The sequence below is a fragment of the Podarcis melisellensis genome (genome assembly GCF_964234715.1).
Source record: "Podarcis melisellensis genome assembly, chromosome: 6".
Lineage (NCBI taxonomy): Eukaryota > Metazoa > Chordata > Lepidosauria > Squamata > Lacertidae > Podarcis > Podarcis melisellensis.
Genome location: NC_138538.1, coordinates 57097654 through 57241832, shown reverse-complemented (window position 1 = coordinate 57241832; position 144179 = coordinate 57097654). Strand labels below are relative to the sequence as shown.

Sequence of the window (144179 nt, the reverse complement as noted above, 5' to 3'; positions counted from 1 at the left end):
CTGAGAATAAGAATACAACCATAATAAATTAAATAACTAAGCATTTGCTGCCTATGACACCCAAACTCAGCTGCCTGGGGCACCCGCTTCACTCTGCCTCATAGTAGGACTAGCCCTGCTATTATTATTATTACAGTATTAAAGCCTGGAGCATCCAGTCATTTAACATTCTGCATGGTGATCTTCCAAGTTAACTGATGACACTTGTTATGTCATAAATGCTGAAATCTGATCTTTAAACTGTTGGCCGTATTTTGCTTTTAGCACATGCCTGGAAATGAATTTTCTGAATAGCAGTCTTCAAAATATCTGTGAAGCATTTTTATTTTTATTTTTTTAAATAAAAAAGGCAAAGGAGACGTTGTGTGTCTTCTGTTTCCAGTTAGACTAAGCCAGCTTTCTTAATGAGGTAATGTTCTTCTGCTCCAAGTTTATCTGCTGGCAGATGGGTCAGCAGGTGATCTAAAGGGGATAGAGGCTTGAAAAACATCACCTACAAAGCTGTTTAAAGTTAACACTATCATTCATCTTACAGAACCTTTGGGTAAATTGACAGGCACAGTAGTGCTTTCTCCTTCTGGGGGCCTCACCAAACCCTTGACCCTACTGTCTAGCACGTGCTCTCTCTCTCTCTCAGGCCAAATGAGATTTCACTCTACAAAGGAAGTTTATAGCAGACTGTTTAAAGTCCAATGAAATACTTTCCATACCCTCCAACATTTCTCCGATGAAAATAAGAACATCCCATTCCATAATGATAATTTTACTATTTATACCCCAAACATCTTACTGGGTTGCCCCAGCCACTCTGGACAACTTGCAACATATATAAAAACATAATAAGACATTTAATATTTTTAAAAACTTCCCTAAACAGGAATGCCTTCAGACGGCTCGGGGGTCAGATAACGTCATACCCTCCAACATTCAGCCAATGAAAATAGGGACATCCTAAGGAAAAGTGGGACATTCTGGGATCAAATCAGAAACCGGGACATCTTCTCTAAATCAGGGATGCCCCTGGAAAATAGGGACACTTGGAGGGTCTGGCTTTCATGCATCTGACTATGAAAGCCAGAGGCTCATGGCTTTCAGAATCACAGAATTGTCAGACTCCAAGGCATCTTAAGAGCCCATCTAGTCCATAGCCACACGAAGGCAGAGGTTAATTAGTCTAACAGATGTTTATCTGTTATGTTTCCAAGCAAAATTCAAAGTGTTGGGGCTGACCTTTAAAGCCCCAAACAAGCTCAACCCTGTATACCTGAAAGAGTATCTCCATCCTCATCGTTCAGCCCAGACACTGAGGTCCAGCTCCAAGGGCCTTCTGGAGGTTCCCTCACTGCGAGAAGTGGGGTTACAGAGAACCAGGCAGAGGGCCTTCTCAGTAGTGGTGCCTGCCCTGTGGAACACCTGCCAATCAGATGTCAAGAGAATAAACAATTTTTTGACTTTTAAAAGACATCTGAAGGCAGCTCAATATAGGGATTTTTTTTTAATGTTTGATGTTTTATTATGCTTTTATATTTGTTGGAAGCCACCCAGAGTGGCTGGGGCAACCCAGTCACATGATTGTGCATGATTGCAAAGCCTTTGCACATGTACATCCAGTTTGCACCAAACTTTCTTTATCAATTTCTTGCTCAGCATATATCAGCCTGAACAACCTGGTACCCTCCAGGTGTGGTGGACACCAGCTCCCATAAGCCCCAGCTGGCATGGACAATGGGCAAGAAAGGTGTGGCTTGAAACCCAGAACATCTGGAGGGCCTTTCTAATCTGGGGAAATAGCCATCCATTCCTAGTAGTGTGTTTGGTTGTGCTTCAGTCCAGTGTACCTGAAGGAGTGTCTCGGCCCCTGTTGTTCAGCCTGGACACTTGTTCAGCCAATGAGAGAAGTGAGGTTATAGGGAACCAGGCAAAGGGCCTTCTCAGTAGTGGTGCCTGTGGAACATCCCTGTGGAACGCCAGCACATCAGGTATCATGGAAATAAACAACTATCTAACTTTTAGAAGACATCTGAAGGCAGCCATGTTTAGGGAAGTTTTAAAGGTTTGATGTTTTACTATGTTTGATGTTTAAATTGGTCAGATGGACAGCATATATATTATTATTATTCCTTTTCCTGTTGCCCACTGCGAGACCTTACCTGTACCTGTGGATTTGTTGGTCCTTTCTGTAAAGGGCATATTTATCACGTGCAAGAGGCACTCCTAGCCGTGTTGAGTAATGGAAGGTTGCTCAGGCATTAGACAGCTTCCACATATTTTGATGAGAGAGACACTATCCAGACATAGATGTTAACATTGCTGTGCATGCTCAGCTCTTTTCTTGGGAAGGCAGAGATGAAAGATGTGTAGGAATGCTGTTTTGAGGTATGGCGTCTCACTCCTTGCTGAGGTACCCCCCCCCCCCCGTTACTTGTGGGGAGTTTTTCCAGCTCCAACTGCAGCAGTGGAATTCAGATTCCTGTTACAAGTTTGCTTCTGGAGGCAGTGTACCTGTTAGAGTTTTGCCAACACTTACGCCCCTTGCTGGTTGTTGGGTGTTTGTAGCTAGTGCACAGTGCCCGTTCCACAACTCCACATCTGTGTACATAACTCTAAAGACCTGGCAACAGTGTGATGTGACTCCACTTTCATGGCTTGAAAGCTGAGGTGTGTGTTCTCTGGCCAAGGATATATGGTGGTGTGCCGTGATAGATTGCCTTTTTTAGACATACCAACACAGAAGCAGAAAAAACAGGGGTGAACAGAGTGAGATTTGTGCTCCATCCCTGTCCCCTCCAAACTGGAGACTGAATATCTGAAGCAGGGAGCCTCCTCCCGGCCTCTTCAAGGCTTGCCATGCTATTGGTTCTAGATCACATGGGGAGCATCCACAAGTAAAGGAGACTCCCTGCATCAGAGGTTTGTCCTCCTATTCATAGAGGGTGATAGGAACAGTGATGGGGTGGAGCTCAGAATGCCCATTCCCACTTGCATGAATTTGTGCATGAATAAAATGCCTGCAGATGTCTTTAGGGATGCATATGTCCATTTTGGTTCTCTCTATTTCTCCCTTTTCCAATCCTAAATTCCATTTCCCAATTTGCATTTTTTTTAAAAAATAAAATTTCATCAGCATTTCTTCTAATAAACACATTTCTCTATATAGATTTGACAAACATACATGTTTTTGCCAGCAATTGCCCCTAACATAATGCATTTTTGTATGTCATTTTCACCAATATATTAATTTTTATAAGTGTGCATTTTTTGCAAACATTGTTTGGAGAACTGCAGTGCAAAATTCAGATCTGTGTGAATTTCAAGGTGTGGCTGTTTTTCGGTTGTCATGCTGTTTCTGAAACTGCGACTTGGATAGATTCACCTTTACATATGAGCGGGGTTTATTTTCTCCCCCACCCCTTGGCAAAATCCCACCCTCCCTTTGCAAAAGAGTGGGGCAAGTGGGAGGACCTCTTCATTTACTCCCGAGATTATGTTTCAGCATGACACTGCCTGTTTTGTCATCATAACATTATGCCATCATAAGGCACAGGAGCAAGCCTGGGGGAAGCATAGGATTCTTCCTAAGCTCCGGTCATCCCTCTGCCACACCTCCGCTCCACCCATTGTCCCTTGTACAGTGGTACCTCGGGATGCAAATGGGATCCATTCTAGAGCCCCATTCACATCCTGAACGGAACGCAAGATGCGACGGCGCGTCTGCGCGTGCACAGCTCGCGTTTTGCCGCTTCCACGCATGCGCGTGACGTCATTTTGAGCGCCTGTGCTTGCGCGAGCGGCAAAACCCAAAAGTAACGCGCTCCTTTACTTCCGGATTGCCATGGAGTGCAACTCGAACGTGCTCAACCCGAAGCACATTCAACTCGAGGTATGACTGTACTAATAATGTCCTTCTGGCAGTAGAAGAGAGAAGAGTTTTGGATTTGATATCCTGCCTTTCACTCCCCTTCAGGAGTCTCAAAGCAGCTAACATTCTCCTTTCTCTTCCTCCCCCACAACAAACACTCTGTGAGGTGAGTGGGGCTGAGAGACTTCAAAGAAGTGTGACTGGCCCAAGGTCACCCAGCAGCTGCATGTGGAGGAGCGGAGACGCGAACCCGGTTCCCCAGATTACAAGACTACCGCTCTTAACCACTACACCACACTGGCCCTCGCTGCTGCACTGGCCTAGGTTCACATCAGCTTCCACTTCCACAAGGGAGGTGGACTCCCCAAGCACAGAAGGCTCTAGGAGTGCTGTCAGCACCACTGGTTGTAATTCAGGATCAATGTAATGGATTTCTTTTGAATTTCTTTTGAAAAGGTTCTCAGAGTAACGCCAGTTCCAGAGTAGCTGAGTACTATATCTGCAAGCAGCTGCTGATTAGCTTGGCTTATACTGTCTTGTGAGCAGGAAGATTTAAATTATCTATGGGTTTAAGCTCATAATGCATATATACATACCCCACAATTATTTTCCAAAGTTCCCAGTCTTCTGGGGGAGTGCTAAGAACTTCCTAGCCTGATTTCCATATGGATGAGCACTTTGAAGGGTGTCTCTTCCAAAGATTACTGGACGAGGTCCTAATTGTATGCAGCTCTGGTTGTGTGGAAGCAGCCAGTCAGTTCATGTTTCAAAAACAAGCACAGCACAATACACCAGTGCGGACATCGATGGGAAGACGATATTCAGGCCAGAACACTAAACACCACCTGCTTGTGAAAGAGCTGTTGGGAAGTTGCCATGGGAAACTCGCAAGGCTGTTCAGTCAGGCCTGAGAAGGGACCAGAAGCTTGTTCCTTTCCATGTTTTCCCCCATCTGAACATGGAGACTTAATTACTCAGAGCTTCTCACAGCCTACCAGTTGGACGCTGTGCAGAAAAACTGCAGCTCAATTCTACCGAGAGCACAATTTCCACCTGAGCAAATTGATTCTGTCCAGACAGCTGTATTTTCAGTGTCATGACAAAAAAAGAAATTATCGAAGTATCTGAGGCTTTGCAGTGTGTTAAAGAAAGGAAGAAATCAGTCCAGCATCTATAATCTAATGGAGGCTCTCTCTAAAACTACATTTCATGTTTTAAAATGGCAGAGCAGCTTCAGTGGCTACAGAAGGAACCCTTCCATGCAGAAAGTTCTAGTTTTGGTTCTTGGGGTCTCCAGGTAAGCATCAGGTAAAAATGGCCACTCAGCCCTTTCTCAGGTGGGTGATGGTTGCAGCCCCTCACCCTCAGCTGTGGTTCCCCAACAGCCAGATTACACATGGTTGGCCAGCCACTTGGGAATTCCCCGGCCAGCAGGGTCACAGGGTGGGATTTCCTGCCCAAAACTAAGTTCACATTGGACTAATCAGAGCCCCGCTAATGGGCAGTGCCTTGCTGGCCATGCCCAGTCAGGCAGCAACTCATAAAAGCCAGCTGTGTGTTTTTTCAGCAGCGCAGTCAGCAGAATAGGGGAACCGGAAAAGGGCTCATGAGAGGGTCATCATATTCCCCAGGCAGGTTCATATGGGAGAAGAAGGTCCTTGATCCCAAGGCCTTTAAGGAACCTGTGGCCCTCCAGATGTTATCCAACATCAGCTGTAGCCATTATGGTGAATGGACAGTGATGGTGGGAGTTGAGAGTCCAACAACATCTGGAGGGCCACAACCCCTGATTTAGGGTTTAAAATGTTTATAAAGTTTCCTTACATTTTATATATTTGCATGTGCGTTTAAAATATTTTCTATGCTTCTACACACTTATGTACTTTATAAAATTGTGTCTCTAATGTACTATTCTGGCCATTTTGCCTGATATATACTTGAAGAGAAGACAGAAGTGCCTGGCGTGCTCTGGTCCATGGAGTCACGAAGAGTCGGACACGACTAAACGACTAAGCAACAGCAACAACATACTTGAAGAACCCTGCAGCAGAAAATGTAAAAGTTCAGGGCTTGAACGTATGCATTAAGTCATGGCCTGTTGTCTCTTAAAACAGGAGATTTCAAAATGGTTTGTCGTATAATCTTAGCATGATTGAAGTCTCCTGCTACCCATACCAGTAAAGTGTATCTTGCAGTAATGCTTCAAACTGAGCTCTTTTGCAAGTGAAAAACTCCAAAGAGAATACATAGAAAATTCCAGTCCTTCGCCCCACCCCATCTCACCCCTTGCTGGTGTGGATTACTGCAGACCCATTGGAACCAATGGATTTTATGTCAGCTGATGATTTGTTCTTAGGAGTGGTACACGAAAGAGTGAAATTAGCTCCATACTTTCCTTTCGGTATCCAAGGAAAATACACCACCCCAGAGCCATGAATTGACTCAGAATGGAGAAGGACATTGTGATTGAGCTAATTACCCCTCTTCTAAATTATGCAGCACAGTTCCAGAGGGGAGGGGAGGATCATGTGTTGCACTGACAATGTGTTTCAACTAAACAAATGTTTTCCCTTTTAATGGTGCCTGTGGGCAAGGGAGGGAAGGGGGAGGGAGGGAGGGAGGGAGGGAGGGAGGGAGGGGAAAGAAAGAAAGAAAGAAAGAAAGAAAGAAAGAAAGAAAGAAAGAAAGAAAGAAAGAAAGAAAGAAAGAAAGAAAGAAAGAAAGAAAGATTTTATTGTGTTTGTGAAGAGCACAATGTTTTGATGGGGATACAATATAGTTAGTATATGTAACTGAATCCTCTTGTCTAGGGGCTTGCCTATACTACTGGTTTAACACGGGTCAGTGCTGAGCTGAAAATGATTTAGTTAGCAGCTGACCAGCAAATTTGTTATTGAAAACATCTGGGAACCAGTTTAATTGCCACTGGAAGTTGTATTTGTGCAGGTCATATAGTATACTTTGATGTAGCAGAGGCAGAACAGTAGGATTCTGTGACTGGTTAACCATGTCTAAGGTCTGGCGTATGTTTTGATATCTTAGAAGGGTAATTTGGCCAAGATTGAGCCTAACCAGAATTTGAGGGAAATGTGCTGGGTGAAAAATCCAAGGTGGTCAGTACCAAACAGTAATTTTACATATTTCCCTTAGAGAAGTAACAGCAAAGGTGTATTTGGTGTCTAAGCAGGGATATTTTGGGTCAAGGAGTTCATTTCTGCCAACGTAAAGCAGCTATTGAAACATGTTTGCCTCCCAAATGGTTTAAGTCTTTTTAAAGTGTGGGGGCACAAATCACCATGGACCTTATACAACCGGGCATCACAGTTGTAATATGAAATGTCCTGAAGATTAGCCCTTGCCAGCTTCAGCCATTGGCATACAAATATTCTGTCTATGGTAATGAGGAACCCTCCAGTCTGACCATTAGTAACCTTCCTTAAAGATTACTGCCCAATTACCATGTCACCGATTACCATGCCCAAGCTGACGGTTTAAAAAATAGCTATTTCACCATATCTTTTCATCAGTAGTAGAAGACAATATTATATGCAATTTAATGTGGGTCTCCTGCTGCATCACTTCTCATGAGCCTTTCACTGCACATTCCAAAAGAAGAGGCAGAAGAATGCTTGCAATCATTTTTTTATGCCAGGAGATTCTGTTTTTTATTTGGTGGTAATCTCGATCAATAACAGTCAGATCATTTGCGTGAGGAAAAATGAATGTGAGCAGCACTGCAAGTTTATATTCCAGCTGTGCAGTGGAATCTTGGTTTACTTTCCATGTCCTTGCCCACAACCCCCATTCCCAGTTTGTCAGCAGGAGAAATTTAGGCTAATAAATGCCACATTGGGTTCCAGTGCAGGTGTGATAGACATTTCTCCCTGATTACCTCCATCTGCAATACATCTTATAATTACAAGTCAGGTAATTGTCCTAAATAGACACTGGGGGGAGGGAGAGACTGGGGGAATTCACAAGAGTGAATACATTTTTTTTTAATTCTGCATTTGCAGTTTTGTGATAATATTCAGGCAGGCCTCCTTAGAAGGCTACAGACCTCTACCTGACACTTCACAGATTAAAGCAGGAGACTCTTGTCACCCACCAAAGAACACTTGCTCGTTCCACACAACTACAAACCCCTGACATGTTTTTTTGCCTGCTCTGCATAGTGATGCCAGCTTTCTAACCAGCCCTTGAAGTTGTGCTTGTAAATGTGGCCAGTTCGTGGCATGGAGCTAAATGCTATTGCTTGCTGATTGCTGCAGATCACTGTTAAAAGCACTGCTATGGGACCTTCTTGAAAGGTTGGCAACCATAGCTGTAGGCATTCATTTCTTGTGCAATAGCCTCCTGTCATACATTGGGTCATGAAACTCGGTGTGCTCATAAGAGTGTGCATGCACATGAAAGCTCATACCAATAACAAACTTAGTTGGTCTCTAAGGTGCTACTGAGGGACGCGGGTGGCACTGTGGGTTAAATCACAGAGCCTAGCACTTGCCGATCAGAAGGTCGGCAGTTCAAATCCCCACGACGGCGTGAGCTCCCGTTGCTCGGTCCCTGCTCCTGCCAACCTAGCAGTTCGAAAGCATGTCAAAGTGCAAGTAGATAAATAGGTACCGCTCCAGCGGGAAGGTAAATGGCGTTTCTGTGCGCTGCTCTGGTTCACCAGAAGCGGCTTAGTCATGGTGGCCACATGACCCAGAAGCTGTACGCTGGCTCCCTCGGCCAATAAAGCGAGATGAGCTCTGCAACCCCAGAGTCGGCCATGACTGGACCTAATGGTCAGGGGTCCCTTTACCTTTAAGGTGCTACTGGAAGGATTTTTTAAATTTTGTCCTTATGGTCAGTTTGCATACACAATTGAAGGAAAACTAGGGCATCCAGAACTTTTTAAGATGGTGGGGGGACTATTTCCAATAAGCAAAACAGGGGCAATGATTTAGCAAAGAATGGTACCAGAAAATGAGAAAAAATAGGGTACAATTGGAGGTATGAAGACAGCTTTGGAGATAGTGTGTTTGTCAGTAAGATCTCATAAAGCTTGACAGGGAGAAAGAATGTGGATGCAATTACAGAGTGTTGAAATGCTGTTTGCAATGACTAGATTGCATGATTGAATTAGCATTTAGACCTTAGTCAAAGACTTGCCATGGGACAGGCTTCCCTTTGATTCAGTCAGTCATCTGCCTCATTAACCAAATTTCTAAAGAAATGTAAAAAAATATGCAATCATGTAAAAAAAATTCTTTATTTCCCTTAAAGACAGCATAAAGTATTTTTAAATCATCATCATCACCACTTATTAGTGTTCTTATTGCATAAAACCCATGCATTCCGTATTGCTGGTCTTTTAGGGGAAAGGAAGTATAGAGCTGAAAGGTGGGAAGGTGACATCCAGACCACAGAGCTGAGAGCTCCTCCAGATGATCTATCCACTATGCAATCATCCTGATTTGCTTGCACTAGGTTTACATGGAGTATTTGATCATATTTGAGCATTCAGTCGATTTGTTTGCAAGGAGATTGAACTACAATGAGTATTAGACCTGCATTCATCCTGATTTGTATTCCCCTGAGTTATTTGTTCATTCTACACATTTCAACCTATTTTCCCATCACTTTCTGAACCAGTGTGTGTGTGTGTTTTAAATGGATCAGTTGCACTAGGATAACAGAGTGTTATGATTCACTTTAATTGTGCAATCTTAAATTCCCTCTTAGGCACTTGAATCCCTCCCAGTACATTCTGGAGACTCACTGTCAACATTCTATAGCACAAAGATAAGAATATGGACTGTATAGTTGTTGTTGTTGTATTATTTATATGCTACCCATCTGAACTGATAAAGGTCAGCGAAAAGAGGCATGTATTTAGTATACGGCAAAAAGCAATATGGCGAAGATGGTGGTCACACTGCTGTGGCAGGGGAGTTCCATAATTTAAAGGAGTCCTTCGCCCAGGCCACCATTCCCTGCTCTTCTGGGGATTAATCTCTTTGGGCATGTGCACGGCCTTACAACATAGTGGTTGTAATATTGTTGTTGTGAAACTCTCATTGTGGGTTCTGTCAAAGGAAAGGTAGGCTAGAAACCCACTGAATATATGAAATAATCCATTTCACATGGAGAAAGGGAAGCTCACTGGCTTGTCATCTGAAATTCTGATGTCAGGAAGGAAATGGCAATGTGGAGCCAAAGGGTGTTAGATAATACCAGGCTAACCCATTTTGATGATGTCAGCTAGGTTTGTACAAGCAAGACTTGCCAACAGAGCATCCTAAGCTAAGCAAACATTATTACTTACTACAGTGAGCCTGCAAAGGTTACGTTCCGGGGGCAGTGCATAAAGCCAAAATCACATCTAGTCGAAACACGTTGGGTGTAATGGCAGGTGGGTTTGCCATAGTCCCCCCCCCACCAAGATGCCAGCCCTCTTTTTATTTTATTTTTTAAGTTGCCAAACACGTAAAGCTGAATATGCACAAGCCAGATGTGCATAAGTTGTGAGTGTACACTTTTGAGGCATTGTCTAGCCCTGGAAGGTGGTGGTGGTGGAGGAGGAGGCAGAGGAGGACAGGAAGAAATCTGCACCTTGATTGTTGGAGGTACTAGAGTATCTTATTGACAGCAGAATCCTCAGGCCTGGATTTTAGCCTGAATTTTTGATCCAAGAAGACCCTCCATTGTTTGAAAATGTATAGGGAGCAGACTAAAACTAAACCAGGTGTTGTTCCAGTTTTGCCAAGAACAGGCTTGACACACGCTAGCATGTAAATTGATGGCTTTGCAAGATCAAACAATGCTATATTATGTTGGCCGTTCCAGCCGTCCCAGAGAAAAGCAATTTTCCTGTAGTGTTTTTTAAAAAAAACATTTTTTATTTATCTATGGGTATAATTGGATATCATCAGGCTGGCTGGTACTGTTGTAAACCAATGAAAAACAGAAATGCTTGAGAAAAAAAGCTGATGAGATAAAAAAAATCAGTGATAGCTCTATAAGACTAAACTTTCCTTCAATTTTCCTTTTGAAGGCATCATTAAAAAGTCAATTAGATACAGTAAATGTCAATTGCCTTCACCATTTGAAACCAAATTATGGTCCACGATCAAGACTGGGTCATCTTATATCCCCAAATATCCAAATTCCATGCCAAAGAAGTCCAAATGTGCAGCTCAAAATTTGGGATGCTTGAAGAATTTGATTTTTTGCAAATTCTGGTACAAACTGACCAGATCTGTGCCTCCCACTCTTTAGCGCTCCATCAGAGCAAACAGCAAACAGGTTTTCGTGGTTTGTCGTTTGTTCCGATTGAAAGCTAAGGAGCAGGTTTTCCCTGGGGAAAGAAGCAGGGCAAGAGGAAAACTGCTTGGACCTGTGTTTTCTAGGCATAGGACAAGCAGAAGGATCTATGAACCCTAAAAGCAAAATGCCTTGAGGAAAAAGGATTTTCTCTTTTTTGTGAAAAGTGGGGGGGGGGGAGATCAGCTGGATATTCAATGGCAAACCAGAGTCTGGGTGCCCTGACTGAGAAAGTGCTCCCACCATTACCCACAAAGCTCACTTCTGATTGGGGTGGGTACTTAAGGAAATCAGCCCTGAGTGCTCACTGGAAGGACAGATCGTGAAGCTGAGGCTCCAATACTTTGGTCACCTCATGAGAAGAGAAGACTCCCTGGAAAAGACCCTGATGTTGGGAAAGATGGAGGGCACAAGGAGAAGGGGACGACAGAGGACGAGATGGTTGGATAGTGTTCTCGAAGCTACCAGCATGAGTTTGACCAAACTGCGGGAGGCAGTGGAAGACAGGAGTGCCTGGCGTGCTCTGGTCCATGGGGTCATGAAGAGTCGGACACGACTAAATGACTAAACGACAATAACATGAAAGACTGTGTTCCTAAAACATGTAAGGCTTTCAAGACTAGTACCAATGCTTTGAACTGGGCCCATAAACTCCCAGAAGCCAAAGAATGTGATGCAGCCAACTAGCAGCCTAGCTGTCATATTCTGCACAAACTGGTGTCCAGACACTATTCAAAAGTAGTGCTATGTGAAGCATGCTATGGTAGTCCAATCTACATGTAAACAAGGAACATGTATGGGTACCGTCATTATATAATTAGGTGCCCACAGGATTTATCAATACTTTCCTGAAGCTTGACACAAAATAAAAGCTTCAGATCAGACTGACATTTCAAACAATCTGAATATCTCTGGGTTTTGAAATAAACAGTAAACAAAAGTGCTTTTCAATCCCTGGGCTTCATTGAGGTTTTCTCTCTCTTTTTTTTACAACGGCAAGTGCGCTTGCCCATAACCCCCTGAAAACTGCAAATGGTTCTTTCTGGAATTCCTCTTTCGCTTATTAAACAAGGATCTGGCATCATCTTCCCCCTTAAAATAGCTGGCTATTCTTCCTCTCCCCTATTTTTAAATGTCTTCCAGCCATAAAAATGTCAACTGCTCGACTGAAAAATGTTGTGTAACATTATGGCTCGCATGTTGCCTGTCTCCGCTTGCCACGTTTTGGTGTGTTGGGGGGTGGGGTGGGGAGCACAGCAGTGAAAACCAGAAAGAGAGAGACATGGAAATGAAGCCTCACTTTGCTACACAATGTGTGTGGGCTTCTAGCCAAACAATTCTGTATAACAAGCTAGTCACAAAGCCACCTCTCATGTCGGAACATATGGGGAAAGTGGATTAAAACGTATATTTTAAATAAAATAATAATTCTTGGCCATTTTATTTTCATTTCATTTATTTTTTGCTCTTCTTAATTTTAATTAAAAACACTCCCCACCCCACCCCAAGCTCGCCTGGACTGAGTTAGCTGGATCAAAGAGAAGCTATTCTGTACAAGAATAATTCATGTTAAGTTGCTAGATCTTTCATGAAGCATCCTCCTTCATTCAGAAAGCCACACTATACATCCATGTGTTTAACAAACACTTGCTTGCCTGTTTGGCTATGGAGCAGGAATTGGGAGGGAGGTAATTTTCATAGAGCATATTGCGGGTTGTGGGGGGGGGGGAGAGATCTGATTTTTTTGCATTTTAATAAGGAACTTCCCAGTGCACACTTTTGGAACCAATGTGCAAATCCAAATGCTTTTTTTTTTTTTTTTTGAAGTTTACACTTCTTCAATTTATGTGGGAGAGCTCTGCAACCAAACAATCTGTAGGAGGGAAAAGGCATATATTGTGGGGAAATTCACACTTCCCCCAATTTTGTGATGCAGTTATATAATCATAATCATAATATGGCTGGGTTTTCCCAGCCCCTCTGGGTGGCTGCCACAATAAAACATTAAAAACTTCCCTAAACAGGGCTGCCTTCAGATGTCTTCTAAAAGTCAGATAGTTGTCTATTTCCTTGACTTTTGATGGGCGGGCGTTCCACGGGGCAGGCACCGCTACTGAGAAGACCTTCTGCAAGTACAGAAATGAACACACTAAGGTAAAGTGTGTGTTAAAATGCATATATTCATGAAAACAGCATACAAAAATGTGTTGTGTTCACTCTACATCAGAACTGACTTCCAGTTGTTTTGGATTTCTACAAATGCCACCATTTGCCAGCCTGGAAGGGACTTTGTTTCCATGCCCTCTGCAGCCCACCATTTCTATATACAACCAATGAGGGGACGTAGGTGAGACTAGCTAACCACCATGACACCCCACATTTAACCTGTCTCTTGTCTCTTACCCCATCTTCCCACTTTGGTAATAGGTTTTCCATCAGTGTTCTCTAGCTTCTGCCAAAGAGCAGAACCAGCTTATGAAGGAAACAAGACTCTTTATTTTTGGATGTATCTTAACTGTAACACAAGTAGCCTCTAACCCAACTGTCATCTGAGCAGCCAGCGCCTGTTCAGTTCCTGTAAATATTAACACTCAGCTCACCAACATTGCTGTTTGCATATTCTCTACCACGTTCCCATGATGACTCACTTTGGTTACTTCTTGCGCTAGATACCATTTTTCTCCCAATAGGTTTCTTCCACGCCTAGCATTTGACAGTTCAGCTTCTCCACTTCATACTAGCTCGGTGCCTTGGTCAAACATGCACCCTCTTGACAGCTGGAGAGGCAGGTCAATGGTTTATTTCTTACCATAGGCCGTAACAAAGTAGCAAAATATAGTGACATTTGCAATTAAACAATAATCAATTATTAAAGCCCATGTCTCGAAAACAGCCTTTCAGCATACAGATTCATTTGTCAAAGCAGTAATCCGTCACGTGGCTCTCAAAATGCACCACGCGCCCTTTGACTTTTTCGCTACAGCCTTTGCAAAAGCAAGTATTTGTTGCACCACTGTCAGCTTGTAAGGGACCACAGTCAGAAATCTAGTAGTGTGCTAAAAATTTGTAGAGACTTTTCTAAGTGCCCCAGGGAGGAAATATGATGAAGACCATTAACGCAATTTCTCTTTTTACCTGAGGCAGCTCGTGAACTCTGACTTTCAAAGGTTGGAAATCTCCCTTTCCCTTTTAACCGTGCAACGAAGTCCAAGCAACATTCAGAGTTTCCACTCCAAAGTTGAAACGTGACTGTGATTAATGTGTAGCTTTGAGTTTCATGTATTTCTGAACTGTGTACATTGCTCAGGGCTTGAAAGGTTTCCCTTTTTAATGTGCAGTACAAATGTAGGTTTAAACTGGAGGGGCTTGAGAAGGGAATGCAAAGTCAAAAGTATTTCCATATGTATTTTGAGAATGTTGAGCCTGAAGTAGAAGAGTACCTGGGGATTTATACTGTGTTCCACCAAACTCTGAGAAGTGTGCTAATGAAGACGCTCTGAATTCAATTGCTGCAGTGCTTTGGATTACTACACAGCAGCCAAGAATGCCGAGAATCCAGCATTCTGAAAGTTGCCAACATTCATTCAGACAACATCTGCAATGTGCTTTGTGCTGCTGTGCTTCAAAACAAGCCAACTCATCCTTATGCTGATTAGGTCGAAACCTTCTGAGTTTAGGAGTCCCTGAATCTTGGATGGGATTTCATCACCGAAGCTTCACCAGTGCTGGTGCAGAAGCTGTTTTTGATACCTAAATAGAACACTAATTATTTCTTCTGTTAATTTAACACCTCATAAGGCTCTATCTTCACTATACGTTTAAAGAAGAATCATACCAAATCGTGGCTTTCCACACAGAATCCTGGGAACTGTTTTTAAGGCTTCTGGTACCATATCTTATTATGCTGATACAAATAGTTGTGAGGAGACCTCTATTCTCCTCACAGAACTACCATTTCCAGAGTGGTTTAACAATCCCACTTCCCAGGGAACTCTGGGAATTGTAGCTCCATGAAGGGAATAAAGGCCTCCTCCCAACTGGAGGACTATGTTTCACGCAACACGCCAGCGATTCCTTCAACCCTGGGTTAGAGATTCAAAGGATAAAGCCAGTTTTGTTCAACAAACATGACTTGCTGGCTCTCACATTTTCTCTGTTCAAAAGTTCAGAAAAGGGCAAACAAAATGATGAAGGGGATAGAGCAACTCCCCTATGTGGAAAGGTTGAAGTATTTGGGCCTTTTGAGTTTATAGAAAAAGCAAGTAAGAGGTGACATGATAGAAATGTGTAAAATTACACATGGCATGGGAAAAGTGGATAAAGAAATTTTTTTTCTCCCTCTCTCACAACACTAGAGCTTCGAAAGAGGATTAAACAAATATTGCAGGTCTGAATGTATAGCAGCAGAATGCAGATATGACTTGTTTGGTAAGATGGCTGGTTGAAAGAATAATATATATATATTAAGGTTTATTACCCTTGGGAAACAAAGCTATTCTGAGTACCAACATAGATGTAGCCTAACTGAACAAGAAGGAGAAAGGAAGGAAAACCTGGGATAAACATTCTACATATCAACATATAGTTAACTTAGGAAAGTACAGTGGTACCTTGGGTTACAGACGCTTTGGGTTACAGAAGCTTCAGGTTACAGACTCTGATAACCCAGAAATAGTACCTCTGGTTAAGAACTTTGCTTCAGGATGAGAATAGAAATTGCACGGCAACGGCGCAGCAGCAGCAGGAGGCCCCATTAGCTAAAGTGGTACCTCAGGTTAAGAACAGTTTCCGGTTAAGAACGGACCTCCAGAAGGAATTAAGTTCTTAACCTGAGGCACAAGTGCATTGGGAAAGGAAAAATAGATTGTCTTTCTGTCTATCACCCCTCCCCCTCCAAGTGATTGAGGGAACTTGTAACAAGCAATGATGCTTTACTCTCAACTGCAAAATTCGTGGAGAAGAAGACTGTAAGTGGCTTCTAATCCCAGTGGATATCTTCCATCTCCACTGTTGGGGACAGTACGCTTCTGAAGACAAGTTGCTGGAAACCACAGGAGGGAAGTGTGTGTGTGTTTGTGCACTTCCCAAAGGCATCTGACTGGCCACTGTGAGAAGAGGATTATGGACTAGATAGGCCTCTAGCCTGGTCCAGCACAGCTCTTTTTATATTCTTATGTTCTCTTTGCTGAGATGTAAAGCAACTTTGCAGAATATGAATGCCAACTTTCCTTGTTTAGTTCTCTTGGATCATTAGAAAACCTCACCACTACCCCCGCTACCCTTGCTTTCTTTTGTGATATTTCAGATTCCCATACTTTGCACCTAGAGATAGGAAGCAGAAGGGCACTCCTCAGTCTAGTGACAATTCCACTCTCCCAACTTCTATGACACTTTAATTAAAATAAGTGCCAAAGTCCAAAAGGAGTGCTGACTAATCCTAAACTAACCTATTCTTTATAACACACCAACGTCCCGAATTATTGGCGTGGCATCCTGTCTAAGCAGGGTCGAAAAGACCATCCTATAAAGATGTGATTTGACATCTCCCATATTCTTCCGTTTAGCTTGACTAAATTAAAGCAGAAAGCACACATGCACTAGAAATGCTGTTCATTTCTGAAATGCATAGTATTTGGATGGGTTACTGATGCATGAGCTCATCACATTTGGTGTGTTAATCAGTTCTGAGCACCCAGCAAATCCAGAAGCCCGCTTTTACAATGCCAACCTTGTCCTGTTTGAAGTGACCTCCTCCCCCAAATTTTAATTTCACATGGCAGACCTCCTCTCGTTTCTTAATTAAGCCTAAGGGAAAGGAGAGGGAGTCTTGCAAGCCCCGCAGAGTGGCCCCCCTCCACTAATTGACATGTCTGTAGGCTCACTCATGTGGTTACATTTTCATAGCCTGACCCTGAGCAGCCATTCTTCTCTACCTAGGCTTCCCTCAACCCCCCCACCCCCCCCACCCCGCTTTCCTCTCTTTCTCTCTCTTGAAGCAATTTTGCATACGTTGATTTGGGTCGAAAAATTCAAATTATCAAAACTGTCATGGGTGATTTGCTGGATATAGAGATACCCAGGGTCGGATCAGCTTGGGTGTCAGAAACAATTATGTATCCCAAAGTGATTCCAGTTAGCAAGCCCTCCACTAATGGGCCACCACCCTAAGGATGCTGATTGCTTCTGACGTTGTTTTTCATACTGTTTGCTAGGAATCGGAAACCCGGGCATTTGCGGCTTAGCATTTTAGAAAACGCTCTCATAAATGAAATCTGCACATATACAAAAACATACTGGAAGTTCTTCAGCCTCTCCTCTTCAGTTCCCTCCTCCCTCCACCTCCACCTTAAAACTCATTTCTTGAAAAAGCTGTAATGGGAGGACTGAGCCTTTCTGTCTTCGCATACCCTAATGATAAGTGTGCACTTGGTATCTGCTGTTTGCGCCCTCTTTTGAATAAGTCATGGTTTGTCGCAGAAAGTGGGCCATAATACACCAAATCATTCTGCTTAACCCTGCCTTAACCTTCATAAATATTTTCTCTGCTGTTCGCTGTGTGGCCCTACAAGGATTCTGGCTGCAGTGCAATTGGTTGCAAAGCATCATGGTACGTCCAGATACAGGTGCATATCTGGAAATATCTCAGCTGGTAGACAATTCAATCCTTGGCACTGATGTGGCAACATAAAGGTACAATGTGCATTCTAGATCTGGGAAATTATAAAGGTTTCCAGGAAGAACTTGCTTTCTCAGACTAGCGGCAACCTCAAATGTTTTACTACTGTGACCATATAGATACACACACACACACACACACACACACAAGATACAACTGGCTGGAATGATGTCATTTCCTGGCTCAAAGCCAACAAGAGCTTCCTGACTTGGACATGTTTTGGGACTCATGTACAGTGAGAAGCATGTGAGAAGCAACCAGTTCATTTATCTATTCACACACTTGAGCTTTTTCCTTACCGCACAAAGTACAATAAATACAGAAATGCTACCAAGCACTTCTTAAATCAGATTTCAGAAGCTGTAAGCTAAATCCAAAAGCACCCCTGGGGCATTCCAACAGAGCCTGTCTTATCCAATGCACTGACATGGGCTTTGCCCTGGGTACTCTAAAACAAAAGACCAAGATTACGAGGCTCTCTTGAAGCTAGGCTTCTAAAGGATTTGTGCTTATCTGCTCCCCCATCGATAAAAATCACTAAACTTTTAACACAATTGATAGTTCTGTGTTTTCTTGGTAATTTAATGGTGAAATTCTGAACATTTCCCAAGACATTGCTCAGAGATGCTTTGCAACTGAAAACACAGTAATATTTTTTTTTAATCTGGAGGAAGATATATGGCATTTGGTAAACTTCATAGGAATTTCTGTGAACCATGAAAAATAAAATAAAGCCTAAAAAAACCCCAAAGACTGGCGTCAGAGTTTCAGAATTTAAAGGGGGGGAATACTAGCCTGTGATTTGTAAATTCAGGGATATTTTTTCTAAAGTTCTCTACATCTTAACACCTCAATCCTCAATACTTTGTCCTGTCAAAATTGGCCACGTCCCCTGTGGCACCCACAAAGCTCTGCACCCACTATGACTGAATGTGCTCCCTTAAATCCCCCTCTGCCTGACCTGTTGGGTTCCAAAAGTTTGAGACTTTTGATGCCTGAAACACCAGTCATCTACATCCACCTCCTTGTTTCTTAAATACGTTGAAGTCGATTCAGGAGAGTAAGAAGAAGAAGAAGAAGAAGAGTTTGGATTTGATATCCCGCTTTATCACTACCCTAAGGAGTCTCAAAGCGGCTAACATTCTCCTTTCCCTTCCTCCCCCACAACAAACACTCTGTGAGGTGAGTGGGGCTGAGAGACTTCAGAGAAGCGTGACTAGCCCAAGGTCACCCAGCAGTTGCATGTGGAGGAGCGGGGAAGCTAACCAGGTTCACCAGATTACGAGTCCACTGCTCTTAACCACTACACCACACTGGTGTAGTAACCTAAATACATCCTCACAAGATGTAAGATTTGCTGCTACAAATGTTGTAAAATTTTACCACAGTGTGAAGCTTTACTATGAAATTCTTGCTACAGCTGATTTCAAAAATGATGCTGCATTGGGTTCATTTTCTGCTGGTGCTCTCCAAAGCCTCTCCCCTCCAAGTAACTTTTCACAGAATGTTTTGGTTCCTTTTATCAGTTCACAAGAGTTAAGTGTTCAAGTCCTGCTTGATCCATTCCAAGTCAAAATGAAATGCCTGCTGGTAGAGACTATGCCAGATCGGATTATACAATATTCTACCTCAGCTGTGGCACTGTTCAGAATATAGGACATGGTGGCTTCTTGTTATCAAAAGCATGGCGTAGAGTTCAGCTGTTAACTATGCCCTCAAACCCTTTATACTGAAAAGAGACAACAGCAGGCTCAAATGTGATTTCCATGTGATAGGCAGTCAGCTTCATTGACTAATTTACTCTTGCCCACATAAAAAGGATGCTTTAGGATTATCTAGGTTACATATGAAGTGTGGAAGATAGGGATGCAATTGCTGTAGTCAGTTGCTTTGAGGACCAAAAACTTACAGCAATGACAACTCTCACATGCCTGTAATATAATAGAATTAACTTATTGTATATTAGGGACGTGGGTGGCACTGTGGGATAAACCACAGAGCCTAGGGCTTGCAGATCAGAAGGTCAGTGGTTCGAATCCCCATGACGGGGTGAGCTCCCGTTGCTCGGTCCCATCTCCTGCCAACCTAGCAGTTCGAAAGCACATCAAAGTGCAAGTAGATAAATAGGTACCGCTCCGGCAGAAAGGTAAACGGCATTTCCATGCGCTGCTCTGGTTTGCCAGAAGCGGCTTAGTCATGCTGGCCACATGACCCGGAAGCTGTCTGCAGACAAACGCCAGCTCCCTCGGCCTACAGAACGAGATGAACGCGCAACCCCAGAGCCGTCCACGATTGGACCTAACTGTCAGGGGTACCTTTACCTTTATATATCTATTATGACGGTCCCAAATTCTCAATGGGCACCACAGTTCAAGAAGGACACTGACAAACTGGAACGTGTCCAGAGAAGGGAAACCAAAATGGTCAAAGGCATGGAAACGATGCCTTATGAGGAACGGCTAAGGGAGCTGGGCATGTTTAGCCTGGAGAAGAGGAGGTTAAGGGGTGATATGATAGCCCTGTTCAAATATATAAAAGGATGTCACATAGAGGAGGGAGAAAGGTTGTTTTCTGCTGCTCCCGAGAAGCGGACACGGAGCAATGGATCCAAACTACAAGAAAGAAGATTCCACCTAAACATTAGGAAGAACTTCCTGACAGTAAGAGCTGTTCGACAGTGGAATTTGCTGCCAAGGAGTGTGGTGGAGTCTCCTTCTTTGGAGGTCTTTAAGCAGAGGCTTGACAACCATATGTCAGGAGTGCTCTGATGGTGTTTCCTGCTTGGCAGGGGGTTGGACTCGATGGGCCTTGTGGTCTCTTCCAACTCTATGATTCTATGATTCAATACCTCTTAATGTGCAGTAAATGGACACCTGGCTCATGGGGCACAATGCTATGTATATTCATTCAAAAGTTCCACTGTGCTCAAAATGTAATCTTCAATGGTGCTTTTAGTATTGCATCCTTAGTCATAGAATCAGGAACCTTAGCTAAAGAATCCATGGCAGGTGGCCATCCAACCTCTGCTTTAAAACCTGTAAGGAAGGAGAGTCCACCACCTCTCGTGGAAGTCTGTTCCACTGCCTAACAGCTCTTATTGTTAGAAAGCTCTTCCTGCCTGCTGTTTAGTTTAACTTGAATCCATTGGTTTGAGTCCTACTCTCCAGAGCAGGAGAAAACAAGCTTGCTCCCTCTTCCATGTGACAGCCCTTCAGATATTTGAAGATGGTTTTCATATCTCCTCTCAGTCTCCACTTTTCCAGGCTAAACATACCCTTCCCTCTCAAGCGCTCCTTGTAAGGCTTGGTTTCCAGCCATTAATTCTCAGCCATTAATTTAGATGCAAACCCATTCCATCGCATGTTGAAATATAACACTGAGATCTTTGATGTGCCCAAGGTGGATGTGCTACATATAGAGTACCGTATGTTCCCTCCAGCAAAAGAAGAGAACAGAGTGAGCTTTAAGCATGTTGCCTTCGGTGATACATGACCTACAAAATAGAATGGTCAGCAATTCAGGGGATAGCTTCAGATTTGAAAAAAAATAATGGTATCACAATAGAGAGTATCAAGGACATCAAATCTGTTTAAGCCAAGAAGGTAAAGGATAAATAGTATGTGGCAGAACAAAAGAAAGATTTGAGTTGTTCTAATTTGGGGTTAAATCTGTTTGTATGTTATCCATTAGTGCCATCTGGTGGAACTCAGTAAGAATTAAGAAGGCAAAGCATTTGTTCCTTGAAGGCCAGCATGTGACCTTGCATTTTAGAATTAATAAATAGCCTTGATTCAGATTAAGTGGATGATCATAGCTAGGCATCTGAGTTAATGACATCTTTAAATTTGTTTCCAAAGTTGAAAGTTGGACACTGGCAATTGCATCAGTTTAATAGTGTAAAGTTAAGTACATGCACTTTGGACAGAGCAATCTTATACTCACTTTATGCCAGAACTGGAGATGTGCCAGCACTAGGCAATTGTATCCAGCATGTGCTCAGGCCAGGAGGGGAGGGGGAGATAATTTACAAACAGAAAATACAAAAATAGAGTGAAAATGATCGACAGCGTGCCTGAACTTTCACTTACACCAGCCAATCAGGGATTGTGCTGGCAATTACGCCCACATGTGGATGGAGCCAGTGAACTCATTCCAAGAGGGACACCCCTCCAGCACTTAGCAGGCTGCCTACAGAGAACACACACAGCCGCCTTGGGACATGGATTCGAGACATGCCCAGTGAAGGGAGTATGCTTCTGCCAAGCTGGTAAGGGGAAGGGTCAATAAATTATATTTATTTCTGTATGTATTTATCTAAGTTGCATACCGTCCTTCAACCATAGATCTCAGGGCAATTAACAGCATGAAATAAGGAGAACCACACAGCCAGACAGACAGACACACAAACACTGACAACAACAGCCCTCAGTGGCCCACTGCATAGGGCACAGGGTTGGGAAGACTGAAGGAGTTCACTTTGCCCTGCAGGCATGAGGAGATGAGAATAATCCACCTTTAGACCACCCAAATTTTGCAGCTGTATCTTGCTGTGGTGTTTGTTTGTTTTTAAAGCATAAAAAGGCCTGGCACAAGAAATTACACCGCCTGAGATGGGCAGAGGACACCGCTTCCTTCTGCCCTCTCCTCCCCACTCACAGTCTCCTCCTCCTCCCTCACTGACCTGCTAACAGAATGAGGTGGGAAGATGGGGCTGATCCGCTGGCTTCCCGGTTTGAGAGTCACGGGAATTGTCTTCAATTCATTTTCAGACTGGTAGCCATGTTAGTTTCAGCAAAAAGGACAGAGAGTCCTGCAGCACCTTGAAGACTAAACAGACGTATTGTGACAAAAGCTTTTGTGAACAAGAGCCTATTTCATCCAATGCATAGCATTGTCCTAACTGGGCAGAGAAATAAAATGGGAGGCTGGAGATGGAGAAGGGTGAGGTCGTAATAGTGCGACCTGGTGGAAAAGAGGGCAGGCCTCGTGTACCTTTACCCCACCTTGGACAGAGAGTAAGAATAGTTCAGGGATTTTTTTTGTGAACTATTTTTTCATGTGGTCCCAACACTCCCCAGCAGAGATCCCGCCACCCTGCTTAAAGTGTGTATTTTCACTCTACTGGAGTTCTTCCCGCCAACTGAACAAAGCAGTTCAGACAGATCAGACAGGTTCAAATGATTTTAAAGTTTTATGGCCTCAGTCCAGTATATCTGAAGGAGCGTCTCCACCCCCCATCGATTCTACCTGGACACTGAGGTCCAGCGCCAAGGGCCTTCTGGGGGTTCCCTTACTGCGAAAAGCAAAGCAACAGGCAACCAGGTAGTGGCACCCGCCCTGTGGAACACCCTCCCACCAGATGTCAAAGTGAACAACAACTACCAGACTTTTAGAAGACATCTGAAGGCAGCCCTGTTTAGGGAAGTTTTTAATGTTTGATGCATTACTGAATTTTAATATTTTTTTGAAAGCTGCCCAGAGTGGCTGGGAAGGCCCAGCCAGATGGGCGGGGTATAAATAATAAATTATTATTATTATTATTATTATTATTACAACTACTACTACTACTGGATACAGTCTGTTCGACTTCCGAAAACTTTCAAAAACCAAGGCACGACTTCCGATTGGCTGCAGGGGCTTCCTGCACTCAATCAGAAACCACAGAAGCCGCGTTGGATGTTCAGGTTCCAAAGAACATTTGCAAATCGGAACACTCACTTCTGAGTTTGTGGCATTCGGAAGCCAAAACGTTTGAGTCCCAAGGCATTTGACAACCAAGGTACGACTGTACTCCTTTAACATACAAAAGAATAAGAAATGACACACAAAGGAATAAACAGCACAACATCTGCTCAGGGGTAGGGGATGCTGGAGGTGACAGGAGAGAGAGAGAGAGAGAGAGAGAGAGAGAGAGAGAGAGAGAGAGAGAGAGAGAGAGAGAGGGGGGAAGCTCTGATGCGTTTGCAAAAGTCAATTGCACCCATAGAGCTGAAACATTGGATATGACCCTTTGATTGTCCTGTATCTAGCAGCACCACATAAACCTTTGTTCTTGATGGCGTTCTCATCATTTGCCTAGGTAGTTGGATTTTCATCCCTATTATGTACTGAAGTTCTCACCCTGGGCCAGCAGGGGGATACTGTAGATAGTTTTCACTCAGGTCCACATATGCAAATAAGGGATTGAAAGTGACGTTCAGTGATTGGATAGTTACAGAAATTTGTTACAGTTGTGTTGTAGTGGAGCTCTATATAAGCAGGCTGGCTGAACCCTTCAGTTCAGTTCTGTTCTGGCCTGTGAATAAACAAGAACTGTTTGAAGAATCGCTGTGTCATCTGATACGTTCACCCACAACTTAACAATCCCCTTTTTGCGATCCCCAGAAACAGCTGGCTGGGTTGGGCAGAGCTGCTATGCTATTTTCCCTCTTTCGAAATAAGATTCATAACTACTACTACTACTACCACTACTACTACTACTACTACTTTTTATTTATCCCCAGCCACTCTGGGTGGCTCCCAACAGAATAATAATAATTAAGCGATAAAACATCAAACATTACAAACTTCCCTCAGCAGGTGGGTGTGTGGGAGAGAGAGAGAGAGAGAGGACATGCATGTGTTATTCTAGTTCTATGACAGTCACAACTGCATAAAAGCAAACTAGTTACATGACCATTGAAGAGGCCATGTTAGTGACAAGGAGCACAAACACACTGGCCTTGGTAAATGTATCTTAACTTTGGAGCAGACATATGTTAGGCTGCATTGGAAAATGCCTTGCTAATAGTCCTTTGGGGAGAAAAATGCAAGTATAGATGATTTTCTTGAATACACACACAAACACACACGACTCATTGTAGCTTGGGAGAGCAAGGGGATTCAGAATGGAAAATAGATCCATGAAAAGGGTTAATGTGTCCACTTCCAGTGCTCCAATCAACTTCAGAGACCCCTGCATCTGTTTTAAGGTAAAAGAAGGAAAGGAAACAAAAAAGTTCAGAGAGCCAATCATGGATTTCCCGCATCGTGTGTGGTTTGTCCCTCATCTAGCTTACTAGTCAAGGTTGTGTATTTATTTTGTTATCTAAAGACATACACCAGTTTCAGCAAGAAATCTCAAGAAGGTTGCAATTATGTTCAATCCAATGGCTCATCCGAAAGATCTGCCAACATCCAGAAGAGGGCAGTAATGTACCTGCAGGAAAATACATCTATCCAGTGCTTTTTTTCCTAAAAAATAATAATAATGTTTAGGGGTACTCTCTTTTTGACTCAAGAAAATCACCATTTTATAGTTCAAATCAGGGGGAAATAAATACAGTAAATGGACAAAAGTACAAAGAATCACAAAATGTTTAGGGATATGCATACCCCTGCGTACCCCCAGGGGAAAAAAGCACTGTATCTATCCATTTTCACTCTCCTTAGCTCTATGGAGAAATTATTGATTTCTCCCTTTTTGTTGGAGAAACTGCATCTCTGTTTCAAAATGTTGCTGCTTTCCACCTAGTTGATGAGGGTATGGATAGATGAAACAAAACTATTGGTTGCCATTAGCATCAAAGGGGGGGTGCGTCTTTAGCACATCATCTCAGTGTTCTGTCAATGGATCTATACCAGGGTTGGGGAACTGGATCTGGACAGAGGACTGGAACCAGAAACGACCAACCCTCAATGGACCACTGTGATTACAAAATGGCATTTGAGAATCATGTTGAGTATTACAGTGTTATGTACTGAGTTGAATAGGATCCAAAATGCAGCACTCTGATTGGTCCTAGAACAATAGGATTCAGAACGCAGCAGCCTGATTGGTCCTAGAACAATAGGCTCCAGAATGCAGCAGTCTGATTGGTCCACAGGAGCCACCCAATCCAGCTCCAGGTGGAAGTGAATCCGCGACCTGATTGGCCTTCAGGATAATTCCGGAATTAGCCAATCACGTGGGGCTCATTGTGTAAATAATGTATGTAAGTCAAACATTCTGGGGGAACTTCCATTCCTCCTCATCACTATGAGCTGAATAAAGAGCATGAAATCCACTCTCGACTCCGACTATATTTCATATAGTAAAGGGAGGAGGTTTTGCTAGGAGTTGGGGAAGTGGGGCTGGCAAAGGGGCTGCCAGTGTTGGAGAGCAGCAGCAGCTCCTAGTATATAATATAAATGATCCTGATTTCTTTAAAACATGGAATTAAGTGCTCTATACTAATTTTAAAAAATGCTAGTGCAAAACCACCTATTTATCTTCTATGTTGCTGATCCAAGAGGAATATGTTGATGGCATTTTACCATTGTACTTTTGAGAGTGTATTAGCTTATGGTCTATGTGTGTGCTTTGGAAGCTGCATGGTCAGAGGAAAACAATGTTGTCCAGAGTTGTAAAGACTGTGGAGAGAATAATTGGGTGCACTCTCCCTACCTTGGATCAAATCTATGCTTCCAGGTGCCATAAGAAAGCTGCAGAGGTAGTGTAGGATAGTGCGCACCCCGGAAATGATCTCTTTCAGCTTCTGCCTTCTGGAAGAAGGTACAGGTTTATAAAGTCTAGGGCTAGCCGCCTGAGAAACAGTTTCTACTCAAATGCGATTTTGGTTTTAAACGCAGTGTAAGGTAGTCTCTATGGGAGTATATTGTATTTAATTATGGGGTATCAGAGTAGAGAATGCTGAAAGGACCCTTAGCCATAGCAAATTTGATAGCTGTGGCCTTTAGTTGATGTTGCATAGTAAGCTAGATAGACAGACAGACAGACAGACAGACAGATATACATATCTCTCTCTCTGTGTAGACGCATGTTTTTACAGGTTTTTCAAAAGAAACATGACCTTACTTATCAAACATTTTCCCTTACCCACACAAAACACAAATTCTTATGGGGAAATGATGCATAGTGTTGAAGGTTTGAAGGCAAATGTGTTTTAGTGGTAATGCTCTGGATAGTGTTTGATATTAACCGCCTTTTCTCTCACCTTATGCATTTCCATAGTTTTTGAACGCTGAAATAAAATGTGGAAAATAAAAAGCAGTACTGTATCATAGGTTTTTATTTCATTCCCCCTTCCCTCTTTTTTTTCTTTTCTTTTTTTACTAGTAGGTGGAAAATTTTCATTAAACAGATACAGTGGTACCTCGGGTTAAGTCCTTAATTCGTTCCGGAGGTCAGTTCTTAACCTAAAACTGTTCTTAACCTGAATCACCACTTTAGCTAATGGGGCCTCCCGCTGCCACCGCCACGTAGTTTCTGTTCTTATCCTGAAGCAAAGTTCTTAACCCAAGGTACTATTCTGGGTTAGCAGAGTCTGTAACCTGAAGCGTATATAACCTGAAGCTTATGTAACCCGAGGTACCACTGTAATATAATCTTACTGCATCATTTGCCCTTAATAACATTACCATGCTGGTACTAATTTAAATATCTGGAAGTTGGCCACTTGCTCTGAACACCCTCATTTAATAATAATAATAATAATTTTTTATTTATACCCCGCCCTCCCCAGCCAAGGCCGGGCTCACAACAATCCAGTCCTATATACATATCTATTCAGAAGCAAGTGTCATTGAGTTCAATGGGACTTACTCCCAGGTAAGTGAATACAGAATTGCAGCCTATGATGCCTTAATAACATTGAACCTCTAGCAACAGTTGGTTAAAATATGTTAGTTATTTCAATGAAAGAAGCAGAAATGTATCGATAATTAAGAAAAATTCTGGAAAGGGCAGGATTTATTAAAGCTTTTCATACTGTACCCTGTGCAAATGGGTATCTGAGGGTTGGTTTGGGCTTTACAATTAAGTGATTTATACTTTTTCCTAAATAAATGAATAAAATATGCCAGATTTTTTTATTTTATTTATTTATTTATTTACAGTTTCAAAATCCTACCTTCAGGTAGATAGATCATGTTTGGCTAAAACATGTAGTGCAAATATAACCATTCACATAGCATTCAAAAATACCTAGTCTAGCAAAAGCCAGTATATTTGATTCAGTCACAGCTTATTTTTAGGCTGGCTAGCTATCAAACTCCCACAAGTTCTTGCAGTCTTTCCAAAGAGAGACTGAAAGGTCACAGGTCTCTGGAAGATCCAAAAACATTCATATCCGTTGCAGCTTGGGTCAGCCTTTATTTCATTACAGGGATCCTGCTCTTTTAATAGTTCCATTGCAGGCAGAAGTTTAATACATGCAGCACTCTCAGCACAGAAAGGAAGAAGACCCTGTTGAATTTCTATATGCCTTGTATTATGAAACAAGTGGTGTTTTCCAGCACCTCTGCAATGTAAGCATGTGCAAAACAACTGTTATGTACTGAAGTTCTCACCCTGGGCCAGCAGGGGGATACTGTAGATAGTTTTCACTCAGGTCTACATATGCAAATAAGGGATTGAAAGTGACATTCAATGATTGGATAGTTACAGAAAATGGTTACTGTTGCGTTCTAGTGGAGCTCTATACAGTGGTAGCTCAGGTTAAGTACTTAATTCGATCCGGAGGTCCATACTTAACCTGAAACTGTTCTTAACCTGAAGCACCACTTTAGCTAATGAGGCCTCCCGCTGCCACCGCCACACAATTTATGTTCTTATCCTGAAGCACTATTTCTGGGTTAGCGGAGTCTGTAACCTGAAGCATATGTAACCTGAAACGTATGTAACCCAAGGTACCACTGTATAAGCAGGCTGGCTGAATCCTTCAGTTCAGTTCTGTTCTGTTCTGGCCTGTGAATAAACAAGAGCTGTTTGAAGAATCGCTGTGTCATCTGATATGTTCACCCACAACTTAACAACAACAATGCAACAAATGACGCAGTTAGCATCTTACCAGATGAGCCCAAGGCTTTCTTCATTGTTGCACACGCAACCCAAAAAATTTGCTTTGCCTTTCAAGTTAAGGCAACTCTCCAATATTATTCTAAGGAGTTCAAATTTAGGGCCTGCCCCAGAATTAGAGGTTCGGTGCTTTGCACCCATGCATTTTCCCTGCCTCTTATATATCCTCCATAACCCATCTAATCTCTATTATTGCTGCTCCAGCTCCTATTATATATTAGGTTCAGAGAAAGAAAAAAATAGAAGGCTTCCACCCTCTCCTTTTAGACGTCCAAGATCAGGAGTTTACAAGAGGAAGTGGGAAGACTTGCAAAGCTGTGTATTTGACAGTCATATGACATAATAATTAAGTCATGTATGATTGTGCTTCCAAAAGTTATGGGTCCATGTCCTGCCCACTGCAAGACTGGCTAGAGATGGAGGCAAGCAATAGGCCATTTTCTGACAAGGCATGCAGCATGGCTCAGGTTATTTCACGCTGTCATCTGTACTGCAAGCGGCTAATTTGAGGTTTCACTACTGCAACAATGTTGTGAAGAGCTTTGGGAAAATAGAAATCCGTATGCATAAGCCTTAGTAATGTGCATTCCCACCATTCCTTTTTTGCACCTCACTTTGCTCATATCTCAATGTTTCATTGCTGTGTCTGTTTGTATGCAGAAGTGTGAGTTTTCCCCCATATGGTTTGCGGTTATGCTTTGGCCTGTGTCAACAGGAATTATGTTGACATCAGGGAAACATATTTCATGTTCAGCGTTCATTTTATTTTAAGATCCTTGCGTTACTTGCACATTCCAGAACGACATTGTTCACGTGAAATGCTATTCTTGTGCAAAAACACCCAGAACGTTTAAGGAAAAAATTGAGGCGATGCTGACTTGAACAATGACCTATGGGGAGGAACCGTAGAGACGCAGAAGAGGAAACAAGAAGTGGAGGGAATGTAGGAGGGAGAAAAACAGAGATAATGATAGGGCACTGTGTGTGTGTGTGTGTGTGTGTGTGTGTGTGTGTTCAAATAGGGTGGACAAGACCACAGAGAACTTAAATCCAGAGCCTGCATAAATATGGCAGATAGCATAGACAGGCAACTATGAGCAGGCTATAACTGATTGTACACAAATTCCATGCTTCAGAGTCACAGCAGGATATATAAACCCCTGGTGACAGTGTATATAAGCACCACTATAGATAATATGATTAACTAATCCATCAAACATGTTAAACAGATCCAGATCCACACTTCAGTGTTGGAATTTGGCTTAAGGTCTGGATTTTTTTGAGGTTCAATAAATTACGGCTTTTAAGGTCTACAGGAATTTTGAAAGCTGCAGCAGCTTCTGAAAGCAGAAATCAAAGACTGCCTGCTAGTTGCATACACAATTAAGCAGCAGGATCTCAATTTAGAGATCTGATTCTGCATGAGGATTGTTGTGTGTATGCCTCCAACAGCAGCACTTTAAGCAGAATTTGAGCAGGTGCAGGTTTTTTCATGGAGTGGTGAAGAAGTGATGGGGAATCTGCACTAGTAGCAGAGGATGAAATACCTGATAGAAACCAATATTTGATTATAAATTTAAAAAATTGTCCAGTAGCACCTTAGAGACGAAGAATATGAAGAAGTGTGCGTGCACACGAAAGCTTATACTCAGAACAAACTTAGTCGGTCTCTAAGGTGCTACTGGACAATTTTTTAAAATTTATTTCGACTGTGTCAGACCAACATGGCTAACTACCTGAATCCAATATTTCATTTTCTGCCTTTAGAAATGTCACATGGACCAAAGAAATATGGAAAAGCAAAATATGTCCAAAGCTTCTCATGACCAGGGAGGTAATTTATGCCTCTTTAGGAGAGGAGACTGGTCCCTACATGCCTTAAAGGCATCTCCAAACAAGTTCACGACCTGCACTGTCTTTCCAGGTACTGATGGAACAAAGCTTGGTGTAGTTTTTTGAGACTTTGGCTCATGGGGATTTATTTATTTAAATATATTTACTACCTGACCTTCCCAAAAAGGTATGGCATACATATAAATGAAAAAACCCAGCCACAAAGTCACCGAACCCAAAAGCAATATTTTATTTATTTATTCGGGGAGCTTTTCTCCAAAACAGAGAGGTCAAGGTCTGGAAAATAAAAACACCAGCGAGTAGTAAATAAGCACGTGGTGGCAGATCCACCCATGGGCGTAGCCAGGATTTTTGTGGGGGGGCGCTGAGGTGGGCGGGCAGCCAAAGTGGTTGAGCTTCTTTTAGGAAATCAAAGTTGAGCTTTTCTTGGTAAAAATGTTCCGTAAATAGGACATTGCGGGGGGGGCTTCTTGGGGGGGTGAAGAACCTCAGATAAATGAATACTTTCCATGCTTTTCAAGCTTGGCGGGGTGAGCGGGGCTCAGTATAACAGCCGCTTCTTCGCCCGAAGCGGCATTTGCGGGATTCCACCGCCTGTTGCCTCTGACGTTTCCAAGACAACCACACCCCTCCTCCCCTCCATTCACGTTCGGGCATTGGCCTCGCCTCGCCTCCCTCCGCACGTGATCGCGGCGGCGCTCTCCCCCCCCCTTTCCCCACGCTCATCCGGGCTTCAGCAGGCCGCTTCCGGGTGGGTGTGGGGCTCGGCGTTGTCCTGCCCTGAGGCGGCGGCGGGAGGCGGGCCAAAGGAGGAGGCGGAGGAGGTTCCCGTCAACATGGCGGCGCGCAGAGCGGGCGGCGGCGGTGGCCGCCGGAGCGGGAGCAGCAGCAGCGCCTGAGGCGTCGCGGAGCGAGGCGCCATGGAGAGCGAGGAGGAGCAGCACATGACCACGCTGCTCTGCATGGGCTTCTCGGACGCGGCCGCCATCCGCAGGGCCCTCCGCCTGGCCAAGAACGACATCAACGAGGCCGTGGCGCTGCTCACCAACGAGCGGCCCGGCCTGCACTATGAGCCCATGGACAGCGGAGGGGGCGGCGGCGGACAGGGAGGCCCCCAGCAAGGCGGCGGCGGCGGAGTCTCCCGCGGCGGAGGGGACGGCGAAGGCACCGGTGGTGGAGGAGGAGGAGGCCAAGGAGGAGGCGGCAGCGGCGGCACTACCGGCTTCGACCCGCCCCCTGCCTACCATGAGGTGGTGGAGAACGAGGTAACGGTCTCTGGGCGGAGGATGGGAGCGGGCGAGGCTCGCCTGTGCTTTGCGCCGCCGTTAAGCGGGATCACAGCCTGACCCTTGGCCCCACCGGCCCTTTGGAAACGCATCGGAAGGGGGACGGGATCGCCTTAAAATACCGCTTTGGTCTTGAGAATGAGAGGACTGGGGGTACCAAGAGCTTGCACGGATAGGAACCGCGCAGACCTGAATCCTCACCTCGATTCCTTCTCAAGGGGCCCCTTCCTCCAGTTTCCACGAGTTTATAGGGACCCCGCTCCCCCCCCCCCCCAAAAAGCAGGCGGGTATTCCCGGGCGTCTTGTGCATGAACTGTCAGGTGCATAACCCAAGCTTCAAGTGCGATCTGCGTTTGGGTGCCCTGGTTTGTCACCGGAAAAGGAATTGTAGCCTGGAGCCTAGGAAAAGAGATTGCCGTGTTATGCCTAGGCTGCAGTGGTGGAGGGTTTGGAAGCTGGTCACTTGTGTGGATGCAGACTCATTCTTTCATTATGAGGTGCCCATACTAATACTTTACATATCTAATCCGATGTAGGCCATATTGCTTTCAGTTGAGTTTGCTCCCATGTGTGTATAGTTTTGCAGCTTTTGTTAACCAAGGAGTTCTTTGAGCACCCATGCAATTCTTTATAGCAACACTGTCCTGATTGTCTTACTTGAAAGAGTCTGAGTGGCTTACAAGCAACAAAATCAGTAAAATGATCCAAAACCATGAGTTAGGTAGGAGGCTTTAAAACTATTGCATCATTAGTGGTTGAGGTAGAACTGGATTTGATGCTTATCTAAAAGTGATATTGATAGGCCCAGGTGCACTTCTTTTGGGCAGCTGTTCCAAATCTTAGGCACAACATCTGAAAATACTATATCTCTGGCACTATCCTGCTATACTGCTGATGGTAGAGAGACTCAGCAAAGAGTCTCATTAAGCAAACAAAGTTCTCAGTTATGTTCATCTGAGAGAAGGAGATTTTTGAAATATTCTTGTCCCAGATTGCTTAGAGCTATAAAGCTCAACAATTTTGTGCACTATATCACATAGGTAGCCATGTTGCATGAGCAGCAAGTCATAACATATTCAGACATGGGCAAAAAATAAATAGAGGTATAAAATACGCATTCTGACAAAACCTCATAAAAAGCATATTGTGTCAGGAACTTAAGAGTTGTAGTCAGTTAACTTTTACTCAAGAGTGGATCCATTGAAATGAATGGCCGTTTAGGTCTGTTGATTCCAGTGGATCTTTGCTGAATGCAATAATTAATGTTTGGATCGTGTAAGCTGATCCAGACATTCAGTAGCAACTTGCCTGGTGAGCAGTGTGGCGGTTGGGGCTGGCTGGGCACATCCAGTCCTGCCAGTACACCTGCACAGTCTCTGCCACCTTGCCCCTCTTCCTCTTGGTAGTGATGCGACTCTCCCCACTGAGTGAGCTGCTTCTGACTATGTTGCAATAGGTAAGAAAATGAATAGCCTTCCTACATTTGAATGGGTTTGGGAATAGGAATGAAAGGTAGGCGGCTTCCTCAGCTGCTTCTTGGCGGAGTCACTCTGAGCACTTCTACCAAGTGCATATTCTCTGCTGCCTACAGGAAAGGTGATGGGGGCTTCCTGGGGAGATACACTGCCAAATATTGGCCAAGGACAGCATGGACTCCTTTGACTTCTGTACAAGATAGGAATTCAGAATGCATCTGGGACATCATCCAAGCTGTCAGTGGAGAAGCAACATGGCAACATTGTAGACCCCTGATACAATCTTATTCTGATCAATCATACACTGAAAGAACTAACTTATACTCTACTTTTTCTTCCATACTTTCTGCTCATTCCGACCTGCAATGCTGATTAGATAACATTCAGGTATGAATTTGTGGTTTGTCTCCAGTAATGTACCAGCACAGTTCACCTGGCACAATGGGATTGTTTTTTCTACCCCCCCCCAAAAAAAAAACCTCTGAAGCTGAATTTGACAGCAGGCAATGGCCAGAAAGGGACAGAAGAGGAAGCTCCATTGCTTGCACGGAAGCCCATTGCACTGGTGAAGCTGCAGTGTTGGGTACAGCCCAGTGTTTCTAGTTGTATTTTGTAACCAAGAACAAGTGCCTGAGTTTGGTTTTGGCTCCTCCCTCCCAAGGCCACTTTCCTTTTGAGTCAAGTAAGATTATAAGCTTTAGGTCAAAGACTGTCTTATTACTTGCTTTTCTATGTAGCAGCCTCCCTTTTTTTGGCTGAGGAGTGAGATAAAAATCCTTCAAACAAACAACTACTACTTACATTCCTTATCATATTCCCACCCCAAGACTCCAGAATGTATGAACCATTTTAACAGATAAATAAAAAGTTAAAATCAAATTTGAAAAGCTGGTTTTTGTTGTGAAGAAAGAGACAGATGCCTGGCGTTGAGAACTCTGGCTGGGAGCTCTTTTGCCAGGCTTGGCTGTGTACGAACTCCTTCTTTTCCTTGCTCCGAGTTCTCCTAAATTACATGCTGACAACTGAATCACGACTGAAAAGGTAAACAAACATAGGAATACATGAGCATATTCTTGTAGTAAGTTTGGAATTTTAATTATGTTGGGAACCAACGCAGAAGTCTTGTTTTGATTCTTAAGCATTTACTATTCTTCGCAGTTGTCATTACTGTAGTGCCACTTCAGTGATTAGTGCCGTATAACCACCAAATACTTACCTACTCAGTTTTTGGTGTGCCATGTAAGAGCCAAACTATCTATCTATTTATTTATTTCAAAATGTTTATATACTGCTTGAGTGTAATGAAACCTCAAAGCAGTTTACAAAAAAAAAACCACCTACGTAGGACATTTGTGACTGGATTAGCCAACATTTTGATTCTTTAAAAGCTGTCACAGGAATCACACAATTAGATCTGATCAGTAGTGCTGAGGAAAAGAAGAGACTTTCCTTCCTGTGTCAATTTCTGTTCTGTTTGACTCTCTTGGGAAAATACAGATATCTAAATATTTGGTCCTAACAGAGATAAGCTGCCTTTGCAGTTTCCTGTACCTGGTTTTGTTCAGCAGCAATGCAGTGCCAATACTAATAATCTAAAGTAACACATTGGCCAAAAAATAACGGGACTATTCTTTTTCGCAAAGAGTCCACTACTTGTACTTCTGCACTGTACACCTGTTCATCACAGATGAGCTGCTATAACATTCATATTCAGAGTACCATTCCCATCCAACCCATCTTGGGTGAGTAGCAAAACACTTCACCATAACGTGTGTTCCACTATAATCATGTTCTTTATTTTTGTGTGTGTTCACACGTGTACAGTTGCTGTGGCAAACTATGCTTATGCATAGCTTCATATATTTAAGAGCATTGCATCATTCACTAAACATTCTGAATCATTTTATGAATGTTTAATCCTTGTCAATAAACTAATAATTTAAGATATCACTTCTGCACTCTAAACACACGATATTTTTTTTATCCGTGAGACAGAAAGTTGCTATCTTAATTTTAAGATGAAGGGACTTGAGTATTTTAACCAGAGTTGGGCGAGCTTCTCTTCCCCCACTCCTGTGGCTTACATTGGCCTAAAGGTTAGAGCTGGGGGGCTGCTTCAGAGGACTACTCTTAGGGTAACTGGGATGGGAAGGTAACAGAAGCTTACCATACAGGTGGCTCTGGGAACAAGAGGGTCTCTTTATGGGAGCAACTGTAGTAGGGCAGTCTTTCAGGGCAAGTTGTAAAATGGAAAGTCCTTTCTGGCTTGTTTTTTAATCTGGGCTGGGGAAGAGTTTGGGAGCTTCTAATGGTCACCTCTCCTTCCAGTTATAGTGCGATGTACTGCTAGAATTTAGTGGTCTGTGTTCACGTTGCATAGCTTAGTACTACATCCTGAAGTGCAACAAGTTAACTTAGAAAGTTTGGACAGCTATTGTATAGAATAAATATATACCCCACAGATTCAGATGTTATATTTTCAAAAACGGGTATATTCAGTTATGTGGTACCTTCTCTGAAGGTAAAGGTCTGACCACAGCGTATCAAATTTCAGAGCTCTAACTCATTGGGAAACACCAAAACAATTTTCATATTCCTATCAGGCCAAGCACCTGATACATAGTGGTCTGACACATGTTTGCCAAGTGCAAATTTTTACTTGTGCACAGCTCTTAAGAATGTTTCTTTTTTATGGTTTCGCTTTTACCTACGTAGTTGCTCCTCTGTTTTCCTGTATTGTATATTATTACTCAGATTTCTTAACTTGCCCTTCAAGTTGCAACAGTTTAAAAATACAGTATTAAAAACAGTTGAAGCAGATTACAGTCAAGAGTAGGATGAGTTCTAGTTGTATATATATTAATTGTTTTGTCTTTTGGTTATAAATCAAGTGGGGGAGCTGAAGCCTGAAAAATAGTGTAAAAGCTTAAGTATACAGTAGTTTCTTCACATTCTCCATAGATATTTCATTATCACTTTTGTGCCAACTTCATAGCTTTCTGAAATTACGGGTTGCAGTTATGTCAAGTGATAGCATTGATTTCATTGTTTAACTTTGTCATGCCTATGTTCTGTTGATTTTTAAAGGAGGAGTTCTTAAAATCTTAGATATGGAAGGACTGTGCCACCAACATGTTAACCCTTTTGTGTAAATTATAAAATACAGCCATATGCATTTTGTGTATAACACGTCTCAGGATTAAAGCATTTTTCTATGTGGTGTTCTTGGGTTCCTGGTTCTGCAAAACTGGAATCTCAATATGTTTTCAGCACTTTTATTTCTTGAATAAAAAATATTTATGGACATTGTCTTTTTAACCTTCTCCACAGCTGTTATAGTCTTTAGTATATTTCTTACTGTTAACTTCCACCTTTAAAGGGTTTCCAAATCCCATGTGAAATATTTTTCTGTTTACTGAAGCAACCTCCAGGCGAAGATTAACACTTGATGTGATCTAAATGTTTATCATTGGTGGAAGTGGGAGGCCATTTATGCATGGAACAAACAGCAGCTCAGCTGGGCAGGAAGTGTCTTTCAGATAATGTTCAGTAGAGACATTTTCTGGTCATCTTCCCAGTCAGAAGTTCTATTCAATGACAGCTGCTTAATAAGGAAGTGAAATGCTGGAGGAAAATGAGGCCAGTGTTAGAAGTTAATTCTACCAAACACATTTTGAATGTTTCTGGATAAGAACAGGAGTCTCTTATAAGAAAAGGCCTGGGAGGATCCTAATCTTTTATAGGTTTTATTTGAAAGCAACTTACTTATACAAAAAAGCTTGTCTGGGATAGCGGAGGCAGAGGTCTGACAGTTTATAACAGATCCTCATTTGGTGTCAACTCTTTTTCACATGTTTTTTGCATGTATTGTTTGCTTTCCTTTGCTTAATATAAAAAAACTGTCTAGATGAACTTTTCAAATTCAGTGTTAACTGACACATATAAAAGGGAGCTATAAAATTGTAACTAAGTAGAGCTATACGCTCTGAGTTATTGTGTGAATCATTCGATGCACCTGTGTTTCAAATCATTTTTCCTATGGCTGTCAAGTATGGAATAAAATGTCCTGTCTATGGCAGCATCCTGACAGAAGGACAGGGGGAAGCATTCCTATTACCATGCCATGGACAATTATCCTTGTTTCACTATGAATGTATTTAGCTGGTATTATAGGATTTAAATTCTTAATCTGTTATCTTTGTGAATGTACAATCTTGGGCACCCCAAAGGAAAAGACAGTGGTGATTAGCACTTTTCCCTTGGGAATGGGAAAAAGAAGTAATGCTAGAGAGAGCTGTTAAAGTACCCATAACTTATATAATCCTGCAGTAATATAGATGAACTAAAATAAATAGGCAACTTGTGGTTTAATGTTTGATGAAAACTGTGCTATAGAAAATGAATCACACTGTTGTGTTTTCCTAGGCTTCCATTAAAGAGCTATACCTGCATTTGCATTAAGAAATGCAGGCAACAATAATTCATTCTATAGAGGAAAGCATAACTTGCAGGGCTGAGCTACATCCAAATATCCCTCAAATTTCACACTTCGTTTGTGCAGAATTGGAATACAGTGGTACCTCTGGTTATGAACCTAATTCGTTCCGGAGGTCCGTTCTGAAACCATTCTTAACATGAGGCACCACTTTAGCTAATAGAGCCTCCTGCAGCCGCCACACCGCCAGCGCGCGATTTCTGTTCTCATCCTGGGGCAAAGTTCTTAACCTGAGGTACTACTTCCGGGTTAGCGGAGTCTGTAACCCAAAGTGTTTGTAACCCAAGGTACCACTGTATCACTTGCATGTACATGCTTGCCACTTTGCTGACCAGGTTACTTACACGATTTTCTTCTAGGATAGTGGGATGTTATTTTGCAGTTGCTGTAATCGTCCACACACTGGCCTCTTCCAGGCTAGGCTGCTGTAATGCTTTTTATGTAGAGCAACATTTGAAGGCAGCTCAGAAGTTTCAATTGGTACAGAATCCAGCCGCCAGGTTGCTTGGAGAGCAAAGAAGTCTGTGTGTATATAACACCCATTCTGCTTCAGTTACTTTCGTTGCCTGTTTCTTCTAAGCTCAGTTCAAACTGCTGCTGAGTTTAACATTTAAAGCCTTTGATGGTTTTGGAATAGGTTGTTTGAAGAACTGCCCATGCTCTTATGAGTGAACTCTAGGTGCAAGATAATCCTTGGGGACTCTGTTATCTGGCCTACCATAAAGAACAATCAAGTTTGCAGATACCAGGGATGGGGCTTTTGGGATTGAGATGGGACACCACATCTCTGAAAGTCTTTCCTCCAAGAAATGTGTTTGAACCCTCCACTTGAGTATTTTATGTGGGCCCTGAAAAGTTTATTTTGTTCTGTCAGGCCTTTTGTGATCCTGTTGCTGGGTTTTTGTGCTATTTTTTCAGTAATTATGATGTCGTTTTATTGTGCTAAAAAAACTCACCTTGGGAGGGCACACCTTGAAAGGTGACTTATAAATGATTCAGATAAATAAACGATGTGTAGTTTAGTGCTCTGTGATTTTGCTGTCATGTGTAGCATTGTTTGGTATGCTAGTTTTGCAAATAATGTGGTGATGCCGTGCACAGCCTCGCAGTAGCTCAGTGTTGACTGAATAACATATCTGATGTTGTTTCTGGCTCTCTTTGCAACGATGGATAGTGTGGAGTCTGCTGTTCTGCTCTTAGCATCAACCTCTGACCCTGTACTTCTGCTACTTGCTCTACAGTCTAACATCAGGAGGTTCTTCTGCAAAGCCTCAGAGGTTTATGCACTGTGTTGGAGGTCGTGGGTAGTGGCTCTATCAAAGATTGGCTGTATCTTGTTTTAGCCTAGTTAAGTAGATTGAGTTTGGGACATAAATGGGGATATATGAAGGGATTGTAATCTGTGTTGAAACTGCATTAGGGTAAGACCAAGATTGAGCACTTCTGAGCTTGTGCGGTCTTTTTTCCTCTTGAAGGGAATATCCCTTTGCAAATATTAAATGTTCTTTTTGTTATCATCAGGATGCCACTGTCACCACACACACAAAAATAATTCCTCCCTTCATATATTCCATAACCCACAGTATATGTATTGCATCACTTAGCCCAATAATAGCATCATTTCATGAAATGAAATTTCTAGCCTTTACTCAATTGAAATGATGGTTTTTATTTTGTCTCTTCTCCTGTGCACATCATTGAGCCAGACTAAGGGGCAGACAACTGCTAGGGAATTTCCTAAAGGGTCTACAAAAACATCAGAATATATGAACCTATGGATGGCATTATGGTTCAAGAACATCACTTCCCCTTTCTATATATAGTGTAGGACCTCTATAGTCTAGAAGGGGTTCAGGGGGTGTCATTTTTATAGAATTTCCCTTAATAGTCAAAGAACCCCCTGTGTTTTAGGTTAATTGATAGAGGCATTGCCATACCACGAGCCCAGATGCTCTCACGGAAACCCAGATGAAAGCTTGATCAATATGAGCAAGCGTCACTTGATCACTATGGGAATCAGCTGAACCATCATACTTAGGATACATAATTGTGTATTTGCAAGTGCATGTTCTGAGAGTATAAATGTTGAGAGATTATGTAGCATGTGGTATCACAAGATAAAAATATCTAAGAGTTTTCCTTGCTTTTCTAGCTGTTATCTTGAATAAAAGGGCTATTTTCGTGTGATGCACTTTGGGGCGGGGAATCCTAAATAGTGACTGTTCAGAAAAACAATTTTGAAGTTTTGACAGATAGCATAATGAAAATTTGACCCAGTGTGTGGATATTGTAATGCTGAAAAGGGTTTAATAAGAGGAGGGGTGTGAGGGAAGGTTCCAACATTTGCTTAGAAAAAAATGTGAAGAAGGGGGAACATGATAGAGATGCATTCATGCTGCAGGGAAAGTGGGTAGGGTGTTTTCCTCAGAATATCAGAGCCCATGGCTGTCCAATGAAGCTGGGTAACAGAAAATTCAAGACGGGCAAAGGGAAGTATATCTTTACGTAGCACACTGTTAAATTAGCGATGGCCACTTATGAACTTCTCCTGAATTTCCCATAGACCTCTAGCTGACCACTGAGAAAATGCAGCAGGGCTCTTCTTACATTCTTACTGCAATGCTCACCGTTCTCAAATGCTGTTCTATAACCACAATGTTGTTTTCTATATTTCAATCCATTGAAAAGATAGTATTTAATATCCGTGCTTTCAGTTTGTTGTTGCTTTCCTAGATAATAGTTTCCTGTTCCACAGCACTTAATGTTCATTCTCAGATAGGAAGCATTATTTTATGAATGTGCAGTTGTTTTTAATACAGAGAGAGTGCTTGTTAGACCAGGAAATGAAAGCAATAAATGAGACAGTGGAGTGGTAGTGGAAAAACAACCTGTGACTACTAGTTCACAAGTTTTGAACCTTGTCCAAGTACATACAATGATCGAAAATAGCCTGCTCACTGACTAGCCAGTGTGCAGTGAGTCATGGTTTTGGTCTTTTTGTGGTAGCTATGTGTGTCCATGAGAGTTTTATTGTTAGATCCATGCTTGGCATCAATTTGCATCCTGTTGGCACTTTTAAAAAAGGTTAAATCTCAAGCTGAACAATGGTCAGCGCTTACTACCCAGTCTTGTACATGGTGAAGGATTTCATAGGCTCCACTGCTTTGAGCAGCATTGAATGCCTTTAGACCTAGGGTGTTCAAGCTATTTGTTCGCAATAATAATAATAAAGTTAAAGCCTCTCTTCATTAATTGTAACAAATGATTTGAATTGTTAGGCCTGCTAGATGGAAGTAGGTAAATTTAAGTGGTGTTTGGGGAATGGGGAGAGAGCAGGGATTTATAAAATGAAATGTGGGTTATGTGCTTTCTGTTTGTAGAAATGGCTCCATAGGAAATGAAACTGATGAGAAAGTGGCATAAATGACCTTATTTGCTTTACTATAAATAAGTTGAATAAATGTGCTGTCCACACGGGCAACATTAGTTGGGAGGTGGGTCAGATACCATCTTGCTCTTTGTTTGCTTTTATTTCCCCCTTATGGGAATCCACCTCAGCCTTGTAGATCTGTACCTATGGATTTCAGAATCTTTTGCTGAAAATGTGAAAAATAATTAGAAAGTAACTATAGCAGAATGGTTTATAAACTAGATAAGGCACTCCTACGGTAACCTAAAGAAAAAATAGATACCTGTAAAGATTCTAAACTAAACTTTGTTTTGAGATTAGGGTGTTCTCTGTTTCCTTGTTCACTGCAGTAGTGATGATTTGGTTATTTAGATATAAAGGAGAAGATAAGTTCAAGGCCAAATAGATCAATATTGATTTGTTTGATATGATTGTCATATCCCTATGTAGATGCAGATGTGATAGCTGTAAGCCTTTCAGTGTGGAAAGAGCTCTTCACAAAGTTGTAGGTCTAGCTGCTCTTCAGCATGGTGATGGTCTTTTTCATGCTTTTCTTTCTTACCTCAGAAGTGGTGCACTTACTTCTTGTATGCATTATGATCTTGGACAGGTGAGTAGTCCAGTAAAGGCAGAAAAGAGAGGCACAGTCAGTGTACACATCCACTGTAATGCAGAACTATGGTAGCTGTATATTCTTACATATCTTCCTGCCACAAAGCAGAGGTTGGTACCAAGGTAAAACTATTAGTGATTGCTCATTATAATGGCTGTATAGTTATTGTCTCCTGTGTGATTGGCAGTATGCCTCTGAATACCAGTTGCTTTGGGTCATAAACCGGAAAATGCTCTTGTGCTCATGTTCTGCTTGGGGGTTTCCATAGGTATCTGATGGGGCACTGTAGGGGCAGAATGTTGGCATAGATTGGCTTGCGCTCTTATATTATTAGAAGAAGCTGCATTTTTGTTGCATAGTGGGGAAGCAGAACCTTACTAGAGTGGCCGGCTTGTGGGTCTGGTATGATCAGATCTGTGGATGGGCAATTAATACTTCATTGTTAGCATGTTGGATCAATTATGTGATTATCAGAAGTTGTATTTTATATCTTTTAAATAATTAGGTGATTTCTTTTTGGTTTGAAAATGATTGGAATAATGTCCTTCAATCCTTTCCAGACTTTTGATTCAGTAATCTAGGAAAACTTTTAAGTCAATGATGGTAGTTCATCTGTCTCACCACTGTGCATATATATGTCACAGTGCTAGATTCTGCATTAATCCTCCCTACTTTTTCTGGCACTTCCTTATTTTTCTGCTGGGTGAAGAAATGGTGGGAAAAGAGGACAGCAAATAGGCTTTGTTTTCTGAGTTAAGAAGTAGAATTTCTGTTGCACAGGGGTTGTTTTGTAGTTGGAATGTCAGGTTTTCTGGTATGGGTCTGCTACAATCCCTTTTTATAACAGCCAGTAACTAGAACAACTAACTGTGGCTTCTTTTCAACAGAAAAATGACGAAAATGGGAACTGCTCTGGAGAAGGTATCGAGTTTCCTACAACAAATCTTTATGAACTGGAGAGCAGAGTATTAACAGATCACTGGTCCATTCCATATAAGCGGGAAGAATCTCTTGGCAAGTGTTTAATTGCATCCACTTATCTTGCAAGGCTGGGTAAGTTGCAACCTTTTTTTTAAAGTAGCATTATAGAAATGTTGACTTTTATATTAATAATGATGACTTGACAGTAAAAACTTGTCTACTCAAATAGCTTTTGGCTTCACCTTTTTTCCACGTTGCATGTTGGTAACAGGTGTTTAATTAACAAAATCTTTTCTTGTTGGAAGTAGTATGACTCTCTTGGCTTCAGTAGAGTGCTGTGCATTTTTAGGTTGATGCTTTCACCTTTTAATCGAATGTTTCAGAATCACTTTTGAATTATAGGTGATCTTTAGAACATGTGAAGACAGGCACAACTATATCCCTTCTTAAATATTATTTTGTTTGGTGGTTAACAAACTATTGAATAGGCTGGTATGCTCAAATATTGGGGTAAAAATGAAATTTTATTTTCTAAACTTGCTTAAACATATTGCCAAGAGCAGGGCTCTTCAGTCAATTATAGAAAATGAGCTGCTAATTTAAAAAGGCTAGTAGTAATGCTTTTTGATATGGAAATGCTTGTAGTATAATTGCAGTATAATTACATGGCAGAAACACTAGTCTGCAACATTTCAGTGGAACTTTTGCACACTTGGAAGAGTGTATGCATGTGATGCTAAAGGTCATTATTTGGTGTTAGTTAAGTTGTGGTGGGGGTGTGGAAAGAGATTGGTCTTTTCTCATTATGAAAAAAAATCACAAAGTCTTCTGAAAACCAGTTTCTCAAACTGTGGAATACCCAGCAATTAAAAAAGGTAAAGGACCCCTGACAGTTAAGTCCAGTCGTGAACGACCCTGGGGTTGTGGCACTCATCTTGCTTCACTGGCCAAGGGAGCCGACGTTTGTCCACAGACAGTTTTTCTGGGTCATCTGGCCAGCATGACTAAACCACTTCTGGTGAAACCAGAGCAGCACACAGAAACGCCGTTTACCTTCCCGCCTGAACAGTACCTACTTGCACTTTGATGTGCTTTCGAACTGCTAGGTTGGCAGGAGCTGGGACCGAGCAACGGGAGCTCACCCCGTCGCGGGGATTCGAACCGCCAGCTTTCTAATCGGCAAGTCCTAGGCTCAGTGGTTTAGACCACAGCGCCACTTGCGTCCCGTAACCTCTTCTTGAAGGGAACCGTGTCCAGCAATTATTTTCTAGTTATTTCTGCTTGGCACATAGAAAGGGAACTTGGAAAGGTATTTGCAAAGGGAGGCACAAAAATGGTTCCAGTGGCATCACTGATAACTGTGCCTTAGATCTGTATGTGTGTGCACACCTTCTTTTTCCTCATTTCAGGAATCTAAATCCTTACTAGGGCCTTTATTTTATTGGAGCTTCCAAACTCGTAGAGCCCCTGCCTCGTAATTTAAGTCTCCAATGAACTCTTGGGAATCTCTTTGCTTAGCTGGTGTGGAGGATCTAATTGACTACACTTCTGGGGTGGTATGCAACAAATTAGATTGCACAACAGAACCTCTCTGCCTGTGTGCCCCTTAAATGTGTTCTGAGGATAGCCTGAACCCTCTGGATCAGATTTGGGGAGATAGCATGGGGAGACAAGTTCCCTTGAAAAGAAGAAATCTTTGTGTCAGGAGAACTTCTTATTTGGATTTCACCCCTGAGCTTTTGATGATGCTAAAAGTTAAAGGGGGGGTGAGGAAGCAGCATGTCATCTCTACATAAGGGAAGGGGCAAATGTTATGGGTAGAGTATGTGCTTTGCATGCAAAAGACCCCAAAATCAATATCTGGCATCTTTCAGGTAATCTGAGGAAAGACTCCTGTAACCCTGTAGAACCACTGCCAGACAATGTAGACATTACTGAGCTTAGAATGTTGGTGCATATGGTCAGACACAGGCAACAAAAGCTGAGAAAACTTGTTTTATTGGTGACAGAGGATAACCTAGCTTTTTGCCTTTTTGTGTGTGTGGTGCACAGTTGGGGGTGATTCAGCTGTATAGAATGAGCCAGTGACTATATAAGCTATCTCCGCACACTAAACTGAACATGTTTGGAGACTGCCTGCAAGCACTTAAGGGTGAATGGAAGGCTCACTCAGATTCCTTTTATTGCATCACAGGAGTGTAAAGGTGTTGCGCCTTCTTTGTAGAAGTGGAAGTGAAGAGGGAGAGAATAAAGTGAACCTTGTATGATGAGAAATGCATGTTATCCAGCCTTACAGAGTGTGCCAAGAGCAGTGGGGCCCTGCTGAGGTTCAGACCTGTATAGGACTGGAGTTGTGTGCCCTAGATTTTCCCCTTCCCACTGATCACATAGATTCTTAATGAAATGTGCCTTAGTTAAGGGATAAGGGAAATTAACTGTTCGTGAACTCAGAGGCACTTTCCTTTATTATTAAATCAGAGCAAATGCAAATTGTTGGGATAAAAAAAATATTTCATCTGAAATGGGGCCTCAGAAAGAGGAATACATTGAGGAGGGTACAAGTGGACAGGTTAAGAATTACTGTCTTACAGATATGGGAGCAATCAGCTGTCTGCATTGATTTACAACAGGGTCCCTAGCTTTCCTGGGCCCCTGGGCATATTTGGCATTTTCAAAAGGTGTTGTGAAGAACACCACAAAATTGCTGCTGTGGAGCGGGCAGGGCAGAGAAGGCTGCAGGTCATAACACGACTGCTGTGAGTGTCATGCCTAGTCACAATTTTTGGAAAGTATGTCTCTAACCCCCAACCCCACCCTGCGACTTGCTTACATTGTATGTCTCCTGGGAAGGAGGTAGGCAGGCCTGGAGGAAGAAAAAACAAGTAAAGGCGCACAAACCCCAGAGTCAAATGCAGACACCGGTGGCCAGGAAAGTATGGGAAATAAACAAACAAAAAAATGTAGATGACCAGAGAGGAAAAGGTTGGGAAGGGGAGAGTGATAAATACAAACTGCTTCAGAGAGGAAAGAAGTTGAAACAAGAATTTAAAAATAAAAATACAGAACCGCCACCCCCCGAGAGAAGGACAAAACCTACACACAGTGTTCTGTTCCTTCCTTTCTCTCCCTTGCTAGGTCCCTCTTTTCTTAGCTCCCTCTTACTTCTTTTTTACAAAACACTTTTTCTCCTGGTCACTCTGTGTTCTCCTTGGATAGTGATTTCAGGCTAGAAAACAAAAGAGTTTGAAGAGGAAGTGGGAATGGCACTCCTCCCACTTCCCCTCTCAGCTTTCTTTTCCAAGCAGAAATCACTCTCTTCTTACTTCTGAAGGGGCAGGGAGTGAAGTCATAGCATGGTATGGGGTATGGGGAGTACAGAGGCTTTCACTGACATTGAGAGAGGCTTTCACAGGTGCTATTGCACACAAAAACCACATTGAGGACGCTGGCATTACAGCCAAAGCCTTATAAATAAATACATTCTATGCATGCCTGCACATATTGGCTCTTCTGATTTTACATGCTGTGGAAAAGCACCAAGTCACAGGATATGCATTGGGCCTCCATTTGAAAGGAAGTTCTTATAGATGCTGGTTGAATGTGTAATCTTTTGTTTACAGTGCAGATGTGTACCTCGGTCTAGTGCAGCCCTGTAAACATAAGCAGTCTGCATTTGCACCCTTCAGGTTTACAGCATGTGCTTTGTGCAATGATGCTTACTCAGGATGATAAGTGATGCTGCAAGACCTGTGCTTCAGGGAACTATTTAAGTTGTCTGTGCATAATCAGTATCATCATGAAATTATAGCTAAATTGCAGCTGTTCAGCACGAAGCATTGCCTGCTTACTTCTGCCGCAGATGGTGTGTGGCACATCTGATGTGCTCAGAAATGTCTGTATCCTTTCCCAAGGGTTTGACAGTAAACACCATTAAAGAAACAAAATAGTTCCTAGGTTGGGGATTGAGTCTTCTGCTCTTGAGTATGATCTCTCCCCCTTCCCCGTTTTTCATCTTGATGCTTCAGATGAAGTGAAGAGCATTTATGTCACTGATAACTGCATACACTCCAGCTGGAAGCATCTGCATCCACAGAGAAAACAGAGCAATGCTTAGCTTTTATTACCATTGCTGTAATGTTCTAGTGTGCCAGCCAGCAAACTCTGCCTGGGATCCATAGAGCTGTTCTGTCTCATGTGAACTACCCTCATAGAATTTCTGACTCCAGTGCCATGTCATAAACTACTTTTGAAAGTCCCACAGTTGAATAAGAAAACATCTAAAGTCTCCTTTGTTCATAGTATTCTGGATCCTGGCCTTTGTGAGCAATACCTTGCCCCTTTTAAGCACAAAAATATGGAGCTTTAGAAAGCATTGTTGCTTCTGTGTTGACTTTTAGAAATCTGCACTGTTTTATTTCATTCATTTCTCCTTATTAAAACTATAACTTCTTTGAGTTTCTTCATTATTAAAATAATTGGTATGCAGTAGTGGTGTTTGTGTGAACCAACAAAAATCTTGTTTGGGTAGCCCTGTGAGCTTCAGTCCGTAGCTTACAAAACTTTGCAGGATCCTAACCTCCTTTTTTCCTCTGTTAAATAAGGGCTTTCGGATTCTGATGAAAACTGCAGGAGGTTTATGGACAGATGTATGCCTGAAGCATTTAAAAAGGTAGGTGTAAGAGAAAATTACAGTGGATTCTATCTAGTGCTGTAGATAGGAGAGTAGGCGGTATATAACTCATAAAGTGGCAGCTTGCTACATTCTGATACTGTAGCAAGTAAGGAGGAAGAAGGCAAGTTACAATAATGGACATGGTTGACAAATACTATTGTGCTATTGCACTTCAAATTTGCAGATTTGAGAGCTGCATTTGATTTTTCTTTTGCATGTTGCAGTAATTTTGTGGTGTTCTACAAAATAGGTCATTTTTTATTGGGACAGCAAATGGGGACAGGAGAACGGGGCTATTGAGAAAAGTTTGTAGGAATAAGGACAGGACTTTGTTTGGGGTTTTTTAAAGTGGATTAGTGAGGTTATGCCAAGTGAAGATGTTCTCCTAGCGACCTCTGGTCTTGGAATGTATTGAAGATATTGTGTTCTCTAAATATTCTATGCCTAAAAATGGAATCTTCTTAAAACTGGGATGGGGAGCTAAGGTAGATGCCGGCTGTTATTTCCAGGATTAAAATCTGCCTTCAGAAGTTGTTTGTTGCTAAATAGATAGCTCCAAAAGCATTTCAAGGCTAGCAAAAAGGTACTCTTTTCCCCCCCTTGTAGATCCATGTCAGCATTTTAACACATACTGTGCTCCTTTGCAGCTGTTGACATCGAGCGCTGTTCATAAATGGGGTACCGAAATCCATGAGGGAATCTACAACATGTTGATGCTACTAGTAGATCTGGCTGCAGAGAGGATAAAGCAAGATCCTATCCCTGTTGGTCTTCTCGCTGTACTCACAATGGTATTGCAGTTACCTGATCTCAAGGCTATTCAGCATGAAAATCTTACAACTGAACATCTGTTCATCCTAAACGCATGGCTTATTAAAATGTAAAATCTAGAAAAGACATTTCTTGGTTATATTTGCATACTCAATACATTCCGCCAAATCATTATTAAGGAAGCTTTTAACTATGACTTAGTGTGATGTTTGAATTGACAAGACATATTGAATTGACAAGACATACTGAATTGACAAGACATCACCCATTGAACCAGAATAAGAAACCTAGTTTGAAGTGGTTTTTTGAACCATGGCTTGTACTATTCTGGTTTGCCATGTCTGAACTGACAAACCATAGTTATGGCTGTTGTGTCATTTTCCAAGAACTGCTCCAAACCTTGGCTTTCCTGTATATTTGGAAATTCAAACCACTTAGGTTCTAAACTATAGAGAATGTAATTAATTACTTAGCAAGATGTATGTTCATACTTCGCTTTGACACTTGGTATTCCACTGTCTGCAATGACTTTAAACTTGTCAATTTACTGTTTTTAAGAAATGTGAAGAGGGAGTGACCATATCTCAGTGGTAGAGCACATAGTCTGCAATCTCAAGATCCCAGGTTCAATTTCTGGCATCTTCAGTTAGAAAGTTCAGATGGTAGGCAATGGGAAAGATCTCCCTCTGTCTGGAACCCTGAAGAGCTGGTGCTTGTCAGAATAGACCATACTAGAGCGGATGAGCAAACATTCTAACCTAGTATAGGGCTGCTTTTTGAGGTTTCACTCACAATATTTCACTTTTCATTTTAAAAGCCAAAGTTAAGCATCCGTGTTAATATATACTTGAACAAAATCCGAAGCAATGCATTTCGCCAGTCTAGGCTCCAATAGCCACCCAGTGTTTTGTCAAAGAAAATTGGTTTTGAGATACTAAAACCATGTCTTCTATTTCTTCACTCTGAAGTTCTGGTCCTGCTTCTGCAAAAGTGTATGTACTTCTTGGTGTTCAAACACTTTTGTTTCCTAGGAAGGAAAACCTGATGAAAAGCCACTTGATCCAAATGTGTTTTACATTGGGAAATTGCTAATCCTATATGTCTGCTTTCTTGTCACACCTTTCACTGTAGGCTCTTAATCCTGATAATGAGTACCATTTCAAGAACCGAATGAAAGTATGCCAAAGGAACTGGGCAGAAGTATTTGGAGAGGGCAATATGTATGCTGTCTCACCCATATCTACTTTCCAGAAGGTAAATGTGTACACTTCAGGTCTCTTACTGGAAGTCAGACAGAATTTAAGTTGTGTTTTAGTGCAGTATGTGTGTCACTTGAAATAAACATTGCCATTCCCTCCCCACCCCCTTTCCCATATCTAACAATTTATCAATCTGTCTCATTGACAGTAGCCTTTGGTGTGCTATTATTTCTGCTACTTTGACTATAATAAGGGTTTAATTACCACTCCAACCACAGTGCTCTCTTCTAGGTCTTAGTGGTGACCGCACTGTAGCTGTGGTTTAGACTGTCGTATGGGTGTGATAATTTCCAGTCCTTTTAGATCTGAATAGTGGCTAAGGAAGTGATATAAGGAAGTGATATATGGATAAATAAAAATTCGGTCATGAGACTTTTTAGACACCTTTGCAGCATTGAGCTTATTGGTGCCAAAATATTGCTTCTAATTTCATTCCTTAAAAAATAAAAAACCCTTCTACTCCATTATGGATTATAAATATAACTGATTCTGTGTCACCAACTCCATATCCTAATCTTGCCATAGAATCATAGATCATAATATATTATAATGGGTTAGGCAATGTTTGGGAAGTGGATAGTGCTAACCATCTCATCGAGAAATGTTATGTGCCTTATCTGAGCAGTTGTCGGCAGGCAGTGCATGTGTTGTATTTGCAGTGACCAGTCATGCATGAAGTAATCTAGAGCTCTAAATGAAACACACAATTAAAACACCATTATTTTACAAAGTATCCTTGTGGGGGAAATGCTACTAATTTGTTAACATCTCTATTGGCTAGGAACCACATGGATGGCTAGTGGACTTAGTGAATAGGGTAAGTAAATGATAAAGCATTATTTATTCTGAACCATCTGCACATATAGGGCACTATAAAGACTCTCATTAAACAAAAATAAAACCAGTTCCTGGGGTGGGGTGGGGGACGAAAAGAGGATGAGAAGAATGACTGTGAAGCAATACAGTTAAAAATATTTAAGCTGAGATTAAGTTGGAAATAAGGGTGAAAGTGTTGGTCAAAAGACATACGGGGAAAATAAGATACATTTGAGGAAGGATCTGAAGTGGAAGAGTTAGCACCATGTCTATATTCAGGGAGATCACAAAAGAGAATGAATGGGCTGTAATTTAAAGCAAGAGGACTTTTGTCAGTGAAGGATGTTAGCACTGGAAGAATGAGGACCATATATAGGCATGTATTTTTAAATGATATCCAGTGGATGAATTTATAGTGGTAACTGAAGGGAATGGGAAGTATTTGAAGGGAAATGAAGAGCGGATATCACTTGTACAATGGGAGAGGTGAATGTTTTTGTCAGCAGGATGAGTATTTTTAGCACCAAATATGAGGGAGAGGCTAGAGTTCTGTAGAGAAGCTTCCAAGGCTCATTTTGTATGTGTGTGCACACATGTGCATGTATGCAGCATTATTCTTGCAAAATGTTCATGTGTCAGTTTTCATCATTTATCTGGAGCTGTAATAGAGTAAGAAGAAATGTATGATGCATATGGAAAAATAGTTTTACCTCTTAAAGGGATTTGTCGTCAATTTACCTGTGAAATGCCATTGAACTGAGTGTTCTAGGTGAACTTCAGAAAAATATAAGTCTTTGACAGAGAAAACTGCACTAGTAGTTTTCCTATCCTTCCAATTCATTCTCATGAATTGTTGTACCTTTACCTCCATTACTGAAGTAGTAAAATCCTTAGACTCAGCATACCTTACTGATACACTTTCCTGTGGTGGACAACTGAAGGAAATGCTCATCTATTCATGCCTGTTTCTGAGACCTATCACACTACTTTTATTTATATAGTTCATGTCTTTGACGGTGTTGTTTGTATACTTATTTAGTTTGCAGAATTAGGTGGATTTTCTGCAATTCAGTCTAAGCTTCATTCAGAAGATATTGAACTTGGGGTAAGTTAAAATCCAGATCACTTCCCTTTGTTTTATGAATCTTTCACAGTAGATGGCTCTTGTTCAATACTTATGAATTTTCTGCTGTTGTGGAACTGAAGTAATATTTTAGTCTCAAGATGTGCTGGGTGAAGCAATCACAACTTCTAAAACTGTAGTGTGAATTGATGTGCTTCATTGCATTACCTTTAGGCTGTATTTGCTGCTGCTGTTGTCAACCAAAACTATACTAGCCATGTTCATCTGTCTGTTTTATCAAATACCATTCTCTTGTCTTAGTCTCATATGCTAGGGACCAGTTTGGTCCCTTCTTGTGGTATTTGCCTCGAGTCTGTTCTGTGTATGTTCTTAAATGCTTTCTCTTTCTTCTAGGCAGTATCTTCTTTAGTTCAGCCTTTGGGGGTTTGCGCAGAGTATCTCAATTCTTCGGTAGTACAGGTAACTTTCTCTTTAAAATTATGTACAATTAGTAACTTGCTCTGAGCTTTTTTAAAAAAAGTGAAACAAGTGTGGTTCATTGCCCTATGCCTTATGTTTGTTTTTCAGGTAATGAATCTGCAAAATACTTGTTTTGAAACTCATAATATTATAATAATATAATAACACCAAATGATGCTCACATTAACATTGATGCTATTATTGTTAAAAACAACAGTCAGTTTGGGATAACTCTAGATAATCTGCGAGATACCTTTATAGGACAGATTGGAGGTGGGCGGACTGTGAGATCCAATTTGTACACTTAGAATTAAATAATTCTGAACCCTGGAATTTGTTTTTAGTGACAGAACTGAGTTTGCAGTCCTTCCACATAAAAATCCACTCCTCCAGCAGTTGAATATGGGGGGGGGGGTCATTTTGCTGCCATTATTAAACAATTGGGAGTTGGAAATCCTTGTTCTACTTTAACCCACCCAGAGATCAATCAGTAGGTCCTATTCTAACATTTGCCCACCCCAATATAGATTTGTATTTATTTTTACATTGGGAAGTACAGTGGTGCCCCGCAAGACGAATGCCTCGCAAGACGAAAAACCCGCAAGACGAAAGGGTTTTTCGGGTTTTGCGATGCTTCGCTAGACGATTTTCCCTATGGGCTTGCATCGCAAGACGAAAGCCCATAGGGAAATCTCGGGGACCTTTTTTTAAATGCTGGCGGTGGGGAGCAAAGCCTTTTCCCCCCTCCGGACTTCAGAAGAGGTCCAGGAAGGCCGGCGGGGGCGAAAGGCTTTGCTCCCCACCGCCAGCATTTTAAAAGCGGTCCGGGATAGCAGGGAAGCGCTTCCCGCTATCCCGGACGGCTTTTGAAGGCAGGCAGGGGGGGCAAAAACTTTTGCCCCCCGCCCGCCTTGGGAAGAGGTCCAGGACCTCTTCCCAAGGCGGGCGGGGGGCAAAAGTCTTTGCCCCCCCTGCCTGCCTAACCGGGGGCTTTTAAATCGCCCCGGGACTGTCCGGGGCGATTTAAAAGCCCCCGGACGGCTTTTGAAGCCTCCCCCCGCCGCCCGGCATCGGGGCATCGTCCCGATGCCGGGCGGCGGGGCAGGAACGCCTCCCCCCGCCGCCCGGCTTCGGGGCATCGTCCCGATGCCGGGCGGCGGGGCAAGAAAGCCTCCCCCCGCCGCCCGGCATCGGAACCATGTCCCGATGCCGGGCGGCGGGGCGGCAAAGCCTCCCGCCGCCCGGCTTCGGGGCATCGTCCCGATGCCGGGCGGCGGGGCGGGAAAGCCTCCCCCCGCCGCCCGGCTTCGGGGCATCGTCCCGATGCCGGGCGGCGGGGCGAGAAAGCCTCCCCCCGCCGCCCGGCTTCGGGGCATCGTCCCGATGCCGGGCGGCGGGGCGGCAAAGCCTCCCCCCGCCGCCCGGCTTCGGGGCATCGTCCCGATGCCGGGCGGCGGGGCGGGAAAGCCTCCCCCCGCCGCCCGGCTTCGGGGCATCGTCCCGATGCCGGGCGGCGGGGCGAGAAAGCCTCCCCCCGCCGCCCGGCTTCGGGGCATCGTCCCGATGCCGGGCGGCGGGGCGAGAAAGCCTCCCCCCGCCGCCCGGCATCGGAACGATGTCCCGAAGCCTGGCGGCGGGGCGGGAAAGCCTGGGCGCGCTTGCAACTCTCCGCAAGGAGCGCTCCCGCTGCTTGCGGAGAGGTCCGCGCCTGTCCTGGACCTTTTCTGAAGGCAGGCGGGGGGGGGCAAAAGTCTTTGTCCCCCCTGCCTGCCTTCCCAGGGGCTTTTAAATCGCACCGGACAGCGGAGAAGTCCTCCGCTGTCCCGGGCGATTTTAAAATGCCGCCCGCCAGAAGAGGTTGGGGGAAGGCGGTTTCCATAGGAATGCATTAATTGATTTTCAGTGCATTCCTATGGAAAACCGTGCATCGCAAGACGAAAAACTCGCAAGACGAAGAGACTTGCGGAACGAATTAATTTCGTCTTGCGAGGCACCACTGTATCTAACAGTCACATGTGAAGGTTGTTTGTACAACTGATCTTTCTCCTCCCTACAGACACTTAAAAAGCCTTTCTGGAGGACTTCATTGAACAACATGGGCTGTTTACCTGTAAGGGGGGTGTTGTCTGAAATTGGGCACAAAAACCTTGCTTCCTTTGCCTATTTTAGGGAGAGTTGCCTATGACACAGCCCATAGGAAAGCCTTCCAGAGATGTTGTTCAGGGGTCTACAGGGGCGGGGGTGAAAAGATTGGTTGAGTGAGCAGTTTCCACTCAGGCAAGCAGTGGATACAACACTTTATAATTCATTTGTTTGCTTCCTTACTTCAAATATACTCACATCAAATTGGCTTACATCTATTTTAATTGTACATAGTTTGTGTCAAATAATGGAACACTAGCATAAGGCTTATGTTCTGAGCATGAGTGGAATATACTTATGCTCAGGGAAGAGTGGTTGCAATTTTTGTTTTCTGCACCACATTAAATCCCACTTGGGGAAACTTCCCTGATCTTCAGAAGGGTGCAGGAATAATAGTTTCCCATTTCAAGAAAGCCCATACAGAATGCCTGTTTCTTGTTTTACAGCCCATGCTGGATCCAGTAATTCACAATATGATTAAATATGTACAGAATGTTGAAGAGAAGGACCTGAAAGACAAGGTAAAACCTGATTTTTCAGATATGACCTACAACTTGAACTGCAATTTGAAAGTGTAAAACTGACATTCCGTTAGCTAATGCTGCTGCTCCCATGCTTAAAAGCATGTGTGTACTTAACTAATGCTTGGTGAAACACTTGTAATGACACTATTAATGCTGTCAGCTGCAGTGTGCTTAGTACACACTTTCCTTTATAAAGTAATTTGTTCTATATTTATGATTTATTTAGAACATGTTTACCCAGCTCTTCAGCTGGGTTACTTACATGGAGTCAGTTAATACAGGAAAGTGCCTGCCTACAGACTTACAGTCTAAAACACATGATGCACAAGAAAGAAGGGCTTGGGAAGGAAGAGGAAACTCAGGATACCCATTTAAAAAACAAATAAATAGTAATTTCTATAACGACAGCATGGAATAGAATTGTTCAGGGACAGGAAGAGCCCGATAAAGCAAGTCTTTTAGTGGAGCTGGTGGAGTGGCCCTGCTAGAACGGTTGCTTCCGTGTAGCAGTCTACATCAGGCATAGGCAAACTCGGCCCTCCAGATGTTTTGGGCTACAACTCCCATCATCCCTGACCACTGGTCCTGTTAGTTAGGGATGATCGGAGTTGTAGTCCGAAAACATCTGGAGGGCCAAGTTTGCCTATGCCTGGTCTACATCCACAATAGTTGCAAATCAACACTCTTTGTTATAGGAGGTTCAAATCTTGTATAGCTATTGCTTTTTCAAAGCTTGTTTTATAGACAAACAAAACTAAAAAAAGCTTAATAACTTTTGCCAGAAAAATGCTCAACAACTTTTGTGTCTGGATTTTCACCTTTTGAAATATGGCAGCCCTACCCGTACAGTTTCAAAGGCTGCCTGAACTTAGGTGGTATCTTCCTTGCCACTTGAATTCATCATTGAAATCTCTAAAAAGCGCTCATAATTCTTATGTTTCGCAGAGGCTGGTCAGTATCCCTGAACTCTTGTCTGCCATCAAGCTCCTTTGCATGCGATTCCAACCTGACTTGGTAACAGTAGTAGATGACCTGCGCTTAGATATCCTGTTGCGTATGCTGAAATCGCCACACTTCAGTGCAAAAATGAACTCTCTCAAAGAAGTAAGCTTGTTATGCTAAAATCTTCAACTGATTAGATTGACGTTCACAATCGGGTATTTTCAACTTTCGCAGATCTAGGACACACTTTTATCCCAAACACTCATTTGGCGACCATTTTATTGATCTTTTACCATATATGTGCATGGTGGTGGTGCTCCTCTTGCGAGCCACCATGGATCAGGCTGCAGCCCATGAATGGGTCCTGATCCAGTAGTTAAAGGCTAGTTCTCTAGCTCATATTAACCGTAGCAACTTAATGATAACCATTGCTGATTTGGATCATAAAGCTTTCAAAGAGAAAATTCAGAGGCATAGGAGGAATCAAAAGATTCTTAGATTCTATCCATGGCTATAAATCCATTTGAAGTTCACTTATGGAATAAGTGGCAAATATATGGTGTTAGTGTGCATTAAAAAGGCCTAATAAACTTTTCATGAGGCCATTGAAATATTAATGATTTTACAGAGCTGGGCACTGCTCAGTGCAGTAATGAAAAATAGGATATAGTTTTGCTTATTCCCTGGATCTTCAAGTATTTAGTGTTTCAGGCCTTTCAAACCTTCACAGTGAAGACACATATTTACAGCCTTCCAAGAACCACCCATACATACAGCAACTAACTTTCAAGTTTATTTATTTTATTTCCTACACACTTTGGCTATTGATATATCTAGTTGTTACAAATCCTCTGAGTGACACTGTGTTAATTTTTAGGTAACAAAACTTATTGAAGACAGCACTGTATCCAAATCAGTAAAGAACGCAATAGATACAGATCGGTTATTAAACTGGCTAGTAGAAAACTCTGTTCTTTCAATTGCATTAGAAGGTAAGTTTTTAATATCCTGCTGCATTTCTGAACAAAAAGAAAGTTGATATTGTGGTTGCAGTCAGAAGGTGTGCTAAACTATGTTTGGTGTTAATGAAAGTGAGCCTTGTACTTGCATTCTGCCTCACTCCTCTTCCTCCAGGTTGGCTGCAAGGAAATGATGTGAAGCTTCTACTTACATGATTAAAATAAATTCAGAATGTTGTCCAAACCCAGGCAAACTGTGGTTTATCTTAACAGTGGTTGATTAACACAAACCATAGTTTAGAAACTTGGCTTGTTTCAATTAACCATTGTTAAGATGAAGTGTTGTTTGGCTTTGGGTGATTAAAAAAACTGATGGATGCTAAAATTGTGTACTTTTTGCAGCCACACCAGAGTACGAGAATAAAGTATATGAGCTAAGACTCGTAATGCTAAAACACAGCACTTTGTCTGAACCATTCATGTATCTGAATATTTTGGTGTAGATATTCCTGGTAAAAGTTCATATTTTAATGAGTCTTTCAAATTCTCTGGTATTTTTAGAAGTATCTTGGGTGCTACCAGCACCAATCCATTGGGGAAGAAAGGGCATTTTTAAAAATATTAAGGGCCTTAGTTGTGTAGTGAATGAGATGGAGAGGGTTGTTAGAAAACAGATCTTCACGTTACTGAACCTCTTCTTAGTTGTTTTGAAGGAGTATATATTTTGTTATTACCATATCAAAGACTTGATTAAGGCATTCCTTCTGGTTAGGCTCACTGTCCTGTTTCTTTCACTAGGTAACATAGACCAAGCACAATATTGTGATCGTATAAAAGGAATTATTGAACTCCTGGGCAGCAAGTTATCATTAGATGAGCTGACAAAAATATGGAGAATACAGGTGAGGATGTGCAGCAGTATGACTCAGAGTTTGAAATTCTTTTGACAGCATTTGTGGAATGTCTTTTTCAGGTGCATGTATAAAGATCCCAAACCTATCCAAATTTAGCAGATAATAATAGTGTGACTGATCATACGATAGATATCCATGGAGATGGAGTATGTGTTATTCTACAGAATTAGGACTCATGGCAGGAAGTTGTGTTCGTGGATGCTAAATAGATGCATCAATCCTAGGATTGGAAGGAGTCCAGTAGGTCATCTTGTTAAACAACTTGCCCAAGGGAAGTTTCACCTCAGTGAATCATTTTTTTATATTTTTTTTATTTTATGTTATGTTATTTGCAATCACATAAATATGCCACAAGCAGAGAGCAGAGTTTGTTTCAATGCATGCTTCTCAGTACTTTCCTATCACCATATTAAGTCCTGACATCTTTATCTTGTGTTGTGACTTTCCCAAACCTCATAAGACATACCTTGTTCATGTCCTGCTGACCAGTAATCTGCCTTACGCAAGTTTCCAAGAAGATGTGTGACAACCACACTCTGATGCTATATGAGCAAGAAAGCAAACAGTATGGTGATCACATTTGCTGAGGCCCTGGAAAAAAATTAACTAAGATAGAATCTTACGCTTCTAGTTTCATCTCTTTTGTTTCTAGTTGTATCTCTCTTCAAATTCTGTGTGAAAGAGAAAACATTGAGAGATGTATGATTATTATTTTTTGTCCTAGTTTAGAACTGCTAGTTTTTTTAATTGCTTTGCTAAATTTCTTTGACACCCACATACCTTTGCATATCTGTACATTTTATTCAGTCCATCCATCCTCCCACACACCATTACATTATTTGGTTACTTTACTTAGTTATTGCACTTTGATAAACAGAGCTCTAGTAATTCATTTATCTTCAAGGGCACTTCTATCACTTTTTTTTTTGCAGAAATGATGTTCATTCAAATTTCACAAAAGTGTTAAAGGCTGCATGTTCTCTCCCTTCCCTGCCACCTCACTGATTAATTTTAGTACTCTTATATGAAGCAACTATGTCAAATCTTCCTGTGCGCTGAATATGTTAAGAAACTATGGCCTGCTCTATACCTCAATTTATGGTTATTCATAAATTTAATGGAAAAATTCTGCATGAAAACTTGTGCTGGAAAATTTCTGGAGTGCAGAAATGTAATGAGCACAAGGATCACCACTCCAATTTACTTTATAACTAGATATGGGCGTCTTTAGAATATCCACACAGCATTAAGCTTATAAATATGCAGTAGTCTGTAAAATGGTGACAAAGCTCTTTATTTCTGGCATTGTTGCAACAATGTGATGTACTTCATTTATTTTGAGCACACTCATTCTGCTGACAAACCTGTGACATGTTCTAAAAAAAGAGATCTTAAGGCTCTGTGTGTCTGAATATCACACATTATAGAATGTCTTTGTAGTCTATCCCTTTCCAGTACTCTAGGACATGGGTGCGTTGTGACTGACTAAGGTGAGTTGCAAATCAATGCCACAGCATAGCAGGGATGCAGGTTGAGTTGATGTAGAAAGTTGTGAAGTCCACTGCTTTTAAGCACACAATTTCCAGTATTCTAAATGGATGACTTCTGTGGTTCAATGTGTTTTCAGTCTCTCAACATTACATAGGATACTTATAACTAAAGCTACTACTACAATATTTTAAGGTGACTTCATTTCTTTAGATTTTGGCCATACGTTAACTCCAGTTGTATATGAGAACAAATAACATTTGCACACTGCCCATTCACAAGTATATTTCTTGTTGCAATATGTAGCACCAATAGTTTGGTTGATAAATTAGCAGCTCAGTATTCCATACAGTCTTCATATTTGCATTACCTTTAGAATGTTAATTTCAAATACTGTGCTAATCTGCTTTCATATAAGGGTTGTTAGCACCTATATCAGCAACTTCTTTTGATTTCAAACAAATCAATTCAGCCTTCCTGAAGGATTGTGAGTCCTTTCTGACATGGCTTGAGCATTTATTTCTGAAATTTTACCTTCCAAGGTACTCAAAAGCACCATCTTTTCTTAGAGATGAATGAATGATTCATCTTTATTTAATTATGTAGTAGTAGTTACCCAATGCCTGCATTTCTACTGGTTCCATTAGCCTCCAGAATACCCAGAGCCTGAAACAGAAAGCGCTTCTGAATTAGTAATCAGTTTACTCAATGACACACCTAGCAAACGGTATCTGCCCTTCACACTTCGTATAAAACCTTTCACAGAATACAAATACTTCCTTTGTTGTGTCCAAAACCCGAACGTAAAACCACAAAGTTGTCAGTGTGGTATTTCTTGCAGTCTCTAAGATGGGGCTACAGTCTTCCTCATTCTTGCTTGATAATACGCAGTGTGTACCTAAGCATGTTTAATCAGAAACATCTATGTTTTCAGGGGTGAGAATGCCTAAGATTCCAGATTTTCTGTTTAATATACATCTATGATCATTTTTTCAAGTTCACCTTTTTTCATAGCTGTCTCTTTAACTGTTGTTTTTCTCTCCTCTTTAAAGTCAGGACAGCCGTCAACTGTAATAGAGAACATCCACACCATTATTGCAGCAGCTGCTGTCAAGTTCAGCTCAGACCAGCTCAATCATCTCTTTGTCCTTATTCAGAAGGTGAGGCAACTACAGCAAGAAACTGAAATATATATTTTGAAGACTGTTTGGATCTAAAGATCATAATGTGGATAACCAAAGCTTGGCCCAGTTGAAACTCAAATTGTTTTTTGTTTTGTCTTTATTCATCCCCCCCTTCCCTCCCCTTTTGTAGAGTTGGGAATCTGAGAGTGATAGAGTGAGACAGAAGCTGCTAAGCTTGATAGGACGTATTGGTCGGGAAGCACGTGTAGAGACAACCACTGGAAAGGCATGAGTAATAAATTCCACTTATAAGAGTTAACATGGAGGCTAACTTCTGTAATGAATGTTGATATTTATCTCTGTGTGTATATCCTTGTAGGTTCTTGAGGTTCTCTGGGAGTTGGCTCATCTTCCAACATTGCCCAGCAGTTTGATTCAACAAGCCTTGGAGGAGCATTTGACAATCCTTAGTGATGCATATGCAGTGAAGGAGGCAATAAAAAGAAGCTACATCATCAAATGCATAGAAGACATCAAGAGGGTTAGTTTGCCTTATCTCTCAGAATGTATATTCCGCGCACCCCACCCCAAATCTTCTTGATATAACTATTTGATTAGAAATGTTACAGAACTTGAAGCTTGGCACATTCATTAGTTCTCGTGTTTCACGGGACACCTTGAAAAGGGAGAGTGTGTGTATCAGTTTGCTTCTTGTGAGAGTCATAGCCAGTATCTTGCCTTTGTTTCTGCCAAAAGGAGTGACTGTTTGCTGTGGGGAAGCTACAAGAATGAAATTTGCAAATAGATCCATGTGTTCTTCACAATGTAATCTATATATATTACATAGAGAACTAAACAATGGATTTTGTGGAATTGAGGAATAGCTATAGTACAGCTATAGTACAAAAGTAATAGAATGGGGAATAAAACTTGGAATGTTTATGCAGTCATTGTTACTAAGAATACCTATTACTGTACCTTCTCCTAATAGTCATCCCAACATAATAATCCTCAGTTTGTGTGGGTGGTACCAGCTTTACGTCAGCTCCATGAAATCACACGCTCATTTATTAAGCAGACCTACCAAAAGCAAGATAAGGTAAGATAATTTTTGAGACAAAATTGTGTCTTGTGTGGATTGATATGATCAGGAGGGGGAAATGTCAGGAGGGAATGAATCTAAAAAATGGTATGCGTTCAGGAAGTGGACAACGTTGAATACTGAGGGCTTGGGTACTTGGGACCTGAAAATGTTTGTTTGTTATTTCAGTGTATAGATCAGTGGTGCCCAGCCTTTACAAATTTGAGGACCCCTTTTTAACCTAAATTTTTTTGCATCAATACTTTATATTTGTAAGGTTACCCTGTATTTTATCCTTTTAACCTTATTAAACTTTACTTGTGTAATTCGTGATTAAGTTCTACTAAGTAGAGGAAACGTATTGGCTGACACCGTGGGCCTAAAGTCTCATCCTTGAATCCAAAATCTCCTTTGTATTTAGCCCCCCTCTTCCTAACTTTCTCCCTTTAACATGGCACCTGTTGTGTAGGGAACTGATGTGAAAAACAGCTATCAAACCCTGGGTCTGCTACATAGAAATCAGACTTAGACTTCCTCTTTGAGCAAAGCAATCACTGTCACAATGCCATGTCATATTAGTGTCATTCTTAATGCTAAGTATTCATAGAAAGTTCAGATTTGGCTTTGGAAACGAAAGCGCACGATTTTGTGCTGTGCTAACTGAAGTATATATTTAAAGTGCTTAGTACTTCTTTCTGCATGACTAGTGTCATGACTGGAAACTGTGGTGAATGAGGATAGAAATTATGAGACTTTTGAGGCCCTGATTGAATAGATGGCCAGGGGGGTGCAGCGAGGGAAACTTATATTCGAGCCTTGAAAGTCTAATTGCACATGTTGTAATGCTCTGCTTAACACATCTTTTCCAATACTTCTGCCAAGAGCATTATTCAGGATCTGAAGAAAAACTTTGAAATAGTGAAGCTGGTGACAAGCAGCTTAATAGCATGCCACCGATTGGCCACATCCGTGGCAGGTCCTGGGGGCCTGTCAGGAGCAACCTTAGTGGATTGCCGATACACGTATCGGGAGGTAAGCAAACTTGTGACGTTCAAACCAGATCATTTGGGGCTAGCCCTGTATAGAAGCAACTCGTCTCTTTACTGAGGCAGTGAGCTTGAATCTCTCAAACCTCAAATTTGCAAAACGTTTCATAAAGGTCTGTTCGGAAATGTTAATTGCAGTTTGTGTTTGCTTCCTTTTCAGTACTTGGAGGCACATCTCAAATTTCTGGCATTTTTTCTCCAAGAGGCTACGCTTTACTTAGGATGGAATCGTGCTCGGGAAATCTGGGAATGCCTTGTGACAGGCCAAGATGTTTGTGAACTAGATCGAGAGGTGAGATGCTGTCTTTGGAATAAATGTAGCACTAATTTACTTGGAAACAATGTATCCTAAAGATGATCTGGGGCTAAAATCAAAACACACTAGGAAAACAAAATCGTTTCACAATCTGTAGAAAAATCAAGTGCTATTAGGAATGTTTGAGGGGCTATCAGGAGTAGACAAAAATTGCTGTTCATTCTTAATCATACGGATACTAGAGTTTTCTTAAATTGTTAGCAATCCTCAAACAAATTCTGGTGCGTGGAGTAAACCATAGTATGTCGAATATTTTAGAGCAATGCAAAATATATCATTTAAAAACAGAATGTGAACCATAGTGTAAACTCTTTTCACAGATGTGCTTTGAATGGTTTACAAAGGGGCAGCACGATCTCGAGAGTGATGTGCAGCAGCAGCTTTTTAAAGAAAAAATTCTTAAATTGGAATCTTATGAAATCACTATGAATGGTATGTAAGTATTTTTGTTTTATCAGCCTTTTGTATAATACTCAGATATCTTAGAATAAAATTTGGGGGGCTTGATAACCGCTGAAGATTGCAAACAGCTTCAGAGACTAATGAAGTCAGACTTTAAAGCTTTTATTTTGCATGAGTAATGTTTCTGTGTTTGTTTAAATGAAAATAGCAGAATTCCTTTAAAATGTTAATTTTTAAAAACAGGTTTTGGTTTGTTTAAGACCTTTTTTGAAAATGTGAACCTCTGTGATCATCGATTGAAACGTCAAGGAACTCAGCTGGTAAGCAGCTTTCTATAAACTTGACCCAGTGCAGTTCATAGGTCACAGCTGGCAGGTTTATTTGGAAAATAGTGTGCGCTATAAAATAGTGACCATTGGGAAGTGGCAGTTAGAATGTGGCTCTTCAAAGCTATAGTTACGGATTTTCCCTGGCATTACTGGAATTTCGAAGGCGGAATTGACATCCAGGGGAATTTCTGAAAGGCAGCACTTTGTCCTGGATCTTAGGCAAGTCAGTAAAAAAAATCATGTTTTCCCCCTAACAAAATCTCAACAATTTTGGGGGTTCCTATAAATAATATCAACAATTTTGGGGTGCCCTGGTTTTTACTTTTTGAAATACGGCAACCCTACTATAGTACATTAATTTGTCCTAAGTCAAGATTAGCTTTAGGGCTTAGATCAGTTTTCTTTAACTTACTCATATGAAACAGTCCATGAGCACAGTTAAATTCTTTGCTTTTACGTGCTTGGGAGGGAGGGGCTTTTTCTAGGATTAACCAACATAATTAGAGGAGTCCTTATTTGTCCTTATATTACTATTACTTGTAATTAATAATAGTATCTTCAGTTTGTGATAGGATAAAGCTCTTCAACATGTGAAATATTTCAATAGTGTACTCTAATCTGGGTGCTAACAACCTTAGTCTCTCTCTCTTTTATTTTGTCTAGCATGTAGAAAAACTGGAATTAATAGGAATGGATTTTATTTGGAAGATCGCAATGGAGTCACCTGATGAAGAAATAGCGAATGAAGCTATTCAGCTAATAATAAACTATAGTTACATCAATCTAAATCCAAGACTAAAGAAGGTAACAACTCTGAATTGTTTGGTTGCTGTACTTGTCCCAGAAGAGGAGATGTAGGCTGCCTTCAGATGATCCCAACCCAGCGTTCGGCATCTGTGTTTAAAGAACACGTGAGAGTAGGCAGCGAAGACTAACCTGGTAGCTCCATGTGGGCACCCCATCCTCATTGCTCTCCATGACTTGGAGGGATAGCTGCTTCTGCAGTGGAGAGCCTGCTCTATTTATGTGGGTTCCTCATGTGATTTTCAAGGATTCTAAATCTCACAGGTTGCCAAAATGAGTAGAGCAGGCTCTCTGCTGCAAAAGAAATTATTTCTCCAGCTCAAGGAGGGTGACAAGGCTGGGGAGTCAGAGGTTGTGTCCCTGTCCTCACTCTTCCACAAATGTAGAATGCCTCAGTATTGACCCTGAAATGTGCAATCCCACCTCTTCCTTTGCGTGCATGGGGGAAAGAGATTAGTAGCTTCCACTTGTTGACAATTGATAGTTTGCTGCATTTCTATGAAACTACAAACAATTAGCTTGTCACTGATTCGAAGTTGAAGTTAACCTGTCACTGATTGAAGTTAAATTGTCACTGATTCAAAGTTGAACTTCTTTCTCTGCATCTGCATGCTGCTTTGCACAGGAAGGAAGAGGGAAGGGGAAGAGATTGTGTGTGTGTGCGCACGCGCTTACCGCTGTTCATTCATAATGGCAAGCCATGGTTTTGGTTGTCTGAATAGAGACATGGACCGTGTACGTTTTTGTATTACCAACACACTTTCTCCTATCTGTGCTCATGCTTAAATTCAGTAATATGTGTATAGTAGCAGTTCTCTGTATGTACTCTTGCTCTCTCTGCATGTGTGTGAATTAATGTTTTTAATATAGTTTAACACTTTTCATTCTTTTCAGGATTCAGTGTCACTCCATAAAAAATTCATTGCGGATTGTTATACAAGATTAGAAGTAAGTGTCAATCTTTTTTAAAAAAATATGTCCTGTTGTATTTTTTATTCTTACATAATTGTAAAATAATTTCCAGCATTCCACCTTGTACTGTACAGAAAGCCCATTCTCAACTGGAGTTAATAGAGCAGCCACCATGTTGGTTTATATCCACTAATTATCTGGGACAGCAGGGAACTGCATGGGAGACTTGTGACCCTAGACAACTCCAGTTCTTTTCCTGTCTTTGCCCGGGACATTGAACTTTCTCCCACCTTTGACCCAAGTAGAGTTATTCTTTTACCTGTTTCCTTGCCTTGGATATAACCCTCAAACATCTTAACTAGATAGAGTATTCACAGGGAGTAGCCAGTGCTCCTTTCTTTGAATATCATTAAAATGAAGGTTTGTAGAGATGTCTGCCTGTTATGCCTCGACGCTAGGAAATTACTTTGCAGATAAAAGGCAAAGTTTAAGTTCTCAGTGCTGAAGAAGTTGCCGCACCATTATGTGGCCTTCCTTGTAATCCAGAAATAGCACAATGTTCCTTTCATTCTAGGCAGCCAGTTCAGCACTTGGTGGTCCAACGCTGACACATGCTGTCACAAGAGCTACCAAAATGCTAACAGCAACTGCAATGCCTACTGTGGCAACATCAGTACAGTCTCCATACAGGTAAGGTTTTGGTTTTGGTTTAGGAATAGATAAATATGATCTATGTTGGTTTGTTCTAGATAACCATGATTTAGAGGACTGGGAATGTGCTGAAGGCTCACACCTTCCTCCAGTTTTCCGTAACCATGCCTTGCTAAGATGTGCAAAACCATGGTATGAACTCCTCTTTAAACCATAAGAATGTGGTTAGCTGTAACCACAGTTTGCCCAGCTTGCTTGTGTTAAAAGAAACCTCAGTAATGAGGAGTCTCATATCTCACATTCCAGATCCACTAAACTTTAGAATGTTACATCTGAACCAGGTATTCTTGTCTGTGTGTGAAATGGATATGGGCCAAAGAAACTACTGAAATTAGAACTGGCACCCACAGCTTCATCATACATAAACACTTTACAAAGGATAGGTTTATTCAATGTATTTGTCCCCACAAATGAATGTTTCTGGTTTTTTGTTTTTGTTTTTAAATACATTGCAATAGGATTCACTGCGGAAGGTAGTTGCCAGAAGGGTGATGCAAGTCTCTGGTTACAAAAAGAAGTGTTGAATAAACACTTGTTTAAGGTTTGCTCAACTTATGCTGGCCTTCTGATGAGAAGGAAAATAATACAACGCAGCACAATACAATATACCCTAAGTTTACCTTTTGGAAAATCAAGTGGTGCTCTGTTCCAGTTCCAAAAAAGAAGTGTTGTTCCTGTATTAAACAAGTGTAGTAATCGTGGAACAAATATTGTGCACTTCCATTAAATTGATTTGGACAGCTGCTTAAAGAAGATCAAAGTTGGTACTAGTAGTACCAACTACTAGTAGTACCAATTTCTCAGGGAATATACAACAGCATAGTAGTCATTTATGCAATTGGGAGAAGTCTGCAGTGAGGCTGCAGTTTACCAGCAACAGCACTGTAAAACTCTTAAATCTAAGTGTTTTCTGTTGCTGATATGGCTTCTGTGACCCTTTTTCTGCTGCTGTTTGGTCTCATCTGTATTTTTATTTGTAAGCTGCCTTGAGTTTACGGTTACCACAGAAAGGTGTGAGATATCAATACATTAATTAAATAAATGGAAAGATGAATTGGCCCAGGAATACAGCCAAGTGCAGAAGCTGGTGCTATTTCCCTAAAGCACTGACCACATTCCCCCTGGCCCTGAGGGGAAGGAGGGCAAATTGGAGATATAAAATAGCATCAAAAACTGCAATAATCTGCAGCGCTGTTTTGCTATTGGCTCTTCTCTCACACCTTCTTCCCCGCTAACATTTCTTTAAAATGTATGTTGTACCTCACTTTTTAAGCCTTTTCCAGGTGAAATAATAAAGTGTGTTGCCAGGTTTATCTTTAATTATGTCAGCCCCAAATAACAGAAGTTTAGGAAAAACTGGACTGAGTTTACTACTTATACTCCTCCATTCTTTTCTTTCGCTAGGCAAAACTAGGGTTGGAAGTATGCGTTAAAGGTGATTTTTTTTCTCCTTGCTGCCACTGCCACCGGTACTTCACCACTAACCTGTTGTTACTTGGAATGCATAATATGTTATGACCCAGTTCAGGAATTTCTCTGGCTCTGCTTCACTTCATTGTGTAATGTGGAGCAGGTACAGCAAAACAGTGTGAAGACATCACATCACACTTCTTATTTTTTAAATCAAGTGTTACTGAGGTGATGGTGGGGAGGAGTGAATAAATCTAACTCCTTGACTGTTGCCACCTTGAAACTTGGTTCCAGCTTCTGCATACTCCTTGATAGTGAGAAATTTGTTTGGGCCACCTATCAGATAGTGGCCACAGGGCCATAGTGTTGGTGGCTTTTGTCAGGCTGGTAGGTATTTTCAAGGAGCTCAACTGAGGTCTCACCCAACTGTCTGCCATTTATTTTGATTGCAATCTCCAGGTCAACGAAGCTTGTAATAATTGAGAGACTGCTGCTGTTGGCAGAACGCTACGTCATCACTATAGAGGTAAGAAAAAGAAATTTTGGTACCCATGTCCCTTTAGTTTGAGTAGCCCAGTAAGTGCAATGCTAAGTTTAGGCTTCAAGTTCTCCTATTGTTATTGTTGTTGTTATTGTTCTTATTTATTGAATTTATATACCGCCCTATTTTCTTCTTCTTTGGCAATCACACATAGCTGAGGTAAGATTGTCTTCCATAAACACGGTTTTAACAATGAGTCCGTGAGTGACTGTGGAGGCCAAATCTGGATCCACACGTCCTTCCACAGTGGGGACATTGGTTCACAGGCAGGAGTTGATCACAGTGTGGATTTGCCAAGTGTGCCTTCCTCTTAGCACATTTCTCCCTTGCATCCTGAGTTCGGGTGTCTTCAAAGTCCATGACACCTTTGGGAAAGGCTGTTCTCCAACTGGAGCACTCGCAGGCCAGTGTTTCCCAGTTGTCAGTGTTTATACTACATTTTTAAGATTTGCCTTTGAGACCCAAAGATCTCAAGGTGGTTTACAAAATAAAATCAAAATATAAAAAAACAAAATACATAATCAAAATAAAAACAACAACCCAATAACACACATATCCCACTGTAGACTCATTGTTTAAGCAAGCAAGTTTCTATTACCTTTAGGCCACATCAGAGAGTGAGGAGGATGAGAACCAACGCAGAACTGGATTGAAAAGGCTTCAGTTTTATTAGTAGTAGCTATTTTTGTATTTTTGGGTGGCACTGTGGGTTAAACCACAGAGCCTGGGACTTGCCGATCAGAAGGTCGGCGGTTCGAATCCCCGCGACGGGGTGAGCTCCCATTGCTCGGTCCCTGCTCCTGCCCACCTAGCAGTTCAAAAGCATGTCAGAAGTGCAAGTAGATAAATCGGTACTGCTCCAGTGGGAAGGTAAACGGCTTTTCCGTGCACTGCTCTGGTTCACCAGAAGCGGCTTAGTCATGCTGGCCACATGACCCGGAAGCTGGACGCCGGCTCCCTCGGCCAATAAAGCAAGATGAGCGCCGCAACCCCAGAGTCGCCCACGACTGAACCTAATGGTCAGGGGTCCCTTTACCATTACCTATTTTTGTATTTGGCTGAACTGTGGCAGGGCAAGTGATCTAGTGAACTGGTCCTGGAGCCCCAGTCTCTTAAGTTTTGGCAAGAAATTTATACCTTGGAAGGTGACTAAGAAGTCCTAATAATAACAACTACTACTACAACCCCTTAACAGCCCACTGCAACAACAGTAGCATGCAGTGATCGGATCCTGCTCCTTGATCATGGGCCCCACTTACTACCCAAGTGAATGAGAACACTGAGGTTTACCCGAAATTGGGTCTCCTTTGAATGACCTGGGAGCAGGCTGGAGAGAAGATTTCCATTCTGGACCACCACAACCCTCTCCACCTACAGGCCATGCGGCACCAAGCTAACTCGCTGAGGGACAAGGCCCATGAACAGTGCAGTGGCAAAGGCATAGACTTGGAGCTGCATGGCCTCTACACTGACAGGCAGTGGCTCTTCATGATTTCATAGCAGGAGCATTCCCAGCCCCAGCTGAAGCTTCTGGGAATCAAACCAGAGACCTTCTGCATACAAAGCAGATATTCTTCCACTGAGTCCCAGCCAGCATGGGCAGCGATGATGATGTCCAAAATATCTGGAGCACACCAGATTGGGGAAGACTTTGCCGTATAATGGACGGATCATTTTGACAGCTAAAACACAGATAAAAATGTTCAGTTGATCAGCTTACGCCAGTTTACATTTTAAATTGTTCCTTGATCATTTGTGTCAAAGGTCATTTTTACCACTTTCTTTCCACAGGACCTTTACTCCGTTCCACGTACTATTCTACCTCACGGTGCCTCCTTTCATGGACATCTTTTAACACTTAATGTTATGTATGAATCTACCAAAGATACCTTTACAGTAGAGGTATGCTCTTGCAATTTCATTGCCTTTTAAAATACTCATATTTAAGGTGTGAAAATTCTCAGCAAAAAGGGAGTTGGGTGTTGATGCAAAGCAGGGGTCAGCAAACTTTTTCAGCAGGGGACCGGTCCGCTGTCCCTCAGACCTTGTGGGAGGCCGGGCTTCATTTTTTGAAGAAAAAAAATGAACAAATTCCTATGCCCCACAAATAACCCAGAGATGCATTTGTCAAGGTTATGCTGAGTAAATGGGGCTTGCAGGATAATGTGGAAAAGTTTCCCTTATGGGTCACTGGTTTCTGTCTATTAATACTTCCTAGAACTGAGAACATGAATGAACTAACTTCCACTTCATTTTTGCAGGCTCATAGCAATGAGATCATAGGGAGTGTCAGATGGAAGATAGCAAAGCTGTTGAATGCTCCTGTGGAAAACATACAGATATTTGCAAATGACAGCTTGGTATGTTAGGATGATTTTATCAATATTCTAGATGTGTACGGTTTGCAGAAGCTAAGAAAAGATATTGTATTTCAGCTAACAGTGAATAAAGATCAAAAGCTACTTCACCAGTTGGGCTTTTCGGAAGAACAAGCACTTACAGTAAAGACATCAGGAAGTGGAACCCCATCAGCAAGCTCTGCTGATTCCTCCACTAGCTCCAGCAACAGTAGTAATGTCTTCAGTTCATCATATGCAATGGAACAGGTACAACATGGGGGGAGTAAATATAGATTTCACACACACAAAGACACTTTTTCATTAATTAAGTTGGTTTCTTTTCACTTTAAAAAAATGATTTCCAGTATCTTCCATTTCTCTGTACCCTGCATTGCTCAGTCGTGATTCAAATCTTTATGAAATTAGTTTGTCAGAATTTGAAAATCAGTTGAAAATAAACTGAAGTGAGCTAGTGCTACGTGCAGTTACTACACTGATCCTGCACTTTTCCCCAGTCGAATTGAGATGCTTGATAAATCCAGCAGGAACTGCTAGCCCACCTTTCTCATCTGATTTTGATGAACGCAGGATTTCAGTGATCATTTCAGAAATGAATGCATCTGAATTGTTTGAAGTAGTTCAAACTGTAAGCAGAAATGGAAAAAGTAGAAAGCACCCTCCCTGCTTCTGTTCATTATATTTGATGACACAGTTTAGAATTCCAAGGTGTAATGTTTTGGTTCACTCTGTACATATAAGTTAAAAGTATTGGAAATGTGAAGCTGTGGTTTCTTTGGCAGAATTTCAGATCAACACTGCAGGTGTGTGTGTGTGTGTGAGTGAGAGAGAGAGAGAGAGAGAGAGAGAGAGAGAGAGAGAGAAGTATACAGGATTCAGTGCCTTGTGTAGGCAAGTAGCTGACATCCCTAGGCCAGGTTTTAAATTTATATCGCTCAATTTTTAAAAATTGAGAACCCTAACAAATTGCTTAAGAAATAGGGAAGTTAATTGTGTGTTCTTAATCCTCAGGAAAAATCCCTCCCTGGAGTGGTAATGGCTCTTGTGTGTAATGTGTTTGACATGCTGTACCAGCTTGCGAACCTAGAAGAGCCAAGGTAAGTAGTGTTATTGAAGACACTGTAGAAATACTGTGGCTGCAAAAATAAATAAATTTTGGAAGCATTTACCAGTAGGCATAGTGTCCAGCCCAGCAGAAATTGAGTACATTATATGTCTCTTGTATTCTTCAGGATTACTTTGAGAGTGCGGAGGCTTCTTTTGCTGATTCCTACTGACCCAGCTATTCAGGAAGCTCTTGATCAGCTGGATTCTCTTGGACGAAAGGTATATATTTTTCTGTTAACTACACAATCATAGTCTAGTTTTACTGATTGAGATTGGGATCGAAAGGAATGGAGGAAGAAATAGGTAGGGCATTAAATTGTAGGCATTATAAAATTCTGGGGAAATGCTAGCCATTGTGGAGCAAGAATTGAACCATCACTGGCTAAATTAATTTTATTTCTCTTATTATTAATGATGCGTTGCTTTGGCAGGGGGGGGTGAGATTCCTTTGCTTAGCACACATTACTTTCCTTCTAGGGATTCAGACAGCATGGCTAATGTGCTTATCGCCACTGGGGCAGGAAAAATGCCATGTTAGCACAGCCGTGTATTAGCTTGCTAGCTTCATCTGTAAAGTTGGCACAGAATCTATTACTCATAAAGTTCCTAAGCCACAGGCTTATTTAACATTCACCCTTAAGGATGGCTGGCCTAGCTACCTTTATAGGATAGTAGCAAATAGTCATTGGGTCCTAAACACGTTTCATAGAAGTTAGCAAACTACGTTAAAATTAATCCGGCATTCACAAAACATGTCTCTCCCATATCTCTCGCGCTGCAACCTTCCAACAGTTTTCTTCACCCCCAAAGGCACACTCCTCCGTTGTCCCCCAAGACAGATGGATGCCAGCTATGAAAAAATAATAATAATGCAAATTACAAAAAATACTAATTAAAGAGAAATGGTATTTACAATGGGGTGCATTGAAAAAGAAGGATATGGCATAAACTTTGTAAAAATCTGCAGATTGTATTTTATAGTTCTTTGCGGTATTGAATAGGGATGGGGAATCTGTGGCACTCCAGACGTCAAATTTCCATCAGCCTGAGTCGGCTGCACCAGTAGTCAGGGATGGACTTGTAATCCAACGATACTTAGAGGGCCATGAGTCCTCTGTCCCTGGTATAGAATATAGCAAAAGGTGCTTGCAAGAGATTTTATTACTTTTAGGAAGTTCAGGACTCCAAAGACTAGCTGTCATGGCTATATAACCATGTTACTGTATATCAGAACTGCCTTCTTATTTGTATTGCTCTATGCTTATTCTTTTCTCAGAAAACATTACTCTCTGAATCAAACTCCCAGTCTTCAAAGTCGCCTTCTTTGTCTACAAAGCATCAACACCAGCCTAGTGCTACTTCAATACTTGAAAGTCTTTTCAGGTCTTTTGCCCCAGGAATGTCTACTTTTAGAGTACTTTACAATCTTGAGGTAAGAGTATATTGGCATGGAAGTGTGGGGTAGGGTCAAATATCAATTCTTTTGGTTTGCATGTAGAATACCCCGTGTTCAGTTCCTGGCATCTCCAGGTAGAGTTGGGAAAGTTTTCTGTATGAAACTTAGCCGCCAGTCAGCGACCTGATTTACACCATAATACTAAAATGTGACTTAGGCAAGTATCAACAAACTTGGAGGAGGAGAGAGAAAAGGCAGTCTGTGAACCCAATGGTTTGTTGAGGCTCATCCATTTAATGCCAAACTATAGTTTAGTGCTTGGGTCCTCAAATATTTTGAGTCCTGAGGCACATCTGGAAAACTAAAAAAATACAAAGGATGCCACAATATATCCATTCGCAGAAGAAAAATGGGGTGATGCCAACACACACAAAACAAAGCTGGCAAAAGAAACATGCAAAACCCTCCATCCCCCAAAAGAGGAAAAGGCAAGTACCTTATTTTTCACTCTATAGGACGCACCCAACCAATAGGACACACCTTGTTTTAGAGGTCTGCGCTTCGGAGGCTTCGCGTTGCTGTCGTTAAAGCCAAGGAGCCTGCATTCGCTCCATAGGACGCACACACATTTCCCCTTAATTTTTGGAGGGGAAAAAGTGCGTCCTATAGAGCGAAAAATATGGTAATAAAAAGCAGCCCAGACTAACAAAAAAGAAACACAAAACACCTGCAGCCGCATGCCAACATGCAGAATACACACAGTGCTGGCAAACAAAAAGGAGTCATTGAATTCTCTTAAGATGAAACTCTGCTGTAGTGACACTGTGTTTCCAGTTGTCCACAGTTGGGTTATTTTTGCATGGTTTCCATAGTAATGACCCCGCTCTCTTGCAGCCACCTAAAGATCTGTTTACCAGGTCGCATGGCACCCCCTCACCACCTTGTAGTTCCTTCTCTTCCATTCTTTTTACATACTATGTAAATATACCATAACTTCTCTCTTGAAATGACAGGGATTGTCATGGGCCTTGAAACACACTTCGTGAAAGCTTTGTTAGTATTCAAGGACCTCTGACTGTGTTAATGTTCTTAATTATATGACAGGTGTTGATAAAAGAATTAATTAACATTATTGAAAGGTCTCATTGAATTCAGATGACCAAGTGCCGTAGGATGGTGAGTTAATTCTGAGTAGCAGTGTTAGAGTGTAATATGAACTCTTGCCCAGCTGAGCATACTTTGCCTGTGGGTGAGAGAGGGGCTTAGTGTGTTGCTCCATTGAAACTCTGCCACTTACCTAAAGTCTGAATATTTTTCAGGTCCTGAGTTCCAAGCTAATGCCTACAGCGGATGATGAAATGGCAAGAAATTGTGCCAAATCTTTCTGCGAAAATTTTCTCAGAGCAGGTGGCTTGAGGTTAGTTGAAAGAAATATTCTGAAGTGGAACCTTCCAGCTGTGCGAGAACTAGCCTTTAAGTATTCTCAACTCGGTATACATTTAATACCAGTATAAATTCTGTAAATGGTGCTCTCAATAGTAGTATTCAAGCAGCTATTCCAAATACTGTGGGGACAGCATAAATTACACTAGGTGGTTTGCCTTCTTTGTGTGTATGATGTTGAATAAATTGCAGCAAGGTTTTTTTCCTGTACCTTTCCACTTCCATAAGCCTTTCTTCGCACATCCTACACAAAGAGGTGCCAGAACTGCAGTGCAACCTGGATATCCTTGCTTTTTCAATACTGCTTTCAGTGGTTGCTGCTGTTCTCCCAAAATCTGTTAAGGTGTTTGCAGAAAATGCTTTGTCAAAGAGTTCTGGATAATAGATAGTACTATGCCATTGATAATTGAATCTGCACTTAACTTTGAATGGGAGTAGACAGTTTGAGGCACTGAGATGGCATTGACTATGCCCTACTGATAAAGTCATAATAAATTTAAATAGTTGATTAGAATTTAAAAAAATAAGCTGGAGGTTGTAAGTATTAAATGTCATCTCTTAGCATATTTGCACTTCAGTACTTGACCGGCAAATGAGAGTTGCTTATATTTCTAGTTTCCAGTGGTTGTGTGCTTAGAATCATAGAATGGTAGAGTTGGAAGGGACCCTGAGGATCATCTAGTCCAAACCCCTGCAATGCAGTTGTTCCATACAGGGATCGAACCTGCAACCTTGGCATTATCAGCATCATGCTCTAATCAACTGAGCCATAACACGCCAACAGAAGAGTATGCTTTTGGACCACAGAAAGGAAGGAAGTGACAGGTGCTGCCATTATTGTGATGGCACGGTCATTGGATCAGTGTCCAGAACATTGTGGAGTGCAGAAAGATGTTGATGTACACCAGAGCCCTTGCTTTCCCCCGTCTCACCTGCTGATAGTCAGAATTTGGTGGAGCCTGTCAACTGGCCCCCTGATTTAGTGATGGTGTTAGTGAGGCTGCTCTGTTTTAAATGATTAACACATTATATTAGTAAAGGTAAAGGTACCCCTGCCCGTGCGGGCCAGTCTTGCCAGACTCTAGGGTTGTGCGCTCATCTCACTGTATAGGCCGGGAGCCAGCGCTGTCCGCAGACACTTCCGGGTCACGTGGCCAGCGTGACAAGCTGCATCTGGCGAGCCAGCGCAGGACACGGAATGCCGTTTATCTTCCCGCTAACACATTATATTAATCCTCATCAATACAGGGAAATATTTTCAACCAACAGACTTCTACATGTGTTATATGTTTCTTGTCTTAATTAAAAATCTCTAAATTTATTTTCCAGTTTGGTAGTGAATGTTATGCAGAGAGACTCCATCCCATCAGAAGTGGATTATGAAACAAGACAGGGAGTTTATTCAATCTGTCTGCAGCTGGCAAGGTATGTGATTGATTTTTCAAAGGTAGATATGTATGACCCTAATCTGCTCAGTGTTTGATCTTCCTAAGCTACATAGAGCCTTCACTGTTCAAAACAGCACAATTCTTTTTACGTTTAGGTTTTTGCTTGTTGGGCAAACCATGCCTACCTTTCTTGATGACGATATTGTTAAACATGGAGTGGAAACACTATCGTCACGCCCATTCCGTAATGTGAGCCGGCAGACTACCAGGCAGATGTCAATGTGTGGAACCCCAGAGAAGTCCTCTTATCGCCAGCTATCTGTGTCAGACAGGTCCTCTATCAGAGTGGAGGAGATCATTCCTGCTGCGCGGGTTGCAATCCAAGTAAGTAGGTCTAATGTGGCAGCAGTAGCCCTGCTAAAGGCAGAGCTCAAACATCCGCTCTGCAGAATTTTAGTACCTTTTTAAAAAATGCCACTCTGCCAGAAAACCAGAGTTTTTCTCCTGTTTCCAACTATGTTCCTTGGATTTGGTGTCACCTGTAAGTGCTTTTCTGGTCTAACACATTGGTATCTTGAACAAGAATTCTTTTTTTTTCTCCCCCAGACAATGGAAGCAAATGACTTCACTTCCACAGTTGCTTGTTTTATGCGACTCTCATGGGCTGCTGCTGCAGGGCGGCTTGACCTGGTGGGAAGCAGTCAGCCGATCAAAGAAAGCAACACGCTGTTCCCTGTTGGCATTCGTAACCGTCTTAGCAGCTCAGGTACGCCACTGACTTAACAGAATTGAAACAGCTGAGATTTGGCAATGACCTCAGCTCTGTGTTGCTCATAAGACTTTATCACAACTCTAGCTGTTCATTCCTAACTTGAGAGATCTACACTTCTTTTAATCTTTTGTCACTTGTTAACATATTGCAGGAAGCAATTGCAGTTCAGGGAGTGAAGGAGAACCAACAGCTCTGCATGCTGGGATCTGTGTGAGACAGCATTCTGTATCCACCAAAGATGCACTGATTGCAGGAGAGGCCTTGTCTCTCTTAGTTACATGCCTGCAGCTCCGCAGTCAGCAGCTAGGTAGGTTTGAGAGAAGTGGATGAAGCTTTTCTGTTGTTTCCTGACCCTACATACAATTGAGCCACAAAGACCCAGTCCCAATTTGTTACCATCCAACTCTGTTTTCACTTTCTCTTATATCTGGCACCCACATTTTACTGTAACGCCATATAACGCTAATGATTCTATTAGATTTTCCCAATGATATTTTAATACTAGGAGTATTAAGTACTATAGTGCTTTCTCACGAAAGAAATTGTGACAATCCACATTGTGTTTTTCTTAGGATCTTTTTACAACCTCCCTTGTGTTGCTGACTTTATCATAGACATACTACTTGGCTCGCCAAGTGCAGAGGTAAGGTGCTTGCATTTATATTCAGAGCAGCTCTCTTGCAGAGAGCAGGGCGTGTTCTGCCCTGCAGCATCGACAAAGTGCTCGTGCCAGTGGCAGCTGAAAAACATTTGCTACAGATGAAGTTACTTAGGCTGTGCCACTGACTTTCAAGCAAGCAAGTTCCTAGGATGAGAAAGCTGTGTTCTTTAGAGGACTGGACATATGGGAATTAAGCATTTTTATCATACTCTATACAGATGTGCCAGTTTAAAACTGAAACTAAGATTTGCCTCAAAAGCAGCAGTGGATTGATGACATTTTTTCCTGCCTCAAGTGAGCAATTGGAGGATGACAACCAATTGGTGCTGTCCTAGTGCCCACTTGAGAAAGAACCTGCATGGTCACTTCTGTTCCTTACATGCTTGCCTGTCTCAGCTAGCTTGGACAAATTATGATAGTAACTTGGGTGTTTTAAGAGTTTTCTAAGACAGTGGTATTAGGTTTTGTGATCTGACGTGTGCTTCTGCCCTGTTCCAGATTCGTCGCGTGGCCTGTGACCAATTGTATACCCTCAGTCAGACAGACACATCAGCTCACCCTGATATACAAAAACCAAACCAATTTCTTTTGAGTGTCGTCCTTACTGCTCAGCTGCCGCTCTGGTCACCTACCAGCATCATGAGAGGCGTCAACCAGAGGCAAGTTGGAGGCATGTTTGTTCAATAGAGAATGTAAGAATTAAAAATAAGCATTTGTCTTAAATGCTTATTTAAGACAAGTGCAGTAAAAACTTGTGAAACGGGGGGGAAAGAGTGCTAGAAGTGAACTGAGAAGTTATGATTTCCCCTGTGGTTGCTTGAATAGGAATTGGATAGCCAGGAAGTTACTGAATCATAATGCAACACTGAACCACAATCTACCCAGTACAAAGAGAGGATAAACTTCTGGAGGCAGTAGCATCAGCCAGCATACTATGCTAACTTACTTTTAGATTTGTTGATCATAGTAAATGCACAAAAAGCCAATAGTGCTGTGGGGTTTTTTTGTGCTGTTTAAAAATTACATGCATGCCAATAACAAAATTTCAGTCTTCTTCCTGTTACCATTAGATTTCCAATAAGAACATAAGCATCCATGATGTTGAATGTGCAGCAATGTTTGCTTTAAAAGTTAAACATTAAATATGAACACCAAATCCTAGATCTGCTTTCAGAGGAGGGGATTTTAAGCTGATAGCATTTCAACATATTATTCTGGGATGAATGATGATCATCATTACAAACAATTCACTACTGTGAACTTAAAATAAAAGCAAACCTTGGTTTTATAGCATAGAATGTAAGTCAACATGTTGGCTAGGTCTGAATAAACATCTTGCATGTGTACATAGTACCCAGAAAAGTAAAGGTTTCTGTAAATATTTTACATGCTTCTGAAATCCCTCCCCCCCCCATATTAATTGCCTGAATTTGCTTTTAGGCTTTTGTCCCAGTGTACAGAGTACTTTGACCTTAGATGCCAGTTACTGGACGATCTCACATGTAAGTAATAGGAATCAAAAATGCTTGAAACTTAATTTACCATAAAAAAATGTCCCGTATCCACATGGTAAACAGTGCCATCGAAGTTGAGTCAAGTATTAATATTGATTGCGCTTATGGAGAGAGAGAAGTGTGTTTCTCTTGGGTTCTTATCCTTCCTCCATTATTTGTGTCCTTGTAGTTCTGTGCAGGACTGTGTTTGCATGGGCTAAAAACACTGTTTCAGAGGTCAAGTGAGAGATCATCTGCCTCTCTCATGAACTGTTTGCCTGGGTCTTCTCTTTAGTTTTAGTGTGCAGTCTAATTGTCTCAAGAGATTAGTAGTTGACTCTGAGCACACAGGTGGATAGCAGTTCTACCGCAGCCAGATGGGCAGGGTATAAATAATAAAAGTATTATTATTACCATTTCCTACCTTTTCAAGACCATAAGAAACTACACACTACAACTACCATAGTGTTCCACTTTCTTGTGGATGGAAATAACATACAAGAGCTACCTTGGCTTTTTTCACATTGTTTTATAGAACTAGGAAAAGTGGGCAGCATAATGCTCTCGTGTTCTTTGCCACTAGGGGATGTATGTAGGAGTATGAGCAAGTGGTAGAAAGGCAGAAGAGCAAAAAAAATGCTATTCACCTTCATAATAACTATTTTTTTAAAAAAGGAACATTTACCTGTGTCTTGACATTTCATTTCCAAAAAGTAATATTGTGTTCATTTTAAGCTAAATAATATCTTTTATATGAAACAAAATGTTAACCTAAGTTTGTCCGTCTGTTCTGTAGGCTTAACCCTTGTGGTTTTTCTTCCCTAGCTTCAGAAATGGAACAACTAAAGATTAGCCCAGCTGCTATGTTGGAGGATGAGATCACATGGTTGGATAACTTTGAACCTACCCGTGCAGCTGAATGTGAAACCAGTGAAGCTGACAATGTGTTGTTGGCGGGACATTTGAGGCTCATTAAGACCCTCCTGTCACTTTGCGGAACAGAGAAGGAAATGCTAGGTAACTTGCTTTCAGTGCTTAGTTGTGTCATTACAATGTTAAACCTAGCGATTTCTTCCTCTCTGCTGAGATCGCTGAGGCTTCAGGTCACCAGAATTCCTAATTTGTCAGGTCAGGCTGCTTGCATCTGGTTGCCATGGGCAACAAGAGTTCTAATTTTCACAGTGGAAAGAGAATGGTTCTTCACTCCCTTTGTGGAGCAAGGCTTAAGCTTTCAGGCAAATAAGCAAATGCAGCAAATTTGGCAGTATGAACAACTATCTCTTAGGATAAGACCTGAGTGAGCAGAGGTTGTCTCACTTTCCTGCCTGCTTAGAACATACTTCAAATAGCAGTGGTCTTAAATGAAAATTATTTGCTGTTTTCCACATTTGATTCGTAGTCCTTTGGTCATAAACTAGACAATTAGAACAAAAATAGCAGTTCTCTTGGGTGCTGATAGCTATATATGTAGCTTACAATAAAACAGGAACAGCATGTGATGCCATTTGATAATCATTGCTTAGTTGTTTTAGTAAAGGGGAGGGGAAACTATGGTGGTGGTGCTCTTTAAATACAGTGAAAGCTGCTATAGTCCGGCTTGTGTTCCGTCAAGGTGAAGCTATCTGTTCTGACACTGGCAGCAGTTATCCAGTAAGACCTTTCTCAGCTCTACTTCCTATGACCTGTTTAAGTGGAGATGATAAGAAAAGCATGATCCCTCACTGGACACCTTTTTCTTGCATGATCATTTATTATAAATCCTGTAACGGTCAACATTGAACATAGTGTTATTCCCTTTATAGGTTCGTCTTTGATCAAACCATTATTAGATGACTTCCTCTTCCGAGCATCTAGGATTATTCTGAACAGCCATTCTCCAGCTGGCAGTGTGGCTGCCACTCAGCAAGACTTTCATCCAAAGTAAAGAGTGCATGAGGACTTTTGTTGTATTAAACAAAGAAGCACAGAGGGCTTGGATCTACCATTCTTGAATAGTCAATCAGCTTTGTGCAGAATGGAACAATTTCCTTTTTTAAAAAAATACATTAAAGTAAACTTCATAAGCAGTGCTTGAATGTGCCGAGAAATTAAATAACTGAGAATAAATGTGGTTCCTGAGAGGGGCTATTAAGAAACATATTGAAATACTACTCAATTATAAATCATCTATATTGCTCTCATGTCCTTTATTACATTTTTAGAACATGATGTTCCATATCTGTGGAGAATCACATTTCAAATTCTTGAAGATTATTAAGCAGTATTGTAAATGCTCTTCCAGAACTATTTATTTTTACTGTGCATAATTTGAATAGCTAGAGTTGGTCCATTACAAAATCCAAAGGGCTCAGTTGTTTTAAAAAGCAAAGCTCAATCCCTCTTTCAGAAGCACAAAGGCATCTGAACAATTTATTGGACCATAGGGCCGGTGTAACTAACCCGTGCATTATCACAGTCCATAACTCCCTCAAAATGTTGAATGCCATACCCAGAAACAAAGAAATCGGGTTAACTGTTTTTGTAAATTTCTCTTATGGGTGTAACTTAACTTAGCCACTGAGCTTGGGATTTTATGCAGAAATCTAAGTACTTTTCTGCTTAAGTGTCATTTTATTTACATCCCGGAACCAGCCTTTCTTTAGGGGGGAATGATAAGCACACAGACTTTTTTTAATTCTTGCCTTCCTTTGCAAAATAAATAACATCCACTGGTCCGGGAAATAAAAATGCCCTGAATGGTTTTAAAATTGGACTGCACAGATGGGCATTAAACTTTACTTGGATTCCCTGTGGCAACTATTGGAAGTAGGTCATTTGATATATCTTGCTAGTATGAAAACTGAATATGCAGCACGAACAGATTCTTTTTGCTCCCTTCTAGGTGCAGTACAGTGAATAGCCGATTAGCAGCATATGAAGTGCTGGTGATGCTGGCAGATAGCTCGCCCTCAAATCTACAGCTTATTACAAAAGAGCTGCTCTCTATGCATCACCAGCTTGATCCAGCTCTTTCCAAGGAATTTGATGTAAGTGGGTTACTTCAATGGAAGTAATTTTTTTCACTCCAGCTATGTATATATGACGCTAAATGTCAGATCTTCAGAATGGATTAAATAATGAGAGTCATAGAATTGTAGCATTAGAAGGGACCATAATGAATACTTTTGGAAAGTCTCTTGGATATTCAGTTTTTTAAAAAATTATATCCATTAATGCTTTAAATCTTCTTTGCTACAAATTTCTGCTCTCTGCCTCCCTTTCTTCCAGTATCTCCCACCTGTAGACGGTCGATCCATTTCAGGATTTGTGGGGTTAAAAAATGGAGGTGCAACATGCTACATGAATGCAGTCTTCCAGCAGCTCTATATGCAGCCAGGACTTCCCGAGGTAATCTTTATTTACTGTTCTTAAAGCAAATTCTTTTGGGATGCCTGTTAACTTCACACATATAGTATGGACTGTGGGGAGGAAGGAGTGCTGAATCATGAAAATGGGCCACAACTCTGAGGTAAATCGAAAACTACCTAGTTCAGAAATTACAAGGCTGAGATTTATATGTAGTAAATGAGGGGATCTCTAACCTTGGTGGTAGGGTTTTGGCTCAGGCACATTTAGAAATCCATAACTTTCTGGGACACCATAAAATGCGCATGTCACAGAATAAAAACTGTTGACGCTCACACAGGCAAAACACTTGTGTAGATGACAAAATACAGACAAAACAAACATGCAGCATCCCCAGAAAAACACATACATCACAAAATAAACACAGTAAAAACCAGGCAAAACACGCATACCCCAGCAGTGACAAAAAGCATAACTTTGGAAATAATTAAAAGCAAGGAGAACACCCAACCCCAAACAACAAAAGCAAATTGCACACAAACACAAGCACCAAAAACAAAACAACAGAAGCACACACACAATTGGTCCATCATCCCCAAGCCTCCCAGACAGCAGCAGGATTCCTTTTCTTCTCTGAAAAGGTTTGGAGGCTAAACACAGAGCTGGAGCTTGCTCGCCCTCTTTCCCCTTCCTTTGAAGAATACCTCTGGGCCCACCTGGGCCATAGTTGGAGCACATGGGCATTTGAAGCCCAGGCTCTTGCTCTGCTTTGCTTAGAGGACAGATACGGGAGCCTTGTGATCTCTCCTCCTTATTGTTCCTTTAAGGGGACAGAATGAATTCCAGTCCTTTGAGGTAGTGCAGTTTGGTGAGAAGCCTCTCAGTGAGGCCAGCCATGTGGCCCTACTCTTCGTCCCTTCCATCTTCCCAACCAGTATGCTTGTTGAAGGTGGGAATAGTTAATAAGGAAGCTTTGAGTGTGTTGAATATTAATATTAAGTACCTTGGTTACTGCTCTTACCAACTCCTGGCGAAACTGAACTGTTCCTCAGTGTGATGCATTTTCAATAACTTTCCTTGTCAATTGTTTCCAAAGGCATTGCTTTCGATTGACGATGACATGGACAATCCCGATGACAATGTGTTCTATCAAGTTCAGTCACTCTTCGGTCACTTAATGGAGAGCAAGCTGCAGTATTACATACCTGAAAATTTCTGGAAGGTAATTCTCCCCACCCCCAATTTTAACATGTAGATTTAGGTCTAAACATACTGAAATGCAGCAATACTAAAAGGGCTCTTACCTGTTTGAATGTACAGTCATACCTTGGTTTTCGAACAGCTTAGTTCTCAAATGTTTTGGCTCTCGAATGCCGCAAACCTGGAAGCGACAGTTCCGGTTTGCAAACTATTTTTGGAAGCTGAACAGGGCTTCCACAGCTTCTGATTGGCTGCAGGAGCTTCCTGCAGCCAATCAGAAGCCGTGCTTTGGTTTCCGAATGTTTTGGAAGTCGAATGGACTTCCAGAACTGATTCCGTTCAACTTCCAAGGTGCAACTGTAATATATAGTTCTCCCTATTGGTCACAATCCAGTGGTGCAGAACACTGGCATGTTCTTCTCTCCTTCCACTAGGAGGCAAGCTTTTTCCAGGGAACTAAGATGCATCTGCTGCTTTCCTTAAAAGTCTCAGTATCTTAAAGCAATGACTCTATGGAATACATTTTATATTTTAGATCTTCAAGATGTGGAACAAGGAGCTCTATGTGCGTGAACAACAAGATGCTTATGAGTTCTTCACAAGTCTTATAGATCAGATGGATGAATACCTCAAGGTTATTTTTATGTTTGTTATGGTGTTATAATTACACAGTAATTCTTTTCGTTAACAGCCGCTTCAAGTATATGCCCTTTGCTATTAGCATTTTTTTATCTCTTACAGAAAATAGGACGAGACCAAATATTTAAGAACACTTTCCAGGGAATCTACTCTGATCAGAAAATCTGCAAGGACTGTCCTCATAGGTGGGTGAATTTTAACTAGGTTATTCCTAGTTACGGGTAGCCTACTTGGAAAAAAGAACTCTTAATGTTAACTACTGGAACTACTGGAAGTACTTGATTTTCATCTTTGTTTAGTGCCATTCAGTGACTTCATTTTAAAGGAGAAAAAGCTCTTGATAAGTACACTGCCGATTTCCCCCCTCAACTTTTTCTCTTGCAGATTAGCATGATTCAGGCATGGATATTCTCCTTTCCACAGGCAGGGCCATGTCAGTCATTCGGCAGCTTTCAACATTCCATGGGATATGGCCTACCCAGTCCTAACCCTGCCTGTTCTGCAGCAGCACAGAGCTCTTTCAAGGCTCAACCATTTCTATCCTCCCTTCCCTGGATTATGTGGGAGAGGAGCCCGATCGCTTCTCAGTCAACACATTACATTAGATTTCTAAATTAATTTCTCAAGCCTTTATAATTCTCATAGGTTAGGGTTTATACGAGCCATTACCAATTCTTCATTTCTAAAAGTAGAAATAAAACACATCAGCTTGGTTGCAAATACGGAAAACATGTTCCCAGCAGATGGTGTCTGACTGGGAAGTCTCTTTCCTACCCCTTTCCCAACCTAGTGCCTTCCAGGTGTTTTGGGCTACAACTCACATCATCCCTGATCATTGGCCATGTTGAGTGGGCCTGATGGAATTTGGAATCCAAAACCTCTGGAGGCTGCCAGGTGAAGGAAGGCTGCCATAGATCTGTTTCTGTGGCACCCACCTCCCCTATCCTGTATGACACCCCCACTCCCATTTTCTTGTCAATATGGTTAGTATTGCATCTGTAATTATACTACTACTTAATTCTTCATAAATAGTAACCATGGTTAGTTTTTAAGCAGCAAACCCTCACCGGGATTGAAATTGCAGGGAGAATGGGATGGAGCCATGAGTCTATAGCCTGCTGTCTTACAGCACAATCCAAACATCAAGATCCTCTGGGATGAATGGGTTTGGTTCTGGCAGATTTTGGGCTTCCTCAGCTGAGGATATGCTGGCAGAAGTCTTTCACCCTGTCTGAGCCAGAGGGTTGCCGACAGAAGTCTCAAAAAAGGGAGGCATTCTGAGGGCCTGGCAGAGGTGGAACAGGGCAAGGAGAGACTTGGACCTTTTCCAAACCCTTGCAGTTAAGTCATGTGGCCTCACAACCCGGCAGAACTTAGCCAGCAAAATGGGTGGTGTGAATCACATTCTTCCTTCATAGAGCTGGAAATAGGCTTAACTTAAGCCAGTGTAAATTAAGATTTTTCTACACTTAAGATTGCTCTGTAAACCATCAAAGAAGATGATAAGCCTCATGTCTGCAGTGGGTTTGACTGTTAAAGATATTGCCAAAAAGAGACATCTCTTAAACCATGAAACAATAGAGTTGGTAGTATTGCAGTCTAACCCTTTTTCATTATCCAATTTGGTGTAGGTATGAACGAGAGGAAGCCTTTATGGCTCTCAATCTAGGAGTCACTTCATGTCAAAGCCTGGAAATTTCATTGGATCAGTTTGTTAGAGGAGAAATTCTGGAAGGAAGTAATGCATATTACTGTGAGAAATGTAAAGAAAAGGTAATGCTTCCCCCGCCCCCAGTGACAGTTAAAATACCTGTAATATTCTAAGGGAGAGACAACCCAGGGTGTGTTAGTACACTTAGAGATCTAGAGAATGAGTCTAGTCCAAGCCCTCAAGTTTAATGTGTGCTTGTTTTTATCACATTGATATTCTGCGCTTCCTTCAATGAGTACTGGGGTAGTGTATGTATATTGGGGGGGGGGTCACTTCAGAATATTGGTGTCCTTGGCAAAGTAGAGACAAAATATTTGTATGTTTGAAAGTTTTTGCCTTTGAGAAAAGTAAATGATTTGATAAGGAATTAGTAGTTAGTCTTTAGAAAATAGTTTTCCTGCTCTTTGATTCTATCAACCTAAATCCATAATTGTAAGAACACCTCTCTGCAGTGAGCAGGAAGTATGCATTCCCTGATGCTAAAATGAGTAGCTGGAGGTGACTCTCTTCTGTTTTTAAGAGAACTACAGTAAAGCGGACATGCATTAAAGCTCTGCCTAGCTTGTTGGTGATCCACCTCATGAGATTTGGATTTGATTGGGAAAGTGGACGTTCCATTAAGTACGATGAACAGATAAAGGTAAGCACAGCTGCTCTTTATTTCTGTAAAGGCGTTTTCTGGAATGGAATCTTTACTTCTCACCATTATTTATTCTGTTCCAAGTATGCATGTTGCCCACGGTGTATCTCTGTCCCTCTGATAGGCCTTTGATGTTACCTGCCCTAACTACTAATGGTGCTTGCAGAGTTTCAAAAGAAGTGATTGTGGCTTGCTTTCTGAGTTGAAGTCCATAATCTTACTCATTGGAAAAAAATCGGAAGTTCCATGCTGAGTCATGGAAAAACAATTTGGTTTACTCTATGACTGCATCCCATAAATGATTTCCTGTGTTCAACCTTTAAAGGTTAGGCACCCTGTGTTTTAGGTAATTACAGGAGATTTATAAACAAGTAATAGGGCTCAGGTTTAAATTTAATCAGAAGTGTTTCCTTTCGAACAGTTCCCCTGGATGCTGAACATGGAACCCTATACAGTTTCAGGAATGGCCCGGCAAGATTCTTCCTCGGAAGTTGGAGACAATGGGCGACACGTCGATCAGGGAGGTGCAGGATCCCCACGGAAGAAAGTGGCCCCTACAGAAAACTATGAGCTGGTTGGGGTGATAGTGCACAGCGGTCAGGCCCATGCAGGGCACTACTATTCCTTTATCAAAGATAGAAGGTAAGGGAAAAGTCTGCTCTGGATGGGCTCTACTAGTTCTTTGCTTGAATACTTTAAAGCAGCTAAGTCCATACCGTGTTAAACCTGCAAACTCTATTGGCAAATGCATAATTTTTGTATAGCACTTTTTAAAGCTCTGTATGAAAGTATATCAGTATGCTTGAAAGTTTTTGCAAATGTAATGGAGTAGCTCTGGCTTAAAACAAAACCAGAATCTTCCTTTCAAAGGATGTGTGTGACAGGAGGGATGATCTTTATAAAGTTTGAATCATTGTATGAAACAGACCAGTGGTGAATGTGTCTGCCATCTTGCTGTGATTTCTGATCCCTTTAAATTCAGATCTGTTTTGTTCCATATTTGATTTTAACATGAAATCAATCTCAATGCAGATTATCTCTTTGGTAGCCATGAGAATTGGAAAGCTATTAGAAAACTTTTTTGAGCTTTTTAAGCCATCATCTTTGACAGTGAACATGGCTTGTGTTTCTGTGTGTTACCAACAGGGGATGTGGAAAAGGAAAATGGTTCAAATTCAATGACACAGTTGTTGAAGAATTTGAGTTGAATGATGAAACTTTGGAGTATGAATGCTTTGGCGGAGAGTATAGACCCAAAGTTTATGACCAGTGTAAGTATAAATTTTGTGTTCCATTATCACTTTTCCCTGCATTTAAATCTTATTCATTTCAGGGCTGAGTTACAGGATCACAGTTGCTGATGTGGAAGTTTGGCATCTGTCTTCAGAAAAAATTAATCATATTACTGACATACTGCATGGCTGCTGTCCTGTTGTTTTTTGTTCTATTCATATGGCTCCTTAGCCAATTGGGAACTGAAGAGTATAACTGGTGTGATCAGAGTTGCTACACAAAAACATGCTTTTTCTACCCAGAAAGCATTTCCATGTAGGAAGCAACGTGAAACGCTCGTGTGATGTGCATGAACACACACACATACACACACACACACACACACACACACACGAGTGAAGCATGCATGCATATCAGTGCTGTGCTGTTTCCTGCACAGACCTGCTTTTCTTGGCCTTGGAGTCGGGGAGAGAAAAATGTTTGATGTGAAACAGAAGTAAGCCACCTGCCTTTGGAAAATAAAATGCCATGGAAAATGTTGCTTGTTGGCCCCCTTAATCAGCAATTTATTCTTTCCCCTTTGGAATGTGTAGATTTCCATTAACAACTGCCTGAAAGTTGTAGTTAGGCCAGTATTCCTGCTGCAAGAATCAGGTCAGTCAACTATAAGGATATCTCTTCTTCACAGCAAATCCATATCCTGATGTTCGCCGCCGCTACTGGAATGCCTACATGCTCTTCTACCAGAGAGTTTCTGACCAGAACTCACCAGTCTTGCCAAAGAAAAGCAGAGTTAGCGTCGTGCGTCAGGAAGCTGAGGACCTATCTTTGTAAGTTTACCTGCCTCCCAGCGCCTGCCAACCTAGCAGTTCGAAAGCACCCTGGGGTGCAAGTAGATAAATAGGGACCGCTTACCAGCGGGAAGGTAAACGGTGTTTCCGTGTGAGGCTCTGGCTCGCCAGAGCAGCGATGTCACGCTGGCCACGTGACCCGGAAGTGTCTTCGGACAGCGCTGGCCCCTGGCCTCTTGAGTGAGATGGGCGCACAACCCCAGAGTCTGGCAAGACTGGCCCGTACGGGCAGGGGTACCTTTACCTTTACCTTTTAACCCCGGTTATCTGATCCCTGCACAAGCAGAACATCTTGCTTCCCCTCTAGTCTCTCTCTCTCTCTCTCTCTCTCTCTCTCTCTCTCTCTCTGTGTGTGTGTGTGTGTGTGTGTGTGTGTGTGTTTAAGCTACTTAACCAGAAGCTTATTCCTTCGATGAGGGACCTCTGCAGAATTTATAATCTTCTGTTCAGAAGAGTACTCTTGAGGCTATAATTTGGTTACGCATAAGCTCAGGACAGCTTCTGTGTGTATGTTTATGACTAGGGGCATCCAAGACATTTAGGAGGTGGGTAGTGTATGAAGGAATAGGACTGTACAAGCTACAGTATTGAAACTTTTTAAAGATACAACCTTGAAAAAGTAGAACATAACCATTTGGGGGTGAATACTTGCACCATGAAACTCACATCCTGCTAAAACGGCCAAAAAACATTTAGTCAGAGAAACCTTTGGTTTTCTCTTTACCTTGTTTCATTTTTCCCCACTAGCAGGAGGCTGGCCAGCTGACTCTATGAAGCCTGTTTTCATTATGAAAAAGAAATGGTTCAGTTATGAACATCATTGGGTATTACAGATACAGTGTATTAGTAGTAGCAGAAGCTGTCAGTGTTTGTAAAAAGCAAAAAAAAGGAGGAAAAGGTTCTGACCTCCCTTTGCCTCTTCAGCCTGGTCCTCGGACCCTTGTCGGCACAAAAAGAGTCCACGAGAATATCCTTGCAGAGTTTTATTCTTAAAAGTCTTTGTGCAAAACACGACTGAATAACTCCACACACCAGCACCAACCAACCCAAACACCAGCCTCAGCAACAAACTAACATTTCTCACTTATATATACAACTTGGTGCAGACCGCTGAGTCATGCTGACCCAGCTTTATTCGCATTAAAGAAACAGCGGCCATTTTAGCCGTGACACCCCTTCTGTTTCTTTAAATGCGAAAAACCCCAACAGAAACAATACATACATACATTATACACATAAACCCAGTTTTGTCATCAGTTCATTATGGCATGTTGCTGGCAAAGGCTTGGTGAACAAATCAGCAACATTATCTTGTGATTGACAATACTCCAGTTTGATTACCCCATTCTGTACACAATCTCGAACATTCGCATGACGGATAGCAATATGTTTTGATGCGGATTTCATTATTTCCGAGCCCGCTAATGCAATGCACGATTGGCTATCTTCATACACTTGGATAGGCAAATCAACTTTACAATCTAGATCTTTTAGTATCTGTATAAACCACATGATTTCATTGCATGCTAGCGACAGGCTCCCATATTCTGCCTCACAGGATGAGGTTGCAACAAATCCTTGTTTCTTTGACCTCCACCCAATTATGGAATTGGCAAACATCATAACCATTCCACTTGTAGATTTTCTGGTAGCTACACAGCTTCCCCAGTCCGCATCAACAAATACTTCTAGTTTTTCGTCTTGTGTACTAGATATCTTCAAACATACATTTAATGTCCCCTTTAGATATCTGATAAGCCTTTTCAAAGCACACCAATCAGCAGTACTGGGTTTAGATACACGTTGACTCAGAACATTTGTAGCACATGCAATGTCTGGCCTTGACCACTGGCTTAAATATAACAGTGATCCTATTTTTGAGTGATACAACTCAGGCTGATCAAATTTATCATCACACACTGTCTTTGGGAAATCTGGTGTCATGGGAGTCTGAACTGGCTTGCAGTTTTCCATGCCAAACTGCTCTATCAAACGAAGAATTTTCTCCTTCTGACTCAATAGGAAGCTTCCATCAGCTTCCTGCCTTACTTCTACTCCCAAGTAATTGCTTACAGGCCCCAAGGCTTTAAGCTTAAACCTCTTTTCCAGTTGACTTGTGAGCTTCTGGATCTCATCTGTGGAACTCCCTGCCACAAGCAAATCATCAACAAAGACTAAGAGCATTAGATATTTGTTGCCTGATCCCTTGGTGTACAGGCATGGATCAGCCACACTCCTTTTAAAACCAAGTTTTACAAGGGCTTCATTTAAACACTGGTTCCAACACCTTCCACTTTGTTTGAGACCATAAACAGCCTTTCTCAAACGCCAGACTGCACCATTCTCCTCTTCAAACCCAGGGGGTTGTCTCATTAATACTTCATGGTCTAAATTTGCATGCAGATATGCAGCATCAACATCAAAATGGTGCACTGCTAGTTGTCTTACAGCAGCAATGGAAAGCATTAAGCGAAAAGTTTCACTCTTTACAGTGGGAGAAAACACTTCATCATAACTCTCCCCTTTAATCTGAGTGAACCCTCTGGCTACTAATCTGGCTCGAAAACGTGGTTCCCCAGATGCAAGGGTTTTCCTTTTGTAAACCCACTTGCATGACACCACTCTGCCACCAGGTGGCGGCATTATGACCTCAAACACTTTGTTACGTTTAAAAGAGTCCATTTCTTCTTTCATAGCTTGTTCCCACAAAGCACGTTCCCCAGGGGGTAAGTCTAAGACTTCATTATAACTTTGTGGTTCCACACAACTCACATTGCATACTCTCACTCCTCCTAGGGTCAAACGCTGAGGAGGTACACCCTTGTTTGAACGCTGGGAGCGCCTAGGCACTATTACTTCTTCTTCCCCCCTTATCTCTGGCTCTTCTTCCTCTTCCTCTAGAGAAGTATTATCTTTTGCCACATCTTTTGGGGAAATCTGTGCCTCCTCCTCCTCCTGCTCCTGCGTTGCCAATGGCTGAGAAGAAGCCTCTTCTCTTACTTGCAGGGGCAGTAGGCAATCTGGGTTGGCATGGATCACAGTCCATCTGTCCTGGTCAGCGAAGTCTGCACTTCGTGACAGAACTACTCGTCCTGGGCGTAAATTGAAACGCCACCCTTTGCCATAGGACTGATATCCCACAAACCGCAGTCTCTGCGCTCTAGCACCCCCTTTCTGGCGCTGAGCTTTGGGGATGTTTACATGTGCCCAAGCACCCCAGTTATGGAGCATTGTCCACTCTGGTTCTTTCCCAAACAACACACGATAAGGAATATCTTTTATAGAGCTAGACCAGGTTCTATTAATCAAAAAGTTCGCTGTCAGAAAAGCCTCGCCCCACAGCCTATGGTTGTGACCCAATCCTGCATCCAGTAGCAGGCAGTCCTTTACTGACTGTATTACAGCCCCACGTCTTTCACACAGACCATTTTCAGCAGGGCTATAAGGGTTAGTCAAACGACGAGTGATCCCCTTACGTCGCAACCATGTCCCAAATTGTTTGTTCAGAAATTCTCCACCCCTATCTGTTTGCAACTGCACAACAGGGCGAGCAAAGAGCTTTTCAGCTTGGGCAACCCATTCTCTGAATGTGGGGAAACACTCAGATTTCTGCTTTAACAAAAACAACCAACTAAAACGTGATTTATCATCAATTACCAGAAAAGCATATCTGGCGCCTCCTTCAGTCTTCTGTGGAAAAGGGCCTATCACGTCACAATGGACAAGTTCTAAAACCTCTTTAGATACTCTGTCACTTTTAGAAGCCACAGGCTTCCTCTTAGATTTGGCCATTTTACATACATTGCAATCTAGGAAACAGTTACAGCTGTTTACTTTTAGGTTCTTGCACACCTTTTGCATCTCTGAAAGCACACGGAAATTGGCGTGACCCAGTTTTCTGTGCAGTTCATGTACACACCCCTTATGAACTGGCAAATTATCCTGAACCACCTGGGCTGCTTTAACAGGCTTGTCCTGCATTACATATAACCCATTTTCCAACTTTGCATGGCCACATACCTGAGTTCCATTCTTTATCAGACAGCCATCCCGTGTGAAGTTAACACTATACCCTGCATTAATCAAACAGCTTACAGACAGCAAACAATAGTCCAAACTGCTGACAAACAGAGTCTCTGGTAGAGTAGTGTTCAAGCACTGCAGGAAACATGTTCCCTGGCCATCAATCTTGCTTCTACGACCATCAGCAAGATAAATTGAGTCTTTTCCATCAGCTGGCTTCCCCAGGGTCTTAAAGTCCTCCCGACTGTTGCAGATAATCCTGCTGCTCCCAGAGTCCAGCAACCATGTTCCTCGAGGTATCTTCCTCTCCTCTCGAGAAAATGCAGAAACAAACTGAGCAGAACGCGTGTTCTTCTTCTCTGAAGAGAACCCCTTCTGCTTACGTTTCTGTGTTGATTGCTGTCTCTGCTCCACGTCGTCTCCTGGAAGTCTTGCCCTGCATTGACGTTGGAGATGCCCGGGTTGGTTGCATCTATAGCATCTCCTCACTGCCATGGCCAAGTCCAAACCTTGGCGTTGCTCCATTGGCAGATTCTGCTGCTGGCCCCCTCGACTGTAACTCCTCCGCTCTTGGAGTTCAGCTTGTTTATCTGACCTTCTTTCTGCTTCTTCGGTCAATCTTCCAACCACATACTCAAGGGTCAGATCTCGGGGACGCATACTCTCCATGCTGTTAATCACGGGCAACCAGCTTTCAGGCAAACGGCTTCTAGCTGCTGCCTCTGTTGACCCTCAGGTCCCGCCTGGCTCTGCAACTGGTGTAGCCGCTCTGTGAGTCGCCTACTGTGGTCCTCTAGCAGTTCAAACTGTTCCAGTAGCCGACGCTGGGTGCTTTTCTGGTCCTCAGATCCTAGCTGCTCCAGCGTCGCTGCAGACAGTTACAGCTTGCCACCAACTGCTCCAACGCACAGCCATGACTCACCAGCTCCCTGCTGAGATGCTGTCAGTCGTTTTGCACTCTGCACATGCTCAGAAACACTGGGCCCATAACCTGTCAGTGTTTGTAAAAAGCAAAAAAAAGGAGGAAAAGGTTCTGACCTCCCTTTGCCTCTTCAGCCTGGTCCTCGGACCCTTGTCGGCACAAAAAGAGTCCACGAGAATATCCTTGCAGAGTTTTATTCTTAAAAGTCTTTGTGCAAAACACGACTGAATAACTCCACACACCAGCACCAACCAACCCAAACACCAGCCTCAGCAACAAACTAACATTTCTCACTTATATATACAACTTGGTGCAGACCGCTGAGTCATGCTGACCCAGCTTTATTCGCATTAAAGAAACAGCGGCCATTTTAGCCGTGACAGAAGCAGAGCTGTGAGAGAGGGCTTGGCAGGTTGTTGAATGCATGGGAGCATCTGTTTAGAGCAATGTACTCAGCACCACAGCAGTAAACAGCCCTGGAGACCTGATGAAGGAGGAGAAGCTACACTGGCTTCTTAGAAAACACTGCTCCACAGCCTGCTGCCCTAGCAAAGGATGCAGGATTGTAGCCACAATCAGCCATATAATGAGTTCAGGCCTTCCATGCGCGGAACGTAAAGTTATGATCAAATGTGCATTGCTGGATGCACAACATACTTGAGAACTTTGGCTTTGCACTTTGTCAAGCAAATGGAAGAATATATTTTCAGCATTGAGCTCACGTGCGTTTTATTTCCCAGGTCTGCTCCATCTTCACCAGATGTTTCACCACAATCATCACCACGGCCCCATAGACCCAGTAGTGACCGTTTGTCCATCTTGACCAAGCTGGTCAAGAAAGGGGAGAAAAAAGGCTTATTTGTAGAGAAAATGCCAGTTCGGATATATCAGGTAAACAGTGTTAATGGCAGCTAGATAACATTATGAAACTATCAGGTATTCACAAGCTCAATAGATAAAATTCTAAGTGTAATGGATATAGGTATATCTTTTACTCTCTGACTTGTTCTGGAGTAAAACAAAAATCAAAATTTAATCTCGTAGATTTAGAGGTGACACTTCATTTTATAGCTATTCAATTGAAGACCATTTCCTCATGTTGTAGGAATCGATAATCGATAAATTAATCACAGTTTGTGAAGAAATAGTTCTCTCTTGTAAGCCTATATGTCTGTCATTTTCAGTGGACAACTCAATTGTAGCTGCCCCTTTGTGTATCTTTGCCAGCACTATAACATAGAATAATAGAATTGTAGGGTTGGAAAGGGACCCCAAGGGTCATCTAGTCCAACCCCCTGCAATGCAGGAATCTCAGCTGAAGCATCCATGACAGAAAATCATGTGAAAGTTTAGTTGCTGTTTTATGGCACTGTAATAAATGTGAGTTCTGTTTTCTGTTTATTTTGCTGGTAATTCTTCACTTAGACTTTGCCATTAATCTCACTGCTGCAGCACACTGAGCCTGATGTTTTCAGGGAGCCTTTCCAGTATGACTTGATTAGCTTGGTGATAATTACAGATAATTCAGCCCAAATCATGCCATTTCAAACATACAGCATGAGATATACATTGCTACTAACATCCTGCTTTTAATGATGCTTTTGTTTAAAAAATGTCATATTTTCTGTAAGAAAGATTTAGAAATTCTAAACATATCCTTCACTTTTATTTCTAAAACCAGACATGTGTTGTCATTGCAGATGGTGAGAGATGAAAACCTGAAGTTTATGAAGAACAGAGATGTCTACAGCAGTGACTATTTTAGCTTTGTTTTATCGTTAGCTTCATTAAATGCTGTGAGTGATGAATTTTATCTTTCAGATACAAAGTGAAGTGAATTGCTGAGGCTCAGTGGAGCCAGAACAAGATAAACTGTCTTCAGTGGGAAGAGGGGGAGAAATTAAGACTATCCAGCAGCAAACTTCTTTTTAAAAAATGAATGCATTGTTGATATAGCATACTGTGGCCTCTTTGATTATTTAACTGCAGTAAAACATATGTTCAGTCTGTGATTATATCTTTTAGGGTGTTCATTGCCTGTGTGTGGGCCAAATAACAGGGTGATTTGTGGGGCTGCCCTCCACCAAGTTGGATCAAGCATCCCACAAAGCTTTATCTTGTCCCATTGTTTCTGTACTTTTCCCTCATATGTCTATTTTTTCCTACATCTCTTTGCAAGAAGTGAGTCTGTCCAAAATGTTGTTTAAGGGCTCTAGATTGTGTTTTTTGTCAAAGCACAGCAGTGTAGGACTTTTTAAGAAGTTAGAAGCTACTCACACACATATATGTTAGCTCCTGTGTTGCTCTGCTTTAACAAAGAAAACTGAAACACCAAAACTCTGCAGCTAACATTTTAGACACCCTAAGGCTGTATGGCTTATCGTAGGCCTGTAAAACCCATCAGAGGACAAAACCACTGGAATGAAAAGCCTGGTATGAAGCATTAAATACACACCTTTAATTATTGTATGAAGAGAAAAGGCAAGAGACAAATATCTGCTTCCCTCGCCCTTGTAAATTTCATCCACTTTGGTCAAAGGGAGGGGGGAGTTATACCATTTTTCAATTCTCCATTATAGTGAATGGGAACCTCAGAATTTTGTTTACACAAAACCAAATCAAGTCAAATAGCAGGAAGCAATTTGAAAATGGATCAGAATTTTAAAACACATACATTTACAAGGCAAATATTGAGGCCACTGCACACACTCATGGTTTGGTTTGAGCTAAAGAGGAAGTTCCAAAAAATGAGAAAAAGTTTGTGCTGGATTGCAGCTCCCAGAGCATCATCCAAGGGACGGAAGCTGTTTTCCCCCTTGCTTTAAACACCAAGGAGCTTAGCAGAAGAGTGGAAGTCACCAGACATTTGACAAAGCATTTTTCTGAAACCTCATATAATTCTCTTTACCTTCTTGTGCCATCCTAAAACTATTTTGGCACCATCTCAGTTCCAGTCTGAAAACTGTGTTTAATAATCTTATCAGAAAGGCCAGTACTTGTGGTGTGATGTGATGCACTTTCTTTTTCTTAGACAAAGTTAAAGCACCCCCATTATCCATCTATGGCAAGAGTAAGTTTACAACTAGCAGTCCAGTTCCTCTTCCAGACGTGTCTGCGAACCAAGAAAAAACTCAGGTAACACTTTTAAAAGCTTTTTAAAAGAGAGAAAACGTATATTTCACATATTGAAGTCTTGCTGACCTTACTGTGATTGTTTTTTGGTGTTTTTTTAAGGGTTGACATAGAAGAATGGATTGCAACCATTGATGCTTTGGTTTCTAAAAGTTTTGAAGCTTGTCAATGGTTGGTTGAATATTTAGTTGAGGCAGAAGGGCGAGAGCTCATAAAGTAAGTATCAATATAAGTACACAAGTCTAACTATTATATACTACTCGCTTATCTTCATTAGAGGCATGTACCCAAAAATTTGTATACTTGGATAAATAAGCCATATGAGAGAATGATCTACTTGTGGAGAGGCAGATAGCCTTTTAGATATATTTTCTGGCAGGAAATATAATTTATGACATGAATATAAAAATTGCTTGATCCATTAAGTGCACAGTGAGTCAGTGTGTGTGTGTAGGCATGTGTCTGCTCCAAATGACAAGCTCTGTCACACTGAACGACTTCCAGTGGAAAGCCTATCTACATTGCTTTAGGCAGTCAATTACTGCTTCCTTTTAATCTGTCTATTTTGTTATGGTATTAAGTCCTGCTGATTTGAAGAATTCCTGTCAGACGCACATAGAAATCATTTACATTCTATGAGGCACCTTCAGTTTGGCTATTAAGTGACCGTATCCAGTCTTTCTACTCTCAAAGAAGTGTAATTATTGGATTTCACACTTGAGTAAAAGGCAGGGATTGCAGATTTCTACTAGCACATGAGAGAGATGGATTCTATCACGCGCATCTTCGTTTTTGTTGCATGTGTGCATTTTTCAGGACTTTTCTACTGGAATGCAGTGTAAGAGAGGTGCGAGTTGCTGTAGCCACCATTCTTGAAAAAACCTTAGACAGTGCCTTGTTTTATCAGGAAAAGGTCAGTAATATATAACTGCTGGTATGCGAAACATTTCATTGCACTTCAGAAAATTGTATACTACTGCTTCATTAATGGTATATGTTAATTGTTCCCCACCCCTCTGCCGCCCTTGCTCTTCTGTCGTATTTCTTTAGTCTGTTCACTGCCAGAATCTTGTGACTAGTTTCAGACATTTGCAAAGCCTATGGTTCTGTGATGGTTTTGTCCAAGTGCAGTATTAAGTGTTGTGAGAAACTCCTACTTGAAAAAATAAGTTCCTGTTCTTACGGCTGCAGAGATCCATTTGAGAATGTATGGGCAACGTTTGATAAAATCTCATGAGGTGGTTGGTGGTCAGAGAAAGAGGCTTAAATGTCCTGCTTAGCTCCTTGCATAGACACACACCAAAGTAATAGAATTGTTCAGGGGGGTGTTAAGGAAGCAATGCCCAATGGCCAGCTGAACCAAGCTGCCTGGCATTTGTCTTAAGCAAGCCTAATAAATCCATAGGCAGTAGGTGCCTTTTGTACTTATTATTAAATGTGCCTTAATTAAATCCGCCTTCCTGATAATACAAGATCTTCCCATCTTTACTTTTCAACAGTTGAAAAGTCTGCATCAGTTAGTGGATGTGCTGCTTGGTCTGCTGGACAAGGACGTCCCTGAGAACTGCAAAAACTGTGCCCAGTACTTCTTCTTGTTCAACAATTTTGTACAAAAGGTAAACCAAATACTCACTCTTCCACTTCTCTTTATTTGCCCTATGTCCTAGGACAAATTTATGTTATGGGTAAACATTACCATTATCACATAAAGGTAGATTGTTTTTCTAGATTTCTTATATAGCCATTTAGAGTTTAAACCTGTTACAGGTGCTCAAATCAATCCCTATTGACTGGAGAGCATGCCTTTCCCAGGTGCTTTCCAGTGGTCTGCTGCAGTCTTTAGAAAAAATATCTGCAAATCACAGGGAATCTGGTGTTGTGGAGCCATTCTAAACCCTGCCAGTCAGTAGTATATAATGTAATCATATGTGCTTTTGGAAAGTATGAAGCATAATAAGGAACCATAATCTAAAATGTGCAGGCATGCTCTGCATATGGAAACAGATGTGACCCTATGTTCTGTTTGTCCTTTCACAGCAGGGTATAAGAGCTTGTGATCTCCTTCTCAGACATTCTGCCTTGAGGCATATGATCAACTTTCTCCTTGGTCCTAGCCGTCAGAATAACCAGGTAATGAGGTGCTTAATATCATCCAGTAGTCTAGGTAGAATATTTGTGTTGCCTTCAAGTTCATATACTCAGTTACAGAAACTACCCATTGGGATCAAAACCATTGTGAACTCTGTCTTCCGATTGCCACCGCTGCTCCTGTACCTGAGAGCCCAACAGAAGCAGCCAAGGAAATTTAATCTGTCTGCTCCTCTTCCCCCTGCAATCGTATGTGCAAGAAAGCAGCCAGACTCCCTGCAGCTGCTTCCCTTGGGCCCAGCTCTGCGCTGCCAGCAGCATTTGAGGCAGGAGGGAGGCAGAGCCATGTGTCTGGCCTGCCTTGGCAGCTGCTGGTACTGACTGCCTCAAGCCTGTAGGTGATTCAGCACAACTCAGCCCCGTTCTGAACTTGCTGCATGCATTGCTTCTCCCTCTTGGAACACCCTGCCCATTGTTGGGACAAGTTGCTGATAGAAGGCTTTTTGAATTAATCAAACAGAAATGGGTGCCTACTTGCAACATAACCCGATTCATGATTCAGGTTCTGCTGTACCATAAAACTGAGTCTACCTTAGAAACTCAAAATGAGTTTTCCATATAGCACTCTATACTTTGCTACTAGTATATGAACACAGTTGCTGCTTACTTAAAGCAAGCATATGATTGGTTTTAGAAATGCTCTTCCCTTAAATAAAAGAAAAGACACAAAACTGAAAAGTATGTGCAGGCAATGTTTAAGCAGGGCTTGCAAAATAATCATCTACTCTTTTTTTTAATATTGCCTAACAAAAACAGAATCGCAGATGGAGTTCAGCACAAGCTCGAGAGTTTGGGTTCCTCCATAATACCGTGGCACTGCTTGTTTTGCACTCTGATGTCTCATCACAAAGGAATGTGGGTAAGTATTTTATTTCACAAAACTAAATGGCCGCTGTTAATAATGCAGCTTGGCAGATCTTCAGTAAAGAGATTAAACTTCCTCAGTTTACCCACCAAGAGCAACTCCTGGTTTTCAGTGACTATTTGGAAGGAGTGTACACCAGCCACCATATTCAACTTTTAATCTGCAGCTTTGGGAAGCAGCCTGATTTGTTTGGAGCCAGTCTTTCCAATTCAACCCATTGTTATTCAGAGCAGAGCCAATTTAGATCTGTTAAAAATTAAGCTCTGTTTTCTCAACCCCTTCATGATAATGGGGAATCTAAAAACAGCTGTAACTTTCTTCCCTTTTCACAGAAGTGGGTTAAATTTGCCAGTGGGTCCTTGCTTGGAGGACCCTCCAGAATGGATTAAGACTGCAAACTAGGCATTTATATCCAGGGGACACCTAAAGGTTAGATTCTTTTCCCATCAAAGGACAAGTTATACTTTTTTTCATTTTCTTCCAGAATTGGGTGAAATTTGTATGCAGTCACCCTTTCTGTGAGGGAATGAAGCTGCACAGCGCTTCTCCCACAAGGACAGACTTGACCATTTTAGGGTGGGCACACTAGGAATTGCGGGCGAAGAAAAAAGTGCTAGATTCTCAGGAAATATCGAGTGTGGGGAATGTTGCCCCTAGCAAAGACCCTTGTACCCAAATGGTTGTAGTTAGGGGGTTGAGCTTCTGCCTCCCACAGACATTTGGAGGCAAATTCTCTTCTCCCAAGGAGACTTGCATGGAAAGGGGTTGCTGCAAAACAGCACAAATCCGTAGGAAAAAGGGGTTTTCTCCCAGCAAAGACCTGTTACCGTAAGGGTCAAAGGGCTGGTCTTCAGCCCCTTTCCCTCTTACTTTGAGGCATACAATGGAAATCTTTCCATTCACTGTAAAGAATGGAACATGTAAAGAAATAGCTTTCAACCCCTCCTCTAAATATCTGATTGGAGTGCTCTGGGAAAAGAAATCAGTGTTTCAAAGTTAGACCTGTTTCTCAGATTCCACCACCTCTCCACCCTTCCAAGTTTTGGGGGTTTCCCCCAGTCAGCTTGACTTAGTTTCTGGGAGGCTAGGGGAGGGAATCAAGGGCACAGAGCCACCTGGAGGCTTAGGGAGTCCCCAGTCCATCTGGAGGCACCATTCTAGTAGCACAGTCTGATGTGGGAATCTTCCCCAAATCACCCTGATTCACCTTGTAATTTGCAGTACACAGAACCAGTGCACAACCCTGCTATTTACTCTCTGCATATAAAGTTGCTACTCAAAAGGAGTAGTGGTTCAACTATTTTCTCAGGAGGCAGGCAGGTGGGGGATGTCTCCTCGTATTTGTTCAGGAAGGCCGAAAATCATGTGGATCAAAGTTTTTGCTATCCTCTTCACCACTCGTCCCTCTGCGTGTTTCCTGCCTCCATATTTCATTTCATTTCATTTATTTTTCAGCTCCTGGTCTGTGTGTTCTGCATTCACCCCTTAGCATTACCACCTCTGGGCCGCTCCTGGCCCTCCATGAAGAAGTAGAAGCTTTACTGTTCCTGCCTGAGGGGAAGCCTTATTTAATGGAGGTAAGCTACTGTTTTAGGCCTATAAATTATGAGGCTTGGGTTGGGTCTTAAATGTGAAGAACATTTAAAAAGAGCAAATCTACGAGCTTCCCAAAGCTGGATTTTTTATTTTTATTTTAAGAAAGAACGGCTGCCTAATCTGACTCTTTGTTTCTTCATTAGGTGATGTATGCATTAAGGGAGCTAACTGGATCGCTGCTGGTCCTCATTGAGATGGTGGTGTACTGCTGCTTTTGTAATGAGCACTTTTCCTTTACCATGCTGCATTTCATCAAGGTAAGGAGAAACCAGTCAGGGTACACATTCAAAACACGGCCTGTTCTACGTTGGTGCCTGAGCTGTGTGTGTGTGTGTGCGCACACGCATGTCTGTGTCCGTAGCAGCTCTGTGCAGTACAGAATCGAATTGCCTGTTGCACAATCTCCATATTGGCAGATGCCAATTCTTCAGAATGAAAGAGCTTATTTGCACTTCACTGTACACATTAGCTATTGTAGCACATGAAAAGGCTCTGCAAAAAGGTACGAATAGCCAGAGCTTCTGGCATATTCCTCCATTCATCCATGCGCTCCATGCATGCATATTTCATTTCTATCCCACCCTTTTTGCGAAAGAGCTGAAGGTGGCATGCATGGTTCTTCCCCTCCTCAATCCCCACAACAACCCTGTGAGGTAGGTTAATTTAAGAGACTGCGACTGGCCCAAGGTTACCCAGTGAGCTTCATTGCCAAGTGGACATTTGAACCCTGGTCTCCTAGGTCATAGGGCAACATATTTCATATTTATAAATGTAACTTACTTGCTTTTATGAGAGCAAAACGCTTATATTTGAAATGGCAAAACAAACAAAAATTGCTTAGTTTCCAGGAAGCAGGAGATCTGTATGTGTTTTAGCCCATAGTTTGTACTCCTCTCACTTCTCTAATTTTCCTATTTTATATGTTTGGCTCCTGCTGCCTGTCCTCCAGCACCCTATCCTTTGAACCAATGCTCTTCAGAAAAAAAATCACAAATAAAGAATTCTTCCCCAGAACAAATTGGAAAAAAAGTGTTTAAATGTATTTCTCTGATGACACAGGCTTCTGATAAAAGTGCAGATATCTAGCCCCCACCTTGTTATAATTTAGGGGTTTTTAAAAATGCAAAATCATATATGAATGGTTATCCTAAATCTGATATTCATGTGCGTGCCCTTCCACCTGCTTAAATCTGTGTCTTCAACTTACAGAATCAGCTGGAGACTGCTCCACCCCATGAATTGAAGAACACCTTCCAGCTTCTTCATGAGATATTGGTAACTGAACACACTTTAATGACAAACAGGGGGTTTTTTGCTTGTTTGTGTTACACTGTTCACTCAGTCCATAAGCATTTTAGTATAGATGCCAAAAACGATACTAATTTATACAACCAATTTATACAACCAGGGATTTTCCCTTATCTGGTTTTTGCAGTGTCATAATATTAGTTATCTTGCTAACATAACAATGGATATAATCTAGCCAAGGTAGAATCAAGAGAAAGCCCTTTTGTGCAGGCAGAAGTCCTTCTACTAGTGGAAAGACTTCATTGGGTACAACCAAGAAATGTATAACTATACGATCGATTCCAAGTATCTGTATAAACTAATTGTTCTGTTCCTTTTTGCAGATTATTGAAGATCCTTTGCAAATAGAACGGGTCAAGTTTGCATTTGAGACTGAAAATGGATTGCTGGGTGAGTAAACCCGCTGTGAGGTGTTAATGGATCCAAAGAACCTTGTAGGTTCTTCCATGCATGCAAAGAGGACTTGTTTTTTCTCATCTTCCTGGCAAATCACTTTGAAATTGTGGGAAACTTCCAAAACAAAAAATTGGCAGTAAGAAAATCAATGGCTTAAATCCAGTGGTCGCACAAGTGAAAGGCAGGTTGCACAAGCAATCTTCCTCTTCTTTCTGAAAACTCTCTTGGGGGTGATGGGGCTGTGTGATACAGTGGCAATGCAGGAGAGGTGACTTTCCCCCTTCCAGTGACAGCAGTTCAGCCCCACCAAAAAAAACGTCTGGACAGGGTTTTCATTTTGTACAGAAGCCGGGGGGGGGGGTGTGGAGGAGATCATTTGCGTAAGCAGCCTTACACTTCCGCAGCTAACAGATACTGCCCACAATCTCTGTCCTTGAATATATTCAAGTGAAGAATTAGAAACAAATTTATGATGTGTGAATTCAAAAGGAGCTATTTTTTTATTGTGAAGACTTGGTTCATATAGAAACAGAAGTGCTTTTTATCATTTTGACTACTACATCAGAAGCAGGTAGCATCAAAAGAACAGAAATCCTGTAGGTAATGGGGGGGGTTATGTTGATAACCAAGTTTCATCATCTTTAATTGCTCTATTATAACCTAGGTTGTAATCCCACAGCTCATTGCATGTTTTAACTAGAAAGGGGGTCTTGACATTTTGTTGTTAAGTAAGACATGAATCATAGGCTAAATTCATACGTTGCACCAAACTATGCTTTTGTCTAAGTTAGTGAACCATAGTTACAGCTATTGTCTGCAGAAGCTGGTGCTGCTCAATGAAAGTGAGAAATATTTATGAAAAACTTCTTGAAATGATGGTTTGTCTGTGGAACGTTTTGAAACTACAACCATGGTTTAGATTCTACACTCTGGTTAGTGGTCTGACATGAAGCCCAAACTAGGATGTAGAATCAAATCTCCCTGCTTTATGGCAGGGCCCACTCCTGAAGTCTTTAATACTGATTAATCTCCTTTCTTTTTCTTCAACAGCACTGATGCACCACAGTAATAACCATGTGGACAGCAGTCGCTGTTATCAGTGTGTCAAATTCTTGGTCACTCTTGCTCAGAAGTAAGTATAACACTCAGTGAAATGGAAGTCGGTGTGTTCTGTTTGTATTAAGTCACACAATTATAAGAAGCAGCTGTGTCTTCAGCAAGCCTTTGCCAGTTCTCTTTTATCCTTTTTCAGGCCCAAATAAAATGTGTAGGATCCATTTATAATCTAGATAAAGGGTCTGCTTCTTGTGAACCTGTATCCAGGAAAGACTAGTTGTTTGGATACCTAAAGAATGTTCAATGCTGTGCCTTCAGTTGCATTGTAATAGTAGCAGGCTCAAAGAAAACACTGTACAGAACAGCAAATATGAAGCCCGTGCTGTTTGAAAAATCGTGATGTTCTGCTATCTGTAAAATCGTCCTGCCACAGCAGTGCATCATAGCCGCTCAGCTGACTGACTGTGACAAGAAAGAATTGCCCCGTGTGACAAGGAAGGAAAGGTTTTTTAAACTGGAAGAATTTGTACTTTGGAGACGTTCTGAAACATTGGACTCCATCCTGCTCTGTATTGTGGCACACAAGCAAAGGCAGTGAATTTCACAGCCAGACAGTTCATAAAGTATGAAAAGGGAGTGTGATCCTAAATTACCTTTAGATAAATAGTTTTAATAATTTGCTTTGGATTTCAAAGGTGCTCTGCTGCTAAAGATTATTTCAAGGAGAATTCCCATCATTGGAGTTGGGCTGTACAGTGGCTTCAAATAAAGGTAATTTAAACCCTTTCGTTACAAAAGTTTATTCACGTGGCTATAGTACTGTTCCACAGTTTCCATTAATGGATGCTTTCATATTTCTCTAGATGTCTGAACACTACTGGGCTCCACAGAGTAATGTATCCAATGAAACCTCAACTGCCAAAACCTTTCAGCGCACTATTTCTGCACAGGTCAGCCTAAATTTGACACTATTTACAAAGAATCTCTGCGGGCTGTAGTTACCGTGTGTGTGTGTGTGTGTGTGTGTGTGTGTGTGTGTGTGTGTGTGTGTGTTTATACAAATATAATGAAAATGGTAATGCTGTCTAGCATTTTTGCTGTCGTGTGCAGAACTCTCCTGTCTAATTACTATGTAATATTGGCCGATGATTGCCAAGTTTTATTTATGAAAAGCACAGCAAACTTGGTGCACAAATGCTGCAAGCTACATGCGTGTATGCATACATTGCCAGTCTTCATAGGCTTGAAATTCATTAGCATGACTGATTTTTAAATAATTTCAAGTTTCCCATTGCTTTAAACAGTGAAACAGGACTGAAGTGCCATAACTTTCCAGTTTGCTCTTTTAAAAAATAAACCTCATACGGCAGGGCTGGGGGACCTTGGGGCCCGGGAGCCAAATCCAACTCTCCTGCTCTCTCTGCATCTCCCCCTCGGCGCTCTCCCCAGGCCACGCTCCTCATTTGTTCTGCTTTTGCATTTGGAGTGCTTTGGCCTGTTAAGTGTCCCTGAACAGAAGATGAAGACTGTGTGTGAACTAGCCGACTATGCAAAGGTGAAAGCTGTTTGTTGCTCCTCCCCCTTTTGCTTCTGGCTCCGCCCTCCACTACCATGTGGTCTTCCAAGGTTGCGCAGAAGGGAATATGGCCCACGGGCTAAGAAAAAGGAGCCCCTGCCCTGCAGTATAACAAGGGATTTTTGTTAAGTCTCTGATATGGTATCACTACCATGCTCTTTTTTAAAAAAACAAAAACCAGTTTGCCATATTTGAACCAGTGCCAATTTATGCCTGTTTGCAGGTACTGCGTTTCTTATTCCTGGTGACCAGCAACATTGTGTAAAAAGTATTTATTTGGCTCTTAAGTCTTGTGGATTTCCTTTAGGACACGCTGGCATATGCCACAGCCTTGCTGAATGAGAAGGATCAATCAGGAAGCAGTAACGGATCCGAGAGCAGCCCAGCCAATGAGAATGGTGGCAGACATCTACCACAGGTAAAGGACAAGGTGGTTCTGAGTCTGTTACCTGCATGCTTGCTGCTGTCGGCTTCCTTATTGGCATTGCCTCTTCAAAGCCGAGTGACTAATACTTAGGAAATGGTTTGATTTCCGTTCACCGTTCTTGCTTTGCATAACCTGATGCTGAAAACTTTCAAGGGCTCCTACCACCTTGAATTCCACCCCAGAAGCTCACCTGTTTTATAATACGGGTTGTTTTCTATAGACAACCATAATTCCCATTCATGCATTCAAAAAGCTGTGAGAGTGCTTGCTTGACTTGAGAGTTTCGCAGAGATGGCTTCATATAGAAAGTCATTCGTGCAAGTAGCTCTCCACGTGGTTTCAACTAGTTTTAAACCCCACCCAGTGCAAATGAATTGAGCTTGTGCATTCTTCTGTCAAAAACTGAAATGTAAACTTTTGTAAGCTGGGTAGGACCTTACCACCTGTCTTCCTCAAGAACCATGTGCAATGTTCTTTCTTTTAAAGGCCTTGTTGCCCAGCTTGATTTGACTTCCGGCTAGTCTAGCACCAAAGAGTGATAAGCACAAAGCATCAGAATACTGAAATACTTAGGGTAACAGGCACAGAACAGTTTCACAATATAGCCAAGATAGGTTTGATACTAGCCTGGTTTAAGATGCATGTTTCGAAGCAATATAGTGGAGTTCTTAAGCACATTACTTTCTTAGATGAAATTCACTCTCTCAGACTTTAAAGAACTCAGGCAAGAATTAGCTCTACCAGCAGTATCTTGGAGGCTTAATTTGGTTTGGCATACATTTACCATAGTGCGCCTTCCTGGTGACGCTTGTGCCATTCAGATCAGCAAAATAATTGCTGAGTAGTTCTAAATTGCCAGCTATGCGGTGATAGTTCACAGTGCCTGGGGTCTACGAGGTACTGCCCATGATCTCCATAACATCTTGAGACACTTGACTTGGCACCTGCTAAGACCCACTGCCCCTCCCAATACTCTTTAAAGAGAATTTGGCTCCCCCCCCCCACTTTCCATGGGTAGAAATAAAAGGGCATGCATCCAGCCACACCTTCATCTTGTCTCCTTTTCACCAGAATGCTTCTTGCCCACCCACTTTTTTGTTCAGTTGCTTGTTTTGGTTTCGTGAAGGTTGCCTGCTTGCTTGTTTTGAGGGAGGTAGTTTGCGTGTTTTTTGTTGGTTGGAGGGCGTTTTGCTTGTTTTGGTGAGGAGGTTGCCTGCTTTTATCTGTATTTGTTTTATTTGGGAGAGGGTGGTCTCGGCACTGCCTATTCCTTCTGTGAAATGGGTGTATTGTGTTGCCTGCTTCAGATTTCCAAATGTGCTTTCAAACCCCAGAAGGCTAGGGACCCCTGCATTATGTGATACTTGGAAGAGTACATATGCTTTCCTAACTCTTTTGTGTTTTTGAAAGGGCACAGTGTCCCCAATGATGATTGGTGAACCTAAAAGTGACCTTGATGATGTGGATCCTTAGTGGTTAGCTGCAAGCTGAAGAACAAGCGTTCAACGGAAGCATTGAACCCCTGGCATCTTTCTGATATTGTTAAAATCCCACCGCTTTCATCTTTTAGAAGTGAAGCTTTCTAAGAAAAAGTGGCCATGCTACTTCCTAAAGAGAGATTCTCCAACTGAGAAGTTTAAGCATCAGGCTGTGGGGGAAGTCCCAGCATCCTTTGTGGTTCTTGTGGGATGCTGGTCCAAGCATGAGTTTAAAAATCTGTCACAAGATTTTACCAATTTAAGGAAAAATATCAAGTGGTTGAAATTTTTATTATGTGAACCTTTAATGAGTGAATGTAAAAAAACTTGCTTTTCTGTGATGCTGCAAAAAAAAAAACTTTCAGTTTTTATACAGAAGAAGAAAAAAATCTGACTGCCTTTAGGTATGGAGGGCAAATTTTTAATCTTTCTGAAAATATTGAATAGTGATATTCAAAATTATGTAAAAATGTGTGACTTACACTTGGCATTGTAAATTATTAGTTAAGAATCAGTTTACACAAGGACCTTTGTATTTAATATGTCTCCTAGGTCATTTGTATAGCGCTTTGCAGAAAGGGTTTGCAGCCCTTTTGTGTAAGGATGGTTATTCCTTATGGAATGGTTTTGGTACAAGGAAGTCTGAAATTGGTAACTTTTTTTCCTGATGCTAAAAGTAAATGGATAAGAGCAATAAAGTAGCTTTGTTTATTCCAAGAATACATTTATGTATTGTGGCATCAGTGGATCTTTTTAAAAAAAATGTTGATGAGTAAGTTTAACAAAAAACAAAAAAAAAGCACTTTAAGACAGAATTTTATTGCTGTTTTGCCTCCTTAAATCATCATTCTAACACTTGGAGACATATTGAATAAATTGTAGTCTTAATGATGTGATCTGCAATCATTTGCTTATGCTTTTGAATTTGAGAGTTGGAATTGGCTGTATATGATTCCTTGAGTGACATGGGGACATATGAATCTTTTTTTAAAAAAACAACAACACAATAACACAGGCAAAGATTGTAGGCTTTGTTTTGCTTGGCCAGGCAGCATTGAAAATACAACAGGTTCATTTGTTCCTTAATAACTGGAAACCAATTGAGCTACATGGGTACAATTTAGTTTTCCCATGCGAAATGCAGTTAAGTGATGTCTTTAGCAGCTCTGGGTACTAGCTTCTTCTGTGCCAATTTTTCGTTTTTTCACATTTTTTTTTCCTGCACTGCTTTTGCCTTTGTTTGAGGATTTTGCCTTAATTTAAATGAAATGCACCATGCACATGAATTGAGGGGAAGTTGTAGAGTGCCTGGGTTACCTCCACTGTAGAAAGGTTTGCCAAGTCAAAGGCACAAACAGCCAAAAAGTGCCTCTTTTTTCTTTTCACTTTTATGTACTATTGCAAAACCTGATCTGACACAATAGCTTTCTTCACAGTTGTGCACTGGTTGTGAATATTACAGGTCACTTCACTGCTGAAGGAAACAGCTATACATCTTCCAGCTGGAATTCTCTGCCATGTGTTTTGAGTCAAAGGAATCGTGTTGGTAACACTGCATGTGCAAAACAATGACATTTCAGTTGAATTTGCTTCTCTCAAGACACGTGTCTTCTTTGAAATGTGGCAGAATTCAGATATTTTATCAAAAGCCTCCAAAATTTTAAATGTGGTGTTTTAAAATTTTGAATAAATTTTGATGTCCCACCCCATTTTTATTGCAGCACCTATCTTCACTTTTAAGTTGAACCAGAAGCGAGTGTTAACAGAGGTGATATTAAAAAGTATCACTCCTGTTTGTCCAAAGGCATTGGCGCTTCCATCATTTCCTATGGAAAAGATGGTCTCTTTTCAGACTGAAACAGAACGTTCAACCCCTGGAATGTTCTGTTTTACCACCATACATTATAACATTATTGCAGGCTGTTTTCTGGTCCTCTTTCTGCTTGTACAGAGTTGATGGTTACCGTTTTCAACTACAACAATTGGTTGATTATTGATTTCTGGCTGCTATCACTTGAATCTGCTGAAGAATATTTTTTTAAAAAAACCAAATGCAACAAATCTAGTTTGCTGTGTAAATTGTGACATGTTTCTATGTTGTGATCACTTTTACTGCCAGTCTTTTTGGATGAAAAATGGATATGATATATGTTTAATGGAATGTTCTATGGGGTGGGGTGGCAGCTGCGATTCAACTGTGCACTCTTAGCTGTGTGTGGATTTGTCCAACTAATTCCTAAGGCACTTGGTACTGGAAAAGAAAAGGCAGTTCTCATGGGGGGAAATCCTGGTCAATGGAATAAAGTTTATTCCTCTCACACACAAAAAAAGGACCAGTCTGATCATTAGGTTGTGAAAAGAGGTCAGATGTCATTTTGCTGGTGTTTTACTCAGGAAATTGCCCTATACTTCAGATTTCCACTGAAGACTAGCAGAAATCTGTACCTTTGTCATGTCAGGTAGCTGTCTAACAAAAAGAATGCATCTAGTCAAAACACATTGGGTGCAAATGGTTGGCAGGACTGCCAGGTTTTTGGGTTTTTTTGTTTTTGTTTTTTTTTTAAAGCCAAGCTGAATGCACACAAGTTAAATGTGCGTAAGTTGTGTTACCTGTAGTTAAATATTCTGCTTAAGCGGAGGCTACACAGTTATGCGTTCCCAAGAAAATTCATATGAAACTTTATTCCAAAAAAAGATGGCATTATAAAATGTTTTATATAAAACAGAATAAATAGTTTCCAGATAAAAATGTAAAACCCACAGAACGAGGAAAGCTTTTCTTTACATTAAGCACCTATCAATTACAGTAGTTATTATGTGTGTTAGTTCAAAAACACTTACAAAGTATAACATGCTGTCTACGTTACTCATGAAAAAGCTGTTTAGACTGCAGCCCTATGCAGACTTACCTGGAAAGTAAGCCTCACTTCTGAGAAAACAGGGAAGGATTGGTCTGTCAGAGTATTTTCAACATACTATTTCAACATACATCAACAGATAAAGTTTTGATTATGTAAGCAGTTGGGAAACTTGACTAAAAACCCAAATGAGGGAAGGACTTGTGCCTGCTTAAAACAAAAATTAAAATTGTAGATACCAAGTGCTTTATCAGTAAACCAAACTATTTGGCTTAAATTGCTGACAGTGTGCTTGACTTCACAGTATCTCATGTGTGGTTTATGGCCAATAATAGTTCATGGTCTCCTGAATCTTAAGTGCTTTGGGTACTTTTATCTAAAGAAATGTTCTTCAACAGTGGTATTCTTGGAGGCCAACAATGAAATCTGAACTGTTCCCTCTACCTCGGCTGATGACTTTTGCAGTGCCTTCCGCAATTACAGGTAGGGGCAACAGTGGCCAATTAAATATGGCCGCCTTAACATGGGATCACAGTAAACAGCCTTTGTAGATGGGGCATTTCTAGGTTAGAAGGCAGCATCAAAAGTCATCCTGACCACTCCCTGTTTTCAGGGAGGAGGGTTTTAAATTTGCAAGGCTCTCTGTTAATTATTGCAAATGGGGTCTGTAAGGCACTTTAGAACTTGAAATATTGAAGGGATGCAGGGGTGTGTTTGTATGAGCTGAATGCTGCCCCTCCATGGGCATGACGACTCCCCCAATCTTTGCTAAACCACAGCAAGATACTGAGATCCCTCAGCCTTAACACAGGAGAGAATTTTTAGGCACTGGAACTTTTTCTCTGTGCTTAGGCAGGGGTTGGGGGACCTGTGGACCTCCCAAGACTCCCCAGTTGCATGGCCAGTGGTCAGGAAAGATGGGGGTTGTAGGTCCAGCAACAACTGGAGGACCACAGGCTCCCCTTCCCTCCTGTAAAAGGTTATGGCTTAAGGATCCCCGGAGAGGGTCTTCTGGACTAACCTTATTTTCCTACTCTGTCTTGGACAAGTAACCTTGTTAACCATGTTTGCTGGGGAGAGAAGGTGAAAACAAAACGTTTACAAAACAAGACTGGCCTGATAGGTACAATGCTACTTAACATAGTAAATGGTTTTTTTAAAAACAAGGAATGACCCCTTTGAGGGGGAGAAGCTGAGCATACAATTCACGACATGGAGTCGTGGTAACTTATTGCGCGAATGGAACAGCTTCCATTTGCATAATGGGGCCTTCTTCCCCCCTGCCCCACACCCTATATCTCTTCTGAGAGTTCCCTCAGCCCTCTGCAGTAGATTTGGGGGCACCACAGGGCACATATGGAGGAGGGGCAGTCCCACTGCATAAGCTCTCATGCAGTTACTTAGTTGATTATATCCATCCAAAATCCTGCTTCAGCTACCAGATTAAATGTCTTAAGGGGGATACTCAACATTTAGTTCAAAAGCTGCTAATTACTGCAAAAGGGGAGTTGCTGGTTACACCTCAGACAGCATGAAGGGGTTGAGGTCCCACAAAAACCTCATCCTCTCCAAAGCTCCCATTCTTCTTCTTTATCCCCAGCTTTTGAAGAAATACTGAACAGTTCTTCAAAAATCATAGAAGTCAAACACATTAAGTGAATGCATGTATGTGCATTAATGTCACTTTGAGCCCAGAGCACTGCCCAATCCATGCTGTTTTCAGGAAACCACATCAATAAGGAGTATGGTTGGCTACCCTGCAGTTTTGGGACAAGAAGAAACTTGGAAGGAGCCGATGCTGTCACACATCCTAAAGGGCTGGAAGTGGCTGGCCATACATATAAAAGGCAGATAGGGGAACTATTGACTAACCTACTGTCAACATCATTCTGTGGATGCATCTCAATTGGTATTACTGAGAGGGCATCACTAGAACCATCTCCCCATAATGAAGATGGTGGTACTATTGGCAAACTGGTAAACTCGGAGCATTCTACTAAGGTCACCCCAAATGCTTTCTAGAGTCCCACCTGGAAGAATATCTTCTTCACTAGGGTGATGTTATTGGGGTGTGGTCTTAACACAGTAGTTCCAGGGATAGATAGTAAAGGGTGGGGTGGAAACAGGTCTGTCACTTATAATTGGAACCATGCTTATCTTCAAAGAGTCTCTTTCTGCAACAGATGGCCAGAGCTGCTGTTCCTTTGCCCCTTGGGCTGCTCAGGACGACGCACGTGTTGTCCACAGAATACGCCCCAAGTGTGTTGGGGCCATGGGACTGGGCACTGCATCCTGTCAAAGTCCAGCCATCATCGCAGGTCACCATCACCTGTGATGGAGAAGGCAAGGTTAGTCAACACCGACAAAGATGAAAACCTCTAGAACAGGCAGCCCAGAAGGTAGCATCCCCAAATAGGTCTATTCATTCTCCCTTGCAGCCTCTTATACAGAGAATCCCACAACCCTGCTGCCACTGCACCTGGTTCAAGTATCCCTGCCCAAAGAAATGGACTTGCAGCTAAAAGACCACAAGATCATTGTGCAGAAGGGTCTCTTAGTCAGCTTGGGCATGGAGCAAATTCCAGTAATCATATGGCAAGTGGCCTCCACTTGAGGCCCAAAAGTGATTAAACTCTGCCAGAGGTTGAAGTTAGGCTTGAAAGAAGCTGTCTGTCATAGCCAGCAGAGTAAGTTGTGGGGTGCATGCTTCTCCAGGTCACAAAAGGGCCCATGGACCCACAGTGGTTGGTGACCCATGCCCTAAAGGAACGACACCCACATACCTTTGCTGTGTACTCCAGAGAAGAGTATTCCTGCACCTTGCACTCTAGGCTGGGCGCATGGCAGCAGGAAGCATGCACGGTTGCACCTGCCTGGCCAACACACTGGTCACGATGGCTTTCTCTCCCCAGTTCAGGTCTGATGCTGTCACTGAAATCTCCAGCCAGAGAATGAGAGCTGCAACCTGCCAGTTTAGATCAAATTAGGGTATATGCTCAGTGACACGGGTGTGTGTAGATGAATGCAATCATGGGTACAAGTTGATTTGGAATGTTCACATTGGGAATCTCCTTTTTTTTGTTTTGTTCTCTTTGCTTTGGTTTATATTGCAGGTCAGAAATTAGCTGGGGTATGGAAGAGGTTTCTGCATCAGCATCACATTCTGCTTGTCTGTCTCCACCCACTCCAATTCACATCATCATCCTACCACATGTTGTCGTTTGCAAGAACCCAAATATAAACCCAAATCACCCAATTTGCTGTCCTTGAAAAGACCAAGCAGTAGTGTGGGATACAGCCTTGTCTGTTCAGACCTACTGAAAGGCCTGTTCCCACAAGCTGTTTTGCCCACTTGAGTGTGCATGCACTGTACTGCTCATGGGCATTGTACATGCATAAGCAATGTGTGCGGATGTTGCCATGACCATGCAATAGGTTTACATGCTGTTTTAAGGATCCTTGACCAGTACTTGACTTTCCCACTGCTTAAAAAAAAAATAAACTTTGCTTTTGTGAGTTTAGAGAAAAGTGTTAGTCAATTTCCAAATAAATTCTATCCGGCTTTGAAGAATTCCCCAAGTGCAAATACAGTTGTACCTTGGAAGTCGAATGGAATCCCTTCCGGAAGTCCGTTCAACTTCCAAAACGTTTGGAAACCTCAGTGGTGCTTCTGATTAGCTGCAGGAAGCTCCTGCAGCCAATCAGAAGCCCCATCGGACGTTCCGGTTCCGAAGAAGGTTCGCAAACTGGAACACTCACTTCCAGGTTTGCAGCATTCGGGAGCCAAAATGTCCAAGCACCAGGGCATTTAGGATACAAGGTACTTATAAAACTGTACTTATAAACTGTTCAATTTTCATTACCGGTAGTTATTAATTCTGCAAACTATGCAAGCTCACAAAGAGTTGCTTGCAAATGTCACACAGTGGTCCCAAGATGGCAGGTGGGAAAGCCCATCCCAACCCACACAGTGCAATGCTGATGGGACTGTGGCTGCATCAAACTATAAGATCTGCAAGTGTGCCACAACACATTATTGGCCACATAAGTCTGGGTCCAGTAAGGGAGTCCTCTTCCCTGCACAGAACCTTCCTTGGCAACACAGAACCCACGTGGGAAAGATGCTTTGGCACGACAATATAGATTGCATCCATCATAGCTGTTGTCACATACCTGTCAATACATGGCCGTCCTTGGTGCAGCTGACACTCTGCAGTGCCGTGCCCTCTGCAGTCTGCGAGTGGACATGAACCTGGCAGTCAGCTTTGGGCCAAATGCAGCACCTGGCAATGGCATAGACGCCTTGGCCTCCAAATCGATTATGAGCCACGCACTCCTTCTTGCCTCCGTAATCCTGGAATTTGAAAAGCACAGCAGTGAGACACAGGGAAGTGCCAGCAAGCCTCCATAACCCACTGAAAAGCTTGTGTCTGCATGTAAAACAGCAGCTCCAAAACGTAGCCTGGCCCCCCACAGAACATCACCTCCATGCGCTCGCCTCGCCGCTTGCCATTCTTCGATAAGCTTGAGCAGCTGAACATTTCTTCGTTGCTGTTGCAGCGGGCGGCAGCTATCGACTTGCTGGTTGACCCCGACAGGGAAGACCACACGGAACGACAGTACAGCTGCTCATCTGAAAGGAAGTGGCTCGTGGCCATTAGAGGTGCCTAGCAGTGCCCCACAGAGTGCAGCTCTTTCCCTGGTCCAGCCAACTGGAGAACACACACACATTCACGAGACCCATCACAAGGAGGTGCTTGGGAACCACTCGAAAGTTGAGCTGGAAAAGTGGCATTTTGGAAGGCGGGGGGGGGGGGGGAGAGAACGTCAAATGGACCCTTGTCATGGCCTGTCAAAGCTCTTCTACTAAAGCATGAAGCCAACGAGAATAAGGATCACTCACCTGCTACCAGTTTGGAGGGAAGCCCAGCTACCCTGTTTGGAGTTAGTAGCCTCTGGTCTTCTGGAAACCAAGCCTCATTGATGAGGTTTTTTCTGGAGAAGTGGATCAGCTTCTGCCTCAACTCGGAGATGGACAGGTCAGGGTTGGAGTTCAGAAGCATGGCTGCAATTCCTATGGAAACGTGCATATTACTCTGCATTATTTGGCAGCTTGTGTGTGTTTGTGTATATAAAACTTGATCGGGCGATTATCTTTTTCTGTTTTCTGTTATACAATTGTGTGTGCGCGCGTGCTGTGAAATTAACAGCTCAGTGTTTTGGCTCTCTGTGTGTGCAGCTGTTTAGATGGAATTCACTTAATCATTAACAGTTGATCAGCTGTTTGGTAAGATGTTAGGAGGCTGGATCCAGTTGTGTTGCTCTTCCACTCACCTGGGCACGTGCTTGAATCTCTCCCATTGAACTCAATGAGACATAAAAGTGCTTAACTTTGGCTGGATTCTACCCCGTGGTCTATTATACATCCAGGCTACTTAACTGAGTCTGATGCTCTTGCCAAAGAGAGAGAACAAGAGGCAAACGCAGGCAAATGTCTGCTTTTTTAGAAAGGCCCCACAGAAGATACTTGGCCCAACACATACATTCACTGTGGGCAGAGGGGTTCTCTGATGGGTGCACTGCTTTACTCTAAAGAGCTTCCCCATTCACTTCAATGGATGGAACAGCCAGTTTCTCCATGGAACGGCATGGTGCACACACCCAGGTGGTCTTGGTCAGGATAAAGCAAACAGCAAGAACCACCTTCTAATCTGCAAATTGCTTTGTTGTTCTTGGGCGTTTACTTCTGCCGATAATTCAGAATACAAATTATTCAGCCATCTGGAACTCCTTTCCTCCAGTATAGCCTAATCGGAGGAGTTATTTCTTCGTTAAGTAAATGCCTTTTCCTTTTCTCCCCTTCAAGCTGCATATTTCATTTCTTAAAAATATCTGTTTTTACACTCGCCACAGGCACCCTCCAGGATGCACAGAACCATTTAGTAAGGAAATGTGTTGGCAGCAGTTAACTCTTCGATGCATTCAGCCTTCGGCGCAACAGCCCACAAGGCATGTCACTATCAGACCATGACACACACGCTGGTATTCCCAGCTGCATCCACACAAAGCTGCCAAATGAGCCTGAGGAGCGGGGGAGGGTGAGAGCATGTGCATGTGCACACGCCGGGAAAATATTCTGTGGCGTAAAGGTCAGGCTGTCATTTCACATGGATGTGCCCTGCCAAGGCCACAGCTTTCAGACACTGAGGATCTGATGGGCCACAGGGCAGCTTCCCAGCTACTTACTTGTTATTTATCAAAATATTTATATGCTGCCACCCATCTCATAAAATATTAGGCCGATGTACAACAAAATGTCCACCATGCAATATGAAACACCATTAAAAACCATTTCAAAATAATCATGAAAATGGCTAACAACCCAAAAAATTAAGCAGATGCACAGGTCTTCAAAATTTGAAAGCCATGGCGCTTGCCTAACCAGCTTGAGGAGTGTTCCACAGGATGGGACCAGCAACATGGCATGCTCAGCTTCCAGCTGAGTCCAGTCAGGCCTCTCTGTAACATGCCTGGAAGCATGTGGGCAGCCAATGCAGATGTTTTAGCAGAGGTGTCACATGCAGTCGGCCATCTGCCTCCATTCTGCACCAGCAGGAATTTCTGGACTAGGCCCAAGGGCAGTCCTACATGCAGCATATTGCAGAAATGCAGTCTCGAGATTACCAATTCGTGAACTACAGTGGCCGGTAAAAGGCACACCTATAACCACAGAGGTCACTCACTCATTTATTATTTAGGAAATTTATATCCCAGTTTTCCTCTCTCGTTACAGAGGCTGTAATAACACAAAGATGTATCCTCTAATGCAGGGTTTCTGAAACTTGGGTCTCCGGCTGTTTTTGGACTACAACTCCCATCAACCCTAGCTAGTAGAAGCGGTGGCCAGGGATGATGGGAGCTGTAGTCCAAAACCAGCCGGAGACCTAAGTTTCAGAACCCGTGCTCTAACAGGTTTGAAATGACAAATACATACTTGGGAGAACCCCCAAGCTGTGTACCTGCTCCTTTAGAGTGCAATCCCAACCATAACAGGCAACGGCCCTATCTTCCAGACATGGAACCACTATCCACCCTGTCTTCCCAGGGTTCAAATTCAGTTCATCAGCCCTCATCAAGTCCACCATTGCATTGAGGCGCCAGTCCAGGGCTTGCACAGCCCCTCCTGTTTTTAGATGTTATGAAGAAACAGAGCTGTCAACATACTGGCGGCAGCATGCTCCAAAACCCCTAATGAGTACTCCCCCAACGGCTTCATATAGATGATAAATAGCATTGGGAACAAAATGGCGCCTTATTGAGCTCCATAGCATTAGGACCAGGCCAAAAAGCACTTCCGCTGATGTTACTTTCCAGGCTTGAACACACAGGAAGAACAGAACCACTGCAATATAGGGCCTCCAACACACACACACCCCCCAATCGGTCTATCTAGGAGACCATGGCCAACCTTTTCAAAGGCAGCTGAGTATGAGTAACAAGGTTGCTCTCCCACTATCTCGTGATAAAGGTAAGCCCTATGTACATGGGGTCCCTTTCACACTACTGCCAAATGTGAGATGAATCCAGCGGGCACATTACATCCAGGGCACTGGCAGAGGGCCTTCCTGGTAGTGGCACCCTCCCACCAGATGTCAAAGAGAAAAACAACTACCAGACAAAAAAATTATAGGAACCACGGTTCACCGCTCACACAGAGCTAGAATTCCCAGCATCCTTGACAAACTACAGTTCAGACGATTCCTTGGGGGGAAGCCATGTGCTTTAAATGTTTGGTGTGGGTGTGACTAGAGACACAGAGAAATTCCGTGAGTTTGACCCCGCTGGGAGCCAAGCAGCAGTCACACAAATTCTGCCGTAAGGTTTTTACCTGCCACATGTGCAGCTGCTTGGGATGTCCCGCTCTGTGAGGTGAAGCAAGTCGTGCAGTCGCTGGAGGCACCGATGATATCGTCTCCGGGGGCGAAAACGTCCACACAACGGCCAAAGTTGGTCCCCAAGGAGCCCATGGAAGCAGGCTGGTCCTGAACATTGGTGGCCCCCACTGTGATAACCTATGACGACACGAGACCTAATCATAGGTGGTGTGGAGCAAAGAAGAAAGGCAAACTCCTAGAGGTGCAGAGGGTCTTAGATGGCAGAAGCCATCAAATCCAATCCTCTACTCAATGCAGGAAACATCCAGCAGATGGACTGTCCAGCCTCTGCAAGAGACATCCCACTGCCAACCTGCCTGAGTAATTAGTTCCACTGTCAAACCTACGTTTAAACTCTAGTGTATATTTAAACAGCACAAGCACATTGTGCAACATCGATGGGAAAACACCCAGAAATACCTGGAAGAGGTCCTGTCCACCCCAGGCATTTAGAGCAGGGGTTGCCAGGCTGGGCTGCCGCAGCACAACGTCGGAAATCACGTCTGTGCAGAAGCACTTTTCAGCATCTGGGCATGCACAGAAGTGATTTCCGGTGCTGTGGAAGAGTCCCCACGCTGCGCTGCTCCGGTTTAGCACAACGCACAGGGACTTGCTGAGTGTGCAGCTTGGTTTGGTCTTAGATTGCCAACCTCTGGTTTAGAGCATTCTTACGCCGCTTCAACAGTTGTGGCTTCCCCCAAAGAATCCTGCAAACTGTGGCTTGTGAAGGGTACTGACCTCACAGAGCTACAACTCCCAGCACCCGAACAAGTTTCCAGGATTCTCCACGACTGTTATCATCAAGTGGTATAGTAGTGCTATAGGGAGATAGGATGGTGTGGGTGTGACCAGAGACTCCAGAAAATATTAGCGTGTGTGTTTTTAATGGCTTCCTCTTCAGCCAACTCTGTAAGTGGGCTGTGGTATAGACCCTGCTCTAAGAATCACGACCCACAAGGCTAAATGCCAGCCTCCCCCTCTTTACATCTGGAGTCAATGTAGTTGCAGAAAGGAATGTGTGGCTTGGCCAAGATATCCACAACATGCTCTAGGGCAGCAACTGAATCTTTCTCCATCCGTAAGCTGCCCGGTCCTTGGTTTGGAGGATGGCAGGTGGCAGCAGTCTTGCCCTGGAGTGTTAATATTCCATCAAATGGCAGGTAGGCTAGCCAGGTGTGTGCACCAGTCAGTACTTGACAACCGCACAGTGGATGAGTGGCAGTTCCGTGTGGCAAACTGTCTCAATGGAAGAGCGCTGTGTTTACAACCATGATGAGATAATCCGGAAGTTTCCTTGGGGCACAAATAATTACTGGGCTACTTTACTACGGGCCTAGAACAAGGGAGCAAGCTAACCCTCTCACGTACCTCTGGTTCTGATGCCGGTGAATACAAGCAAGCATCTTCCTTGTAGTTGCCCGCTGCAGCGATTATCACCACTCCCATCCGGACCATCAGGCGACAGGCCGTGTTCAGGATGTGGCTATAACCACCAGCCAAGGGAAGCAAGACAACCAGTGGGCTGTAGGGCTGGACATCCAGGGTCTTCTTAATGAATTCCAATCCTGTCATGTGAATAAAAGGAAACGGGCAGCTGAGCTGTCTTGCTCAAACGAGAGGGCACGAGGCACGTCTTTTCACAGTGTGTGCTTTGCCCTGTTTCTGAGCTGGGGAGACAAACCAGTAGAGCACATGTGAAAGAGGGAAAGGAGCTTTTTGTACACACATCTGTCCTACTATGCAGAAAAGGAAGGAGAAGGAAACGTCTTGTTTGTTTTAAAGAGGAACCATGCAAGTGCAATGGACAAAAGGGTCAGCCTGTGATAGTACAAAACAAAAAAACCCAAGAAGACTTTTGTGGGACTTGAAAGACAAACATTTGCTATGGCAGAAACTTTCTTGAGCTAGAGTCCAGCTGACAGGTCCATGCACCCATTGAAGTGGGCTGTGGAGGTCAATGTACTTCCACTAAATTCTTAAGTATTTCTCCCAGGGGTCCTTAAATATGAAACCACAAAATAAGCTCCATCTCTCAATATAAAATAGATTTTGACCGCATTCTCTCTCTCTCCCCCTTTTGTTTTTAAACCTGACCGGGTGCCAAACAAAGCAAGAGCTGAGTTTGTAAGAACTGGACTGAATATCTAAGTCCATTCAACCTAACAGGCTCCTCCCCCAGGCGGTGGTGGATCAGCAACATCCAAAGTCTGGCTGGGATTGGACAGATTGGACTCCAGAGTTCTGCTCCCCCTTGGCAAACAGCTGCTGCTTACTCACCCATCAGAGTGCCGCTCACAGTGCCCTTCCCCTGGCAGTTGAGCACTCGGAGGCTGCTCACGCTGGCTCCTTTGGCGATGCCGGCATCCCTCCCACTCACAACACCAGCCATGTGGGTCCCGTGGCTGTCACACTTGCTGGCCTGCCACAAAGCATAAAGTTCGCCATTTATCACCTGCTTCTGCCCCCTCATGCACACCATGAATGGCAATCCTTCACGACGTCGGGTTCAAAACCACCCTGCAGCCTCAGTATGGCTAAAGAACCGAGTGGTTCCATTGCCTCTGACAAACATGAGGAAAAAGGGGAACCCAAAGAATGTGAAGTGCTGAATTATATTAGAGAATTCTAAATTATTTTTTACTGAAAACTACAGTGGTACCTCGGGGTAAGAACTTAATTCGTTCTGGAGGTCCGTTCTTAATCTGAAACTGTCCTTAACCTGAGGTACCACTTTAGCTAATGGGGCCTCCCGCTGCCACCGCACAATTTCTGTTCTCATCCTGAAGCGTATTTAACTTGAAGCGTCTGTAACCTGAAGCGTATTTAACCCAAGGTACCACTGTATTTGGAAAAAGAGCAACAGTAGAATGTCGGGGTGACATGAAGACATAATTCAGGACAGTAATTGATTAAATGCTACCATTATTGGAAGGCGCAGGGAGAGAAGAATAAATGCTCCCAATGTAAAAGGGTAGGCATGACTGGAGCCATAATTTCATCCTTTCAAAGCTATCTTGAAATTCTGTGCTGTCCAACGGCCCCATTATTCACCCCTTCGCTAGGCAAAAACAACCAAACCCTTTTCCCTCATCCTGTGAAGAGCTGACTGCTCTCCCTCCCCATTAGTAACATGCTAAATCGAGAGCGGGGCTGCAGAGGTCGAGAAAAAGATTAGGGGCTTTAAGCAGACCCAGGTTGTGCCACAAATATGAGAGGCTGGAAGCCCCTTGATCCTTCACATAAAGAATGATTGTCATTACAGATAAAAAGCAACTGAACTGCCTCCGGCCTACTTGCTCAACTGACACTTCCCGCTTCAAGAAAACACCATCCCAGTGGTGCCACCAAACGCAGTAACACGTTTTTATGAGGAATTCAGCAACGGAATAAGGGGACAAGTTGTCGGCATGACAGCTCACGTTAAAAAGCAAGTCATGAATGTTACGGGGCCTCCTCTGCCATATACATACAGAGAAAGCATGAAAAGAGCACATGGAGCCTTTCAGATGCGACAATAACTCAGCGAAGCACAAAAACGTAGATTGATATTGCCTGAACAAAAGCCTCACTGTGACTGAAGAATCCATGGGGTTGGCTCAAGGGGGAAGCCTGCAGAAAGGGGCTGGCTGAAGCTGGCTTTCACACTCTGCCCACCTTTTGACAGCCCTTCCCCCTCCCCCAAAACCTCTCCCTAGAGAAAGGGGACCCTGCTGAATGGAGTAGGCTCTGGTGTAAAGGGCTACGGGAGGATCCTCAGAAGTCAGGTGGAGGTAGCTCCTGTAAGGTGTTTCTACTCAATCTGCAGGGACTGGACCCTTCCTCCTGAGCCCACTGCATCACATCCCACCCCATTCAACAAGCTACTCCAAACCAAAGGAGTGGCTTTTCTGGGGTGGAGGCCATCAGGGTTGAAAAGTCAGTTTCCACCAGACTCCTTCTGTGGGCTTTCCCTTCAATTCAACCCACAGAGGCAGGACGAAAGCCCAGCCACAGGTGTCAAACTGCAGCGCAAAAATTAGTTGGTATGAAATTTTTGGTTCAATTTTATTTGAAAAATGCTGCCCTGGACCTTATCTCACTGGCTTTAGGCCTCTTAAGATGGCACTGAGCATATGCATAGATTTCCACCGCAATTGTGCCATTCAATCTGGAAATCTCCATACAATGTACATATTTGAAACCACCTTAAGAGGCCATTCCGCCCTGGAGGAGAGGAAGAGACCCAATGGGAAGACTAGGACTCTAGAGGGAATCCAGCTGCAGTCAGGTCTGTCCACAAATGGCATCTCACTGGGATGCAGAGAAGCACAATCAGCACCCACAATTGTGAGTGTCTGTTAAGAACGCAGCCACTTCCCAGCGGTACAGTTGTGAGCATCCCTTTACAACATAAGGAAGAAGTTGGCCTGAAGAAACTGAATTGAATTTCACATGCTGCTCCCACAGAAACACCGTAACTGGTGCTTAATCCCACAAATCTCTTCCAAGGACTAAAGGTTTCAGGGTTGAGCCATCATAATAAACGTTGGGTTCTAGCAACGTCACTGGTAAAGGGGGAAGGTGGCAAGAAAGTCGTCATTGCTCGTGAAGCAGAGCTGGCGTACCTGTCGGTGGAAGCGAGTGCCATCTTCTTCTGGGACGTTCTCAAATTCAGTCATGAACACTCTGCCCTCGATCTCTCGGTGGTTGCTCTGGACCCCAGTGTCCAGCAGATAAACTTCAACCAGGTCGCCTCTGTCTAAAAAGAGGAGACAGTCAGTCAGTGACGCCAAGAGGCAGTGAAGGCATTGCTCTCAACGCAGCATCCCAGCATGCCAATGTACAATGAGGTTTATCTTGCGCAAGCAATTTATAAAGGGAGCTGCTCCAATTTTGTCTTGTACGGAGCAGGCAGGGAAGGAAATGGAAGATTGGACTTAACACGATTATCCCTTCTATTCTGGTGATCAAAGGCAATACAAGTGAGTTGGCTGCTCTGTTTCTGTGTCGTTAAGGCCAGATTTGCAATCTTCGGAAAGCGGAAATTGGAATGAGGGTGAGTCAGTCTACTTCGCTATTTAAAAAGTGAAGTAGCCTATCCAGTAATTATTTGAGGTCTCAGCATTTAACCATCTAGTGGTTTTAACAGAAAACAAAAAGAGATATTCAGAAAATCCACTCTGCTTATTGTTAAATTTTGTTTTAATCAGTACATGTTTCAATTTCTCCCCCTTCCCGTTTCCTCCTCCCTTCCTATAAATTCTAATTATTATTGATACAAAATACCTTTTACTTTTGGTCACCCATTGAAGCAATCAATGCACTTTACTATATATAACATTTCATATCTGCAACAATGGTAATCATTTTGGCACAAACACTCATTTCATTCATTCATTAAACGTATTAGTTGTTTGTCACCCGAAGGTCTCCATTTTGACACAACTTTGTTAACAGATTCAGAAACGTTTATCTGAGTACTTACGGTTGTTTTATTTCCATTTTAAATTTCATGTAATTGTTGCATGTCATATGCTCTAAAGTAAACAAAGATGCATCCCAATGCAATCATGTTGAACAGTTTAGAGAAGGAAACGAATAAAAACTATGTTGCAGAAAGACGACGTGTGTGTATATACATGCAGAGCAATTCAAAGCAACCTTCACACCAAGCTGGATTGAGTGGGTGGGTTCAGCAAGGCTGTTCCTCTGCTCATCTCCACTGGCTCAGCCCAGCTCTGCATCAGCTGCCAAGCATGGGGATGAGAGGCATGCTGGCAAGTTATTCACCAGCAGAAAGCCCCCAGATGGAGTGCTCCTGGGGAAAAGAGGGGCAGGACTAAGCCAGCCTGAGATCCACTGGATCCGGAGCTGGTCTCGCTATTGTCATGTGACGGTCTCAGGCCCAAATAGGGCTGTAAGGGCAGCAAGCATGTGAAACAGGGCCTTATTGGTGGTGGCCCCACACCCATGGAATGCAGTACCATGTGAACCACATAGTGGCAGACCAAGCAATCAGTGATAGGTAGCGCCATCCCTCCGCATAGGATTTTGTTGTTGACTCCATAGATCTCATGCACACATGGTTGAATGGGAATATCACCTACTGGGAGGATTATACTCAGTAGATCCGTCTTGCACAGGGACAATCCGGCCAAGGTTCCAAGGAATGCTCTGAGCAAACACATAGGAGTCCTCTTCTATATAATCCACATGCGGTAGTCTCAAAGCCTGCACAAAAGATGACATGGGAAGAACTGTGCAAGTCACGCAAGAAATATCATTGCCATCATCCTACTCTTCTCCTAAAAGTATACAGAGCATATAACAGGAATGGGGGATCTGTGGGCCTTCAGATGTTGTTGGACTGCAACTCCCATCACCCTGAGCAGTGGCCATGTTGGCTGGGGCTAATGGGAGGTGGAGTCCAAAATTAAACGGAATGTGGAGAGAGGCCATTTGTGTAATTTCCTCTTCTCCCTGCGGCTCCTCCCCACCAATGAGAGAGCATCTGGAAATTCAGATTTATACAATTAGTGCCCTGGAGCAACAAATCCACTTTTTAAAAGAAACTGGTTTCGAAAGTGACAGGGAAATGCACCGAAAAGTAGGTCAACAGAGGATTAACATGCAGATGGTGGCTCAAACAGATCAGGACGAACGCTCAATAAAGACTGGATACAATCTAACCTCTGTGTAAACCTTGTGCAAGTAAATCAGGATGAATGCTTAACAGGTGAACTGGAGGAGCCGTGAGTGCGGCTCAAATTGATCTCAACAGAACTGGGGTGTCACCACTGAGAAGGCCCTGCCTTGTGTGGTGACCTGCCCATCCAACCTTGTTCCATATTCATTCGGAAGCACAAGCAGAGCCTTCCTTCCCTGCAGGTATCAGAAGCCAGTCTGGCTGGTACTTAGGAAGCTAAAGAGACACGCTGGAATGAGGACGTCTAGCAGGGTGGGAAGGTGCTGGAGATTTAGGGCAAGGGTAGGGATGAGAGAGGAAAATGAAAAGGTTGGTGGTGGTAAGGATAGGAGTGTAGCAGGCAAGGTGGAGGGGCTGAGAGAAAGACTGGGGAACCTTTGGCCCTCCAGACATTGCTAGACTCCAATACCTTCAGACCCAGAAAGATGGCAGGACAGAGACCAAAGACTTCTCTTCTTCTCTATGCACAACACGTCCTCCTTACAAAATTCTGCAGGCTTCTGTTTCATAAATGCATTCAACAACGCCTGACATCCAGCAACATCACTTGTTCCCGTAACTGTTTCTGTGAGTCCATTCCTTTCATTGGGCAAAAAGATTCCTGCATTGCAGGGGGCTGAACTACATGACCTTGGGGGGTCCCAGCTCTACAATTCTCTGATTTCATAATCTCTGATAGCTTTGTTTTTAATTTTCTTGTCATTACCATTACAAGTTATGCAGCTATTATCGAACTCAGCATTACGGCAGGTACTTAACAAATGGAAAAAGACATACTCCTCCAGTTCTGGATAATTCTAATAGCGATTCCAATGTCTGACAAAATTCCTTCCACCGTCTGACTTCTAGCTCATATTTGCTAATTCCCCCTTTGCCACCATTTAGGGAGCCTTTCCAGCCTCTTTTTCTCAAAGCAGCTCAAACTGTTGTAGCGGCAAGTCACAAATTCTCCTGTGTGCGCTTAGCGCTTGAGGCCTTTGTTGGTAAATATCTACTGCATGCAGGAAGCACACCACTGACAGACTGTGGGAGAATCTCCTTGCTGCAGGCTAACTCTGTGGTCGCTGCCCCCCACAAACATACACCACACACACATACACAATCTCGATCTCTCTCATGCTCCCACACAAATTCTAATCCTCTCGCCCATTCTCTCTTTGGGTATGTGCATGCATGCGCACACATCCATCTGTGAGCACGCCTGAATATTTTCCCTTCCACTTCCCTTATGCGTGTGCAGACAAGCCTTGGTGACCGCAAGCACAGCAAAACAGAGGGCATGAGATGCTCTTCCCTGCACCTGTCGCAACTTGCACATGGGTGTCTAAAACCCTGCAGAGAGAGCTGTGTCAATGAGTTGTTTTAGAAAACCCAAACCAGGAGTGTTTGCATTCTGCATCGGATGATTTCCCCTAAGCAGCGGCACACCTGGCATCATCTTTAGCGTTGCAACGCTCTTTAAGTTCTCTGATTCGCAGACTTTCACACAGCTACCAGCCTGAAGCGTATCTGGCATCGTAAGCGGCTAGGAAGTGATTAAGCAAACCTATTTGCCTCCACTGAGTCTTGCATCACTTTGGATTTCTCAAATGGCACCTGCCTTATCGTAAGATTATGAGATGTTTGGAAAGGACCACTGGGTTATCAGTTGTCCTGTAAAAAGCCACAGGAGTCCATGCAAATATGCCCTTCTCAGAACGAAAGGGGGGAAGCCATCACAAAACACCTCCCAAACACCTCCCACGGAGACAAAGAGGAAAGTTGCTTCTTATTTGTATCTTGCCAAGGAGGTCAGAACATTAGCCGTGCGGTAATCTCACAAAGTCAACACAGCATGCACTCCTGCCCAACGAAAGAACGTTGTGGCTGAGCAGAGACCTGAACCTGGTTTTCCCATCACCATAACAAACTCAGCACACTGAGAAAAAACAGCACATTACAGTCATTCAAAGGCTGTTGGGGAAATTGGGAAGCATCGTTTGGTGGCAAGAGGATATCGTTCCCGGCAACGCTGTGATCACTGGATGGAAGAACGCTTTTAACTGTAAAGCAATTGCTTTTAGAATGTTCTAACTGTAAATGCTTTTTAACCAAACGTTTTTAACCAAAACTTTTAGATGTTTTTTGTTACTGTTTTTTAGAATATTTAAACTGCTTTAGAATGTTTTTGCTTTGCTTTCAAATTGTATGTCTATCTGAAGCCCTGGGGCTCCTTGGGGAGGAAATAAATTCGGTGAACAAGTTAAGTATTTTTCTGCAGAGAAAAAAAATCTCTTTTAAAAAATGCATTGTTTCATAATATAAATTAGTAACATAAGGAACGAGTACAACGCCAGTCAAATTGTTTGGTTTCAAAGAGGGTGTGTGTGTGTGTGTGTGTGTGTGTGTGTACAGGTCCTTGGCCATACAGTAAGCCCACAACTTATGTTAGGGTTATTTCCAGGGAGACCGCCAAAAGCCAAAGTCACATATAGTGAAAACGGAATCACAGACTTGTAGAGTTGGAAGGAAATCTTTCACTCAATGTGAGGCTCAAATCCATGAGCCTGAGATTAAGAGTCATGCTGTAGCGCCTGAGCTATCCCATTCAATGGGGGGGGGTTACCAAGGTCATATAACCCCAGAACCACCTCCCTTTAAAAAAATATTTATTTTTTTACCACACACATAAAACTGAATACCCACAAGTTTAAGTTGGACACTTACTGTACTAATATTGTAATGTTAACTGGTCCAGCTTCCAGTATCTTTCATTTTTGTTCTCTTTAAGATTTAAACAATATAAAGGAACAGCATGCTGCCGAGTTGTGATGTCTTAACTTACTTTCAAGCATTCCAACTAAAGGATATTTTTCAAGCAAAGCTCTTAAAAGTGCACTGCCTTGATTTATTTATTCTTACCCCGATCATATATTTTAGTTCAACTACAGTTGGCCTACTGGCAGTGCCGGTTGCTAAGGCTACATACAGGGATGGCGGCCTACATTGACCCCCACTTTTCACAACTCTGTGCTTCGCTGCCACTCACTGAGAGAAGGAGGCGTTCAGTATGGTGTGGGAGCAGAGCGAAGCCAAGCTGTTCCTTCTGCCCCGCGCCATGTTGAGCTCCTACGGCCTTGTTCCCCCTCCCTGTCTATGAGCAGCGGCCATGCGCAGCCCCAGGAAGACAAGAGAGCAACACAACCACACAGCCTTCCCACTACTGGTTATGGGAAAAACAATTTGAGATATTTATACAAGTAGAATTCACTTGTTCAGTTTTGTGTACTAAAAACAACTCAAACACCACTCAGTAGATCCTGGTTGATTTCGGCCAGTCGCACATTGCCAGAAGGCCCACATCATTGCCCCACGCAATGGGGAATAGGGACTTAGTGAAAGTTCATACAACAGAAATGATTAAAAAAAAATAATAACTGTAGGGATGACAAAAACCAGAAACAAAAAGCAGACAGATGCACAAGTATTAGCCCCCCAAAGTGTTTTGGGAATTTTTCTTTCTGCTCACTGATATGGCATTGCACAACGTATATTCAAACACAGCCTAGACAGCCATCTTTTACAAGATAGTCTTGCTCCATTCTTAGCAGGGAGGTTTCGACTAGGTGGCCTACAAGACCCTCCCTCCCAGGGTTTGGATGGCATTTGGCATGGCGCGGGTGGAGACTTTCACTTGCAGCGTGGGTCCTCCCCTTGTCCCCCTCCTCTTCCACCAGTATGGCTCCCCTAAAGGTAAAGGTAAAGGGATCCCTGACTATTAGGTCCAGTCACGGCCGACTCTGGGGTTGCGGTGCTCATCTCGCTTTACTGGCCGAGGGAGCCGGCGTACAACTTCTGGGTCATGTGGCCAGCATGACTAAGCCGCTTCTGGCGAACCCGACCTCTCCAAATCTCTCCAACCCTCTGGAGCAGATATCTGGAGCTGTGGGGAGCCAACAACGCCCATTCCACTGGTGAACCCCACAAGGTATATTTTATGCTGCATTTGATAAAACTGTAGAGCTAGGGGAGGCTTGGATGAGAGACATGCCAAGATCTGAACGTAAATAAGTACCTATTGTGCTTGTAAATACTGCTGGGCTATGTCAAGGACCAGGAGATGGATATAGGAGACTGACTTGGAACTGAGGGGAGACAACAGGACTGGTGGGCCTGCCTTTTCCCAACCTGTAAGTATACTTTTGACAATAAAGAGTTTCTTCCACACACTGGACATTTCTGATAGCACTGTGATGGGACTATAACTCTCCTCATCCCCGCCCATAAGCCATGCTGGCTGGGGCTGACGTCTGGAGAGATCGTGAGTTCCCTAGCCCCGATGCAGAAAGAGGGACTTACCATGTGCAGCACGTCGCTGCTCATCTTCACGAGAAAGCCCTGGAACAGGTCCTCAAAGATATGCAGGATTTTCGTCAAGTAGCCATGCCTGGCTGCTCTGGCCTGCAGGCGCTTGGCGGTCCTTGATGTCTGAGATTTGTGGGTTTCCTCCTTAAGCACCACAATGTATTGCCCTGGCAGGCGCCACAAGTCCTGCGTTTAGACAAAACAGAAGTAGAGAGTCGGTAGATGATTTGCAGAAGCACGTGCCCCACTAGGAGGGTGGCGCAAGCACAGGGTGGGGCTCTGGTGCCCTTAAGAAAGTGTGAGATTCTGCTCCCAGTCCCACATACTGGGCATTGCCTCTTTTGCATTCTTTTGACATGCATATGAAATGAGCCAGTGGTGTGGCAGAGAAGGAGCAAAGTGCCACCGATTTCATAGCAGGAATGACAGCGACATCGCCCTGAGGGAGGCCTCCTCTGCGTGCCAACCAAATAAAGCTTTTCTAAAAGAGGAAATGACCAGATAACCAACCACCCTCTATTATGGCTAATCAAAATAGTGAGGTCCACCAAAATTCTCCATCAGGCTGCAAATTAAGCAAAACTTGGAAAGGGGTCCCTGCATTTATCCAAAAATCATTTTTGCTTTATAGCCTCAGAAGAGATGTGGTAGGGGCGGGTGTGCTGTCACAAAGAGGGCCTGCACTTCAATATTAACTACTACACCACAATATTTAACACCTCACTGGAAAGGAAACAGATTCCACTCAACCACTCCCCTGACTTAACATTTTCTGGCTCAACACAGCCACTTTAAGAAGCAAACAACACCTTGTTAAGTGCACACACATAAAGCAGCACAATCTTTATTTGTGTAGTGAACGACAAATAAGAATTGATGTGGTTTTGAAAGTGAAGGAAAGATGTGCTGGTCATTTTTCCAGTTCAAAGTCTCTCCCTCTTAGCAATTCCACCCACAGATATGGATATAAACGTATAGAACTTTGTGTAAGAAATAGCAGGAGAGGGAGAGATTTTGAGTGAGGAAACTGATCAGCAGAGAAAGGATTGCGTAAACACAAGCTCACACACCTCTACTAAAAATATGCTTTTTATTTTTTAAAAAATAAATTGGGAGTTTGTTGCACACATCACCATGTCATCTATAATCTGCCCCTTAGAAGGAAGCTGATTCTGTACCATATATCAGAAGCAACTATGAGAAAGGGGGAAGGACCAGGAATTTTGTGAAGCAAATCTTGCTGAATCCAGCACAAATTATTCTCCCATCTTCTAGTCAATCGCACAGGGCTGAGATGAATGGGACATGGGAGATCCAGAATCAGACCTCCCAACATCTTTGCTCAAAAGCAGTCACATCCTCCGATTTGGATCAGGGTTGGATGCTGAGTGAACTGGGGCCGGGGAGCTGCTTCTCTGCACTGTTTCCGTGATTTAAAATCCCCACCTCCCAGAAGCTGCTATTAGCTGTGGAGCGTGGAAGACATAAACCATTACTGGATGTGCTTTCTCTCATCTCTGTGGCAGCGTTGGGTAGAGGAAATTTAAACTGGGGGAAATGTTTAAAAACCTGTCTTTCAGCACTAAATCCTATCCAAATCATTTCCCCTCCCCACCTACAAGTGCTTCTTAAGATGCTGAGAGATCCAATTATAGATCTTCTGTGTTGATCACGTATAGATGCCCCCCATCTTTTAGCAATCTCCATTTGTGTTTCTTTCTCTTTTCATTTTTCACGCACCCCTACACTGTTCTGATTTTTTTTTAAAGAAGCCTAAAACAAAATCCAGTGACCCATATATTTTTTTGGGCCCCCGGGAGGGGGGGGACCTGCATGCACATCTAGGAAATCCAGATGCTGACTGCTCACTGTTTCCAGTATTGACCATACCACCTGGTTCATCGCTGGGCAGATTCCACCTCTAAAAGCCAGGGAAGTGAATTTGAAAGAACACCTTGGCTCTTCCTGACAGTCCTTTGCAGTGAGAGGAGGTAGGTCAGCCTTGCACCCTGCACAGCACAAGCCAAGGCAGCAGATATTCTCTATCATGGCTGGAGCTTGCAAGGCAGGTGGACTGCACAAAGGCATCCACTCAAAAGAGGCAAGGCTCAGAAGTGCCCCAAAGACAAAAGAAAGACAATACAACGCAGAGTCCCAGGAGAACAACCCCTGCATTTCCCAACCGCTCCCTGGATGCCAGATCTTTCAACTCACATGCAAGACAAAGCAGGCATTTTAAAAAATGAATAGTTCCAATAGAAGGCATGTCACCAGAGATCACAAGACCTTAATAGGCAGATCTACCTTTCAGCAGACGAGGAGGTTCTGAGTGAAGGCAAAATGCAACAGGTGTGCATTCGTTGCAAAATATCCTAGAAGCCTTTAAGGCATGTCCAACGTTACAATGGTATATGACTGGTGCCTGGCCAAGTTTCCTAAAATGGATGCTTCACAAAGCCTCTTCCTCCTGCTGCCTGAACATAAGATTTCAATGTTCCTTCTTCAAGAGACAACACCCCCCTCCCCAAAAAAGAGGGCATTACAGTTCCATAGAGGTTAGAGGGGTGACTTCATAAGGAAACAGAACAGATCCAAAATAACGGGGGAGGGGGATATTGGGTCCTTGTTCCCACAAGAGCCTTTGCTTCATGAATGATGATGCTAATAATAAGCCCTGACCTACCGCGGGTGTCTGAATTTGGCAGCAGAAATCCCAAAGCATCCACTACTATCCTTCCAAATGGGGAAAGCAAGTTTCCAGACAGGGGAAGGGGTTGGGGAAGCAGTGCCACAGAAACAGGGCTTCAAGTCAACCTAGGATCCTCCCATGGAAATGTTTCTGAATGCCAGAGCCCTGCCCAGAAACAAGTGAAGCTGACTATAATGATGAGAGCAGCCTGGGGCATGTGCAAAGAGACAATGTGCAGAGAGATTATTTTCATTCCCGCCCAAGAAAGCACAGCCCATTTAGGAAGCCGCCTCAAACTGAGTCAGACCCTTCTAGCGTAGTGTTGCCGGCACGGACTGGCAGCGGCCCTCCAGGATTTTCACGCAGTCCTGCCTGGAGATGCTGGGGTTGGAAGCAGGCACGCAAAGCTTCCCAATAATGCACACTCGGCTTCAGGTGGGGCGCGGGGGGGGGGGGGTTCCAGAGGGCAGGGAGCAAGGCAGCGCCAGGCAAGATCCTCTCTGCTTTAGGGGCTGCCTGCTCGCAAGCAAAGGAACGAGCATCTGTGCAATGCGAACCCGGGGCCTCTATGGGGTCCTTTGGGCAATCCTTACATTGCCAATCCCTTCAGAAGTCCCACGGAATTCGCTGGAGCTTAGACTCCCGGGCAACTGCAGCCTAAGGTCTTTTTTTTTTTAAATCTCTTCGACTTTTTCGGAAGTCAAGAGGGATATATACATATTATGAAATAATAAGCTCCATTGCAGCGCGTAAAACTACTTTTGCACGGGAGCCAGGGGCTTTCGCTGCTCCCCAAACCCCGCCTGTCTGGAATGACCAGAGTCCTCAAACTAGATCTCGGAGGAGGGAGGTGCACCTCCAGGCCACCCCAAGGCGAGTGGGAGAGAAGCAGCAAGGGCACCAGCCGGAGCCGGAGCCTTCCCAGTCCCTCTGGTCCTCCTCTCCGCCACGGTCACCTTATTGCTCCGATGGAAAGCGGCGGACCCGCTCCGGTATTTCCCCAAGTCGGCCTGGCTCTCCTCCTCGAAGGCGAAGGACGCCACCAGGTCGTCGTCGTCCTCGTCCGGATCGTGGAGGTTGGCGGCAGCCGGAGAGAGCGCGCCCAGCAGGAACAGCAGCAGCAGCAGCGGAACGCGCAAGCAGCGGCCGCCCATCGTGTCCCCCGCTTGGGAAGAACGCGGGAGTCGGCAGAGACCCAGAAGAAGCCGCCGCACGCGGAAAGGCTCGGCTCTGGAGCGCAGCGCGACGCCTAGAACCCGGCGCGGGCGGAGCCTAGAACCCGGCGGGGCCCTGCACTCAGCGGGCTACTGGAGCGAGCTGCCCTTGGCGCGGCGGCAGTTGCACCGGGCGAAGGAACAGCAAATGGGAATCGCATCCCACAGCTCGCTTGCACACACAGCGCGCGCGCACACCCCCTTCGCCCGCTTCTCTCTCGCCGCTTCTCTCTCGACTTTCCCTCCTCCCCTTTGCCTTTCCATGTGCTCCTCTAAATCTTTTTGGGGCGTGGATGTGCCGGATCACGCCACTATTATCCCATCGGACCATCCTATCTCGTTAAACATTAATTGGAGTTTCTCTCATCCCTGGAGATCAAGTTGCTGCCCCGTTTTGCTTTTCCTGGCGTCAAATTACAGGATTACTTTCGCGTGGGTTTTTTTCTTTCTTTCTTTCTTTCTTTCTCAAACGCATTCCATTGCATAGCTTCCAGAAGGAAAAATGTACTGTATATATTCTATGCATGAACACGATTGGAGGACAGCGTCTCAAGGGGATAAGGGGGAGCAGTTGTATATGTAAGGAATTCGAGAAGCAATAGGCATGTTGTGGCATGGGGCTTTGGAAAGCTTTTTTTAAGGAAACCTGGGGGGAAAACGCCCACAGTACTCCCCAGACACTTGTTTCTTCAGGGTACGATAGTACTTCCATCCCAAGGAAGTACAGCTTTAATTTCCCAAGAGAACTAGAATGAGCATAGCACACAAAGAAAGGCTGAGAGACCTCTCTATCCCCCACCTCAGGGCCCTCACTAGGGCACAGCCCCTCTCCTTGACAGAGTGCCTTTGCTGGGCTGGAATGTGACCTTGAACTGCCAGAATGTTCCTTGCTTGCCTCAGTTGCCTGGATGGAGAGGCGGGCTGTAGGGTTCCCAGACTTTTGCATGCCTGAATGCAGCCTACTATACAAGGGTCAGAGTGGCATCCACTGAGCCACCTACCTTTGCCCCTGGCTCCGCCCACTTCTGACTCTAGCTCCACCCACCACTGGCCTGCAGTAACTCAAAACAAAGCACATATGTAGCCCACTCCTGCTAACAGATTTCCTCATTGCTGAACATCCTGCAGATTGAACCTAGTAATCTTAGAATCATAGACTCATAGAGTTGGAAGGGATCTCAAAGGTCATCCAGTCCAACCCCCTGCAATGAGGTTCAAACCCAAGACTGATTTTGAGATTAAGAGTCTTCTGCAGGCCAAGCACGTGGTCTAACCACAGAGCTATGGATCCTGCCTTTGACACTGTCAAATACAGGTGAGCCTACAGAGGCAGAATGAATACCTTATGAAGCCCAGTTCAAATATTATGAATTATTATCATCATCATCATCATTTAACCCCCACCTTTCCATCTGCATATGTTCGAGGCAGATTGCAATATAATGTTAAAATAAAAATAAGTAAAATTATGCCTGAAAATATCTCTGTTCTTTCTTTCACATTCTTATTCTGCTTTTCATATTAGTTGCAGCTTTCCTTATTGACATGAACTCACATGGCAGACATTTATAAAAGCAGATTAGATAACAATTAAAAAAATAAGAAAGGACGAAACATGGGGGTGGAGCAGCACAGAGCCATGGGGTGCAGCCTTCCCGCTACAGACATTTCTACACCTTGCTTGGATGGGGCAGGTCAGGGTGAGGGCAAAGGCACTGGACAGATGCACCGGCAAAGCCAATCTGGTATGCAGCCCCACTTTGCCGCTTCCCCAGCCCCATTTCTGTAAACTGCTGGGCCACCAGTACTGGGAGGATGACTCTGCCCCACACCACCAGCTGCTACTGCCACAGACAGCTTCCATATCGCCTTACGTCACCTTTCACACTGAGTGGCATCACATTGAGCCACCTAGCATGCAGCACATACACTAATTAAGGCTGCAGCCTTTGATTATAGCCAACTATGTTCTAGACCCATTGAAATGAACAAACCTAAGTTAGTTCCGCCCATTAATGTCATTGGGTCTGCTGCTGAGTAGGTCTAACACTGAACACGAGCCCTAGCCTTTCTTTCTGGAAGGGCATTATGCCAAAAGCATAATCAGAGAAGCATAGTATTGTCCACCCTCCTGCAATGCAAGAATCTCAACTAAAGCATCCATGACAGATGGCCACCCAACCTCTGCTTTGAAATCCCCAAGGAAGGAGAGCCCACCGCCTTCCCAAGGGGTCTCCTTCACTGTCAAACAGCTCTTACCATCAGAGAGTTCACCCTGATGTTCACACGGGCTTTTGGCAGCAAAGAACGTCGTTCCGGCTTAGGGTTACCGTGCAGTCCTCACCTGAACACAGAAGTAGAGAGCAAAAGAACTAGAAGCAGCTTCTGATCAAATGAACCAGCCACACAATTGAATTACTTTATCAATGCAAAGAATGTAGATTTGGGTCAACTGTTAGAAGAAATGTCTTTGTGGTAAGAGCAATTTGACAATGAAACCTAGTCTGGGTGGGGTGAATCTCTCTCACTGGATGTTTTTGTGCAGAGGCCAGACGGCCACCTGTTAGGGATGCTTGAGATCTCCGACTTTCTTGAACTGATTGGGATTGGACTAGATGACTTATAAGACCCCTTTCAACTAAGGATGAGTGAATGTGTCAATTTCATTTTCTCTCAGTGTCTCATTTTTCCTTAAGTTTAATTCTCCACATTGCTGTAGCAGTTTGTGGCTTTTTGCTTTTTTTTAAAGGTCCTCAGGAAAATTAATCAGCCTGTTAGTGTCTATTTATCCTAATATGCACAGGTTTGTATGCAATGTCTCCTTATATAATGCACTTTGTGTACCATTTTCATTTACATATATATATTCATTTCTGTGCACCTCGGTGTATGGATTTTCGTCCACTTTAACTGGAAGGAGAACTGCGTTGCAAAATTAGGAGAAACACATCTTTCAAAAGACATGCTTCAGTTCTCCTGTTGCTCCGGAAAATACAAATTAGGTAGATTCACCTTTAAATGCAAACTGAATCAAGTTTCTCCCCCCAACCCTACCTCTGACTCCGTGGTTCTGCTGTTCTGCAACAAACTGCTCTGTCACATAAATTGTGAGGCCGTAACAGGCCATGCCCGAAGGAGCTACACAATGTGCTCTCAAGCAAATAAGAGTGCTGTGGAATGATCAAAACTCAACTAAGTCATATTTTTGGAAGAATAACTGAAAAGTAAACAGCAGTGTTTTCCTCTCTTTTTTATGTTCTGGCCAGGACGTTTTCAAAACAGTGTTATCGTGAAATGCTGGGCAATCATTTCTGTGCGCTGGAGGAGGGGGAGGTGGAACTGGCAAGAAAAACCACCAGGAAGAGCTCAGCGGATGGCCTTGGTTGGAAAGCCTGTGATGTGGCTCCTCCTTCAGATGTTTGGGGCTTAATCCAGTTCAGCCCATTTCCAACAGAAACCACAACATGCTGCGGTGCCTTTGATTTTACAGTCTGTATATTTTGTGGGTTGCCACTGTGACTCTGGATGTTGGCCGCCTCCTCAGACTTAACCCATGTGATTTGCTCCCAATGGGACTACTCCGGAGAGAAGGGAAGGCCTAAAATTTTGACAAACCTTTCTCAGTCCAAGGACCCCATCGCCTCAGGGACAACCTTCTTGAGGAGAAGACAGAGCTAGAGGCAAAAGTGGGAAGAGCAACAGATGTAATTCTTCCCTTTGTACTGCAGGCTTTGTACCACAGGCCTCGCACAAGTCGGAGGTTTCTACACAACCCTCTCTCTCCATCCAGGCCAACAAGAGGGATTGTCATAGTTCAATGGCACAATTCCTGTCAGGCAAAAGCACTCAAGGACAGCACAGAGATGGGGTAGAAGCAGTGCTGGATTTACATATAAGCTAAACAAGCTATAGCTTAGGGCCCCACTCACTTGGGGGGCCCTAAAAAATTAAAGAAAAAGAACTGGATGTACATTTCCAAAATATAAGATAAAAAACAAATAAAATAAAACCTACATACAGCAACAGTGTTTTGTGTTGTGTAGGCTCCTATGATGTTAAGTAATGGGCCCCGCCTGCTTTGATAAAATACATATTTTGTTATGTGCAAATGGCTTTAGATACCCATTAGGTCCATAAATGACCAAACTGTATAGCATATATTCAACACAAAAAACAGCGACAATTTGTTGTTGACAAAGCACAGCTGGACATATAAAGGGTCCCATTACCTTCAGTAGCTTAGGGCCTCATCAAACCTAAATCCTGGGTAGAAAAGAGGGGCAGTGTTGTTGCTGGGGGGGGGCGCATTTTTGCCTTGGGAAAGGCCTGAGGGTCACATTCAGACCTCAGTCCTGAGGTTCCCCATGCCTGGGAGAGATGAATAATTTTATTAAGTTGTTTAACTTTTGTTTTTTTTAGAAGTACAATAAAGTGTTTGTGAATTGTGCGAACTGGCATGGGCTCAGAGGCGCACAAATGCGCCTCTTGTCACAAGTCATGCCACATGGTACTATCCAATCAGAATCTTGCAGTTCTGTGAACCCATAATCCTCTAGACTGAATGAACTAGGGTTCAATCCTTGGCAGCTTCTTAGGCACCTGAGCTTCCAGGGACTCAGGCAAGTGCCTCTCCTGGACTGCCTACAATCAAAGTCCACCTGGCTCTCACACCTGTGGAATGGAAGGGGCAGAAATAAGACACCTTAATTTGTTTCTGGGGAAGGAATATTTCTCCAGACAGTGCACTATTATAAGGAAAGGTGTGCGTCCCCTGCAATGGCTGTACCTCACTTATGACCACCTGGGAAGGTCTTTCACCTTTGTCCTTGAGATTCTAAGTAATGTCTGGGCTCTTTACAAGAATGCTTTGGATAGCTAGTGAAGATGTTCATGTTGCATCTTTTGGACAGCAACAACAAAGGGCTCCTTTTCAGTGAACGAATACCAGTAAATAGCATGCATTCCTGCTCTACAGAATTCTGAACAGGGCGATTAAAATTTATCTGATTAGCTTAAAATGCACATACACACAAAATGGAAATTTGAACCCATCCCATGTTACATTTGAAATCGTGTTACATAATGAAAGGAGGAGGAAGAGAGAATCTCTGTGCCACTCGCGGTCAATTTCACACAGTCGCTGCTCTTGGCTTGATGCCTCCCTGAAAGATTGGCTCCTTCTCTATGGACTAGAGGCAAACTGGCAAGCCAAGAAAGCCGGCAGTTGGCTGGATCCTGAAACACATATGAGTTGTTCCAGTTTTTCACTGTGGAGAGCTGGCCATAAGGCCTCTCAGACAGCAGAAAATGGGATCTTGGGAGCACGAGTGGCTGGGAAACTCTGCACAAAAGGGGCCTGCTTAGACTGTATATGAGGCTTCACATCAGGAACTTCTTGATGGAGCAAGAAGAGTTAATAGGCTAGATCTTTTCATCTTTGTTCATGAGCAGGAAGAAATCTTCTGCTGGGCACCAAACAGCAAAGGCTCATGCCAAAATAAGAGGAAAGCCAGCAGATCTGGAAAGAGATGGATTCAGTGACCTGCTTTCGTTTATCCAAAAGACAAATGCCAATTGCTCCTGCTCATATTAGAATATTCCTGGATTCTAATAGAAATTGGTTTAATCAGCTTTGACCAGAAGCACGAATTTCCTTCACAGGATACATGGAATAAAAGTGGTCGGCATGTTTGTAACCTGGTGGGCTGAGATCCAGGGCAGAACAGACAAAATGGGCCTGTTCCAAAATGGTAGTCAATATTAAGACTATATTGGGGGAAAGCAAAATAGGGGCCCTGTGGAATAATCTAGTTAATACATCTTACAGCAGCAAGCGTCTCCTTTTCCAGATGCATGAGTATTCTATATCAGAAGGCTAAATTAATGTCTTCCAGAGGGACAAATTCCAGTTGGGATGGTCAAAAGCAACTGGGGATGGTCAAAAGCAACATCAAAAAAGCATTTCAGGAAAATGAGTTGTAAGCTTTATTATGGGAAATCACGTTGGAGAATGATGGGACTCCACAGTGCCATCTGGTGTCACAGAGTTATAACACATATAGAACACTTTTTCTTTACTAATGAAGCTGAGCCCAAAGAACCTTGCGGCACCAAACCATTTCTTGTGGTAGGACTTTTCTTGGTCCAAAGCTTGCTTGCTTATCTGAATGTAAGGAAGGATCCAGAGAGCTGATGTGCAAAGCATGTATTCAGTACATAAGCCAACCATTCGTTTGAGAATCGAATCATGAGAGGGTAGTGAAGGATAGGGCTCAATAGTTGTATAGGAGAGACTTTAGTAGTTGGGATGCACAGACACAGAAAGAGTTGTTGCTGTGTTCTTGAAGCGCACTCACATCCTTGTCATGTGTACCTAATCCTCTCCAGTATTGATTGGCAGCTGTCTCATGACATCACAAATGCTCTCTCCTCAAGAGTGATTTTGCAGTGTTTAAAAACTTGGCTGTGCTTGCTTTCAAAAAGAAGCTCCTGATTGCTTTGGCACCCAAGCAAAGCTTTGATAGAAAGACGAAAAGGCAGGCAGACAGCTCACCAAAAATATAGAAAGCAGGGCAAGACTCTTATCAGTGAGAGAGGGAGTTCCCAGGCGGGCTGATTACTGAGCATTCCTGCTGCTAACATCCACAACTTGCATGGAGTTTATTTGATGTCTTCTGCTTCTCAAGCATTCCTCATGTGGAACCTAGTGGTTGCTATCTCACACTTTGCAATGTAGTTTTCCATAACTTTTCTTATCAGATTTTTTTTGCAGTTAAAAAAGGGATGGAAAATTGCACTACAAAGTGCAGGGTAACAATCACATTTTGTGCAAATAAACAGCCAATCTGGAAGCACTGTAATGGTTACCCAAAAATGAGTACAGTATCAGTTCTTGCTAACCAGCTATATAACTGTATGTATGTATGTATGTATGTATGTATGTATACAAACAGACATCTATACACATGCACAAACTGATAGAATCGGAAAATCAGAAAAGCAAGTGCCATAATACCAATATACCAATCTCTGCCTCAGCCTATCATCCAGATACACCTATACAGAACACTGATATTTGGGACCAGGTCCCTATTGCTCCCACAGGGGCATCTACAAATTCTGAACTTTGGGGGGGGGCAACTGGGGGGCATTAGCCCCTTGTGCCCTCTTACAATGCCTTCTGACAGCCTCTGGAAGAGAATTGTTGCATCCTGCTCTCAATCCCAGATCCAGGATTTCTCCACTAGGGCCTTTATAAAATGGGCACACAGAAAAGATGAATTGAACAGGAACAGCCCGTTCCTCACTGGCGGGAAATGACAACAAACAATGAGATAATGAGTATGTGTGATGAGCTTCCAGAAAAACAACAACAAAGGGGAGTGGGTTCTGTAAAAGCTGCAACTGAGGCAATGGAGAAGTGTGTTCTCCAAAAAGTGACTTCAGGCTCCAATAAATATTGTTATTTTTTGAAGGACCAGAAATTAGAGTTTCTCCTTCATCTGAGGGCCACTGCAGACTGGTGTGTTTGTGGTTGTCTTCTGCCACTTGCCATTGACAGGGTGCGTGCAATTATATGGGACTATTACCATTCACACACCATTCTGCTTTTTTAGTTCTGCGATGCTTCCACAATGTCACCGCACTATTGCCATCTGGAGGGGCAATTGCCCCACAGCACAAGAAAAACCAGAGAGAGAGAGAGAAGAAATTTCAGCAGGAAGAACAGGACATGCACTGATCAGAAACAAAGCAGGACATCCACCCCAAAACCTGCAGGCACAAAGCAATTAAACAGTAAACCAAAGTTGTTGAGTTTTGTGTTTTTTTTTAGTTTTGCCCAAAATGTTGAGTTTTTTTGTGAAATATCGGGGGGGGGGGGTAATTTCTGAGCTATTTTTAAGGATGTTCGCCAAAATCTACACTATACGTCCGGATTTCCCAAAACATTTTAAGTGATTTCTGCCAAAATACAGTTTTTGATGGCAAAAACCCCGGACATATGGCAACCCTACAACTGCGTAGCACAGTGGTACCTTGCTTCCCGAACTCAAATGTTCGCAAACCAAGGTGCAGCTTCTGATTGGCTGATTGGCAATGGAAAGAATGCTGACAGCTGAAACAGACGTTTGGCTTCAAAAAAACGTTTGCAGACCGGAACACTTACTTCTGGGTTTGCGGTGTTCGGGAGCCAAGCCGTTTGGGAACCAAGGCACGATTGTACTGCATTATAAAGTATCCAGAGTGGTGTGTGTACAAATGTAGTCAGCAGAGGGCAGGCTGCTACAAGATTCCCAGTTCTGGAGTTCTGTGTGTTGGATCTCACTGAGAAAGATGGAACACAAATTATTTGTGTAAATAACCATATACTCTCCGATGTGTCTGCTTCTATCCCTGGGTAGAAGAACCCACTACAGGCAAGAACAACCCACTAATAAGAAGAGCTTTTGTACTCTTCGTATTTATTTCTCATACTTACAGCCTGCCCTCCATAAGCCCAGATGCTGCTCCATTTAATAGTAGGTTAGGCTGAGAGTCTTTGACTGGGCAGCAGTTACCCAGCCAGCTTCATGGTTCTGCAGGAATTTACAACCCCACTCTCCCTCATACAAGTCCAGCATCTTAACCTCCATTTCAAACAGTCTCTCTGCTTAATATAACCAGTTAAATGGAACCAAAACAAGGAGTAGAATAGCACAGCAAAGATGCAAGTTTCCTTCTGAGTAATACCCCTCCCCACCCTCTCACTATATACCTATATAGGTCTGGTGACTTCTGTTTCAGTGTATCTGAAGAAGTGTGCATGCACACAAAAGCTCATACCAAAAACAAACTTAGTTGGTCTCTAAGGTGCTACTGGACAATTTGTTTATTTTTATTTTTATATATTTCTACTGCGTCAGACCAACATGGCTACCTACCTGAATCTAGAACTTTTGGTTTGTGTTTGTTTTCTGGATTGTTTTTATTGTACACTGAATTGGGTGGCAGGGGTTGTACACATCCTTGGTATCGTTTTAATGTGAGGCAACATAGAAAATATTTTAAGTAAATAAATCAAAAACTAACTATTAAGGTGCCTCTTTGCAAATGGATTCTACCTCAATGCAAAGGATTGGAATAGATTACCTTACATTACGTCCAGATATTAGGCGCATATTTCTCACAAGTCCTCCGTTTTCACTGCACCGCTTATGTTCTTGGGAAGACAGGATCACCAGAGTAAAACTGGAGCTTCTTAGTAGGTTATATACAATCCCAGCCAAGTGCCTCATGCCTATTCCACAGGGAATACCCTGCAGTGCCTGAAAAGCTCAGCACCTGGTTTTAATTTCCTCACAGGTGAGTTATGTCTGGTAATGCTGCAAAGTCTATTGCCTCCCTTGCCCTATGTCAAGGTTATTTACTAGGGCTCTGGGTGTTGCCTCAGCCTTTTTGACAATTAGGCAGCCAAAAGCTCAGGGATTTCTGTTTGCATGTTTTAATTTCATGCAGGAATGTCTCCTTCCCTGCCATATTTAACCCCTGCCAAAAGTGATAATTCCAGGTTTGAGCTATGCAGCCAAAAGCAGCAGGACACAGAAGACTTAACAGGAATTATCACTCTATATAACAGGACAGTGCTGTCCCAATGGTCCAGGAGGCTGAATCCTGCTTTTCAGTAACAATAAAACCGCCACACTGATCTCATCTCACAAGTGGCCTACATCAGGTCCAGGAGAGGACTACTGGCTTGACACTGCGATTTTGCAAAGAATTAAGGACTAGATGGAGACTTGGCAAGGCACTTCTTGCATTCTTAAGCTAGAGTCCATGTTCACTTAGCACAGGTTAAGGTAAAGGTAAAGGGACCCCTGACCATTAGGTCCAGTCGTGACCGACTTTGGGGTTGCGGCGCTCATCTTGCTTTATTGGCCGAGGGAGCCGGCGTACAGCTTCCGGGTCATGTGGCCAGCATGACTAAGCCGCTTCTGGCGAACCAGAGCAGCGCATGGAAATGCCGTTTACCTTCCCGCTGGAGCGGTACCTATTTATCTACTTGCACTTTGACGTGCTTTCAAACTGCTAGGTTGGCAGGAGCAGGGACCGAGCAACGGGAGCTCACCCCGTCGTGGGGATTCGAACCGCTGACCTTCTGATCAGCAAGTCCCAGGCTCTGTGGTTTAACCCACAGCGCCACCCGCGTTAGGTTAGTTGTACCTTAATTGTTAAAACAAGGAATCCAATGAAAATATGTTTTTTACAGGTTTATGTAAAGAATGGTTGCAACACCACTGTGACTGTTGGGGTGAATGTACTGCAATAAGACTGGTGGTTTTGTGTCTCTGTGATGAAAATAGTGGCTGTTGGCATCTTAGGGAGCCTCCAGACTGTCAGTATTTTGTAAGAGGGATCCAGGCACATACCAGAAGAATTAGGCTTAGGTCGCTAATGTGAATAAAAGTGCTCAGTCACCCTTCTACAGGAGTGAATATGCCCTTTTCAGTTTCTCTCTGTTTCTCATTTTTCCAATCTTAAATTCAGTTCTCCACATTTCTCCACATTTCAGTTTCTCTCTGTTTCTCATTTTTCCAATCTTAAATTCAGTTCTCCACATTTCTCCACATTTCAATTTCTCTCTGTTTCTCATTTTTCCAATCTTAAATTCAGTTCTCCACATTGCTACGTCATCTTGTGATGTATTTATTTTTAAATTGTCAGCAGTTCTCTGGAAATTTCTCCTGCTCTGCACGTTTTTATGTGCAATGTTGCCTAATGTATGCATTTTTGCAAAGCAATTTCCCCTAAAATAATGCACATTCTTATGTTACTTTCCCTTATATACACATTTATATGCACGCCTTACCATAGTATATGCATTTTTGTACACATTAATTGCCTGGAGCGTTGCATTGCAAACTGCGGAGAAGGTCACATTTCAAAGGAGAGCAGTGTTTCAGTTTGCATATTGTTTTGGAAAATGCAAAGCTTTCAAGTTCACCTTTAACAGTGAACTGGAGCAAATTTCTCCATGTGCGTGAAGGGGGGCAGGTTATACCAAATTGAACAGCGACAGGGGCAGGCAGTTTTTTAAACCCTACAACCGTGCTGTGATCCCAGTCCCACAGTCCTGCCTTTGCTGTTTGTTTAGCATAATTCAGCTACCCAACAACAGCAAACTCCATCTAGCTTGGCCAGCACATCACGTCCTAGAGTCGGGTAGGAGCAAGCAAACCTCTCAGGACTTGGAAGGCCTGCCTTGGGGAGTCAGGGAGCTGGGAGCAGGGACATGAGTCAGGTCTAAACAAGGAGGGGGGTCCATTTTTCTTTTGTGTGCTGCTCTCACTTCTGGAAACAATGTTTAGGAAACATGTGCTTTTCTTCTTTTCTTTTGTTTTCTTGCTGTGACACCCAACAAGTGTTTCTTATAATTGTATAAACAATCCTCCTCAACTCCCTGACATTGTTTTCACCTTTGGCTGCTTATTTCTGTGTACGTGATCAGAGGGCCAAACATCTGCAGGGAAGGCGGCGTGCTTTCTTGTGGTAGACAATGAGCAAAGTACAAAGATACCTGCTAAATTTATAGTCTAGCTTTGAAAGAGATGCATGCAATGGAATATAAGAGGGAACCAGGGCACAAGGAAGACGGAAAAGGGCAGCACTATGAAACTGGACCACCAGACTATCTATTTTGGCAAGCTGGTGAGAAGGTGGCATTGCACCTTGCAAAGCCCCCAATCTCTCTACCCCCTTAAAAAATTCATGCCTACTGCAGACTTCTTTCTCCCACCCAGCAAGGCTAGGAAAGCACACAGATCAAGAGTTCTTGCTGGAAATTGCAAGAGGGTGTTTTCCGTTTTGTTCCAT

At 42.8% G+C, this 144179-nt stretch overlaps 2 protein-coding genes across 3 annotated transcripts; one reads left to right on the top strand and one right to left on the bottom strand.

Annotated features, from left to right (window-relative positions):
- The first annotated feature begins 31375 nt into the window (after window positions 1-31375).
- USP24 (ubiquitin specific peptidase 24) lies at window positions 31376-109834 on the top strand. Of its 2 annotated transcripts, none has more exons than XM_081915667.1 (67): window positions 31376-31802; window positions 42703-42868; window positions 47338-47405; window positions 48056-48199; window positions 49311-49433; window positions 50220-50255; window positions 51294-51359; window positions 51732-51797; window positions 54386-54460; window positions 55409-55567; window positions 56283-56397; window positions 57163-57266; window positions 59819-59926; window positions 60081-60176; window positions 60270-60431; window positions 60882-60989; window positions 61854-62003; window positions 62178-62309; window positions 62654-62765; window positions 62979-63055; window positions 63728-63868; window positions 64763-64816; window positions 65355-65470; window positions 67361-67427; window positions 69234-69344; window positions 69704-69802; window positions 69878-70048; window positions 70811-70896; window positions 71032-71125; window positions 72183-72338; window positions 73622-73719; window positions 75075-75170; window positions 75289-75517; window positions 75740-75899; window positions 76057-76212; window positions 76478-76548; window positions 77065-77225; window positions 78007-78068; window positions 78885-79076; window positions 79862-79979; window positions 80941-81085; window positions 81327-81446; window positions 82501-82626; window positions 83140-83238; window positions 83346-83428; window positions 84875-85016; window positions 85475-85594; window positions 86016-86236; window positions 86741-86865; window positions 87516-87657; window positions 93364-93514; window positions 94324-94419; window positions 95655-95758; window positions 95858-95971; window positions 96572-96668; window positions 97255-97371; window positions 97793-97885; window positions 98660-98762; window positions 100224-100345; window positions 100508-100621; window positions 101574-101639; window positions 101996-102062; window positions 103119-103200; window positions 103820-103895; window positions 103988-104074; window positions 105008-105118; window positions 106538-109834. In XM_081915667.1, the coding sequence occupies exons 1-67, from the start codon at window positions 31458-31460 to the stop codon at window positions 106598-106600; spliced, it is 7836 nt and encodes a 2611-aa protein (XP_081771793.1). In that variant the 5' UTR covers window positions 31376-31457; the 3' UTR covers window positions 106601-109834. The 2 variants fall into 2 exon arrangements, with proteins under 2 accessions (XP_081771793.1, XP_081771794.1); XM_081915668.1 differs by lacking the exon at window positions 31376-31802 and adding an exon at window positions 38995-39214.
- On the bottom strand, window positions 107598-133287 carry PCSK9 (proprotein convertase subtilisin/kexin type 9). Its single transcript, XM_081915783.1, has 12 exons — window positions 132072-133287; window positions 128421-128612; window positions 123484-123607; window positions 122002-122135; window positions 119675-119816; window positions 118766-118962; window positions 117352-117535; window positions 114367-114537; window positions 113948-114096; window positions 113637-113817; window positions 112247-112428; window positions 107598-111792 (listed from the first exon to the last, which is right to left on the bottom strand). The coding sequence occupies exons 1-12, from the start codon at window positions 132267-132269 to the stop codon at window positions 111595-111597; spliced, it is 2052 nt and encodes a 683-aa protein (XP_081771909.1). The 5' UTR covers window positions 132270-133287; the 3' UTR covers window positions 107598-111594.
- Window positions 133288-144179: the final 10892 nt, after the last annotated feature.

What these genes read in the sequence shown, in the direction of transcription:
- USP24 (XM_081915667.1), top strand. Translation starts at nt 31,458, where the DNA reads ATGGAGAGCGAGGAGGAGCAGCACATGACCACGCTGCTCTGCATGGGC. An exon ending in CTGCGCGGGTTGCAATCCAA is followed by an intron (nt 75,518 to 75,739) that starts GTAAGTAGGTCT and finishes TTTCTCCCCCAG; the next exon opens with ACAATGGAAGCAAATGACTT. An exon ending in ACCCAAAGTTTATGACCAGT is followed by an intron (nt 86,866 to 87,515) that starts GTAAGTATAAAT and finishes TCTTCTTCACAG; the next exon opens with CAAATCCATATCCTGATGTT.
- PCSK9 (XM_081915783.1), bottom strand. Translation starts at nt 132,269, where the DNA reads ATGGGCGGCCGCTGCTTGCGCGTTCCGCTGCTGCTGCTGCTGTTCCTG. An exon ending in CACCGGCATCAGAACCAGAG is followed by an intron (nt 117,536 to 118,765) that starts GTACGTGAGAGG and finishes GTGTCGTCATAG; the next exon opens with GTTATCACAGTGGGGGCCAC. An exon ending in TCCCTCCAAACTGGTAGCAG is followed by an intron (nt 114,097 to 114,366) that starts GTGAGTGATCCT and finishes ACTTCCTTTCAG; the next exon opens with ATGAGCAGCTGTACTGTCGT.